This window comes from Anastrepha obliqua, chromosome 3, assembly GCF_027943255.1.
Source record: "Anastrepha obliqua isolate idAnaObli1 chromosome 3, idAnaObli1_1.0, whole genome shotgun sequence".
Taxonomy (NCBI): domain Eukaryota; kingdom Metazoa; phylum Arthropoda; class Insecta; order Diptera; family Tephritidae; genus Anastrepha; species Anastrepha obliqua.
Window position 1 is genome coordinate 30,535,117 of NC_072894.1, and position 119,476 is coordinate 30,654,592.

Sequence of the window (119,476 nt, forward strand, 5' to 3'; positions counted from 1 at the left end):
GTTAAACTCCTACTTATCCAGAATCGACCCCGACATACTAAACATATGTCCGACATGTGAAGGGCCCCCGCACGACACTAACCACCTTTTCACATGCCCTTTAAAACCTACTCATCTAACACCCCTCTCCCTCTGGACCCAACCTGTCGAAACAGCATTTTTCCTGGGCCTACCTTTAGATGAGCCAGACGAAGATGACCGGTGATATATCCTACACTGACGGGGCTTGTATTAATGCTACAACAACAACAACTCTATCAAGTCTGACTTGTTGCTGCTTTGGTGTGAGATCCTGCCCGTTTTGGGTCTTGTAAGGCTTGACTTTGAGCTGATTTTTCAGTTTGCAGCGGATGCTTCGGTCAAATATTTTCAGTTCTTTCGCCATTTGATTGGTACTTCGTCGGGGATTTCGCTCAAGTCGCTTCTTCACTTTTTTAACCACTTCATGTGACGTTGCGGATTTTCTTTTTTCACGTTTACTCGCGAAGAAATGCCTCCGCGCGCTTGTAAACAATACTCCGCATTTAGCCAACTAACGGACAGCTGATGCCCGTGAATCAGCTGCGCGAGCGGTTGAAGTTGATTACACTTCGGATGCCGGGCCCTGTACATACCACAAACATATAATATCAATTTCACCACTTTGTAAGAACAAATTCAACCAGTCAAATTTCTGAAGCAAAATTCGAGTCATTCTGCGTTACTGCATTTTTATATTAAACTAGTTAAAAAAAAGTGACTTAAGGAATCGTAAATTATTAGGCTTTTTACCCTATTCCAATTTCTTACCTTAAAGTGTTCACGCATTTAGAAACGTACATACACACACACGTATATTTAAAGTCCAATAGGTAGATGGGATAATGTTTGGTAAAAGAAATGCCATGCAAGCAAACATCATAAATCTCGTATGTATATGTGTGGGTATGTGCAAATATTTTCATACATATCTATTTTTGCACATTGTATATGAGTCAACTTATCTACTTTACAAAGCGTACACACATTTGCATATACATACACATTTGCATGGGGCAGATATAATAAGTGCAGGTGCATGTTTTGCAATATTTGTTCTCCTTCTGTGCCTAATGAGACATAAATTAGGCGATATCTTCATTGAGACGTTTCTTTGATAGTTGACTGCCGCTGAGGAATGATCTGCGCTAAGGGCAAAGACATGGTTCTATGGTTAATTCAGCGATTCTTCAACAAGTACAAGGACAGTTAAGTAGATCCAAGTAGTATTTAATATAAAACAATGTGTGGAATAGACTCCAGCACTACTTGGGATATTTTCATATTTACCCATTCCCTTTTCATATTCTTAAACATATAAAAAAATGTGACAAACAGTTTCCAAATTTGAATAAAATGTGAATTTTAGGGAGGTCATATAGATACTTTACTTGCATTTTTTTCCTTGTTAACTCCACTCGGGAGCATAGGGCCTCGACAAGACTCAGTCTTGCATTGGTTTCGTTAATTTATTTTGCTTTCTGACAGGGTAGGTGATTAGCCGGCCGCTACCAGTCCTTAGTAGTGGGAATGCCCACCTGTCGTTGCTTAGGAACAACGCCTTCTTACAGTTTGAAGCGCCATCTGTGTGTCACATTTTTCTGGCAGAAGGATAGTTGAGGACTTCGCTAAATTTGGTGTGTCTGCGCTATTACCGTGATTACCCGCTTCCTCTTGCTGGCGCCACTGACGCAAAGTGTAACTGTGCCATTTTCTTTGCTTTTTTGCTTGTTTTAGCAACCACAATGCAAGTAATGCGCTGATTTTTTGGGTGGAGTAAGGATTTATAAGGATAAGGTTGTTGGGGTTGGGGAATTAATTTTTTCTTTAATAGAAACTAGGAAAGTAGGTAAGTTTGGAAAAGCGCAAGGACCGTGCTTTACGTGGAATTCGAACCCACAGCCTCTGGGATGGCAGGCTAGTGCGCCTATGCTTGACTACCAAACAAAGGCTTGTGTAATATACCAATACGGCCAACAATTTCGCGGGATATTGGAATGAAAAAGGAATGCTAATCTAACCTAGTAAGGTTACTTGTCTAAGACTATTTTGTGATACCTGCATTTGATTTCCATCCCCTAAGAAAGTTGCTTAAACCACTTAGATCTTTTTAAGAGGGCAAACAGTCCCGCCAGTGAGACACTTTGCAGATTTCCAAGGTCTCCAAAGAAATAGTCGCCAAGATATTTGGCACAGCTTTCTTGAAAAGCAGGACATTCACAGAGGAGGTGCTGTACCAACTCAATTTCTTCTTTATCTCCACAACTCCAGCAGAAGTCATAGTGAGGTGTACCCATTCTACTGCCTAGGGAGCAAATAGTGCATTGACCCATTAGAATACCTGTGAGACCGCTAGTTGTTGAATCCAAGCAGAATTTTTGTCTTTTTGAGATTAAGTTTTGGCCACAACGCTTTAGAGGCTCTGCAGTAAGTGTCAGAGACCACCTTCTATTGGTTTCCTCGATTACGCTCAAGTTAATCCCAGTGTACAGTTCGTTTATAGGAATGTTTATGTCCTCTATCACTTGCCAAAGTTAGAGCTCAGAGCCTTTCCTTGCACACTCATCCGCACTTTCATTTTCCTCCTCTCCAGAGTGACCGGGAGTTCAACAAATTGTGGTGTAGTGTTGTTGGATAAGCGAGAGCGACCCTCTTCATTCTTTAATTAACGCGCGCTGAGGCCATTGCCTTGATCGCTGTTTGATTATCAAGAAAACAGGATATACACGAAAAACAGCAACTCACCTTTTGTAATGTAATAATATGAAATATACTCGTATTTATGTACTTATCTAAATTATCGCAGTAAATATTTTGAAAATGAATTACATATTCCTAATTGTTCATGAAGAACAATGACCTTACATTATCTCTTAAGTTTTCATATATTTGTAAAAAAATTACCTATTGTCATATACATAGACAGGGCAAGCAATATTATTACAATATTTTGTTTAAAAAAAAAACTAAAATTTTTGTTTGCAAGATACTTCATGCGTTTTATATTAGTTAAAAACATTATTTGAACCACTGAGCGCTGAGGAGCTGAAACTAAGTTGAACTAAACTCAGTGCCATCTGCACTACTGAGAAGTATAACCTTCCGAAGGACACTAATAAAAAAATAATAAAAATTAATAATTGGCGCGTACACTTCTCTTAGGTGTTTGGCCGATCACCTCTTCCTATTTGTGGCGTGCATCTTGATGTTGTTCCACAAATAGAGGGACCTACAATTTTAAGCCGACTCCGGATGGCAAATAGTTTTTAGGAGGAGCGAGTGGCGACCGCTATTAGAAATAACTTTTTTCTGGTGTTTCATGCACAGCATTCGGCAATCTTTGACCCATATACATATGTACATATAATATGTATATAAAGCATGTTAATAGCTGTGAAAATTTCGTTTATTTTCCCCCAATTTGTTTGCACCTCAAAACTTTCTCTTCAAAAGGTAATATTTTGTGATTTGTATTAACTCTTACGAAGGTATCATTTTATTGTTATGCCATCAAAAAAAATATATTAAAAAAAAAAACAAATACTACCCACCTTAATGTAAATATATGTATGTATGCTTCACTGAAGGCTTGTGAACCAACCTTAACATTTTAGATGCGAAAATTCGCTTCTCAAGAGATTCTTTTTATCCGTATGTATTAGCAGTGTGTTATATAATCTAATAGACGAGTTCATTGAGTAATTTGTATTTAAATTTTATTTCCTTATTTTAATTAATAATTCCGAAAATGACGAATACATATGTATGTAGGCATGTATATGAAATTCGTATCAAACTGCTAAGGCTCAGCGTCGCGTGCGCGCTCATGTTTAATAAACTAGACGGTACGAGAATAAACATACAACTACATACATATGTATGTATGTACATTCATTAATAATATGATAAACAGATAAATTTACACACAAATATATTTCGTAAAAAAATTACCGGAAATCGATCATTTCAAAATTTAGAAAAAGTTAAATGGTATGTAAAAAATATTATCTGAGCGTATGATACGGCGCCCGCTGTTGATGAATGAGTTCGCGCGCGACTACCAATCGGAAGACGTAGGTTCAAAACTCCGCGAAACCCCAAAATGAAGAAAAAGGTTTTTTGTAATAGCGGTCGCGCCTCGGCAGGTAATGGCAAACTTCCGAGTGTATTTCTGCCACGAAAAATTCCTCATAAAAAATATTTGCCGTTCAGAGTCGACTTAAAACTGTAGGTTCCTCCGCTACAAATAGGAGGAGAAGCTCGGCCTAACACCCAAAAATGGTGTGAGCGCCAATTATATATATATATATGTAAAGTTATTTGCGAGAGTAGGGAAGGGAAAACTGTTAGTTTTTTCACCACGATTAATAGCCGTCTTAAAATGGAATGCCTACAACCGTGACCATTTGTGAAAAACTCGCCCCTTATCCATATTCCCATATCTTCTTCCACTGTATTTACTTGATAGGACTCCGGTTGACTTTTTTTCCCTTTCCAAAAGTAAATTACCTAGACGTGCAGGATAATTTGCGGCGAGAAATGAAATCGATTCCGAATAATCGAAACGCATTAGTACATTATTTCGGTAGGTTCTTTCTTTGAAGGTCATATGTATAATATGATAAATTTGAGTAAATAATAACTATTTACTTTTTATTGTTTAATTCCCGTTAATTTTTTGGCAGAATGCTCAAAATAGTCATTCGTATGTAAGCTGCGAAAATTACGAATTATCGATCATAAAAGTGACGCAATAAATCCATTTTACCACACTTTGGCCGCCGTGTTCTGATGACGCACCTAATAAATCATTGCTTGTACTGCTTACGAACTTGAGTTAGAGTAACCACTTTATTTTAGCTAAATCTCTTACTCTGTTCCCTCTAGCCGCACAACTCGATGGGAGGCAGGCGAAATACTGACAAAAGTGATTTATTTACATATGAATGTAATGAAAGTGTGTAAAACTTTTTTTACTCTACTATTTACCGCGGTGGTTGCTGAAGAAACCTGCATATGAGCTCATCCATGATGCTAAATTGTAAATGGTTTTTATGTTATACAATCAGAAGACTAGTCAAAGAGAAAGCTAAAAGAGAATAAAAAGGCGAGGAAGTGTTAAATTCGGTCCGGACCGAACTTTTTGTACACGGACAGATTTTAGTAAAATTTAATTTGGGCACGGGTAAAATAAATATAAGGAAAATGCTTTAATTTCTTATTGGCTATGAGGTTTTGTGATTTGAAAAATTAAATAATTATTGATTGCCACTCCATTTCGGTAACACTTTAATTATATAGGCGGCTATAATTGATCAATTTGAGAGCATTTGACGGCACCGAAGTTAAAATATCATCGCGACGTTCATTTGATTTTGGAACCCAATTTTTCACATCGCTGTGGCAACTCATAACAGTCTGCCAGTCGATATGAATGTCATCAATGGTATCCTCCTACAAATCTTCAACTTTACTAAATACATCTAAAAGAAATTGAATGAAAGCATTTGCAATTTCCCGCAGCATTTCAAGTTTTCAATAAATCCGAATCAGCTGTGAAACAATTTATCAGATCACCGACACTTAAAAAATTAATAAAAGGTGCTTTCACAGTTAAAAGTTGTACCGAAATATCAATTAACGAATTAACAAAGTGACCAGGTGTGAATAGATACATACATCCTTCGTTCTGTATTCGACCAAGCTACTCCAGTTTCCATGATTGTGAATTTTTCGATATTCGAAAATCCATTGAGATAACATGAGACGTGATACGGTCGATTACATAGTCGCACAAAAAAAATAAAAAAAACTTCAAAATGCGATATCTCAGTGTTATGTTTACTTTTTTATGAAGAGCAAAATCTGCGTAGCTACATAACCTCAAAAATGGGCAAAAACAGCATTTTTTGCACTTTTAGGTTAGGATATCTCAAAATCCTGACGTGATAGAGCAATTTAAACTTCGGATTTGGATTCTACGCAAAAAATTACTTCGGAAATGACCCTACACTTTTATAGGACAAAACATTGTCGACCTGTGTTTCAATTCAACCGGGCTATTCGGGACATGTTCTTCGATTTTGATGTAACTTAAATATGTTACTCTCTGGTCAAAATAATGAGACACGTATTTTTTTGTTCGCCCGAAAACATTTTTTTTCAAGATTTATCGGCAATTTTGTTTTTCGACTCAAAACCGATTTTTTTAAATATATAAGAACATTTGTTTTTAATTGCTCATAACTTAGTTGAAAATGAACTGATTTTAATGATTCTGTGTTCAAAATGATCGTCATTACTTACACAAGCGACATGTGTACAAACAATAGCAAAAAAGTAGTTGAACATTTTTTATTTTGCAAAAAGATGAAAATTGCAAAATTTTTTCGAAATTCAATATTTCAAAAAGTATATTTTTTTTTTACTTTTTCCAAACCAAGAAGACACCTCAAACTTCAATTGAGCTGAATGCCCAGTAGCTAAAATCAGTTGTTTTTGAGTAAAAAACCTGTTTATATTTTAGTATTGTACTAAAAATATATGTAAGAAGCTCGTGCTAAAATTTGAGACTAATCGGCTCAGCCGTTTTCGAGTCTTGTTCGTCACCGACTTTGAAAACACCATTTTGAAAAAAAAAAAACGCGTTTGTGCTTTCAAGCAATCTGAAACGCCTTTTCAAATTTGCGTGTAACTTCGAAAATATTCACCGGAAAGATATTAAATTTTCTGTGTGTATTCTTAAATATATGCACATTAGGCCGGGTCGATTTGTGGGGAGCCAAAAAAATCGCCCATTGCTCTGTGAAAATCATATTCTAGGGATCAAAATAAGAAACTTTACCGAAGGAACCATACCTCTAAAACGAATTCTGATGTCCCCCAATTTGGGTCGAACTTTTTAGTTTCTTTTCTATAACTCACTTAAATTAATTTTTTCATTTACATATGTTCTGACTAAATAAATTTCTTAAGAGAAAAAATAGATATTATTATAAATATTATTATAAATAAATAATAAATATTATTATAAATAAATAAAAATAAAGAAAAAACATAGCCATTTAGCTGATTTTTTCATGTAAAGGCCAAAAATGGTGATATTTTTAAATTGGGGAACATCAGAATTCGTTTTAGAGGTATGGTTCGTTCGGCAAAGTTTCTTATTTTAATCCCTAGAATACGATTTTCACAGAGCAATGAGCGATTTTTAAATCGACCCGTCTTAATGTACATTAATAAAAAAAATAAATAAAAAAATTGATTTTTTGAAATTTCCAACTGTATCTAACCCCTTATGTCGCTTTGAGCCTGAGCCCTAAGGCGAGTACCCGGTAGGAATATCATTAGTAAAAATTAATACAAGAATAATAACGAGAGAGATTGGCGCTGCTATGGGCTATGGGTTCATCGATAACTTCAATATGAAAGGGTTTACGGTCACCTCTAATACTTTCTAAAAATAATTTTTTAGGCCTATTAAATAGGTCCACATCCTTTTTAATAATACCGGTTTCCAACGAATTTTTGTGCGTTGAACATGATTCGGGGGTTCAAACTTTCTGTTATGTCATGATTTTGATTTGTTCTTATCCTTACTTGTTTTCAACTATCTGACGTGTTTCAGCCTATACTTAAATTAAAGTTTGAATCTTACACTATAATGCATAGAGTTCCAAAAACTGTTTAGAATAAATTGGTGTTAACCATTGCGGGCCCAGTAAATATGACCGATTTGCAAATTATTAAATTATATTGAGATAAGCTCATAAGAATTACTACTCGAGGGTATTGCTCATTATAAATCCGATTTCTGTTTTTCAAAATTTAAAATGGTGGACAAAATATCAAAAATTTAAGCGAAGGTTCTCAAAGCCATCGTAGTCGTGTAAGATTAAAGCTTTAATAAATTGAATTTAATTTAATTCAAAATACATAGCTTATGGGTCATGCCGTCCGAATGGATACAAACGCTCCGGCTCTGAAAGTATTCGATGCGGAAGAGGAAGACCTCCTCTGCGTTGGAAAGATCAGGTGGTAGTGTGTCCAACTGGCGCCAGTTAGCACGAGAAAGAAACGACTGGTGCGATTTGTTAAATTCGGCCAAAATCGCGTAAGCGGTTATCGCACCAATTAAGAAGAAGAATAATTGAAAATACATCGGAAACCAGTCCCACATCAAGAAAACAACTGTATCTTACAGACCCTTCATTCATGATATTGACGATGGATATTGGCAACATGTGTTTCCAATGCGGCGTTTACAACAAGGCCAACGAAAGTTTAGTCTCACTACTAACGAAATTCCTGGGAATAATAACTTCACGATACTCTGCAGCAATTTCACTTGCACGATCGCACGACTCTTTGGACTACTTTTTATGCGTCATTACTAAGTTAGAGTTTCTTTAAGTAAACCAGAAAAAATTGAAGCTGTGAGAGATAACATTTGACGCAAAACTGCCGAAAATATGCCTAAATGTGCTCGAAAATTTAAAATTTCTGTTAATCGGCACCTGTGTGCGTGCACGTGGGGTAACGTTCATTCATAAATGTTAGATCCTCTACTACACACATTTGTATATCAATAAGTATGTAATGACCCCCATCCAAAATAATTATTTTATTTGAGTTTCAGCATTGATTGCGTGCTGGGTATACTGCCTCAGTTTGTCAAAAAATAGAAATTAAACAACAAATAAAATTAACGTCTGCGTTCGCACTCAAACTGAAACGAGTATTTTTGGTGAGTGAGAGCGACATTCTCGCCGCTGATAAGCAATTGTTTTGGTGGAGCAATGTGTGTATTCATACATATAAATTCTTAGCCAGTGGTATTAGTTTCAGAGAAGGTTTTTGTTTATAATTTTGCTATTATATTGTGCCTTTGTCATACAGTATAAAATGAAGTCATCGCTCGAAAATACTTTAAAGTTATTGTGTTGCGAAAAAAAATGTGGGGAATGATGTGAGGGGCAGCTTAAGTAGTGTTAAATGATATTGAAAATATATGTTACCAATATTTGGGTAAGTTTGTTAGCAGATTATTTGGAAACAATAGTAGAAAAGTCAATTGAGCAAACCATTCAGTATTTTAAATTACTACTAGTAGATAAAACTTATATGTAATTTATCTATTATCGAACAGATTAGCATGGGATACTGTGGCGTCAGGCTTTAAAAGTGTGTTTACATTTATTTGTTATCAGTTTGATTGATAGGTAATTAGATATAAACATAGCAATTAAAAGTGAAGTTTATTGCAATTAATTATTAAAATATTGGATGCGAAAGCATTTCTAACATTCATTTATATATTAAAATCCTTCTTATACTGCCAAATAAGTTTCAGGACTGAGAATATTGCGTAGAATGCATGTGGATTCCATTGCGTTTCATTTTGCCCTTGCCATTTTAGTACAATTGGATCATCACCGAAAATAAAGTTGTACTCAAAAAAGTATTTATTCGTTCCCCTATTTGACATCCACCTGAACTCTTAATGGGTAGAGATTATTTGAAATTGCTTCGACTCTTAATGTATGTTAAAAAACGCATGCTAAACTTATTTAAAATATGTTCACGAACAGTTTTGCATTAAATTTTATTCATTTGATAAGGAAACTAGGCGAACAATGTCTTCACGTATGCATGAAAATCAAATTTTAAAAGTTTAAAAAATACCTTGTTCTTCTTCTTAACAAAGCGCACCAATGGCTTCTTTCTTGTGTTAACCGGCGCCAGTTGGAAACACCAAGTGAAGCCAAGTCCTTCTTCACCTGAGGTCTTCCTCTTCCACTCCAAGGGACGCCCTATCGGATGTTGTCATCGTCCATGACGCACGGGCATGATGAGAGTCTTATAAAGTGTAAGTTTTGTTCGTCTAGAGAGGACTTTACTACTCAATAGCCTACTTAGCCTAAAGTAGTATTTGTTGGCAAGAGAGATTCTCTGTTAGATTGCAAGGCTGATATTGTTATCGGTGTTAGTGCTAGCTCCTACATAAACGAAGTCTCTTACAACGACGAAATCGCACATGGGTGTCGGTGCGCAAGTGCGTCGACTGTTTGTTTCATCATCGGCTACACCAACAATTGTACGCTCTTATAAAAATTTGTGCTTGAGCGATTAAGTTATGCGGCTCGCATGATTTTTTCCAGCATCAGATTAAAGAAGTCGTACGACTGAGAGTAACCCTGTCTGAAACCTCGTTTGGTATCAAACGACTCGGAAAGGTCCTTCCCAAATCCGACGGTGCTGCCGGTATTGAAAGATGGTGTGTGTCGATATTCATTTCATGGCTCTTTTCCAAGACTTGGCGTATTGTGAATACCTGGTCGATTGTGGATTTTTCAGGTCTAAAGCCATACTGATAAGGTCCAACCAGTTGGTTGATCGTGGGCGTCAACCTTTCATACAATACGCTCGCTAGAACATTATAGGCGATTTATAGAATACCTTTCGTGTGGACAGAGAACACGTAAATTCTAATCGGCAGACATGCTTTCATCCGACCATATTTTGCAGAAGAGCTGATGCATGTACCTTACGAGCATACGGTCCAAGCAGCTCACAACTTACGGGCTTCACAAAATCCTTTAGGTGGCTCCAGAACTTCCCTTTGAGAGCGAGCTAATGTGAGAAGGCGAAGTAAACCAGGTTATCTGGTTATGCGATGGGCTTGGGATCAGCCACGTAAATATTTTCGGAATGAGAAAAAAATAGTTCTACTTAATTTACCGATTAAGAAAATAATTTATGGTAATAACGTTTGTAGTAATAATTTTCACAACAACCACTTAATTAATATAAACTGGTGAAACTTCATAATTTGTATATACATATGTATATGTGACTCAAAATTAATTACCCTATCGGGCGGCCGCCGTAGCCGAATGGGTTGGTGCGTGACTACCATTCGCAATTCACAGAGAGAACGTCGGTTCGAATCTCGGTGAAACACCAAAATTAAGACGAAAAAAAAACATTTTTCTAAAAGCGGTCGCCCCTCGGCAGGCAATGGCAAACCTCCGAGTGCATTTCTGCCATGAAAAAGCTCCTCATAAAAATATCTGCCGTTCGGAGTCGGCTTAAAACTGTAGGTCCCTCCATTTGTGGAACAACATGAAGACGCACACCACAAATAGGAGGAGGAGCTCAGCCAAACACTCAAAACGGGTGTACGCGCCAATTATATATTATATATATATTATATATTGGGAGATTTATAATTTTTGTAAATTGTGTCGTACGTTAATCATATATGACACTTGTGAACAAGGCAGCTGAAATATACAAACGGACAAGCAATAAAGCACGTGAAGGTCAGAATAAAGATTTTCATCACTCAAAAAATTTTTTTTATTATTAAAAAATTGATTCGAAAACAGAATTGGGTAATTAATTGACTTGTACATCCTTTACTATATTAGATGTTTGGTCGAACTTATCTTCCTACTTGTGGTGTGCGTCTTGATGTTGTTCCATAAATGGAGAGACCAACAGTTTTATGCCATCTCAGAACGGCAGTTGGTTTAATACACCATTGCTTGCTGAGAGGTGACCACTGTTCGAAAAACCCTTTTCTATCATTTAGTGCGTGGCCTGCTGAATGATATTTAGTCAGGCACAAACCCATCTACGAAATATTATGACTTATACATTTACTCTTTAAATTGTGTAGTTATAAGACTTTCCGTTTTGGCCACTCACTCGTGACTTCTGGCTCACAGTTGTATTGTAATTTTGCCAATTTTTTAGAATTTAAAATAATTATTTCTTTAATACCCCAAACCGACTGGGCATTCACCTTTGGCTTTACTAACTGGAATAGGGCAAAATATTTTCAGTACTATGCCGATGAATTTGAGAAACAGTACTTGCACCTTCAAGTCAAAAAAAATATTCATAATGTTTATGGTGGTAATGAGTTAGATTGCAAATTTGCGCTGAGATGTATCGACTAAATGAATAGCGACGACGGTGGAAGATTCAGTGAACGAAAGAATCAACCTCATTCTTTTTTTATGGAAATGATAAACTACACATAAATAATTCAAACTTAAGATATTCTTAAATAAATTTTTGAATATATTTTTTTGGGTGTTATTGTTGTTGTTTTAGCAGCATATACATTCCCCGTACAATTATGCTGGAGTGATAGTCCTTGGCCGGATATAAATCCGGGGCGTTCTGGTAACGTAGAACAACTGCCGTGAGAATGTTTTTTTATGTTAAATATAAATAAAAAAATTGTAAAATAAGTGATAAAAATTTGTGTAACAAATCTAAATGCTGTGTAAGTTAAAAAATATTATACAATAAATATAATAGAATAATATAAATAACATTTTACACCATCAATTGGGCATGAGACGCGTGGCTGATCGAGATTCAAGAGAGTTCAGTTTTTTTTTCAAAAAATTCATCGGAAGAAGGTGGCTGAACTCAACGTTTATTCAGCGCATCGTTCCTATATGAGCTTGACAAGCAAACCAGTCCAGAGACGGCTGAATGGCGCTATCCACATGAGCCGAAACCCCAAAAACCACGTCAAAGACGGTCAATAATGAAAGTCATCCTACTTGTTTTCTTTGATTATTATGGAGTGGTGCACTCGGAATTTGTTCCAAATGGCTTTACAGTAAATAAAGAATATTACTTGGAAGTTATGCGACGTTTGAGAGAGAATGTGCGTAGAAAACGGCCCAATTTGTGGAAAGAAAACTCATGGCTCTTGCACCGCCTCACAAGGCTCATATTGTGAACACTTTTTTGACCAAAAACTAGACAAATATCGTCATCACCGTATTCACCGCATTTAGCCTCCTGAGACTTTTTCCTTTTCCCAAAACTTAAATAGCCACTCCGCGGACGCCGCTTTGGGTCGATAGAGGCCATTAAGGAGAATTGGCTGAAGGAGCTGAAGAAGATCTCTTCAAACGCGTTTAAAACGTGCTTTGATGACTGGACTAATCATTGACATATGTGTATTGCTTCGAATGGAGCCTATTTTGAGGGCGACAAAAAAAATTTTGATGATTAAACAATTATTTTGCGTTTTATTGAAAAATTCCCGGTACTTTTTGGCACAATATAATAGGTACGCATATATATTTATGACTCCAAACATAAATTTTTAATTGATTAATATTTATGATTAAATTTGTTTAATAAATTATTACATTTTTACTTATATCATCATTATTTCTTTGAATCCTTGCTTTCGGCTCAACCCGAGTTGTGCAATTCTTTTCTAAGTTTCCCTTAGCATCACAGGCGCTCTTTCTCTCGGTGTGAGTGGCGTCCATTCCATTACCTTATTTGCTATGTTACCGCCTCCCTTGCGTAAAGTGTGATCAATCTATTTTCCAGCGGCTCCATGTTTGCTTTTGCGAGCAATTTCTTGTTGGCAATATTTTAGGCCAGAAAATTCGGAACATTATCCTTAGACAGCGGTTGGCAAAAACTTGTAAGCGACTGGTTATAGCGGTGGTGGTTTTTTTCAGGTGGAGCTACTGTACAGCAGCATCGACCGCACTCTCGACTTGAAGAGTCTAACCTTTAACCTAGAACTCAGGTTGTTGCTTCCCCATACAGAGTACAACACCTCGAATACCCCATAGGGGTATTTTTTGATTCGGGTGTGTATGTCTACATTATTTATTTATATAGTACTATTTTAAACGTTTATACAAGTTAAAGAACATCTGAGTTGAAATAAAAACAAAAATATCGTATGATTCTTGCATGTTACAGAAGCAAAATAAATAAAATAAATTAGAAATTCTTTTTTAAATTCTCACTTTTAATGCGTTCTCTTAATAATCCTGCATTTATTCTGCTCAGCGCCAGGACTGTCAATTTTCTTGTTCTTTTCTCAAAATGGTGCACTCTTACCGGACAAAACTGTAACATTTTCTACCCCATATAAAAAATGAGAGCGCGCGTTGTCTAGCTGATTTCAATTTACGTGTTGTTCTATGAAACCCTTACAATTAACGAAAATCGTTAAATATAATATAACAAATAAAACAAATAAAATTCAATATACACATGGTCCATAAAGTCTGCGCTCACTTTACAAATACTTTTAAATTCATTAAAAGCAAAATTAAATTTTGTGTATTTTATTTATTTATTTTTTCATTACATTCTTAAATTACAAAATGTAAATATAGCAACCAGAAAGTCTGCGTTCACTTTTAAAATATATGGAAAAAGCTTTATAAATAATATACAAAAACGAAAATTAATATTTTGTTGGAGTGCTATGAAGCTCTGGACATCACTCAATCTATTTGGCATTGAGTTTATTAACTTCTCTGTTTCCTCAGTTTTGATTTTCACCCATTCTGCACGCATAACACTTCGCACAGCCACCTTGGCTGGGTCATGACGTTCGAATGAGTACAAACACTTCGGCTCTGAAGTATTCGATGCGGTACTAGCTGGTGGTAGCAAAGGAAGAGTAAGGCCCCCTCTACGTTGGAAAGATCAGCTGGAGAAAGACTTGGTATCACTTTCCAACTGGCGCCGATTAGCACCGATTAGAAAGAAACGACTGGCGCGCTTTGTTAAACTCGTCCAAAATCACGTAAGCAGTCATCGCGTAAAGAAGAAGAAGATATATAAGTGTATAATTGGCGCGTAAACCCTTTTGGGGCAGCTCCCATTGAGCGTCTTAAAGTTGTTCTACAAATAGTAGTACCTTGAGTTTTAAACCGACTTCAACCAGCAAATGTTTTTTTATGAGGAGCTCTTTTTCATGACAGAAATGCAATCGAAGGTTTTCCATTGCCTGTCGAGGGGCGACCGTTTAAGAAAAAATGTTTTCTATTATTTGGTATTTCATGTACGGAGATTCGAATCTACGCACTTTCGAATGGTGGAACGCACCAACCATTATGTTAAATAAATAAAATCTCAATTTGTTCTTATTTTAAATGAAAATTTATGTAATTTAATAGAAGTAACCGTACGTTTCGTTCAATTATATGAACCGGCAATGCCTATAATCGAGGATTTTAAAACATACACAGTCAGTGCTTATTAGCGAGATTTTCATATTTAACACATGGGATGAAAAGTCCCCTTTTTTTCTTGTTCACTCCTCCTGGGAGCGTAGTGCCTCGACAAGACTCAGTCTTGTGTTGGTTTCTTTAATCTTTTTTGAAGTGAAAACTTCTTTAGAATCGTTGGGAGTGATTTGATACTCGATGAAACGAAAAAAGCGACACTCTTGGCTACGAATATTACATATAAACGTAGCGACGAACTAAATAAGTTTTAGGCCAGCGCCGACAGCATGGCGCGATAGCCGAGCGGCTAGCAATGTGAGCTTCCGATCCAAAATCCTTGGTTCGAATCACAAGAAAAAAATTTTTTTTATACAGTTATTTTATTTTATTTTATGATATGTTTATGAGGAGCTTTTTTTCATGGCAGAAATACACTCGGTGTTTTGCCATTGCCTGCTGAGGGGTGGGCGCTATTAGAAAAATAGTTTTCCTTAATTTTGGTGTTTTCACCGAGATTCGAACTGACGTTCTCTCTGTGAATTCTGAATAGTAGTCACGCACCAACCCATTCGGCTACGGCGTTCGTTTAATTTTACTGATGCAAAAATGAGGAAAAATATATGAATAAAGTTTGCTTACTGTTTACACATTTTCCAAAGGTGACGGAGAACCAAAAAAAAAGTCGATTTTCAAACAAATACGAGTGCATATGTGTAATTGTGTTAGAGTTTCGGTCACGCCCCAGCAAAACCTGCGTGCATATGTGTTTGTAACATTCAAAAAAAATGTAATTGTGTTAGAGTTTCGGTCACGCAGGTTTTGCTGGGGACGCTCATATTTGTGTGTATTTTTATATTCGTAAATATTTTCATATTTAAATATTTACCGCAATTATGCCGAAAAATAATGCAGAAAAGTGTCGTGAATATCGACAGAAAAAAAAATCAATAAATAGCATCACGGAATTCATTCACGAAAATTTAATAAAGTATACACCAGAAGTATCGCGGATACTTAGAAAAGATTACAATAAAGTTCCAATGATTTTAAGTGGCGATTTTAACGTAAATTTTGCATTGGACACAGCAGTTCCTTTAATTGACGTTCTCAATACAACATTCAATTTAAAAATGTGTAACAATCGCACTGAATCGACAACACGATCAAAAACAACCATTGACGCGGTATTTCAAAGATATGTTGGCAACATCGAAACCAAAGCATTTGTATCATATTTTAGCTATCATAAGACACTCGTATCATTTGTTGAAATTGAAAACATTGAGGATGAATAATAATAAAATGAAGAAAATAAAATATGAACTTTATAGCAATATTATAATGAACCTATAATTATCCCGCTCCTAATGCTGCTTTCGTCTTATTCTCTCTCAGTTCGTTTTACGGAAGGTTTCACTTCTATCGCGTCTAACCGTTAGACTGGTATTTTTTTTTTGTTTTTTTCCATTCTACCACCGCTTTAATATTTCAATATCACTTTTGTAGAACGATTTATCTTTTGAATCAAAATAGGCCTCAATTTCAGTTTCTTCATTCGAGCGAAATTTCCTACCGGCGAGCATTTTTGTGGGTCTGCTAACAGCCAGTAGTCACTGGGAGCCAAATCTGGCGATAGGGTGGATTTACTGCATTTTTTTTATGTTTTCTGGTGTTACCGCCTCATTTGGACGTCCACTGTGCCTCTATGTATTTATGTATTAGGCCCGGGACTTTTCAGCCTTCCCCGCTTATAAAAATTAAATCTCGTGCATTTTAAACGGTACCTATATCCAGAAAATACTGTTTATATGTAGGCATATTTAATTATGTTCAAAAGTAAATTTGTAGAAAAGTTCTTTTGTTCTTTCTCATGTGAAAATGCAACACTTTCGTAATGTTGCCGTAAAATGAGAACACTTTTTTTTTCGAGAAAAAAAAACACTTTTAGTTATATCGCTAATTTGTTTGTCAACAGTATCTATGAGTACAGGTAAACAAAGCTTATGAGAAACACACTCAAAAATTGAGTGTGAGCATCTCATTTACTCAACCAGTTGCTACAGCTACAGATTTAACAAAGCACAACGTACATATGTAAATATTTATAGCCTCTCACTTATATTCTACGAGTATTTATGTACATGTACATATGTTTGTGTGTGTATGTAGAACAGCGTCCGATAGAAATATTTAGCTTTTGCGCACTTTTCCTGCCGTTTGCTGTGCGCCACTGTACATTGACAAATTTCTTCGCAATTTTGTCCAGTACACAGAGTACAGCTGAGCAGACCACGACGACAACTACGAGGCTAAGAGTGACTGAAAAATAATATAGTAACAAATTAAAAATCCAGCAAAAGTAATTCAAATATTGAATTTGCTTCTAATAATATTTTCAACAAAAAGTGTAAGTGTGTAGTATGTAGTATGTAAATAATCGCAAAAATAAATACAAATTTATATGCTCACACTTAAGTGTGCATACGAATGAGTAATGCGAACCAATGCGGGAAAGTGCAATGCAAATTTTATGTGTGTATAAGTGATTTTCCACGATGTATGAGAATGTTAGTTGTCCTGAGAAAAGGCGCCAGCATCCGTAAAAGTTATTTACAAACAAAAAGCTGGCTGATGTGGTTAATGTGTAGGTCAGCAAATAGGCGCTTATTTTTGGGGGTGAAAAGTTCGCTACGATAAAGCAAAAAAAATTATAAAAGGAATTCTACATAAAATCTTACATTAGTGACTTTTAAATTTTTGAACCTTGTGAAAAATATAGCGTTTATACCAAATTTTTGTTTCAATACGTAAATTCACACATGCATCAGCATGTTGAAGTGTTTCGCTTTGCTTAAGTTCTTGTGCCTAAAATGGGTCATACTGCGCGCCATATTCAACTTCCTTCGATGCAAACTAAGCACATACATATACATTTACTTAAAAATGCTGTATGTGTGTGCAATTATGTTATTCGTTTGTCCTATTTCACGCATATACAATATGTATTTATGTATGTTATGTATACACAACATCGCACTCGCAACTGCTTTCGTCCGCTTCCTGTTTCTCATACCGCCATTGTGCATAGCATCCTTTTAGGCGTACAGCCTACGACCAGTTCGTCGGCATTATTGTGTTTCGCATTTGAATGCATCATCAACAACACATACATGTATATCGCCTCGTTTAAGTGTATTTGTGTACGGGCACTCGTATACTCTGATGTAAATTGGACTGTCGCATGCCTAGCGCCGAACTGGAACTTTTTGACACAGTACTAGTTAACACTGTCGTAAACTGTGAAATCTACACTGATTTGAACTTTTGGTGACCTATGCTACAGTAAAGGATTTCAAATGCGTACACTCGTGGTCCCTGTCCTTCTACATATAAAGGATGTACGCTTGTGCGAAGTTAGTAATTCGCAAAAAATTTTCTATTTCTTCGGGTTGATAGAGGCCATTAAGGAGAATTGGCTGAAGGAGCTGAAGAATATCTCTTCAAACGCGTTTAAAAGGTGCTTTGATGACTGGACTAATCATTGACATATGTGTATTGCTTCGAATGGAGCCTATTTTGAGGGCGACAAAATAAATGCGATAAGACTTAATTGTATTTGTATACTATCAAAAGTTAGTTATAAAACTGTTAGTTTATGAAGAGCTAACACATGGGCTGAAAAGTCCTGGGCCTAATAAAGAAAACCCCTTTTTTTTTGGTCAAAATTAGTTTTATTCATCAAGGATATTTTTATCAAAAACAACTCAATCATTCCAGCGGCGCTCTAACATTTCAATACCTCTTTTGTAGAGCGATTTATCTTCTGCCTTAAAATAGGCCTCAGTTTCAGCGATAATCTTTTCATTCGAGCGAAATTTCTTATCGGCGAGCATTTGTTTAGGTCTGCGAAGAGCCATTTTTCGCTGGGCGCCAAATCTGGCGAATACGTTGGATGTGAGAGCAATTCGAAGTTCAATTCATTGAATCCATTGTTCAGAATCATCAACACATTTTTGTTTTTGGTCAACAATGAGCAAACGCGGCACTCACTTTGAACAGAGCTTTCTCTTAGTCAAGTCTCTTTCAACAGGTTCTTCTGATATCTTGTCAGCTAACTCACTCAACTTCAATTTTCATTCAAAACGATTTTGTAGGATCTTTTTTATGTTTTCTGGTGTTACCGCCTAATTTGGACGTCACTGCGTTGTGCATCATCGGTGTCTGTACGACCACGTTTGAAGTCAGCAAACCATTATTTTGTTGTTGTTTTTAATGGAGTGGGGTCCCCAAAACACTTCTCAAGCCATTGCTTTGCTTGAATGGTATTTTTTCTAATCAATAGGCAGTGTAAAATTAAAATACGAAATTCTTTTTGATCCCTTATTTTGAAAATATCAAAAGTAGCGTCACTCTTAGCACAATAAAGCACGAACTAATGAGTAGAATATCATGAAGTTTTAACAACTGTCTTTTTAATGTTGCAAAAAAACTGTGAATGCAATAAAACTAGTGTGATCTATGTGTTAGGCCCGGGCCTTTTCAGCCCATATTTTATTCCTTTATTTCCCACTATCAGAAATCTGCGTACATGCGCACTTGCAACGCTGCCTGTTCATTTGGTTTTCTTGTCATCCGTTTATTACATAGTGTGGGCATGATGTCATAACTACATATGTACCTTTGCATGAGTGTACGCTAGAAACCGCCCAACAGTTGTTCGCGCATTGATTACCCCTATTCCACCCAAAATTCTTCACTGGTAGGTTAGTGTTGGCGTGTAGTGCGTTGTTTAAAGCAGCAGCGAAAGTGTTTCCCGATACACAATTATGCTTGCAACTATGTTCCGCTTTTCTTGCACTTTTTTATTATTTTAATTTGACTTCTTGATTTCTATTTTTGTTTTCTACTCCAACCAGCACTTTAGCACGTCTAAACAACTTCCTGGTTTCGTGTTTTCTTAGTTGCAGATTTTTAAGTTAGGGTCGTCGTTTTGTAGGTTCTTGAACTCTTAGCTTGTGATGTTGGCTGGTTTTATTTGTTTTATTTTCTGTCTGCATCACACGATTTGTTTTCCACCTACTTACGCATGTATGTTGCCCCTTAACATCTGCTTTATCGAATGGTGTATAGAGCCCCAATTGATGGGTTTATGCTATTAGGGTTGTTGCAATTAAATGCGAAATCAATGTAAGTGTACACAGTCCAGTGCAATTTTAGTGTGTGTGTGTGCGTCTGTAATGCAGTGGAAATCAAAACATTGTACTCTTAATCTATGTCGACCTAGTTTCTGTAATTGAAAATTGCAAGTTGTGCGAGGGCAAGAATTAGAGCAAAAATACCATTTCAAACAAATAAAATTAAGAATTGTTAAGTACATTAAAAATTTGAATTTTCAAGATATATGTAATGTATACAATATATGTATATATATATACAGGGTGTCGGTGGCAAAATAGGGTTTTAACTAACCTTAACCGCTGAGCGTATGAGCGGTGAGGGAACCGCTTCGTTATTCGTGCGGGTTATTTAGTCATGTTGTACATCTGATGCTGTTGCAGTGGACGGGTAAACCAAGAATGATGGAATAAGAAATTGCGCCTTCCGCATTCGCTATGACATCAGCTCCGAGAGTATGCAAACAAAAGCTGGGGAAGAGCAGGCGAAAGCAATAGAAACTACCAAACACAAGACATTCCCACGGCAGCCGGTTCTACATTACCGGAATAACTTGGTTTTTTCCCCACCAAGGGCTGCCGCCCCAGTAAACTAGCCCTGTCTAATGAGCCGCACACTTTCCGCTCACAGTGTCATCGGCATAAAAACGCGGAAAAACTGCATTTAGATGTATTTTTATAATTAGTGCTTTCGCAATTTAACACGCGGCACTTCGCTTTTATGTCACAAATCATAGTAATTTTTCCTTCTTTCGCTTGTTTTGTTCATTTGTTTTGTATTGTTACGGTGCCTAACGTCACACTTCTCAAAAACGCAATAAATAAAGTAAATATTTTGGGAAGACGCCTGAAGCTTTTTCAATTACCTTTCAAAATTTCAGGTCCATCACGACAAAATTGAGCGAGTTATAGAAATTTTACTGAAAGGTTATAGTCAAAGTCTTTTATAGCCGAGGCAGCTTTTTATTAGGGAGTGTTCTGACTCACTTGACATTTGACAGTTTTGTTGTTTTACAACCGATTTTCATGATTTTTGTTACCTTCTGTATTCAATCCTACCTGTCTTATATTCACAAACTCGTCCAATCAGTCGTTCTTTAGATGGTAGCTACGCTACATGAGCAAAGACCAACAATGGCCAGTTCTTAATTCGTCTTGAGACAATACTGTTAATTGTTTTCATATATCACCAATACAGTCTCATTTTTTTTCGTAAACAGACAGCGGTCATGACCCCGGTTACGTCAGCCAATCAGCTGATTCTTTTAAATTCGCTGGGAGCCGGTTAACGGTGTGATATTGGCCACACTTTCTGAATTTTTTTACCGTAGATTTTGTTCACGTTACAATACTCCACGTTTACATGATGAGCCAAGTGAAGATTGGATTCTCGTCGCTATAAGTTTGCATGATAATCTGCGTGAGTCTGTGCGTAAGATAGTGGCTGCTCTGGGATATCCAAAAACTATTGTGCATAAAATATTGAGGAAGAGACTTTACCCTTTCAAAATTTAAATCGCACTAGCGCTTAATCCTAACGATTACAATTTCTACGGGACAATGTTGCAGCGATTTCTTAAGGTAAACACCATCTTTTGGAGTGATGAAACCCATTTTCAAGTAAATGGAAGTATAAATAAGCAAAATTGCTTTTATTAATCACCTAAATGACAGAGTCCCAAAATGACGGTTAGGTGTGCCTTGTAAAGCAGTGGAATAATTCGACCAAATTTTTTTGAAAATAATTGCTGCTATCGGCGCATGCTGAACGATTATTTTCTGCCAATAACGAGAGAACATTCTTCCTTGAGTACTCACACAGAAGGTTTCAGCAAGATGGCGCCACGCCACACACGGTCAGGGAGACAATGGCGATTCTGCGTCATTGCTTCTATAACAACTGATAAACCGATGCGGAGACATATCCTGACCACCCAGGTCGCCCGATCTTACCGCTGTTGGGTTACCTCAAAAGTAAAGTCTATGAACAAACCTAGTGACCATCTTAGCAGTAAACTAGCCCTGTCTAATCTACCGTACCTCACCATCCCAACACTAAAAGAAAATATCATACGCGAGGTTAATGGCGTCCCAACAACACTTCAGCAGCGAGTGACACGGAGCGTGGAGGCCAGATTCTAAAAGTGTATGCGACGTAAAGGTCAATAGTTTGAGGAAATAATTAAAAAAAAAAAAATAATAATATTTATTTATTTATCGAAAATACAGCTGCGGTTGAGTATTAAAAAAATAATAATAATAATTGGCGCGTACTTTCAATTAAATGCCGAGCTCCTCCTTCTATTTGTGGTGTGAGTCTTAACGTTGTTCCAGACGCCTCCGTGCGGCAAATGGGTTTTATGAGAACCTTTTTCATGGTAGAATACACTCGGAGATTTGCCATTGCGTGCCGAGGAGTGACAGCTATTAGAACAAACGCTTTCTATTATTTGAGTTGAGTATTGCCATTCATTTTTCTAATAGCGGTCACCCCTCGGCAGGCAATGGCAAGCCTCCGAGTGTATTTCTGCCATGAAAAAGCTCCTCATAAAAAATATCTGCCGTTCAGAGTCGGTCCCTCCATTTGTGTAACAACACCAAGGCGCACACCACAAATAGGAGGAGGAGCTCGACCACACACCCAAAAAGTTTGTACGCGCCAATTATATATATATATATATATATTGCCATGAAAATATAGCTGCATGTCCAGAATCAGCATTTTATGCCATTGCAATCGCTTTCTTAAGAGATGACTATTTTTGTTGTGATGAAGTGAGCAAACATCCAGAAAATTAGGTAAAACTACTACAACAGCGATGGACAATACTTCGGCTACCTTTTTTGATTAAAGACAAATGACGAGTTTTCCTTATTTTTTTTTTATTTTAATCATTCCCATTCAAAACTATCCCATTTTTTTGGTGTTCGCTAAAAATGACTTCCTGGATAAGTATTAATAACAATTTGTTTATTGACTTAGAAATTTCCAAAATTTTACATAGCAGACGTGAAATTTGTGCAGGCCTCGAATACTGATGCATTTCTGAAAAATACTAATGGATTACTGAAACACTTCTAAATGTTTCAAGTATAGATCACCCTAACTGAGACTTCCTATAAAAAACACTGAAAAAAGGAGATTTTTAATATTGCTTAGATATTTCTTTGCGATAAAGTTATCGTTAAATCAATATTGTAAATAAAATTAAAAATTCACCGGCTTAGATTGCAAAAATTGTGTCATAAAAGGTAGTATACCATATTTGCAAATTAATTGTGTTTGAAAACCCATAAAATATATCCCCATAAAGCGTTGCTAGAACTAAATTAACCGCTTATGGCATAAGCTTATTGCTCATGTTAAGATCACCAAAAATATTAATTTTCGTGTATACTTTTATCTGTACGTATGTATGTAGGAAGTTCGGACATATGATACACATGTATGTATGTGCGCGCGCCTGTGTATACTTCTATTGATGAAAGCAACTTCGAAAAATTATTTCATTCAAAATTGCTAGTCATTAATTGTACAAGTTTCCAAATTTATTCCGACATGTCATGCGGAATTACACAGACGGACTTACATATGTACGAGTACATTCATATACGTATATGCGTGTATACGTGACGTGGACACACGCTAAGCATTAATTACTCCCTAATGTATGGATGGTTGTGTATTTATGTGTATACGTGCTTAACTACGCTTATTAACATTTACCAGAATTCGAAGTCTTAAAATATGCATAAATATTAACAGTTTCGGCTGGTTTCGGTATTTTTACAGTTGAAATTATGTACGAGCAAAACCTTGAACAGAACCAAGATGTAACAGAAAGTCGCATGGCATGAAGAAGTTGTGTTGTTATGCTGATTGGTTAGCCCTTTTAAGCTTCCGGTACTTATTTACATATTCTTGAACAATATGAAATTATTAGGCTTAACTCTTCTTTAGGCACCCGGGTCTGGCCAGACTTTTTCGACTTTGGACATGAACTTAACATATTTCTATTAAAGCTAACGACTTCAGCTTTCAGGTAGCTTCCAAAAATTTAATTTTCTATCGATTTATGGACATAACCTTTTGAAAAGGATCCTCGAGCAGGACGAAAATAGGCTAGACCAGGGTGCCCAACCGAAGGTTTTAAAAAAGGTGATAAACGGCATGGTTAATCGGGTATATGTACTTATACATATACAGAACAAAAAAGTTAAAATGCAAATCAAAAGTGTTTGCAGACCAAAAATGCTTAACGTTGCATTGAAATACAAAACTGGAGGATATTTACAGATTTACCAAAGTATCTGGAAAGTTCTCACAGGACTAACTACCTCTGTCTCTGTCTCTATTCTTTCCTATCTCTTTCCCTGATATCTTTCTCCTTCCTTCCTTGAATATCTACCCTCTTTCCAGAGCTCTTAATACAATGGGCTTTTTAGCCTGAGTGTTTTAGGGCCTCCAAATCTTTTGGTGTTCCTTAGGTCGACCAATTCAAATTTTAATTAAAATTTTTCACGATCCAGATTCATTCGTGCAATCCATGCTACAAAGCAGGGAAAAATGGACGGTAGCACGCGTTGTGATAGCAGGGACTATGAAGAAACAAAGTACCCTCGAAAGACTACGACGCAGGACCGGCGAAAAAATCGGACTCCGAATGGCAGATATTTTTTATGAGGAGCTTTTTCATGGCAGAAATACCCTCGGAACCTTACCACTGCCTGTTGAGGGGTAACCGATTAAAGCTCTATCATTTTGTTGTTTCATGGACGGAGATTCGAATTCCGCTTCATAATAAATAGTATTACAACAGGTGCTTCTATCCGCGATTATAATCACTTTTTGAATGCACAATATATCAAAGAAAATATAAATAGTTCCGTTATATTCCGCGGATAAGTTAAATGATGGGTAAAATACGCAGGATCTTATGGACTGACCTCATAATAATAATAACACTAGTCTACAAGGAAAAGTATCCGAAATAATTTAAACTAATATCTGCTTCTCTGTCCATGCAAAATTCGGATTGATAACTAAAATTAATTTATTAGTTTGAGTTTTTACGATAATCGTATCTTTCGTGTTTAATGGAACTAGCCCGACAAAATTTAACCAACATTCAGACCCAGAAACCAGACTATATATTTCCGAAGGTTTATGATGCGCTGAATCCAAATCTGGCCTCAGAATTGCTCTATCAGCTCTGGTTTTCGAGATATCCTAACCTAAAAGTGCAAAAAATACAAAAAAAACATGAAAATTTCAAAATGCGATATCTCTGCGAAAAAAAATGATATTTGAGCAAACAAAACGCCATTTGAAAAAAGAAGGATTGTATTTAAAGATGCCATCCTTTAATTTTGGTGAAAGAAAACATCTGCAAGGCTACATAACCTCAAATATGGGCAAAAATGGGGTTTTTTGCACTTTTAGGTTAGGATATCTCGAAAACCAGAGCTGATAGAGCAATTCTGAGGCCAGATTTGGATTCAGCGCATCGTAAACCTTCGGAAATATATAGTCTGGTTTCTGGGTCTGAGTGTTGGTTAAATTTTGTCGGGCTGTGTAATCAATGTATGATATATCGATGTCCTTGTTTCGTTTTTCTTGTTCCAAAGGTCACTGGCCGCAAGTACACTGTAACTAGTAAATACTTCCTCTCAAGATCTCAGTTTCTACCAACCTAATACCGGTAAAATAAAGCTCAGTAAAAATTATTAAACTTTTGCTGAGGAAGTATTTCGATTATTCAAGTAAAACTATTTTAAACAAGTTTGTTATTGTCGCCTTTTTACATTTTTGGTCATATCTTCGGCATTTATAGTTCGATCTTAAATTGTGATATATCGAGAGTCGCCAGAAAAAATCGCGTCGAATGTTGATGAATTAAAAAATAATCTTTATTTGATTTAAATAATTTTTTTAAATTCACGCTGTAGAAGTTGAAATGAGCTGGATAAGTACTAGAATGGGGTACTGCTCGAGGGAAGAATTTCGACAGGCGGACATGTCTACATCGATTTCTCTCATCATTCTAACCGTTTTGGAGCATGTACATATTTACAAGTATGCATTTATATATACATATATCTATCTGGATTCCTTTCTGCTGTTACACATAACTACATATTATGTTAATAAAATTGTAATACCCTTATGCAAAAGTGCCTGGGTATACAAATATTTTCACAGAAGTACAAATAGCAGTCAATGTTGTCAAATATCACTAAGACGACCCCTATATATGTTTATATATAATTGGGCCTTATATCCTTTGTAGGTATTGATGTTGTTCCACAAATGGAAGGCAGATAGATTTAGTGTGGAGCTTTTTTGTGGTAGAAATTCACTCATGGGTTTTCCATTGCCTGCCGAAGCCAACGGATGTCGTAAGAAACCTTTTCAATTATTTTGGGGCCTTATGCAGATTTCGAACTCGGGCATTTCCAAATGGTAATCACGTGTCAATCTATTTGGCTACGCCGGCGCTCTACACATACAATAAATATCAGGATATTTGGAGTGCTGAAACCAAAGCGATATCTTTTTGATCAAACTCTGTTCGCATGTAGTTACTCTACACGTCCAATGTTTGTACCGTCGGTATTTACATAATTTTTGTGTTGTTTGATTCAAAGTTTCAAAATAAAACAGGAAATTTCTTAATGTTCCTAATGTCAAAATAATATGACTTCAAATAGATTTGGCTGAATAAGTTCGCTTTCTGCGTCCGACATAGTGGCAAAACATCGCGTATAATATTTTTCGATCCAGATCAAATTTCATCAAAACTTTAACCTGCACGATCAAAAAATGTTACAATCCAGTATTGTGATTTAAATATTGTGTTATTTATTGAATGTGTAAGGTTCGTCTTATAAGCCAAAGCGACTGCTGTTTTTTGTCCTAATGCCGATACAGGAGTATTATTAGAAATAGCAAGGCAGAGCAAATCTATCATAATTATAAATACCCCCATTAATAAAAAAAATTGCCTAAATTAAAGTTAGATAATATTTGTGATAAGATTGAGAATCTCTATAAAAAGTGGATCTACGGGATATTGTATCTGTTTATACTAAAAAGCGAATTCGATAAGCAGCACTGCCATCACATCTGCATCCATCAGATCAGTACAATCCCTCTTACATGCATATACAATCATACATACATATTACCAATAGTATTGCGCTGCATAACAAGATGACATAATTTTGAATTGTTGTTGTTGTCATCGTTCCATATCATTGCTTGATTTTATTAGTACATTTCTCGTTCACGCTCGTAAAAAAATAAACTTTCTGCGGCCGAAGCGATGAAAAGTGAAACCTATGTGTAAACATAATCATACACATGCTCATATGTATATACGCACATGCATACATGTGTATATATGCACACAATAGCTACTACATATTTTCGTTTTGTAATAGAAGTAAAAATACTTAGTACCCTCATATCAGCCACATTTATTTGATGTCAGCCACATTGACGGCATTTGGTTCCAATGGAGATGGGTGGCGGTGGGTGGTGCGCGCTGCTCTCAGTTCTACACATTATTGGCTTTGTTCGTTTTGCTTACAAGTACAATTCACGTTTTTGACTTTTGAGAGTCGCTTCTTTGTTTATAAATGAATGATGCTTTCTGCGGGTGAATGTGTGCATGAATGTGTTGCGTAAACGGAAATTGTTATGCAGTGGATAGTAAAATTCTGTTTTAAGGTTGGTACGACCTTGACCTACCCATGAATCGTAAATAATAGTTGAAGATGCTCAAGCTGTAGCGAGGAAATGTTTCGCAAAAATAATGCAGTTAATGTAAGACGCCGCTTAGAACGCAAGGCGAATTAAGTAAGTGCAAAAGTTTTACCAATCCTTTCTTGCGTACAATTGCATTCGCTTATATGTACTTATATAGTAGATATAAAATTGATTTTTTTAAATTACATTATTCTTATTGCATTAGTATAATTGCGATTCGAACCATATAAGCATAACAAATGAAATCGTAAAAAAAAAATTGTTAACGGCATTGAGTGTTCAATTGAAGAGAACAGAGGTAATGTCATTTGTTTCACTATATAATATATTTATATATGAATGTACATATATATTCATACAAACATAATTGGCGCTTACAAACTTTATTAAGTTTTTGGCCGAGCTCCTCCTCCTATTTGTGGCGTGCGGCTTGATGTTTTTCCACAAATGAAGGGACCTCCAGTTTTAAGCAGACTCCAAATGGCATATGAATTTTTATGAGGAGCTTTTTCAGGGCAGAAATACACTCTGAGGTTTGCCATTTCCTGCCGAAGGGCGACCGCTATTAGAAAAAAACTGTTTCTATTATTTGATGATTCATGCCTGGTGGGACGCATACGGATAACACAAAAAAATTCTGTATCTGAACATGTGTAAAAAGTACAATAATTGGAAAGGTGGCGGAAAATTAATCACCCTATCGGAAGGCTTACAATATTTTCCATCACAAAATCATTTTTTGTTTTTTAGTACAAAAATTGTTCTAAAACAAAATTGGATGATTAATAATTCTATAAGCAGTCTACAAATTAAATACTTTAACCACAGGATAAAAGCTTCGAATATTAATAAGGAGAAAATGCATATTTTAGGCCTAACAAAATTTCGATATCTTCATGACTGAAAACAAAAATCTACAATTTTGTCTCTTTCAGAAATACGGGTAGCCTTCTATATAATAATGTATTTGATAATGCCGTCTAATGATAATTTAAAATTTATGCAAGATATTGTGGCGTAAAAATTACAAAAACAGAGTAGTGTAAAACCCAGCGACCCCAACTACTTTTATTTCCTTATATAAAAAAAATTTGGCAAAACTTCTTACAACAAAAAAAAAAAAGTTTGGAAATTGTATGAACGTACAAGTGTCGTATGGGAAGAATGTCGAAATTGGAATTCGAAAAGGGCGAGCCAAGAAACAGCGAGAGAACTCCTAAAACACTCAGTCTGAAAGCCCATTGTATTCACAGCTCTGCAAATGAAAAGGGTTGATAGTAAGGAGAGAAGAAGGAGAGAAGTGACAAAGAGAAAGATATAGGCTATAATAGAAATAAAGGCAGGGATAACTATTCTTTCGCAATTCTGCAAATATCCTCCAGTTTGAGAGGACGAATTTTACGCATTCTCATGTCATCGGAACCCAAAATTCGTAGTCTTGCTCTAACAAAGGCAAGACACTCATAGAAAATATGCTCAGTGCTATCCCGCTCCTCTAAGCAAGGCCGGATAATCGGGTTCTTAATGATTCCAATGGTAGTCATATGCCAGCCCCATGGATTGTGTACTGTAATAATACCGGTCATCAACCGAACGCCTTTTCTACCAAGTTTTAGATTTAGGCTCGACAGTTTTCTGTTCGGGCTTGTCACAAAACACTTAGCAGTTCTGCAGCGTTCTAGATTGGATCATCGTTCTTTCTGTAAATTGCATACATAACCGCTAATCTATTTCATGATTCCTATAGAACTGATTCCGATGATTGGCGCTGGTCCCTGTGGGGTAACCGCGAACCGCAACTGTCCAATTAATCGGCAATTTCATTTGCTTGAACATCGCGGTGTTCTGGAACCCATATAAGTACAAGTTTATTCCGTCTTGCAACAGAATTAAGTTTCCATTCTTTGTAATCTCTGAGGTTGGCAATCTACGAGGTTTACATTCTTGAACAATCGTTGAGGTTTGCTTTGCGTTCTCCAGGGCTCTCAGTGTAGCCCGGCTGCCACTAAGTCTCCAGTTTGTTTCCCATTTTCTCTCAATTATTCATTCTGCTACAGTCAGGGTAAGAATGTTAAGTTTTCTAAAAGTATTTATAGAGTGCACCAGACGACCAACGTTACACATTCTTTGGATAAGCCACTTTTGGAATATGCCTGTCCATATTAATTATATGCACATAATAATAATAAATATACTTTTTGAAATGGAAATTTTACTATAATAATTTCTCTAATACTTCCGTATTTTGCGTCCAAAGGCAAATGAATCGTCCAGAGATCTGTGACGAGTTTACTTCTTGTTACGGTCAGGAAATAGTAACGGGTTTGGTCTTAGAAGAAGAGGGCTTACCTTTCAATGACCGTCGTATATAATAGTAGCTTATGTTAAAACGATTTCTTAAATAAAAATGTGCGTGATAATCAAGCTTCGAAAACATATTCAGGTTTTGAGAATTTTTTTTATTTTGGACTTTCTAAATTTCCCGCCACGCCCCTTTATGGGCATCTTACATGTTGTTGTTGTTGTTGTTGTAGCAGCAATACTGAACCCTGTCAGTATAATGTAAATCACCGGTCATCTTCGTCTAGCTCATCTAACAGTAGGCCCAGGAAACTTGTTGTTTCCACATGTTGTATCCAGAGGGCGTGTGAAAAGGTGGTTAGTGTCGTGCAGGGTGCCTTCACGTGCAAGACATATGTATGTTTGGTATGACGCTGTCAATTCTGACTAAATAGGAGCTTAACCCGCTACAATATCAAGAATGTAGTTTTGCTAAGGTTACGCGGGTCTGTCGGGGTGGCTGGAGCTCTTCATCTGCTGTGGGTAGTGGTTGAACTCCGATTACGGCATTTGGTGATCGGGAGCTTAAGAAGGTAGCAAGGGTCTCCCGACGAATGCCGTTTATTGTCTGTCTAAACACTGTTCGGTCCAGTAGTTGTCGGTTCGTTTTGTCCTGGATCTCATCGGCGGAGTTGAAGAAGTGCCTCCTGACGTGCCTGAGAAGCGGCACAGGCTTAACCAGGTGCCAACATGGGGGAGCATTGCTGAGCAGTTTGTTGTGCTCCTTAACAGAGAGCATCTGTGCCTCGTTGTGAAGGTGTTGTATAGGAGACATCAGGAGGCATCCCGTCGCTGTCCGATTTGTAGTGTTTTGGCAAGTCTGGGGCTTTATCCACTGCGTGTCACTAGTTTCATGGCACCAGCTACGCGCAGCGTATTTTAGAACCGGCCGGCCAATTGCCTTAAATGTCGATAGCAACATTTCTTTGCCTTTGCCCCAAGTGCTGCCGCCAAGCGACTTGAGGACCTTGTCACGATTTTGGACTTTAGTGGCAATTGCGGTTGTGTTCGCAAACAAGGAGAGCAAACTGTCGAATGTTACTCCCAAAATTTTGGTGTCGTTAACAGTCGAAATTTGTGAGGCACCGACTTTGACCTTGAGTTGCAGCTTGACCTCCTAGCCCTGTCTAGTGCACCGTATCTCTAGCATCTTACATCATGTAGCCTACTATGTGTATTAGCTTAGCAAAGTTTTCACAGCAGATTTCAATATGGAGTGGTCTGTGGCTCCAAAATGATGACTAAAAAATATACTTTGCCATGCCCAATTTCCTAAGCCCACTTTAATGTATCCTTTCATAGCACCGGGGGTATGACAATGATTTGTATCATTCTCTACGTAAAATGCGGGATATTTTAGTTGCGAATAAAGATTGATCTATTTGCAGAATAGCCTTCGCAAGACCTCTTAGAATATGTTTGCATAGTTAATTTTGAACGCTGCTCTATTTCCAATATTAGGCTTTAAGAGGCCACCACCACATACACAGACATACATGAATTTAAATAAATATAATACATTTATTTATTTATAGCTAAAATGTAAAGCGCTGGTATGAACAGGGTTTTCCAATGAGGGCGTATCGAATTGCATTAAAGCAAACTGTGTGTTACCACAAAACTCTGTTTTTTATTTGAAAGGCCCACTAATGCCATTATGTACATATGTAATAAGGCACCACAGATCTGAGAGGTCTAATTAATTATCAACGACTTTGCTTCATAGACGCGACTGAATTTTAGCAAATGTCTTGGTTATCTTAACTTGTCGCGCTATTAGCCGATTGCTGCTTAGGGCTGCGGTTTCAGAAATCACACAAGAAGAAAACAAGTGGGGTTATTCGCACGTGGCCAATCTATCTATAGTACCTGCGCGAAAGATAATCTCAAATAAGAGTCATATCATCCTTGTATGTTACCAAGTTGATTCGGTATCAGTCCCTAAATAATAAGCAATAGATTCGGCAGACGTCCTCAAAACAACCTGGGCGCCACGGCTCGATAACATCGATCCATCCTTATAAGAAAACCCTATATATCACAAATAGATGCAAAGAAAAATGGGATTAATGGTGATTAATTATTACAAGCATTTAGCTGACGTTCAGCCACTTCAATCATTTCACTCATTTTCGGCAAATGCTTATTCACAAGCATATACATACATACACATACATCTACATATAATTATAAATACAGCTAATTATTTTTAGTACAAATAACGTCATCTTTCGAGCCACATCGTTCTATGAATGTGGATCAGCTGAAAAATACATGCCCTTGTGCTTCGAATGCTTTCACAACATACAAGCATATGTATACATACATACACCCATACATATGTAAAAGTGGAACACAAAACTATGTATAGGGTGTTTTTTTTAAAGGTTAGGTTTTCAAGTTGGCACTACTTTTTTCGTAGATGGTCTTTTTGATAGCTGTCACTTGATTTATGCTCAGTTTGATTTGCCATTTCATAATGAATAGACTTACACCTGAACAACGTTTGCAAATCGTGCAAATTTGGGCCCAAAACGAGATGGCCACCGATCCCGATTTTCACAAGAAAATTTTGTTCAGCGATGAAGCTCACTTTTGGTTGAATGGGTATGTCAATAAGCAAAATTGTCGCATTTGGAGTGAACATAATCCACAAGCCATTGCTGAGACGCCGTTACATCCTCAAAAAGTCACTGTTTGGTGTGCTCTATGGGCAGAGGGAATCATTGGTCCATATTTCTTTAAAAATGAAGCCGGCCATAATGTTACAGTCAATGGAGAGCGCTATAGAGCCATGATTAATGACTTTTTCGTGCCTGAATTGGACGATGTTGATGTGGACGACCTTTGGTTCCAACAAGACGGCGCTACATGCCATACAGCCAACGCAACAATCGATTTATTGAAGGAAACTTTTGGTGAGCGCATTATCTCGCGCCTTGGACCTGTGGCGTGGCCTCCAAGATCGTGCAATATAACACCGCTGGACTATTTCTTGTGGGGCTATGTGAAGTCGCTTATCTACGCAGATAAGCCCGAGACGATTGACGTCTTGGAAGAGAATATTCGGCGCGTTATTGCTGACATACGGCCCCAATTGCTGCAAAAAGTGGTCGAAAATTGGGCCTCTCGGCTGGAATTTATTCGAGCCAGCCGCGGCGGCCACTTGCCCGAAATCATTTTTAAAACATAATGGCAAACCCTTATCTTTATAATAAAGCTAAATTCTTGGCCATAACATTAAATTATATACGTTTTATTTCATCTTGAAAACCTAACCTCTAAAAAAAACACCCTATACATTTAACCACATATGCACATATTTAATTTAAGGGCCTATTGAATTATGAAATATTTAAAACTGAAATTTTCGATGATATTAAAGCTGTGTTCCCGAAGTTGCCAACAAAAATATCTACGAGTACAGTGAAAAATGATTACAAAGTGTTGACTGGCAGTAGCAAAGTATTGCAATTTATTGCTCTTAAATTCATTAAAAAATTTAATTCGACTCCACGCGAATGCAGGTAAACATAAGCAGCAAGAAAAAATACCTGAATAAGTTCAACAAAGTTCCGATTAAATGCTTACATACACATATATGTACATACATATGTATATAAAAAGTGGCATGCTGAGCTCTGACAAAGCGTGTGCACAACAAAGGCTTGGCAATGAATACGAAAGGATCTTTGCATACCTCAGACCGCTTACGATAACGATTTTCGAAATACCAATGTTAACTTAATCAGCTAAAAATTAATTGCTTCCAGTTGCGCTGTTGAATGTAAGAATAAGATTATGCCTGTTTTGTATTGAAGTTCAATTTTACGAGTGACTGTAGATGATTTCAGTTAAATTAATTTAGAAGAGTGGAAAGGAAATGAGTAAAAAATGGGTTCTACCTTTTTGTTGTGCTTTAATATCGTATACCTGTCTATGGCAATGAAAATAAATTACAACAAAAGTAATTTACATAAGAAGGGTGGTCCCTCGACTGTGTTCTTTTTAAAACATATGAATGTTTTGACACTGATAGCTGCTTAGCGCTCAGATAACGTGACATAAATTCAATATTACATTTCCACTCTACGAAATGAATTGTCTTGCGATGTGTGCATTTAATGCAAAGCATTTTCGGGCAAAGTGCGTTTTCATCTCTTTGCTGTTGACAAACGAAATTGTTACCTCTGGGGAACGAAAACATGCACGTGGCAATTGTATGGGCAGAGAGTGACAGTTTGCATCATTGCCAAATTGCTGTTAGTGACACCATTTCGATCTCTTACTTACTTAGATGACACTACAACCGTATGCCAGTTTCGGTTCGCTGCTCGCTGGCGCCAATTGATGACACCGAGTGCTGCCAAGGTTTTGTTTCCTTCTTCACTCCTTTCGGGAGCATAGGACCTCGACAAGACTCAGTCTTGCGTTGGTTTCGTTAATCTATTTTGATTTCTGACAGGGTAGGTGATTAGCCTGCCGCTACCAAATTATGTCTCCCCACATAGATTAGGTCACTCGTCGTTCACCAGTTAGTGCCCTCTCGAAGGATTGCCGTGCCGGAGCACTTTCGATCATCCTCGAAATATGGCTAAACCAGCGCAGCCGCCGTATTTTAATATGCTGTACTACAGCCACATCTCGGTATAATTCAAACAGCTCTCGCCTACGCGAAGAGGACCAAAGATTTTTCGGAGAATTTTTCTCTCGAATGCTCCCAGTGCTTTCTCATCAGTTGCCGTTATCGTCTAAGCATTTGCTTCCATATATAAGGACGGGATGATTGTACTTTTGTACAGTGTTATTGTTACAGTATCGGCACCATAAACACCATTCACAATTTCAGCGGCCTGGCTTACATTTTCGAGTTTATCAAAGAAAAACTGTAAAATGTACCGAATTTCCTCTTTATTGTTATTGTTTTTACTCACAACTGAATGGTACAAATAAAAACCAACAAAATAGTTTTTAGTGTGAAATGTCCCCTTGGCAACAAGCATAAACCTTAAATTGTTTGATGGATACCCTATGATACGAGTATATCGATCACTACAGCCATCTACCGCGAAAATAATGCATTTTTTCCCCCCCAAATTAATAATAGAACAATGCAGACCATATAACCACCGGAAGCTCGGAGATACATAGATCCAGAAAGCACCAAAATAATCTTGAAGAATTGACAGGGTACGCTACTAAAAAAGTCAGCCGAGGTAGCTCCTGGAATAAAGTTATATGATATTACAAATTAATTAGAAGGCCGCCGTAGCCGAATGACTTGGTGTGTGACTACCATTCGGAATTTGGAGAACGTAGGTTCGAATCTCCGTGAAACACCAAAATGAAGAAAAAATCTTTTCTCAAGGCGAACGCCACAAATAGGATGAGGAGCCAAAAAGGGAGCACGAGCCAATTATATATATATATTTATGAGGCTCAATTATATATAATATATTTATATATATTTTTCAATTACATATATAGTATAAGTACAAGTACAAGTATAAATCACTGGGAAGTATTGCATCGTGTTTTTTGTAGCTATGTTAAAGATGACCCCACCTTAAAGAGGCCGAGCCGGTGGTTCACCGTTTAAAATGCAAGCGATTAACAGTTAATGACAACTGCCGTAGCCAAATGGGTTTGTGCGTGACTACTATTCGGTAATGCCCGGTTTCACCGAATTGTTAGAAAAGATTTTTTCTAGCAGCGATTGGCCCTCGGTAGGCAATGGTAAACCTCCGTGTTTATTTCTGCCATGAAAAAGCTCGTCATAAAACAACCATCAGCCGTACGGAGTCGCCATAAAACTGTAGGTCGCTTTATTTGTGGAAAAATCTCAAGACGCTCAAAACGAATCGGAGAAGGGGATCGACCCAAACAATCAACAAAGGATTTACGGTACATACGTATGTATATGTATATTGGTGACCGGATATAAATTTTTAATTGTACGAGTAGTTGCTATGTATACAACGGGTCTATTCCCTCCGTTGCGGCGGCAACTTGACTGACAGCAAAATATATTATTTATATTTGAGTCGAAGGCGCTACATACCCTATGATCAGAAAGTACCGTGAATGTTTAAATAAAACAAAACAGAGTTAAATTTCAGGCAATATGAATATGACCCGTCTGAAGCAACACACATGTACCAACGTTTGACCCAGTCCTCCATGCACCCCTGGTAGGCCGACGAAGGGATGGTCTTCAGCTCCATCGTCGCATTCTCTTCGATCTCCTCTATCGACCGAAATCTCTTTCCACGAAGTGGTAACTTCAACTTGGGAAACAAGAAGAAGTCGCACGGGGTCATATCAGGTGAATACGGGGTTCGCACGATGGTATTTACTTAGTGTTTGGTCAAATAATCCAGCACAATTTGGGCTCGGTGCGATAGCGCGTTATCACCATGCAAAATCCAAGAATTGTTTGCTCACATTTCCGGCCGTTTGCGACGTAAAGCATTTCTCAAACGCATCAAAACGGATAAATGATATTCTTTATCGGCTGTCTGGCCCGATGGAAGGTGCTCATGATGCAATACGCCTTGGCAATCGAAGAAAACAGCCAACATCACCTTCCCGGCACTGTTTGATCATAGGGTACGTGCCATACGCCATGCAGGAGTGCACAAAAACTGGCAACTGCAACGAAAATGACAACTGTTTGAAGAAGAACAATTTTGTATCGCGCTAATTTTTATCGATGCTGTTTTTTATTATATCAAATGAAATGCAGATAATACATAGAATTTAAAGTAATTGAGTCAATTAAAACGCGCCCTTATCTTTTCAATATGAGCTCAAAGTCCGGAGAAAAGCCTAGACTTAACCGAGTTGTCTTAAAAAATTAATGTGCGTCTTGATCTGGAAGTTATGGTCGAACCCACCTTCTACCACTACCTTAAATTCAATTAAGGGGACAGATACCTGTAAACGGCCATATTTTCTCTGATTTTCATTAAAATTATTTAAAATGAAGAAGTCAATATATATATTTTTTTAAATTAGCATACAGTTTACTTATACATTAAAATAATATAAAAATTATTTTTTCGAAAAATTTTCGAATTAAAAATTCACGTAGAAAGTAAAATCATAAAAAAGATGTGTGCAAAATTTTAAGGAAATCGGTCAATAACTTTTCGAGTTATCGTGTACGCCAATTCGAGAAATATAGTTTTGAGAAAAACGCGTCTAAAGTCGGCAACATAACTATACCTCTCCCAGCGCTCGAACGCAAAGAATACAGTCGTCACGGTTGACGATCTATAATATAAGAAATACTTAAACTTACGTTCTAAAATTGTTTTGACATATTCTTGAAGGATTATACCTATTAAAATTTTCTGAAAACAAAATTACAGGTATCTGTCCCCTTAAAACCCTCTTTCGCTTCGATAAGCATTAATTTTATAATACCATATATTTCAAAACCAACAAAAACCTGTTAATGCACAACGAAATATGAGATTTACTTTCACGATAAGAACATTTTTAACACACTTTTATTAGCTCGGGTTGTATGTATGTATGTAACGGAATCTTTGAGCTTAATTTTCACTGACTTCTAAAAATCTGATCGACTTGGAATTTCGCACACCTATCAAAGACCGATGACAATGCAATAATTTGATAAAAGTTTTCCATTATCCTTATTAGGATTGCCAGGATTAATATTTTCTTTTTTTACCTATGGGCAAAAAGTAAAGTGAAATTTGGTTTTAAAATGAAAAATCTTTATTTCTAATGAAATTCGTCTTTTATGCGTATTTAACCCCAACATCTACAATTTCTACTAAATGTGTCTTATAATACGTTCACATATATGTAAGTAGATGATCTACTTTTTCGCGCTTAACTCAAAATCTGTAATTAAAAAGCCCGATTTCCCGTACAAAATTTGTCTCCCAAAATCTAAGATTATAAAATAATCCTAGATAATAACGATATTTTTTGGCATACAACCCTGTGTTTACTGTGTTATCGATAATTATTATTACGATAATTTTTGTTTTTACATTTGCTAGACTGTTACAATAATTAGACTTAAAACAAAATTGCATCATTACATTCCTTTTGAATGCTTTAGATCGGGAGAAATTAAGAATAAAAAATAGTTAAAAAAAAACTAAAAAACACGCTTTTATTGCTAATCGAACTAAAAAGTAGAAAATAAAAAATAGTTTAAAAAAACTAAAAAACACGCTTTTATTGCTAATCGAACTAAAAAGTAGAAAATAAATTTTAATGACAAAGGGACCTATAATGAAGTAATAGCAAATCGAACGATCAGTCATAGGCAACTACCTCAGAACAGAATTATAACAAAAATTAAGATACAAATAGAGTAATTCAAATTAGAGTTAAAAGCGTGGGATGCATTTTGCTTCACTTTCATAACCCTCTGTACACAGGTAGTTGCCAAGAGAATGATTGTAATATTTACTATATCATGAAACCTGTTAACTGTTTATACGAGCATACCTTTTCTACTGCTTGTGTTTTTCAAAGTAATTTCTCAAATGTACACTTGTTGCTTTGTTAAATGAATTAAAATTCGAATTCTAATTTATTTTTGTTGTTATTACTTTTGATCGCAAACATATACATACATACGTGCATATGTATGTGTACTCATATTCACATAAATACCGAAAATATTATTAATATTTGCACAAGTAAGGCACGAAAATGTACAAAAGTGAAGAAAGTAATTTAACAAAGCGTCATAACGCAATATAAAACGGCATATTATTAGATAAGCAAACAAAAACGAATGTATCCCAAAACAGACTGAAATAATGATAACGAGTGCTAAAATAATTAGCAAATATTTGTAAACAAAACCGTAAGAAATGTTTTAAAGTAAAAGTATTTCAGCTTGAAGTTTGCAGTAAAGGTTGTTGGATTGAGTTGGACACACGAGATCACTGGAAACAGGGGATATACAGATAACTGTGGCGCATTTTCAATTTGTTCACTTCAAAACCGATGGTTTTATTGACGATATTTTTGGAATGCGTGCTTAAAATTTATTAGTTATTCATGAGCGTACGGCGGCTATCGATTAATGCGATAATAATAAATTAATATAAAACGCAATATTCAATTGCGTGAGTGTGAAAGGAAACTCTCGTGCAGAACAGTTCAAGAAGCCATAAATAAATTATTATAATTGCTGTACGGTCATCCCAAAAATCTGTAATCAAAATGCTTGTATCTGTAGTGGCGCACAGGTGGGCAAAAATACATGAAATCCCTTTTGTTCAGTCATACAAAGCCGAAATAAGTAGCTGGCATAACAGATTAAATAGTACTTTAATACACCAACTGACCAAATACAGTAATGTTTTTCTTTCCCTAATTTTCAGATCCAACATGTCAGCGGAAGCATCAAATGGTAGCAGCCCCTCACCCGCCGCCTCCGCCGAGCCCCCAGTAGCCGAAGTCGCACAATTGGCTTTAGAAGATGAACCGAAAGTCAGTTTCCAAGATCAATTCAAGGCCTTCTCCAAATTTGGTGACACAAAATCGGACGGCAAATTGATTACATTATCGCAAAGTGATAAATGGATGAAACAAGCTAAAGTGATCGATAAGAAGATCACCACAACTGACACGGGCATACACTTTAAGAAATTTAAAGCGATGAAAATCTCCTGTGCTGATTACAATAAATTCCTTGAGGATTTAGCGAAGGCGAAAAAGATCGAGTTGAGTGAAATAAAGAAGAAAATGGCTGCTTGTGGAGCGCCGGGTGTTCTGCAGGTTTCGGTGAGTGGCATTAAGTGAAAATTATGAAGAAATAATTTATTCACCAGAATAAAATTAAATTTAAAATTTTATAATGAGGGGAATAAGAACAATTGTCATAAAAAAAGCCCTTGGCAAAGCTGAAAAGTTAAATAAATGATTGCCGACCGCCGTAGCCGAATGGGTTGGTGCGTACCTACCATTCGCGAATGCATAGGTTCGAATCTCCACGCATGCAACAAAAAAATGATAGAAAAAGTTTTTTCAAAAAGCGATCGTCCCTCGGCAGGCAATGACAAACCTCAGAGTGTATTTCTGCCATGAAAAAGCTGCTCATAAAAAACATTTGCCGTTCGGTGTCGCCTTCAAATTGTAGGTTCTTCCGTTTGTGGAATATCATCAAGACGCACGCCACAAATAGGAGAAGGAGCTCGCCCAAACCATTAACAGAAGTGTACGCGCCAATTATTTATTTATTTAATTGTCGCGTACATTCGACTTATGCCCTGACCGACAGGGGCTTCAAAAAAATTAAAGATGCGGTGAACCAACTGTTCACCGATAGTTTTAAAACACACGATTTTAGTCGCTTAACTTATTAATTTATTCCGCGTTCATTGCGGTTCTGATTCCAACTGACACTTACAAATCATTCTTCTAACCAACTAACTTCTTAACCTAAGCTAATTAGCCAACGTTGCAGTTCCCACCACTTGCCGGTATTTCGCAATCGTTGGGTAACGCGTGTCCAATATGCTGGCCTTGCAATTCCCAAACATTGGATATTGTAATTGATCGCTTGCGCGTGTGTCGCGTCAGCGAAAGTTCTTCTGTGAACTTTAATTGGAGCAATGAAGTCACGTGTAGTGCAATGTGATCACAGGGTGCGACATTGGGAAGTATAGTGGTATATGGCAACATAACTTTCATTATCCAATATTTTGGTGCAGCTTCTCCTGCAAATTTTGGTGTGCGTCTCGATGTTGCCCAACAAATGGAGGGTCCCACTGTTTTATACCGGTTAAGAAATACTTATGGTTCTTAAGAGCAACTTTTTTCATGATAAAAATATACTTGGAGGTTCGTAATAGCCTGTCGATGAGCGACCGCTATAAAAAAAAACTTTTTGAGTGATATTTCATGGGATCTCTGGGGCAGCCAATGGGAGATGATCTGGCGCATAGTCTTGGTGTGGAAAGCCTATAACTCAACAAACTCCACGCTCAACTTGTGTCTGGCATGCACTAAACTAATTACCTATTCATAGCCCCCTTAAACCCACTTACCTCTTTCCTTTTGGGCCCAACCCGTCCAAATAGCATGTTTCTTAGGCCTACCGTTAGATGAGATAAATAATGACGGCCAGTGACTACACCGTATTGGCAGGGCTTGATGAATTGCAACAGCAACAGCAAAGTCCATAACTTTTGCCTCCATAGTTCTGGTTCCTTTTTTTACGCTTTCATGAAGTTCAGTAATAATATGAAGGTGGTAATAGGTTGGCCTACAGATTTTGTTTTAGTAGCCGTTTTGCAACTTTTCCATACTCTATTATTGCACTTGACATTCTTCCTGCGAAACAAAAACTGCTCTTTACAAAATTTGCTTGCAGAATTTGAATGCAGTTACTCGAAAGAGAAGGCTTCACGCTAAACATTTGGCGCTCACATAATTCTTCCATAACTGTATCAGCCTCATTAATAAAGAGCCCAAAGGCAAAGAGCTAAAACACATGCACTGAAGGCAAGTTAAGAGAGCAAATGATCAAGCTTTTGCCTAAATCAAATGAGAGTCATCGACTCTTGTAGGGGAAGTATATTTTTATTCTTGTAGAGGAAGTATAGTTGTCCTGATTGTATTAAATCATAAATAGCTTTGACCAATGAATAAATGCTCAACCAGCACAAACAAATTCTTCATAACCTCTTTAGCATCCATGCGCCCAAGAAAACATACAATACCTCGCAACAGTTCTTTGTTATGAAGAATTTCATGCCAAATATGTATATTCTAACATAGAAACTCTTTTATCGAAATAAGTTTTCATTAACTAGTTGTATTGTATATACTATACGTACAAATTATATTATAATATTAGTTTTTATAAATTGGTAGTAATATTCTTGTTTTCCATAGGCTGGCAAAGCAGCATCGGCCGTTGAACGCCTCACTGACACCAGCAAGTATACTGGGTCTCATAAGGAGCGCTTCGATGCCACTGGTAAGGGCAAAGGTATCGCTGGCCGTAAGGATTTGGTGGACGCATCTGGCTACGTATCTGGTTATCACCACAAGGATACATACGATCCCACTCACTAAAGGCAGAAAATTTCCAATCAACTCGGAGCGAACATGAACACATTTATAATCTCTATAAAAGAAAAAAATACTTAAATAAAATCACAAAACTGCACAAATAAGCTTTCATGCAGGTTTATATAAATATTAGGTTTACACAAAGCTATTTAATGCATTTTTATTATTACTTTAGAACTTTGCCTAAAAGTGGCTTAGAAAAGCAAAAACCATACGTAAAAGTATTTAGTTTTTATTTAGTACTCTTTTCGTGGCAATTTATTGAATACACTTTTGTGATACTTTTAATTAATATTACAATAAAAGAATAAAACTTTTGCTAGAATATGGTATTATATTTGTTGTAGTCTGCTTCTTAATCTGGTGTTTTGATTTAGTATGGCATAAATATTTTTTTCAGTCGCTTTTAATTTGAAAAATACAAAAATTTTCGGCAAACTGATGAAGAAAAAATCGGGAACAAAATTAAACGTGACATTAAAAAAGTGCAAAATTTTTGATTCAAATACACTATATACCTACATATATACACACATACATATATAAAATAGGACCACTTACTAAAAATAAGTATAGTTTTTACATGAAAATAAAGTAATATGTACGTTTTGAAAAAATGTTATTGATAATATTTTTATCCCTCTCGTTTTTGTAAAAACAACTTTTTTTAGACCACTTAAAATGGCTACTTTTCTCCATTTAATACTCAAAGTGTAATATATAAAATGAATGTGTATTTAAAAAAGACACTGACGCTTATATAAATAGAGACGTGAAATGAAATAAATTAAAAAGTCTCTTGTTAATAAAGTAATAAAAACGGAATGCGTGATGATTTGTGTAATATTTGTAGTATAAAGTACTTATACTCGCATATGTAAGTATAGTTTCATTCGGCGGAATAGCTCGGAGTGCTCGAACCCATACACACTAAACTTGCTTTATAACTCTTCGCCACTTCGTCAATACAAATCGCCTTCCTTTAATTTGGTACCGAAGCCAAATGGTAGAAATGGCGCGCTTCGATTCTCAGACAATTTTTTTTTATAAAATGGAAAGTATACATTGGCTGTATTTTCAAGTAAAATGTAGTCACGAATCTGCTTACACAATTTTACAATAAATGAATCAAACATTGTTCAAGGAAAGGGGTTTCGAGAAAAAGGTTTTTTAAGTTTAACGAATGCTGTGGCGAACTCGAGGACTGAATACTCTTAAGGGGGGAAGTCCATGTACAATAAAATTTTCAAAAAATCGTTTTTTTTTTTCGATGTTTCGAATGTTTCTTAAGATACTATAAGATTATACTGTGAAATTTTCATGCGCAAATTCCTAATATTATATGTAGCTTTTATAGCCTATTAACTATGTAGAGAGCGGTCCGCGCGCTCCTGTACCGCAAACTTTAAACTCATTTATCTCGAAACTGTACTTTAAAAAACTGCTCGTGTTGTAACTCAAAAAGTTATCGACCGATTTGTTTGAAGTTTGGTGAGGCCTTTCTGTGCATTACTGTGGGAAGGATAAACCTAAAATTTCAAATATTTTGCGTTGAAAAATTACTTTTTGGGGGCTAAAAATGTCAATAAAATAGCTCTAAATTCTGACTTTTTTTCAAAGGCTTATTTTATACTTGTTTTTTAATATTATAGGTTCATCCTTTCCGTTAATATGCTATAAAAAAAAAAAAAAAAAAATTTAATTTTTTTATTTCAGATCGAGAGTTAAAAGTAATAAATAGAGCAGTTTGGGACCTCGCGCCGTAGGCAGCCGACAATAAATGATCATTTTGGAAAAAACACGAAAAAAATTTTTTTTTGTACTCTCGAAAGGTTAAATAAAGTTGTGTTAAAGCTTCAGAATAATATAATTATTTCATCAACTTTAAAAATATGTTTAAAAAATGTCCGATTTTGAGGCTTCTACATGGACTTCCCCCCTTAAATAAAATCGTTCCACTATAGAAACAACTACATATCCTGCCTGTAGTTGGATCATTCCATTAAATTTTATACTCATAAAAATTTTGGAACTAGGGATCCTTAAACAGTTATCATTTTTAAATATACTAATCAAGTTAAGTAATAAGCACGCAAGTTTAAAGAAAATAAATATTTTCAACTCAAGATACTCTTTCGATTCCATTGTATGTACATTAAAAAGCTTCTTTGTCGAGTCACCGACATAATTGTCGATTTTTGTTTGGATTTTCGGATTTTCAAAGAATGCTAAAAAATTGTCATTAAGCATCGTCGATTCGACTCAGTGACTTCTAGAGTTGATTGTTGATTGAGGTAGCGTTAAAAACATTCGATAACTCTCCATTTGTAGGATGAGACTTTTGGCAAGATTATTTTTATTGTAGCACCAGACGGTTAGTGGTAGTCAGAGGCCCGAAAAAATGATGACTTTTGTGTTTTTGCTAGTCAGTTGCTTTATTTTACAAAAATAAAAACATAGCATTAATACATAATATTTCAACCTGACTTCAGCAAAATTTCAAAAAAAAAATTAATAATTGTAAAAGTTATCGCTGTTTGTGTGGAGTCCGTTTTTCCAGAAGTCCCTTGCGTTGATCAGCACAAGTCCTTGGAGATTCATCTAAAATCAATCGGACAAAAGAAATTAGTTTTATTAAAAGATAATCTTGTGCCTGATCGAAGCTTTTTTTGTTTTTAAAAATCAACAATATGGGACTTCAGGAAATATTTATCACATTTTGGAGAAGAAAAAACCGACAATTAATTGTTAAAAAAAATCGAAACTTTTGAAAAAAACTTCCTTCGATCAGGCACGAGTTTTTTATGTTTTTCAAAAGCAGTATACATTTTATTGAAATCTACCAGCGGTTTCTAAGTTACAGTGATCACCTGTTCAAAAAACATACTTTTGAGAAAAACGTATTTAAAGTTTTGCTATCGATTTATGTAGAGTTAAACGAATTATTTAATTAATTGCACTGTATCATCTATTCCTGGGCCATATAATAATATGTTGCTTACGTAGCATTCTACATTCATAACAATAAAGCCCCAGAAGTCGGTTGCTTACAGCTGCTGCTGGCTACTTGCTCTCGAACGCTCCGGATCGCCCGAGCGTCTTTTGTTAATTGATTCACTTCAAATTTTCACACAATATTTTTAAGATATTATACTGCAAAAAAAAATTAAATATATCCGGCCAAGGACTGTCACTCCAGCAGCATTCCCCGTATGTAAGTATGGGGAATGTTTATGCTGCTACAACAACAACAACAACAACAGGATCATCTCTGCAAAAATTGTAGTAATTGTCTTATTTTATTGGTTTTATTTCCTTATCTACTAAACTAAAAGACAATATGTTTACCTACATCTTCCTCCGTACAGAACCTTCAAGTTCCGGTGCAGTATATTCCCAGTATTAGTAAAAAGATAATTCAATACAATGACCTGTTAGAATTCTTGTGATGGCTCTAAAATTATTCTTAATTAATTCCATTCAATCAGTTTAGATTTAAGCTACCTATCATTGAATTTGATTGCGATACACCAGTTAGATTGTTTCAGTATGATCTTTTTCGACTGAGCTCTACTCCCTGAATAAGAGAGAAAAAGTTATCATTTCCTAGATCACAAAATGGCTCTGGGCTTATAAATAGGAAAGCTGCCCCTCCCTGACTAATTTATCTGTAATTGCGTTCCCAGCAATTCTTATGTGCTCAAGAACCTATAAGATATGAACCTAGTTGTTTTGGCTTAAGATATTCAGCTTATCAAGATCTGCACCAATTTTGATATAATCTGGAAAAGTTGAGAGTCTTGATTGCTGTCTGGCTAGCAGTAAAGATGGCTATGTTTCTGTTGTTATAGCTGCGTTCAAGGTTAAAGTGAGGGCATCTCTCTATTCCGTAGACTTCCGCTTGAAAAATAATCAGCCTAGTGCTTTCAAATATCTTTTGGCTGGTCCGCGATTCGTCTTTGTACCATGTTATCATACTCTGGTTCATCTTGTTGGCTTTAGATTACCCTTCATAAGTATTTTTATTACCCAGTCTTACCCAGAGTTTGACCATCAGCAGCATCATGCCGAATATTAACAAGAATATCAAACTACCTGCGAGTTTGATGATCACCTGAGCCAATGGTAGCATTGGTTGCTCTTAGCATAGCCCTCTTCGCTTGGTTTATTAATGTGAAGAGGTGTAGGTTCTATAAGAACCTCGTTTAAATGGAAGAAGGCCTCACCAGACACATATTTTAAAGGGAGGGTTAATAAATAATAAGTATATTAATGTAAAAATTATCCAGTAACTTGATAGTAAATTAATTTCCGGGAATTCAAAGGGAAGAATATCAAAAAAAGTTGCAAGTTTTACAAGCAGGTGATTAAATTCTTGTTGGAAAAAATTAAAAATGTTTTCAGTTGAGCTACCTCGTATTAAATTAATCACATGATTTTATTTTGTCCACAATAATTTGTTCCATTTCCTCATCGCTGTCAGGTGAAGAATATTCCATTAGCAACTGTATTGTTGTGACAATCAAAACTTTCTTTATATTTTCCTTGCTTAGGTCTATGTATGTATGTTACATATTGCCGAAGATATATTCAAAGCTTTCGATTTGTATTTCGGAAACTGCAGCGACTGAGTGACTGGAGGCTGTGGCCCTGAAATACATACGTCAAAATCATTGGCCGATTCTTATTTAATATGACTCCAAATAAACATTATATATTTTTTATCTAAAATATATTTATTTAAACTCTCCATTTTAAACACTATTTTTATTTAAATTTAGAATTTTGATTAATTCGCACATTTTAATTTATTTTTACTTTGTGATCGGCAATTTTTCTCACTTGCAAATTCTCACAAGCAAAAATTTATTCAGCAAAAACTCGCAACTTCTCCTCAAAATGAAATGTCCTTTTACTCTCTCACTTTCCCCTACTTAGCAAGTTTTTGGGTACATGAACACCAAAACGTGATACAGGGTTTGATTGAAAAGTAATGAGCCTTCCCGCGCGGAGCGTCTGCCAAGCGATCAACCGAATCGGCTGGTGGGGGAAAATGATCGTTGGACCTTCCCCTTGCACTAGAAACCGGTCCCAGATCGCTGGCAACAGCGGTGCAGTCAACATCGCTCCGCGTGTGAAAGCTGTTTTAAAAGTGTGTTAGGATTTTGCAGTGGCGAAAATGCAGCGATCGTTGGAGCAACGTTACTCGACCTAATTTTGCGTAAAGCTAAACAAAACGAGTAGCGAAACCATTGAGCTACTCAAGGAGGCTTACGGGGACCAATATCTGTCCAGTGCCCAGGTAAAACGGTGGCACAAGTCGTTCGTTGCACCGGCGCACACCGCCTTCCTCTGCACCTCTGCATTGGCCAAGATGGGGGTTCCGGTGCTTCCCTACCCTCCCTACAGCCCAGACCTGCCCCTCCGGACTTCTTCTTTTTCCCGCGCCTGAAAAGAAAGCTGAAGGGAGGCGTTTCGACTCCAAAAAACTTTGACAGCCGAATTGAACGCGAGTCCGGCGGATGAGTTTAAATAATGTTTCCTGCAGTGGAAGGACCGCTACCAGCGGTGTATTGACGCTCAAGGGTCCTATTTTGAAGAATATTAGTTGTATAAGCCAAAAGGTTTAATAAAACTGCTTAAAAAAAAATAAGGCTCATTACATTTCAATCAAACCCTGTAATTAGTAACAATTGTTACAAACTATTTGCTTCATGAACAGACCTAATATGTGGGATATTTGCATTTTGCGTTAGGTCAAAATATTTAATTCTTACTGAATAACTGCTGCCTTGACCTGATTTTTGTACTAAGTATTAATATGTTTGCATCCCTGTTTTAAACTCATTTTCTCACCATATCCTCAAGCAATGTATTTGTTTTATAGTATTTTACTGAAGGCTTGATTTTGATTTTATGTAATTGATAATACTAATTTGTTTGCGTTCAGCTCGTACTAGCCTAGTTTTATATAAAGCATCACATTTTGACGATGGTTATAGTGCAAACAAACTACCAGATGATTAATGAACTTGTTGCAATTGAACACCATTGTATGCAGTTGTTGTTGTAATTTTACTTAGACCTTTTTTTCGATTGACGTTTCATAATATTAAATGTATCAATATCAAATATCTTGGGGGGAAACGTTATGCGCTAACCACTTAACCAATGCCTAACACCTCAACTAAGTCGAGTAGTATAAAATGCTTGGCACAGTGCCGATGAGTTTAGTAGACGCGCCAACCGATTGCAAATCAGAGTTGTAAAACAGCAAATTGGGCAAAGTGGATTTCTACAATATATTTTGCAAAATATTTGCACTTACATCTGAGATTCAACTCAGCAGCGACACCAGAGGTGTTAGTGGCAGCAGTAAAAGTTCTAGCCAAAAAAACAATAAAGTAAACAGCGATAGTACCAAAAAGAATAGTTTCCAATTAGTCGAATTCCATTCACTAGAGGATTTAAAGTACAAAATGGCTTTTCGCGATAAACGTGCAGTGATTACTGGTGGTGCCAGTGGCATTGGTTTGCAAGTGTGCAAGCAGCTATTGGCCAATGAGGCGTCGGTGAGAATAATTGATGGGACAACTTAATATTTAGCTATTAATCGCTTAACGGTTCCATGTAATTGTCTAGAAAATTGCGATTGTTGATATACAAGAAAATCCAGAAGATATCTCTAAGTTGCGTGCTGCACATCCCACACAAACAATTCTGCTCATCAAAATGGATGTTACGAACAGGCAGGGTATTGCCGACACATACGAAGAACTTAAAAAAACTTTTGGTACTATTGACATTGTTGTAAATGTAGCTGGGATTTTCAACGACCAGGATGTGCAGCGTACAATTTTAGTCAATTTGGTAGATACCAAAATTTCCGTTTTATTTTTCATAAATAATGAATTTCTCAAAATTTAAACACGAATTCTTAGGGTGGCATCATAAACTCCACACTTGCTGCCGTGAAGGTAATGAGCACTGAAAATGGTGGGAATGGTGGTATTATAGCTAATATGTCTTCTGTGGTCGGTTTGGATCCCATGTTCTTGCTGCCTGTGTATGCGGCTACTAAGGCGGGAATTATACATTTCACACGTTGTTTGGGGGTAAGTGCATTTTGCTTTTTCTACAATATACATACATACAAATATACGTTGTATTTATTCACAGTCCGACACATACTTGATCCGCACTGGCATCAAGTTCATTACAATCTGTCCGGGCGCTACTATTACAGACATGTTTACCAACTTTACTGAGAAAATGCTCTTTCCCGATATGGGCGATGAATCATATCGGGTGCTGGACCGTCTCAACAAGCAAAGTGCGGCTGATGTATCACGTTGCATACTTACGGCATTAGAAAAGGAGAAAAATGGCGAAGTGTACATGATTGAGGGCAAGCGATTGTTTCCAACGGAAATGAAAAGTTATTGGCGCGGTATTGAGGAGTCCAGCGAGTAGTCATTATAAAGTGTTAAATGTTTTGTTTTGCTTTTTGTAAAGAAATAAATAGTATTCAATTTTAATTTAAAACTGCTCATTTGCAGTTGCATTAAACATTATTTTCAATTAACTTTCGGAAAATCCAACAATCCTGCAATCTTAGTTTATGACCTGCGTCAGCGAATAAAAAATAAAAGCAGGCTTAACAAAATTTTACAAATTCTCTTTCATTGCTGTTAGTTGAAGCGTTACGTTAATCATCGCGCCAGGTAATCAGCACTTCGTCTGTGCGATAGCGTTGCGTTACAAACGATTCTTCCAAAGGCATGCGTGCACCAGAACGAAACATTTCGGCCCCTGCATGTGCAATCATCAAACCATTATCAATACAATAACGCTCGTCTGTAGCGAATAGCTTGCCGTCCCGTTCCTCACACATGATTCGCATCATTTCTTGCAGGCGTTCATTGCAGCCAACGCCACCCACAATCAGCACCTTTCATTATACAATTTTGTTCTTCACTAACAATTTCTTCAAAATAATTATTCAAATTTAATACCTCATTTGATTCACAATGCGCCATTGCACGTTCCGTAATCTCCACCAGCATTGCGAATATTGTCTCTTGCAAGGAATAACATAGATCCTCGTTGGTATATTCTGGTTCATTGACTGTTTCATCGGTCTTTTTGCGTTTATTGCGCCTTTTGTTAGGATTCGCTATTTCTTCTATGTGCGAAAGAATGCCGGAAAAGCTAACGTCCATACCTGTAAGCAAAAATAGGCAAACAAATAGTTTACAAATTAAAATACCTTATCTACCTTTAACAACGTATGGAAGTTTTATAAAGTTTTTTCCATTCTTCGCTAGTTGCTCAATGTTATAACCTGGGCTGGGATCATTGGAGAGTTTGATAATGCGTGCAAATCGGTCCAGGCAATTTCCCACGGCAATATCTATCGTTTCACCAAAAATGCGATAACGTTTATTGGAATAGGCAATCACTTGCGTATTACCACCACTCACATAGAGCACAATGGGATTTTGCGCGGCGGTTATTAGACGGCCCATTTCTATATGACCAATACAATGGTTGACACCCAAAAGTGGCTTCTCCCACAATAAGGAAAGTGTTCGCGCTACTATAGCACCGATCAATAGTGGAGGCGCCATGCCGGGCCCCTTTGTATAGCAAATAACATCCAACTCTGTATGTCCAAGATTTGCTTCTTTGAGCGCATCTTTAATGAGCTTGAGAATAACCTCTCTATGGTGTGCTGCTGTTTCTTTGGGCAGAAATCCTATTAAGGTTTTAATTTAAAAGATGAATAATAATAACAAGGAATTTATAATAGCTTTATAACCTTCGCCTGGAGGGGTCACGTAGGTTCGGCGCACATTAGCTAAAACTTCTCCATCGCGAATTATGCCTACACCAATTTTATTCGCACTTCCCTCGATGCCAAGTGCACAAACCATTTTTTGTATGTAATTGTTATTGAATAAATAAGCTTAAGTTATTCCTTTATCTTATAATATATTCCTTAATTTATTGCTTAACAAAAACTACCACTTCCTTACAATTGCAGTGAATTTATTTATAAACAAGCCGGCCATTGGCAAATGACGTTTCTTAAAACAGCTGTAAGTGAAGATAATAGATAAAATGTGTCGCAACAAAGATTATCTAGCAACATGACTGAACTCATAATGTTGCTGAAAATGTTTAGAAACATAAAATACATTCCCAAATAAATGTTTCCTTTAAGTTATGAAAGAGTTAGAACAAATCTTTTACAATTCAGATTTATTAAAAATAAACCCTTTTTCGATTAATATACATATGCATATACCAAAAAAATTAATTTCATAACGCATTTTTTAGCACCAATTCGCTATGAATTAATGAACAAAATCTACCTATATAATAAAGTAGTATATCATACTAAGCGTATTTCAAATGATTTGAAAACACATTTTTCAACCCTCTTCGGTATCTTCATCTTCTTCTTGTAAATGATCTAGCTTTAAAGTTCCAGCGGCTCGCACCTTATTTTCCGAAGATACTTTACGTATTTTCTTACATTTTTTCTGCTGCCCGACGACATATTCGGGCATCACTACTTTGGAACCTTTTAGCCTAGGTTTATCTACCTCTGCATCTTTGAGCTCGTTATCTTCTTTAGCTTTCATTTGTTTTCTTATTTTACTAGACTTTTTAAATTCAATTTTAAAATTGGCTTCTGAAGTCCCTTCACTTTCCGTCTGTTGATCGTCCATCTGTTTTAAAAACTGAAAAGCTGCAGCAGTATTGGTGTGATCGGAAATGTCCACGTCGGCTAGTGAGTACTTTGTCCATTTTTGTGGATTAACCTTTGAAATACACATAACTAAGATCTGGTTCTGCCTAAGATCTGAATTGAAACTTACCTTATAGTCTGGTATCCTCCGAGGCTTCAAACACTTTGAAAGCGGTATTTCGGGTTTTTTAAATATACTCTCCTTGCCTCGCATGCGGGATAAACTTTTGTCAGGAGACGAAATTCCACGATTTCTGGCCGGACCAGTACCACGGCGGTAAACTAAATCGATGGAGGGACAAGCAGTTTGACTTTGGTCCAGTGCAGTTCCCGTTAATTCTTTACTTGCATTGTCCAGGCAAGCAAATAAGGCGTTCTGTTTCGCTTCGAAATCTTGCATTTTGATTTTTCTACTCGGTTTTATCACAAATATTACAAAATTGTATGCCGAAATTCCTTGCAAAACCAAACAAAACAAAATGCGAATCTATACAATTGAATTCGCCTTGACGAAACAACAAACAGCTGTAGTGCTGCCATATCATTCTCAGATTGACAAATAAAGACAAGGAGGTCCTAAATTCGATCTGGACCGAACTATGTAAGCCCGCCCATATTTTTTTATTTTAATAAAACATTTTTTGGTTTTGCTGTTTTATTTTTTGAAGTGAAACTTCTTAGACGTAGATGCACGAGCGAGAATAAAGAGTAAAATTTCAAGGACATGCAACGTTTTGAGTACTTTCGTTCCGCTAGGGAGAAAAAATATATAACATAGAGGAAAAGGAAGGACCTTATATATATCTCAGATACACTTTAGGCTATTTTTCCTGAGTTTCTCCTTGTGGTTGCTAATTTCTAGTGAGGAATAACACTGCCTACTTTTTGGAGCTTGTTTGATGGTGCAAACTTTAAGGATATATATTTTTGGTGCCTACTTTTTGGCGCTTGTTTGTTGGTGCAAACTTTAAGGAAATATATTTTTGGTGCCTACTTTTTGGCGTTATATTTCCTTGGTGCCTACTGTTTGGGACGTTTTTTGCTCACAATTTTTTTGGCGTTTTTTTTTCTTGGTGTCTACTTTTTGGCGCTTATTACCGTTTCCTGTAAGTGCTACCCATTCCGGCGTCGGATTTATTGGTATTGCCTGGCGGTAATTTGTGCCGTTGCTGCGGTCCTGGAATCACTTCGTTTGTGCGGCTGCTAAACGCTCGGAGTAGTGCGCGTTGTTGCCACGGTTGTGTCCTTCTCCGTTTTTTTGTAAATTTTGTCTATTTGTATACTCTGCAAATGTTGTGAATTTATTTAGATATATGCTCTTTCTCTCTCTCATTTTTCTCCGGTCTCTCTCTCTTTCTTTGTCTACCTTGAAAGTTTCACTTCTGTTATGTGTACTACGCTACACGCACTTTTTTTCTTTCGCCTTGTCCATTTAGCTGTCAGTCCAGACTGAAACAAGGCGAATTCATTCTCTGTTTTCTACTTTCCCAATACTTTTCTTTGACATTCAAACGTACAAAATATTGTTGTAATGCCACCGTCTTTAATGAATGCGTCTTGTTCAAATACTAAACCAAAAACAACAAATCGCCTTAATACCAGATGGCCCAGAATGATAGAATTCAAGGCAAGGCTAAGTGAACTTAAGGTTCAACAACTTAAGAAGAAGTTGAAGCAGCGTGGCTTATAGACTTCTGAAAACAAAGCAGAGTTGCAAACATGGTTGCGCGAGGATATAGAGACAGAGGCTGTTAATGTAGTCGAATATGTGTTCCAGCCAGAAGCTGAGAAATCATCGACCAAAATGGAAGACAAGGCAGAGAATTCAAGACCATCACCAGGAGTTGACATGCATGTGATTATAGCTGTAATATTCCAAATGTCATCGCAGATGTTGCAAATGTCGTGACAAATATCGGCACAAAGATTATCGAAAGACCCATCTAGGCTGAGGAAATTTCACCCGCCTCTGTGAACTGCAATTGAATCGTACGAATATGTTAACCAGTGGTCCCAAAGCTCCATCATTCGACGGTACTGCACCATATTTAAGGAGTACTGCAGACAAAGTTGCTTCATTGGTTGTCTCGCTTAAGGGTTCTGCCACCGAAGTACTGGTGGTTTCCAAAGATGCTTCAGTGTAGCGAGAAGGGGATCATATAACAGTTTTTAAGTCTCGTTTGCCATTTCACCACCTATCCACTTTCTTTCAAAGGTCAGATAGCATTTAATCCCAAGCCGGGAGAGGTGACTTTGAGTCTGACATCCTTCATACCGAATAGTCTGGCGCATGTTAGAAAAGTATACTATATCAAAGCCTCTATTGCTCATCAGCATGCATAGTAGAGTGGAAAATCCTGTGAATCAGCTTTATGTTACCTTGTGACAAAGTGAAGTGGGGCCAGAAGCGGATTCTACATAATGAGACCCATTATTGTTATTGAGAGAGCTTTTGACAACGCTACCTTTGACTGTGTGTGCTTTGCGGCCAAGAAGCATGGAGTGAACTAAGCAATCAAAAGGTTGAGCCAATTAATGTTATCTAGAAAATTGCTGCCTGTGAGTAAGGAGTCGGACCTTTGGCCAAGGGATGTGGTTAAGAGGATGCAGTAAGAACGAGTAACTCTGCGGTTTTTGATAGAGGACTTCCTATTAAGAGAAATGCAAGACTTAGTTCAAATTGAAACTTACGCTGATGATGATTGTGCACTATCATTAGGTACATCTAATCAGGAAGGTGGGAATAAGATTTATCAATGAAGCTCTTTGCAGAGGCTTGTTCACACGGAAAAGAAAATTGGAAAATCTCAAGCCTCTGGTTCTTAGAGACGTAAACTCAAATCTTTCTACGAAAGTGTAATATCTAGGGGCAAATCTAAATATGAAGCCGACATGGAAAACTCACGTTGAACTGAAAATTTTTGTATATTGTTAGAGAACTTACAGACTGAGACTTTGAGTCTGATCTGAAACCGGCTATGGTACTCTGGATATGCATAGCTTTAATCAGACCAATTTCTATGCATTCTGCTGTAGCATAGTGGGGCAGAACCATGCTCAAAACTACAGTTTTTAAGCGAAACAAGCTACAAATGAGCCAATTTCGTTGTAGCGAAATCCGCTCTAATTTTATCTCTTTCAATTATGAGTACCCATAGATTGTCAAAATTCGCAACAATCGAATGTTGTTGTTGTTGGTTTTTTGGTGGCTAAGGTAGGGTAGGAAGTGCTTTCGCTCTTACAGCGACCGTCGTCTACCGCGTCGAGTGGTGTGGCCATTAAAACAATCCCTCCTTTTCTTCTGGAGAGACACCCTTCCCGGAACTACTTTCTGCATGACTTGGACATCCATAAAGGACCAATTCTATTCACCCACAACTGGGTCCACCGTACTTGTAGCCAGCTATTATGCTGTAGGCTCGTCTTCTTGTGTTCCAATCCGGGCGCCTTCGCTTTTGGACATTGTTCGTTTTGCTCAAGGCATATCTACAATGTGGCAGCAGTAGAGCATAAACGAAAATGGCGTGTATTTTGTACTTAGTTGCTTGTATATCCTAGACAACAACAAAGGAAGGAGTAAACAATGTTTGGCAATTTAGAGAAGAGATAAAATGATAAAAAAGTTCGGATCAGCTGCTCTATTGCTATATTTTTGATGTGACTAAGACAATTTTAATTCCATATCGTTAACGTCTGACGAAATTTGAAGAAGTTTATGTACTACCAAAATAAGCTTGTGATACCATTTACCATAATTGGAAGACCCCCAGCTCTTGACACAACAAATTTCATAAGCAAAAACTTTTATTTAAACGTTTGCGTATATTTGTTTATGTATGTATCAATAGTTTAATTATGCTATTTTACTTATATATGTACGTTATGTGTGATATTTAAATCAAATTTCCAACGACGTTCATATGCATTCATCGACTGCATTATGTAGAAAATTTTTAATTTGTAAATAGAATATGAGCACATATGTACATCTGATTTTGCAACTTAGGTCTAAAATACAATCTGCAAGTTCAAAATTTGCATAAAGGTTTTGATGGTTGATGTCGCTTCATCGGGGCCTTCAGTTTTTGAGGTAACAGTATTTGAAAATTGTGGCCGCTAAGAGCCTCATATTTGAGCAATCAATTCTATGCGTTGTACAAAAGTAGAAGTAAAAGCATTCTTCTCCTTGCCATTTTTTGGCAGGCACCCTTGATGTGTGTTTGACAGGCAGTCAAGTGTGTGACGGTGTGAGTGCTTGAAGGTATTGGCAGAGTTTCTATGCCAAATTCGATGGTAAATTTAACAACCATAGAATACCAATAAAAAATAGAAAGTAATATCTTTGACTTCGAAAATTTACAATAGCAAATGATTTTAATATACAGTAGGTTCTGTTTTTATGCGGCTTTTTTTTATGCGGTTTTGAAATAGTGCGGTTTTTTTTTTAAATTACAAAATGCATGTCGACCTATCGGGAATTGTACATATAAACAAGATTCTAAGCCAGCTAATCAAAAACTCATCACAGATTACATCAGAAATGCTAGCCCTATAAGTATGGACGTGTACATTTCCTCAAGTGACGAAAGTGATTTTACGCCAAATCCTAAACGAACGCGCAACATGTGGGTATTGTCTGATTTTATTTCTGACTTAAATTTATTTTTCGATTCTGACGTTTCTTAAATAAAGATATAATTTTCAAAAATAAAATACTTTGTTTATGCGATTTTATTTAATTATTTCAGATTCATGCGGTCTATGGAACGTATCTATAGTTATAATATGGGACTAGTGCCCTTTTTTATGCGATTTTATTACATTATTTCAGATTTATGCGGTTTTAGCACTTTTGAAACGTATCTATAATTTTACTATAGAACTAGTAGTTTTTTTTATGCTGTTTTTTTTATGCTGTTTCTTGCGGAACGTATTACCGCATAAAAACAGAACCTACTGTATTTCTTAGCTATAAGAATGAGAAATATCTGAACTTTTGCGTAATTTTTTAGAATTTTGCAAACGATTTTTTGCGAAATTTAACAATTTTTTATGGAGCCATTATATCAGGTCAGTCCATAAGTTCGTGCGTAATTTACCCATAATTTCACTTTTGTACGATTTTTGCATATGTTCGCAGAATATAACGGAACTATTTATATTTTCTTTGATATTATATATTGTGCATTCAACAAGTGATTTTAATTGTGGATAGAAGCACGTGGGGTTAAAAAATAAAATGGAATCTTCGAACGCGTATAAGAGGCATATTTTGTATTCTTATTATAAAAGTGGTAAAAATGCAACAACTGCTGCTGCAGAAATAAACACTGTTCACGGAGAGGATACCGTGGGTGTAAGGACTGCGCAAAAGTGGTTTTCAAAATTCCGAAGTGGTAACTGCGACGTGGAGGATGCCCCGCGCGCTGGTCATCCTGAAGTCTTTAACTCCGACGCTTTGCTCGAACTCGTGGAAGCTGAGCCAAGTTTGACAGTCGATATGAAAGCTCGGAGGTTAAATTCATGGCATGGAACAGTTCACAGGCACCTGGTTCAGTTGAGAAAGGTTTCAAAGCTGGGGAAATGGGTTTCGCATAGAGTTTCCGTCGCCAACCTTCAGCAGAGAGTGAATGTGTGTTCTCAGCTGCTGCAACGGCTTGAAAAAGAAAGTTTTTTGAACCGTATCGTCACTGGTGATGAAAAATGGGTCCTGTACAATAATCCTGTTCGCAAACGCCAATGGTTAGATAAAGATGAAACACCAGAACCGACCCCTAGAGATGGCCTTCACCCCAAGAAGATTCTCCTGTCTATTTGGTGGGATATGGCCGGTATTGTTTATTTTGAACTTCTGGAACAAACCAGACGATAACTCCTGATTATTATTCCCATCAGCTATCAAACTTGAATGAGGCTCTTAAAAAAAGTCGACCGTCTTTAGTGAATAGACGCAAAGTTTTGTTTCACCACGCAATACCTCATTACCATATTAGGCAAGCTGAATGAGTTCGGATGGGAGCTAATGCCGCATTCACCATTCTCTCCGGATATTGCACCTTGTGATTATCACCTTTTCCGTGGACGTCAATCCCATATGAGTAACAAGAACTACTCCTCAAAAGAAGCTATAAAAAGGGATATCGAAGCGTATTTTGGCTCCAAGGACAAACAATTTTTTGAGTAGGTAATTAAAAATTTGACTAAACGTTTTTATTAATTTTAAAACCACCTTTTAAAACGCACGAGCTTATGGACTGACCTGATACATAAAAGAGCGTTTTGAAATCAGGTGGTCTCAGCTGTGGGCATTTTTTGATAACCGGCTGGGAGTGTTTTTACTTATGGACCTGTACAATGGTTCTATGGGAGCTACATTTTAAAGTGCATTTCAAAATTAACTGAGATTGTACTAAGAAACAGTGCTGTGCAAAATTTTAGCAGAATAACTGTAAGACTGTTATTAAAAAAATTATAACCGTTTTCTCATTTCAAAATTTATGATGCAAGGTTGTTTCTAAATGTGCTTTCAGCGGCTCCAAGCGGCGGGAAATTTTCAAATACTGTTACCGATAAAACTAGACCCAATCTGAAAAAACGGTGGACGCCATTGAATTTTGAAAACCCAAATTAGGTGCAGCGTCTTCGTTGACTGGATCGTGTGGTCCGAATGGATACAAACGCTCTGGCTCTGAAAGTATTGAATGCGGTACCAGCAAGTGGTAGCAGAAGAAGGGGAAAACCTCCTCTACGTTGGAAAGATCAGGTGGAGAAGGACTTGGTTTCACTTGGTGTGCCCAACTGGCGCCGGTTCGCACGAGAAAGAAACGACTGGCGCGCTTTGTTAAACTCGGCACAAATCGCGTAAGTCGTTATAGCGCCAATCAAGAAAAAAAAGGTGGTGTCTAAATGTGCTTTCAGTGGCTTCAAGGGAATTTTTCAAATACTAAGAGGTTTTCCAATAAGATGGGTTATTTTGATATTCAATGATCGGATGTTTATTTCGTTATAAAGAGGAAGGTATGCCGTTAATAGTGGAAAATAATATCAGGCAAATGGCTACCACGACCACGCTTACAGGACAATATCCTTTTCATGAAATTTTCCATAACCGAATTGCAAAGTGGCTGCCCTATGTCCTCGATAGCCTCACGAATTCCATCTTTGAGGTCTTGAATCGACCCTGGACTGTTGGCGTAGACCTTCTCTTGCACGTCGCCCCAAAGAAAAAAGTCACAAGGTGTTAAAGGGAACACCACTGTGGTTTTTCAAAAACCATTGATTTCTTTTTGCATTTTATTAAAGTAGATATATTAAAAAATATCTAAAAAAAATGTTTACTTAAAATCTTGAAAATTGACGAAGTTATACCCAATACAATAAGTGTAGGTAGTGAGTTATAATGGCCAATGAAAACGACTTTTTTGAACACGGTGGCCTCGATTTCTCGAAGACTTATGAACCGATTTTAATTTTGTTTTTAATTTTTGTAAATCATTGGCTACAGTCGTCGTAAATAGCCGTTTTTAAAAATTCTAAAAATTCATATTTTTTCAAGCCTTTTGTAAAACAAAAAAAGGGTAAAAACACAAATTCATTTTTCAAACCTGCATCATTTTTTCAAAAAAAAAAAAAAAAACAAAATAATAATAAAAAAAGATATATATAAAGAAGTATACCATAGATTAAGAATTTTTTTGGTTTTTTGCTTTCCCATGATTTTTTACCGCTGTATCGGGGCCACCAGGGTGCATTCGTTTTTTATGATGTCATTGCATTAATATTAATAACAATTGTAATTTTAAATATTTTTTAATAAAAATTTGTGTCAGTATAGTTGAATATATGTTAAATAAATTCTAATTTGTCCAGGCCCCATATAATCATCCCCACTTTAAAAAAAATCTTGAAAATCACTCAATTTTCACGCGTTCACAGTGGTGTTCCCCCCTTAAATCACAAGATCTCAGTGGCCAATTGTGATCACCTCTTCGAGAGATAACACGGTCCGGAAACTTTTCCAGTAAAAAAACAATGGTTTCGTGGCACGTAGTGCCGTCTTGTTGAAAATAAACGTTGTCCAGATCAATACCATCCAATTCCGGCTATAAAAAATCGTTAATCTTCTCTCGATAGCGATAGATAACACCTGTTATTGGAAAACCCTTTATTACCTCTAAAACTGTAGCTAATCGGACAAAACGATAGACGCCATAGAATTTAGAAGGCCCAAATAAAAGTAGATCAGCTATCAAAACCTTTGTCGAAAGAAAAAAATTCAAGTTTCGGGCACAGTGTTTTTTTATGTCCTCAAATATTTTTTCGAAAAACAAAAAAACAAATATTAGTCCATATGCTGAGCACATGATTATGTACAATATACAAATTAGCGCATACAGATGTATGCAAGTATTTATGGTAATGAGCAGATTATAAAATCTCAGCAATTTTATTTTTCCTTGCCGTGCTTTTCGTGATTTTTTTTTTTTCAAATATGTTCTGTCTTAAAGTGCAATCGCTAACTGAGACTTAAATACGTAAAATACGTATGTATATGAAAGTTTAAAAATAACATCAATTCTCTTTTGAAATCTTCGTATTTTTTCTAAATTTACACTTCATTAAAATGAGCTTTTAAATTGTATAAATTTTGCTATAACATTTAATATTATATTTATTATGTCGGTATGTATGTGTGTGTGTGTGTGTGTGTGTATGTAAGTATGTAAATATGACAGAACGTGTAGCATTTCATCTTAGCTCGCTTCAACTCAAAACATTTGAACTACTAATAAAAAGTTTTAATGTTAAATGATTATTATAGCTAACTTTGTGTGTGTATGCAAGTATACATACATATGTATGTCGACGCGTAGGCGTGCATGTGTGTTGTACTTAGATTCCTTTTCAATTACGCTAATATTCTTCAAACAAATTTTCTATAAACGATTATTTATAGTTACATATATTGACTAGCAAAAATTTACTAACATATTTATAAATTTACATAAAATAAGGCTACAAAAACATATATTTACTCATAAGTATGCTTATATATGTATAAGCATATGTAAACATAGGTCAGACGATACAACGACGATCACGAACACAAACATATTTTACATAATAATCCTACTCGAATGTATGTACGTACGAGTACTTTTATGTACACGTGTACATATGCAAATACATATATGTATGTATATTTCACTGGAAAATTCGCGTGGTATCGGTATGTCGGTATAAAAACTAAATCTATTCCTTCTTGTTGGTTTTGCATAGTCTCAAATACTTTTCCTTATAACTGTATCTAGGCATATTCAAATACATAGATGCATCTATGCAACTTCTGCTTAAATATTTTCCAAACTGGGCTTATAAGTACTATTGCAAATACAACAGTAGAGTTTTATCGCTAATAATGAGGTTATGCGTAATTGCTTAAGATCGTTACGTTGTGTATAACCGTTAATGTTCGACCACCCAGTCATACATATACGAGTATGCATCCAGCGTGCGCACTCATTCACTCTCGCATATAAACGCGCATGTGTACATGTGTATTTGTTCATTCGGCAAAATGCATTGAATTGTACCATCTATGTATGTATGTGGTACTGCAGCTGAGTAGCTGAATGCTTGTGAACTCAAATATGTATGTATATCTACTACTTATAAACTTGTTTTGTATTTGTAACCCGCTAAATCTCTACTATACTATGCTAGTTTAATCGAAAATGCATGCAAATACAGCCAAGCAATTCATGCCGAAATTACTCCAACAGCCTTCCTCGCCAGAGGCACCTTTCTCGGCTCGCCGCATTTTCTTTGGATAATTCTTTGGATTGGTACGATCACTGAGATGTATTGGCATTTTGGGGAACTCGGGCCGTGGCGTTCGAAATTTTTCCAATAATTGACTTTGCTCTGGTGTCAAATTCTTCAGTTTTTTGCCTAAAAGAAAAATAAATAATATTATAAATGAATTATTTAATTTATTTTTGCAACGAATCTATTTTTGTGCATACCTTCGATTGCGTCGTTCACCAGTAATATTTCCGTCGGATCTAATAGCTCCACACGATCACAAGCTCTTCGAAACTCGCTCATGCTCATCAGCAAGTAACGTGGCGCATAGCAAAGTGGCCCCAGCACCCGACGTCTATTCTCCGCCGTTGCATCGAGTTTTTTACGTTGGCACTCGGCCAAACTCCAATCTGCTAGGCAGTTGAAGAGCACAAGCTCGAAGCTGAGCTGTAACGCCTCGCGCTTGGCAATCATTTCCAGCTCTTCAAAGCGTAATTCGTTGATTTGCTCTTTGGTCAGCACCAGTTGGGCATGCATGTCGATCAATTGTAGCGCATTATTGAGCAAAGCCATGCCAAATTCTTCGGCTGTAAAGGGACTCGGATGCGTGCCTGACTCAGTCCCCGCATTGGCACTGTCACCGGCACCGGCAGCAGTGCCTCCAGAGGCATTAACGATCGTTTGCAGGTTCGTGGACTTGCGTTTCTTTTTTTTATTGGCTCCGCTCTCCTGTGTGGTGATCACTGCACCTAACTGGTGTTGATTTGGCACCGAAATGCTTTGGTAGAACCACAGTGAACGAAATATGTCGATCACAACTGCGCTGGTTAATTGCAGATCCAATTCCCGCACACAATGTATAACCTGTAGAAAAGAAATTATGTTTAATAAATATTTGAATATCATGCACAACAAATTTATTTTTGTGAAAAATAAAGTAAAATCAACTCACCAAATCGGGGCAATTGAAACGATCGGCCAATTCAAGTATTTTCAGTATGTGTAAATGATCGCGATATCGCACGAACTTAGTCTCTAGAAATCGTATGACCAACTCAAAGTCATTCTTGTCCACATTGGAAATCTGGAAGTGGTTATCGCCCTTGCGGCCACTGTTCGGACCGGCTCGTATAAGCTTCGCCAATTCCACACTATTCTCCAGCACTGCTTTGCGCTCGCAACGTATCATATAACGGTCATCGCCATTAACAACGATGAAATCGATATAAGGGCTCGGTATGACAGGCACAACAGTGGATACGTTTGTATGCATTAAGAAAGCGGGTGGAGCAGTGGGGGTTACCATGGTTTGATTGCCGGCTATGTTTTGACCATCGGAGGCCAAGCCAAATGGCAATACCATTTCACAGAGCTGCTACTGGGAGAGGAGCGTGAAGTGCTGCTGCGCTGAAGATTATGCGAGAAAACAGTTCCTATGCCCTAGTAGTGGTATTTTTTTTTTTGGTTTAAGCGATGTTTAATGTTTTAATCGATGTTTTCAAGCGGGAATATTCGAAATAATATTTTACTGCAGAAAATCTGTACGAAAACTTTTACTTGGAGTTTGAGGCAGTGTTTGTTAACATAATTCAGAGTGATAATCTGCAATTAAAAGAAAAATGTTAAAGCATACATATTTATATAAAATGTAAAAAAAGGAATACTTAAAGTTAATCGATTTTTGGGTTACGTTAAGTTGAGTAGTCTGTTCTTGAAGGGGTGGCTTAAAGTGGTTGCCCAGAGATTTCATCAGATTTTTAATATCAAGGCTTGCGTAGCAAAGAAGTGAGAACCTGTTGTATAAATCTTAGTTCCGCGGGAGCAGGGCAGTGGTAACTCGAAGTAATAACTCGAATCCCTCCGACTTAATTTTTCAAATATTTGATGTTATCTAATTACTCTCCAGTAGCCTCCTACTCCTATGCAGCCGTAAATAATCCTGAACTTTTGGGGTAATTCAAGCAACCTTCCTGACAATACTACAAGGTGAAGCCCAAAATAAACAAGTCTGATCCAAAATAGAAACGACAGGTGCTTTGTTCTGATAACTTCGAGTTTATTTATTCAAAATAGTCCCCTCTAGCATCGATATACGGTTTTGCGCGATCTAAAAGCTTTTCGAAAAAGTGTTTCAGGCCATTCACCGGAATCCGGAATGTCCTTCAGGATGTCGGTACAAGCCTTTTGGATGGCTTCTACGAACGCAAAACGTTTTTCTTTTATGACCAATTTTCCAAATAGGTAGAGGTTATAGGGAGCCATATCAAGCGAATATGGTGAGTGATTGATGGTTAAATTGCGATTTTAATTGAGTCCAAAAACTAGACACAAGAGTGGATCAATGAAGTGGTGCATTATCATGCAATAAACGCCAACTTCGTCTTTCGCGCTATTCATGGCGAATTCTACGAATGCGATGCAGCAAACGCTTCAAAACGGCAAAATAGAAAATTGTATTAACGGTTTGGTCCGTTGGCATGAACTAGTTGTGGACAATTCCGTTGGAATCGTAAAAGCAAATGAGTATCGACTGGATTTTTAACTTCTTCAAACGCGAATTTATGGGTGGTGGCCCGTCTGGGGCCTTCCATTCGGCACTTAGACGCTTAGTTTCGGATTCATGTTGAAAACACCAGATTTCATTATAAGTTACAATAATGTAAAGGAAGTTCTCGCCTCTTTAATGAGGTCTTTCGAATGTTAAATTCTGAGCAATTTTTGGTGGTCAATTATAATAACTTGTGCGGAATGAAACGTGACGTGTAAAACAGATCTTTGTGGAAATATTCAACTCCGACTTTATGAATTTTAACGATGATTTCGGTTGATTTTTGATGAATTTACAAACAATTTCGATGGAGTTTTCGGTGATTACTGATTTTGGGCGGCCCGTATATTCATTGTAATTTATGTATGTCCTCACAACCATCTCTGAAACGTGTAAACCACTCATGAACACTGGCATGAGATAGACAATCATCGCCATAAACTTTTTTCATCAATTCAAATGTTTCGGTAAACGTTTTACTGATTAAAAAAAAAATTATATTAGCTCTGACACTCAAACAAACTGACACATTAGACGCAATAACTTCTCTTCCACTGAACCGAATGTCACCAAGCTTTCACTGGAAGTCAGCTAGGGATGAAACTTCCAACATACTAACTCGTTAAAAAGATGGTGCCATCAAAAACATTTTTATGACGAAAGTCTTGTTTATTTTGGGCTTCACCTTGAATTTACGAACTGTCCAGGTACGTGAAGAATTAGTATTCCAAAAATCTGAAGCGCCTTCTCTGAATTGTTGGACACTCCGAAATTGGTTTGAAATGGTCAAAGGTTGAACGGGCTTTGCCTTTACCTCATCTCTGCAGCTTCTACAGAATTCATTGCTTCGTACACACGTCTTTCAAAAACCGTAAATATTCTGCTAAACGTTCATTGTGTAAAAATTCTACAGCAATTCAATAATTTTTTTCGACCTGGGAATACAAATAGCCCAAAAACACTTGGGTGTTTCTACTCAACCCACTCAAACCTAATACAAACTCTTTTCCACGAAATGGTCTACTATTTCGACTTAGCCTATCCAAACCTAATATAAACTCGTTTTTACTTTTTCGTTTTGCCGAATATCGCTATTTATCGAAAGCTAGTATGGGTTGACGTTATACTATCGTCGTAAAAATCTTCAACATTCCTGTGTACTACCTTGAGTAGTTGGCAACCGAACATAGGGGCTGTGTTTGAGCACATCTGTCTAAAACAAAAGAGTTGTTATTGGTGTAGAAGCATAAAACATTCTCAGAAATCTTACGGTAACGCCGAACTACTGTCATGGGAACGTCTAGCCACTCGCATATGTAGATCACCGCCGAGAAAACATAACAATGCCATAAGGTTTAATGGGCATCATAAATTTGTTATCGCTTGCCCCTTGCCAATTGGCTCAAACAATGATTTGTTTTTTAATATGTGATAAATAAATATTTGATATGGCCATCAAAAATATTACCATTTCCTAGAAATCAATTAAAGTGTAAAAATATCTAAAATCGATTAACCGAGAATACTACTTATAATTCCTTATCTTCCGAAATTTTTGCGAGAGTTTGTTAGTGTTTATATTTTATTAACGTTTGGCGGAACTTTTTTAATGGTCTTCCCCTTTTTACAAATATTATAACTGTTTTTAGTTTACCGAGACTCTTGTATTTTCTTTTTAATGCATTTACTTGGTAAAATAATAAAGTTGTAATCTTCTTTTCTTAGGTTACAGATTTCTCTCTGCCTAAATTCCTCAAATAAAGGGGCAAACGTCCATATAGATTGATCTCTTCTTTGTCATGTAACTGAAATTATCACCGCTCATTACCAGTTGGGAGCCATGCCCATTGTACAGAAATGCAAGTATTCTCCCTATTTTATTGACAGGCACCCTAAATGTGTAATAGTGTGAGTGATTAGACCGACAAAAAAATAAATAAAAATTAAAAAATAATAACTTTGACTTGGAAAATCTAGAATACCAAATATTTTTAAAATATTTGGTAGCTATAATAACGCTTTTTTATTGAGAAATATCTAATAAATATTCTATCATCCTTGCATGAATTTTTACAATCCACAAGTCAGTAGAATGAATTTGCAGTAAAACGACTTTTACCGCAGATATCGTGACGACAAAGAAATTAAAAACTGTATCACTCCCTTTGGCTAGAGTAAACAGGTGCTTTTTTCACCTTTACTTCTTTTGATTGTTTTGCGGACCTGAGCTCAGCAAATACCTATAAATTGTTAAAGTTTATTAAAGTAAGAACCTAGCATATTTTTAGCATAATGGGAAGACTCTGTAAGTATGTAGGTATTGCTCCTTTTTCCATTAGACTTTTAAAGGTAGACCATTCTGGCTGTTTATATAGTGGAATGGCGCAAATTTTTGGTCATCTCTCCTTATGACAGAGTTATGGTTTAACAGAGTTTGCGAAACGTTAATCACACTTTGCGCTTTCATACTTTACAGTGAATTTCAAAGGATGGTCCTTTGCCAGCACCTCGTCGTACTTTTGTGAGAAGAAGCAGGCGGGTTTTGTGGGAGCAAGCAGGTTGTACGCGATTTGTGTCAATTTCCATAAGAGATTTTCGGAAAATGTTTCATATTTTGGGCTTTCCACTCATTCTTGTCAATATGATTTTTAAATTCACCAAAAAAATTTAAGCTGGTCGGCATTGTAGTGAGTTGTGGGATTTCTATGTTTAGACACAAAATTTATGGTTTTGCCAACAAAGGGATCTAGCGAAGTTCTTCCAAAATGCAAGGAGGAAAAACTATACGGCCAAAATACGTAATCTTGAATTGATTGCCAGTCCACTTGGCTTGAGCTGGCGCTCCGAAATACCTTTATCAGATATATTTCTTTATGCAATATACAGCATAATCTTTTCCTGAAACTTTTTCTTATACTTTTATCTGACACCAGGAGAGGGTGCGGTATGTCATTTGTATATAATACATGGTTTCCTAGCATCCTAACATTTGTGGAGCGCTTAGGTCAAAATAACTTTCGCCATTCAAAATTAACAATTTTTGTTTGCCATTCAGACACATCCGCCCACACTGCGTTTTAACCCCTCGAATCTGCTCATCTGTGCGCATTGGAGACCGGTGCTTATTTCTCACATTGAGCATTTCAATTTGCGAGCGCTTTCTGTCTAAGTCATGTTAGTTCTTGTTAATTTAAACAAAAATCGAAAAATTAAATTTTTGCAAAATCGATACTTTTAAGAAATAATATTTTTAATAAAAAAAATTTGGTTAATATTTCATGAATTCGGAATTATTTATCTGGCCATTAGTCGAGGGTGTAGTAAAAAAATATCATACTTAAATTTTTTATAAAATGGAAACGATTATCTGAAATTTAATTTAAATATATTAATAATCGAAATATTAATATTTTGCAAAACCGATATTTAAAAAAAAATATTTTTAATAAAAAAAATTGGTTTAACTAATTCATAAGTTAGAAAATATTTATTTTATACTTATTCGAAGGAGTAAACGCAATATTATTTCAAACGCACTTTTAGCTTAAGACAATTTAAATTCTTCATAAATATTTATCTCGAACTTCAATAAAAGATTAAGGAAAATATACATTTTTTACAATAGCTCAAATTTAATTTTGTAATTTCTTTCTTAAAGTAAATCTTAAGTCTCTTTACATTATTTTTAGTCCTGTTTTTTTATTTTTAAAGCACTCAAAAAATAATAAATAGCTATTTTTCGTCCGTACTTGAATGGGCACATGTAAGTTTCTTATCTTCCTATATATTCTGTTAATAAAAGCGCAAAATAAGCCCTCGAAGATGATGCTGCTTTGAACTACAATATTTTCGAGAATATGCTAATGGGTGTGCTATTACGACTCAAATTAAAAAAAAACCTTACCCAATGAACTATCTAGTCGCATACAGCCTAAAAGAGCGAAGCATGCTAAACCTGCAAACAATTTGTTAGTTATACGCCGTTATTCATAATTATTCCAGAGCACGTTCATATTTCTATTTGAATTTTACAAATGCCTAGACACTTTCGTTACTCAAAATGCATTTTATATGAAGTAATTGTTAATGCATTTGTGACAAACTGACTTGTAGTCATATGGGAAATAAGATCACAGTTACATATGTAAAAATATGTATTTGAACGAAATTTAGCAAGAATCACACGAACCTTCTACGAGGGTTGCTTTTTATATTTTATGCCTTTCCAGTACTTAATGTGATGAGGTGTAATTCCATATTCTTATCGAAAAGTTTAGCAATTTTTGGGATAAACTTACCTATAACGTTCTCACTTACGAGCTTTCTTTTTACAGCGAGTGGAAAAATTCACTCCACCCAAAAATTGAAATTAACTCGAAAAAATATTTGTACGATTATAACAAAAGTTGTTCGCGGAAAAAGCACCCAAAGGAAATGATTGCCTGTTTTTTTCAGAAAATCTGATCATGTTACAACTGTACCACTAAGAAATCTAAAACTGCCAATTCTGAGTGGTACACAACCACAAACGTCTAAGACGAATCATGTATCGGCTGACACAAGAATTATGATCGAATTAATAGGCCATCTGCCTTACAGCGTTTATTTGGCACCTAATGATTTCTTTTTGGTCACCAACATCAAAAATAAAAAACGAGATTAATGGTTTTAACGCCTGGAGAAGCTCGTTTTGGAAGATTTCACTTCTGAGTGGCAAAAGTGCTTTGAAAATTGGTTAAACCAACAACGACACCAAAAACAGCAACAACGCCAGAAATCGTGGAAAAAATACAGAATATAGTATTAGAAAATCCTGGAGTGACTGAAAGAAATTTAGTAGAAGCCCTACGCATCTCATTGGGCAGTGTCAGCAATATTTTGACTAAAGTATTGGGTTGCAGAAAGCTGTGAGCACAAGAGGCTAAAGAGTGGTGTGAACCTGTTTATTTGGCTACGAAAATAGTTCGTGCCCAGAAAAGGGCCAAAAAGGTGTTAACAAATTTTTTTTTTTTGGATGCGAAAGGAATTTTGTTTGTTGATTAGTTGCAATCTGGTAAAGCAACAAATTCTGAATACTATTGTAAGCTTTTAGACCAGCTGAAGGAAAAAATTAGTGAAGAAAGACCCAGGAAAAAATTCTATTTCAAGAGCACCTTGACAATGGCTAAAATCTATTAATTAAAGTTCGAATTGTTGAAGCATCCACCGTTTTTCATCAAATGATGAGGTCATCACAGCTGTGGAAGCGAATTTTACAGCCCTTTCAGATTCTAACTTCTGGGATGGCATTCATAAATTGCAATCTCATTGAAACAAGGGTATTGCTGTTCAGGGAAACTATACTGAATAATGTAGTGTATTTCAAATCATAAAATTGTGTTTTTCTTATTGAACCGCAAAACTTATTGAATAAGTAAAGTATATAAAAATACAGTTTATTACGGACTAGTCGGCACTCGGAGTTCGCTGCCGTAGATAAAGTAATAAAAAATGGAAACATCGTTTAAAATTAAACTTAATAATAAAGCTCGTAATGAACGGCTTTCGAAGGTGATGCTGGAACAACAATCCCTGAAAAACCTACTTCTAAAGAGGAGAGAAAATCAGTGCTGATTTTTGCGGGCATATTTTAACGGCCAAATCATATTTTAGAACTATTTCTTAAGTGAAAAGTCATGTGGAAGTCATGTCTGTTGGTTTCATGCTGCTCAATCCAACTGAATGAGCTGTTCTTCCACATCTACCATCCGTTGTACCAGACGAAAAGTAAAAGCAATTCCATTGAGACCGAACAAGAGCCAATATCAAATGAATAGGAAATGATTTTCCAGCGCTTCAAGGCGCATTAAGAAAGTACAGACCACTTCTGACATTTGACACTACATTGTAATTAAATTGTTGGTGCATTTTTGTTCGGGAAACAAAAGTTTTTTCTTTTCTTCAACAACTGCTCGGAAACCATTGATATTATATTGTTAATCTCGTGCTAAATCACTATAATTAATGTCAAATGCAGTACGTTGTGATGTAATCCTACCGAGTTAAATGAGTTCTTTGTTATTGATGGATATGCATCAGTGCTTCATTGAAAATATTGTTCAAAAACTCAATGGAATCGCCACTGATTACGTGAGCACGGTTCAAAATATCTTCGCTTTAACCATTTTCAAAATTTGCTCACAAATCTGCGGACATAATGTTTGAATTTGACGGACGCCGTAACCGAATGATTTGAGGTTTGACTACCATTTGAAAGGGCCCGGATTCGATACCCCACCCACGAAACATCAAATGACAGAAGCAGTTTTTTCTAATAGAGGTCGCCCCTCGGCAGGCATTGGCAAATCGCCGAGTGTGTTTCTGCCTGAAAAAACTTTTCATAAAAAATAATCTGCCATTTGTAGTCTGCATAAAACCGTAGGCCCCTCCATTTGTGAAACAACATCAAGACGCACACCACAAATTGAAAAGGAGATCGGCCAAACACCTAATATAGGGTGTGCGTGCCAAAATATATATAAGTATAACACATGGGCTGAAAAGTTCTGGGCCTAGCGCATAGATGACACTAGTTTTATTGCATTCACCTCTTTTCTGGTTAGTACTAACCTTAAAAAGACAGCTGTTAAAATTTCATGATATTCATTCAGTGACGCTACTTTTATTATTTTCAAAACATTGGATCAAAAATAATTTCGTGTTTTAATTTTACACTGCCTATTTATTAGAAAAAATATCATTCAAGCGAAGCAATGACTTGAAAAGAGTTTTGGGGACTATGCTGCATCAGAAACAATAATAAAACGTTGGTGTGCTGACTTCAAATTTGGTCGTAGAGACACAGATGATGCACCATACAGTGGACGTAACACCAGAAAAACTTAAAAAAAAATTCACAAAATCGTTTTAAATGATCGCAAAAGGAAGTTTCGTGAGTTGGCTGATAAAGATGTCAAGGGAATAAGTTGGCTTTATATGACATGAGCATTTGACTATGAAAAAGCTCTGTTCAAAGTATGTGTCGCGTTTACTCACTGTTTTGTTGCATCAAGACAATGCACTGTGTCACAAGTCAATCAAAACAATGGCAAAACTACATTGATTGAACCTCGAATTGCACCCACATTCACCCTATTCGCCAGATTTGACTTCCAGTGACTACTGGCTGTTCGCAGACTTTAAAAAATGCTCGCCGGTAATAAATTTCGCTCGAAATAAGAAACTGAAACTGAGGTCTTTTTTGAGGCAAAAGATAAATCGTTCTACAAAAGTGGTATTGAAATGTTAGAGCGGCGCTGAAATGATTAGGTTGTTCTTGATAGAAATTACGTTGATGAGTAAGGCTAATTTTGAACAAAAAAATGTGTTTTCTTTATTAGGCTCCGGACTTTTTGTGTGTTACATACACATACAAAGATATTATATGTACATATATATGTATATATATTTAAATTAATTTTAAGCTATCTGTTTCAGGCAATCGTAAACTACAGAGAAAAGTGCACACGGAAAGTCATGAGCACTACTCCCGATAGTCCAACAAGTCAAAGCTCATTCAATTACAAGACTGATATTTACAATTTCCACCTCGATGTTAATGCCGGCCCATGTTAAAATTAAATACACCTTTATAAGAATTTTTTCTTTATTTAAAAATATAATTTAAAGGTTTCTGCATCCAAAATTTTGATTGTGAAAAATATGAACCAGTCTATTATATGTACATATATACATACATACAAGTGTGATATCTTATATTTTTACGATCTTATCATAACTTCACAATTTTATATTTCAATAATGTTTATTCACAGAAGGTCTATAAATACAGGAATAGACGACTCTAATAAATGATTTATCGAGTATACGCAAATTAATATATTATCATTTAAGAAATTTATGTGTGACTTTTGTACACCGTCATTTGATTAGTAATTCAATTTTATCTTCGCATATTATTTGCCTTTGTGTATGTGTATTTGTTTGCATATAAGTGCATGAATACATATATATACATATATTCCTAAAATGAATTTAATAATCGGCGTATTACTAATTATTTAACACCTAGACTATCCAACTCTCTTAGTGTTTGAAAAGTGGTAAATGCATTAATATACCCTCAAAAATGTGCAAAAAAGTAGCTATGCCTATATAGGATTTTTTTATTACTATTATATTATTCTTCTACCAATAAATATAGCTTAGGTTTCCTGGATATAAGATCTCTATTTTTTAGCGATAATTCTCCAGCAATGGCTGAATTCATAGGTAGGTAGGTAGGATAGATGGCAAGAGTACTACAAATACTAGAGTGCCGTTTTGATACCATAGGCATTAGTCTACAGCCTAAGAAAAATTACAAAAGTTGATGTAGTGAGGAGAGAAAAGAGATCTGGGCGTCAGGCTATCCCCAGAAGGCACACTAAGGAATCTCAAGCGCTTAGCCGCCAAACCCGGAAATTTGCAAAGAAAGTGTTCAACAGTCTCTTTCTATGCAGGATCCCCACAGCTTCTACAATGGGTGTTGTACGGATGTTACGCATTTTACAAGCTTCTACTTTAAAAACACTACTAGTTTTTGGCAGCTTAAAAGAGACTGAAATATTGGCTGATTTAGAGAAAACCCCCGCTCAACTTCAGATTCCATATTGACTTCGCCGGTGAAAACAGAGATACCTATGCCCGTGCAGACTCTTCCCTCCTTCCAATCCAGCCTAGCACAACCCTGAAAACCCAGTTTGTGGATGTAGAGATCTTTCTAATTTAGTGGTGTTATACCCCTTACGAAGACTTACTCACGAAACTAGGCAACCACATGTCAAAATTGGCAGAGCACAATTAAGTTGCTTGGGCTGAAGTTAAGATTTTGGTGCAGACTCACAATATCTACTAAATTTTAGTAAGAAACATAGATCTGAAATGGTCCGGGATATTCATCTGATGATGATCTAGAAGATTACTGTTAAACGCCAGTGTAAAATTCTCAAAATATTCTGGCCAAATACTATACCCAATATTGACTTATGATCCAGAACACAGCAGAAGACAATGCTATTAGAGATCAAAAAGAGAAAATGGGGCTAGATCGGGAAAATATTCTGCGCAGAAAAAATTACGGCATAACAAGGGGCGTAAAAAGCCGAACGCGAGAAAGAGCAGCGAACAGCTGGAGGCGATAGCTGGAGTCAGAAACCCGCTGGAATGAAGTTAAGCGATTGGCGCAAAGCAGACCCGAATGGAAGAAATTCGTTGTAGCTCTATGTTCCACACTAGAACTGTATGAATTTATGATGATGACTTCTGATTTTAAATTATTTGAAGAGGCTACGAGCTCGCACGGCCGTAGTTCACCAATTGTTTTAAGACTTACTTAATGTCCCCCAAAATGAAAAGTCGACTTTATTTTGATATATTTTTTTACCACGGAGGAATTGCATGGGTATAACCATAAGAGTTGCCCGAGGGCTATCAGGGAAGTAAATATCGCACCGGAGTAGGGCAAAATTTATTCGAATAACAAATGAAGAATAAATAAATTGCTCAAAAAATAAATAAATTGTTTAAAAAATAAATATTTGTTTTAAAAAATAAATAAATTGTATAAAAAAATAAATTGTTTCAAAAAATAAATAAATTGATTAAAAAAATAAATAAATTGTTTAAAAAAAATTGTTTCAAAAAAAAATAAATTGTTTCAAAAAATAAATAAATTGTTAAAAAAAAGAAATAAATTGTTTAAAAAATAAATAAATTGTTTAAAAAAATAAATAAATTGTTAAAAAAAAAATAAATTGTTTTAAAAAATAAATAAATTGTTTAAAAAAATAAATAAATTGTTAAAAAAAAATAAATTGTTTTAAAAAATAAATAAATTGTTTAAAAAATAAATAAATTGTTTTAAAACATAAATAAATTGTTAAAAAAAGAAATAAATTGTTTTAAAAAATAAATTGTCTAAAAAAAATAAATAAATTGTTAAAAAAAAGAAATAAATTGTTTAAAAAATAAATAAAGTGTTTCAAAAAATAAATAGATTATTAAAAAAAGAAATAAACTGTTCACAAAATAAATAAATAGTTTAAAAAAATAAATAAATTGTTTTAAAAAATAAATAAATTGTTTAAAAAAATAAATAAATTGTTTAAAAAAATAAATAAATTGATTAAAAAAATAAATAAATTGTTTCCTCGTTATTCCTAAACAATTAATAATTTAGTATATTCAAACAAGATTTATTCAAAAATAAGTACAAGATTAGTATGTATTTTTTTGTTTTTTCAAGTAGCAGATACAATCTACAATAAAGCTATGTACGTAATAATTTTCAAATTGTTTGGACGAATTCGGTTTGAATAAGAATTATCAGCTTCCATAAATTCGTTAAACTATTCAATCATTGATAGTATTGAATCGTTGTTTTGTTGTATAAATACATGACACAATGAGAGTTTTCACACCGAGTTCGTTAAAGTTGTATTGGTTAATCGTTACTCGGTAAACTTTTCTATGTGTGGGCGCCTATTTTCTTCTCTTTCTCGATAAAATGATAATGAAACTTATCAATCAGCTGATTTTGTATTTACAGAAGAAATAATTGTGTTTCGTTGGTGTTTTATTTACATAATTTCAAAAAGAAAAAATAAAGTATTATAGTATGCCACGAAGTTATTTAAAGTAACAAATAAAATCACGAATAATAATAATAATTTAGTTTGTGTAATCTGCTCAATGGCCGGCATTTCAGTTTAAAAGATCTTTTGTATCCTACTACATATTTTAGAAATAGTTAATACTACTCCTATTGACTAGTCCTAAATGTATTACATTAGGTTCTATTCAACATTTCAACCTTTCAACCTAGGGAACATACCTGTCTCAGGCTAGGAGTTGGTTGAAGTAGAAATTATTTGAGTAAATTTTCCGTCTTGCGAACCAATTTTAAAATATCTGCAAGAGTCGCATTCTTGATTTCATTCAGATCCATTTGATCTCGATGAAAGCCGTGCAGTCTTGTTCTCGCTAAGGCAATACAGTTGCACAAGACATGCTCTGTGGTTTCATCATTCCCCAGACAGACACGGCACTCTGTCTTATACCCAATCTGCATTTTGAGTGATTGTAATTTAAGTAATAGTGACCTGTTAGAAAACCAACTACATATTTTCCTTATATCTACTTTGCACATGTTTGCAATTGCCTATTGTAGGTAGAAAGTCTTATAAGCCTTTTGGATTGACGAAGTTCTTGAGTGACGTGCCAATAGATAATTCTTTGAGTATTCTCCCAAAAATTTACTCTGCATTGCTTCGACTCCATAGAATGTGAAGCTGGTGCTGTTAATGCAGCTTGACTTTCTGAGTGTATATAAGTAGTGCACCTTTTATTTTATTTTTGCACAGTTTGAAATTGTTTGAATTGCAACCTGAAGGACGCTAGACCATTTGCCCATTTGTGCGGCAACTTTCGTGATTGGTCCATAGACTACGGCGGAGTGATCCATTCACGTCTGTGACTATTCGAGACTTCTGGGATCGTCGACCCATGATCCTCCCAGTACCTATTCAGCGCCGTCTGAGATTGTGATTTCAAACTTACGGTTAAATCACATTTTGGAATTATATGTCAAGGAACCAATTATATTCTTATTCGGTATCTCTGTTATAATAATGTCCCTACAGAATTGGTTGATTGCTTTCAAGAATACAATTTTCTCAAAATACCTCCCAATCACGGATTGTAGATGGAGAGACCAGACGACATGCAAAATTAACAGAACGATGTGGCCCACCTACAAGCAAACGTCAACATTGATAAACATGAAACGACGGGACGCATAGAGACTCACGGCAGTCATAACTGGCGTTTGGTCTGTGGGGGAACAAGCAGCCAAAATGGGCATCCCTCACAGTACGCACTGTCACAGTTGTAAATAACCAGAGTAAGAGAAATCGATTTTCCATTTCCTCTGTGAATGTCCTGCCCTATGGAAGGGAGAAATGTGCAAAACACTATTCGAGGGTCTCAAACAACTTACTGGCTTAGATATCAACAACCCAATAAGGTTCTTAAACTACACAGACTGGATATAATCATGCTGCAAATAACCGTTAAACAAGTTGGTTGGCGCAGAAGCGCTATTTGGGTTCTGTATAAATCACCACTATAACCAACCAACCAGCCCAAGGGATATGACCTTTTCAGAAAAAAATTTTTTAAGCGTAAAAATTTTAAAAATCTTCTGATGTAGATATAAAAAGAAATAACTGAAAAATCTCTTTTTATCAAAATTATGCCTTAAACTGTGCTTGGATACCAAAGGGGTATGGCGGAGACTAATGGATCTTATTTCTTCCAAACTACCGTTATTGGCATTGATTTTCGGTATAGAGCAATGTTAACGCACTTGCTGTGACCAGAGCACGCCGGCATCAACATATCCGAACTGTGGCTCCAAGTGGCGAAGGAGAAGCTTGATTCATATATTTTCTCTGGAGCCACGTTAAATTCTTAGCCCAGCGAACTACTTTGGTTAAGCTCGAGACCAACATTTGAGACGCTATTGCCAGAATAAAATCGCACTTATCAACAAAAATTGGACTGTCCGCTTGAAACTCTGCCAGAGAAGCCGGGCCGGTCATTTGAATCATGTACATTAGGCCGGGTCGATTTGTGGGGAGGCAAAAAAATCGCCCATTGCTCTGTGAAAATCATATTCTAGAGATCAAAATAAGAAACGTTGCCGAAGGAACCATACCTCTAAAACGAATTTTGATGTCCCCCAATTTGGGTCGAACTTTTTAGTTTCTTTTCTCATGTAAAGGCCAAAAATGGTAATATTTTGAAATAATTGTATGGGGAACCCCCCAGGAGAGTTCCAGGGGGTGTGCCACTGGCATGGGTGGATCGGCCGTCCAAAGTTAGTGGGGGTCGGTCATACATTTGGACTCGATTGGAGCACTCTAAATGGGTCAAAGTGGGATTTTTCGTTCGACCCAAATTGGGTGACATCAGAATTCGTTTTAGAGGTATGGTTCCTTCGGCAAAGTTTCTTATTTTGCTCCCTAGAAGATGATTTTCACAGAGCAATGAGCGATTTTTAAATCGGCCCGGCCTAATGTACATACATCCATATTTGGTTCATTCAAGCAAAACAAACATATGAAAAGTAGCTGTGAAGTACCGTTCTTCGAAAATTCCAGTTGATAAATCGGCGTTGGTATTACATACGTATAGTACATATATATGTACATAAATGTGATAATTCATTTGAAAATAAAAAGCGAACCGACCGAACAAATAAGCTACTCAGAAGAGATGTAAGCTCCATTTTAAGAGAAATCGACCAAAATCTGAGAATTAGTGCTCCAAAAGTGGTCCAACATATCGTTGAGACATCCGGAAAAAGTGTTCATTCAAGAAGTATTAAGAGATATCTTAATAATAACAGATATTTCCCCTCGGCTTGAGTTTTCACGAGCACATATTGACAGGAAAAGGATTTCTGGTTTAAAGTTTTACAAGTATTTACTGACGAATCGAAGTTCTATATATATTACATATTTGGAAGTGATGGTCGGGCGAAAATAGGGGGGAGAAGAAATGCGGATATGGAAATGAAAAATTTGATACTTACTGCTAAACACGGCGATGGTAGCGTAATGCTTTGCGGAGCTATAGCTGCATACTCGTATAGCGTTGGAAACATGAGCTTTATTGAAGTTACTATGAACCGACATAAATATAAAAACATACTGGAACCCCATTTGAAGCCACGAGTAGAATGCTTGGGTCTTAGGCAAGGTTGGGTTTTCCAACAAGACAGTGACCCTAAGCATACTGCACTCATCGTCAACTAATGACTCTTATATTACGCATCATGTTTTACAGAGAAAAATTTGACGATAGACTGACGCGAAATCGGTTAAATAAGATTTGATGGAGGCATGGAACCAAATAACGCAGGAAGAGCTTATCTAACTAGTTGGATCAATGCCACGACGCCTTCAAGCCGTGATTTATAATGGTGGAGGGCCTACTAAATACTAAAAGTATTCAAAAAAACCTAATTTTAAAACGAATAAATTTGTTTTTAACCTAATTGAACTGTATATAGACTTTTCTCATACTGTTTTTTGTTGTTTTTTTAATTTTTTGTTATAAAGCAATCAAAATAATTTAATTTTTGTAAATTTATGAATAAATATGAGTTCCGAAAAAAACTGCATCAAAAAATTTTTCAATTTTTCAATACTTCCTTCACGGAAATAAGAAAATATCCTGCTGTTTTAAGCTATTTGCAATGGTATATCAACCACTCCTGCACAAAATAAGATGAATGCTTGGGGTCATTATCTTGTTGAAATTGCCAAGTTGTCCCATTAAGGCCCAGTTTTTCAACACGACTTAAATTTTCTTTAAGAATGTCGCGACACACATGCTTATTCATTGTCTCATCTATGAACAGGAGTTTTCCGACACCTGATGCCGCGAAACACCCCCAAACCATCAAATTTCCTACACCGTGTTTAACTGTTTTGAGCAGGTTGTTCTCTTGAAGCTCTTTATTTGGCTTTCGCCAAATCTTTTTTTTCTCCATATGGCCCAAATAAATTGAATTTTTGGTGTTTCAAAAAGCATATTTAAAGGCTGTTTAGCAAATTCTCTTTTTCTTATTTACTTTCGGAATGAAAGGATTACCTCGAGGAACCTTAGCCTTATATACATAGGGTATTCTTAACAGTTTTGGGGTTATAATTGATTTCAAATGAATTTTGTAGGGTCTCGCACAATTTGACAGCCGAAGTTTTTGGATTTTGTGCCACCGTGGACACCACAATTCGCTGCTGTTGTTCGGTTAATTTTTTTGGGCGGTCAGATCTGTTGCCAGTATTGCAATTATGCATAACGATTTTTCGAACGCTGGACCATGATTTATCGACAAGTTTGCCAATTTCGCGATAGGATTTTTTTTCTAAATACAGTTTTATCATTAATTGACGGAGTTCTAGGGAAATTTCAGCACCACTGCCCATTTTGGGCCATGTCCGTTGAAATCGCGATCAAAAGTGATTGCGATCGTATACAATTCCTAAAACGTACGAATAAGAAAAAAAACAAGAGTGAAAATAACGGGAGTTTACCGTTACGACGCCAAAAACATAAGCTAACATAAAGAATGTGCCAATATTTGTTTGATGTGAATTTGTGCCTTATTTTACCTGTCAAGGTTGAGCTTGTAAATCTATGTCGATATTAATTTTGTTTTTGTTCAGATACCTAAGAAATAAATACATTTAGAAAATAGCGTTTTTTATTTTTTTATACTTTCATTAGAAGAAAAATTATAGCACTGAGAACTTTGATTTTTCGAGTGTGCCAATACTTTTATGATTCACTGTATGTATTTATAAAAATTGTATTTTTCCACTTTTTCGATTCTCCGACTGGCCGGTTCGATTGTCATTCATACATGAACGGTATGAATAATTTTGATAACCGCTTGCCATCACAAAGTAAATATTATATTCACTAATTTGTCATCGAATTGCATGCATACATGTGTACATATGTATGTATGTTTGTATGTATGTAGGTAGGAAAGTCTAATGTTTGATTGTTTTGACAAGTGATACAAATTAAGTTAATGCCCTAAAGAGATAAATTTGATATACATATATGTATGTATATAAATTATCGTACATGAAATTGTGTAGACTTGTATGTATAGGTATGTTGTATTATAAGTATTAATATTTAACATGGTTATAAATGCGTATTTAGCGGCCGCTGAAAACATTTTATGCACGGCGCCGTTATAAATTGCGTTAAAGATTTATTAATTATCGCAAATATTTTGTATACGAGCCCAAGTACTTGTGTTGCCATTGTAACCCAGCCTACTATGCCTACTCTAGTTTATTAGGGCCACTATTATGTAGTTATAATAAAATATTATTTGGAATTAAGAGATATCTGCAAACCTATGAGAAATTTTTATAATTTTTTTTTCTGTTGGATAAAGTTCGCCAACAGCGAAACCACATTTTATTAGATCTCGAAGCAAAAATTATATTAAGACTGCACCTGGTTTTATTAAATACACCCTAGTCTCTCTCAGAATTTGATTTAACACGAGTTAAAAAGAAAAAAATCTTCCTTTTACACGAATTGTTTTGTTTCAACACGATTTTCAATATTTTATGAATTTTTCTTGAATCTTAGATCATAGAGCAAATAGAGTGAGATTTTTGGACGCATGTACGTAGCGTTTAAATTAGTTTCAGGAAAAGTCTCTGAGACGCGGTAGATTTTGCTCTCGCCATTTAGTAATTTATTTCTTATAATTTATTTAAGGAAATAAAATGTGTAAGCACTATTTTTACACTATTCTTTTTTACACAAATATTTTGGAAAGGTATCTATCGCATAAAAAGATATTTAGGTTTAATTTTTAATGTTTAAGGGGACAGATACCTGTAATTTTCGAAAAAAATAAAATGTTAATATAATCCTTTAAGAATATGTCAAAAAATTTGTAGAACGTAAATTTAAGTATTTCTTATATTATAGATCGTCAACCGTGACGACTATATTCTTTGCGTTCGAGCGCTGGGAGAGGTATAGTTACGTTGTATTCAAACTTTAGACGCGTTTTTCTCAAAACTATATTTTTCGAATTGGCGTACACGATAACTCGAAAAGTTATTGACCGATCTCCCTGAAATTTTACTTTCTATGTGAATTTACTATTCGAAAATTTTTCGAAAAAGTAATTTTTTCGTAGCAAAACTAGTAGGAAAATTCACCCCAAAATCCATTTTTTTTGTTTTTTGAAGCATTTTATTCCGCGAATTTTTTTCCCCCCATTCATCGTTACTTCATTTAGAAATTATGACATTAATAAACAAAAAATTTTTGGTTTTTTGTATTCAGGTCACCGACGCCGATGCTACAATCCTCGCCGATTGAGAAGCCCCGCTGCGACCTTCCTTGAAGAATTGAGTATACATCCGCCATTTTAAATGATTAAAATAAAAAAAGATTTTTTATATTATTTTAATGTATAAATAAACTGTATGCCAATGTTGAAAAAAATATAATCACTTCTTGATTTTAAATAATTTTAATGAAAATCAGGGAAAATATGGCCGTTTACAGGTATCTGTCCCCTTAAGAAATATATGTACATATGTGCCCATAAATATGTGGTCTAAGTCAAAAAAATGAGTTTATCACTTATTTGACATCTACATTATCTTAAACTAATATATATTTATTTAATGTAATTTTAACGATATCGTCAAAAATGGTCCAGTTTTTCGAATCTTTTCGACACGACTTAAATTTTCTTTAAGAATGTCGCGATGCACGTGCTTATCCATTGTCTCATCTATGAACACGAGCTTTCCGACACCAGATGCCGCGAAACACCCCCAAACTATAAAATTTCCTCCACCGTGTATAACTGTTTTGAGCAGGTTGTTCTCTTGAAGCTCTTTATTTGGCTTTCGCCAAAAATTCCAAACTTCGAGCAAAAACTCCAAATTCTCTTTTTCTTATTTACTTTCGAAATGAAAGGATTACCTCGAGGAACCTTAGCCTTATATACATAGGGTATTCTGAATAGTTTGGGGGTTAAAATTGATTTCAAATGAATTTTGCAGGGTCTCGCACAATTTGACAGCCGAAGTTTTTGGATTTTGTGCCACCGTGGACACTACAATTCGCTCCTGTCGTTCGATATCGTCAAAAATGAACTTATAGATAGTGGATGTAATTCAAACGTTATACGGAATACAATTAGTGATAATTATAAAAGTGGTCTAAGTCAACAGAAATTATGTATAATTTATACAATATTTACTGAATGGAAAAATCTAAGCATGCAATAACGAAGAAGAGAAATTACATCTTAAAGAAAGTCATGATGTACATTTAAGAAATTCCGAAAGAGCTGGAAACTGTCTTGCAGAAGACCAAAAAAAAACCCCGAAAAAAATTCCAGCGAATACTATGGATGCTCATTTGATTTACAAAAAGCTCTTCCGTAACTGTTTCGTGGGTTTATAACTTGGACTTCTATAATTTCCATAATGACAATGACAGGAAGCATGTATGGGATGAAACTACAGCACCAAAAGGTGCACAGGAAGTAGCTTCAATCATTTAAGCGCATATGCAGGATATTATAACTACTCAAAAATACGTAGTAGCTTACAGTGATGCGTGTTTAGGTCAAAATGGTACATTAAAGTATCATTAACATGGATGAAAATTTGCTCAGTCAAATAATAATAATTCGTATCTACCAAATGGCCGCGATTTCGGTTTGACAGAAATGAAAAAATAAAACACAAAATACTTATACAACTCTGAACATTATTATGAATTGATAGAAAAGTGTAGAAGGAAAAGGCCATTTTCGACAAAACGAATGTCACAGCGGGATTTTATTTCGAAGAAGTCATTAGAAGAATCAATAACAAAAAGAATAACTGCGGGCGAATCTGTCACTTGACTGAAATTCAATGGATGCGTTCCTTATAAAAAGTTCGGCAAAATTTCTTTAGATGGTTCTAAATTCCACGTTTTGAATCTAAAAGAGGAAGAGGAAAATTATTAAATTACTTCCATTATACACCACCCCTAAACCAGTAACGGAAGCAAACATAAAGATATTATGTGTTTACTACCATACATCCCCCTCCACGAACATTTGAAAAATCATAAAAACTAGAAAAAAATATAAAAATGGAATACTTTTTAAAAGTAATTAATAATAAATGTTCATGAATCACTTCATTAATGTTTTTGCTTCAAATAAAACTCATAGTTCTTTATTGCATTAAGCCATTTATAGGACAATCAATTAATTTTGAAAAAGGTCTAAGTCAATTAGAGCTTTAAAAATAACATTTTCGTATGAAATTCATGCAAAGTTTCATATTGATATTAAATTTCCATTAATCAAGACTAGGTAGGTAGGTAGGTATAGTGGGTTGTCGTTTGACACATCTAGGCCTGGTGTAGACCCATTGTGATACCACCCGGGCTGTACCTCGCCTCATTCTACATTGTCCTCATTGAACCAACCGTGGCTTTGATGTATCTAACAAGACTTGCTATTTTTATATTGGCTACTTCTGCCAAGTTATTCAGGGAGCTTTTTCCTAAAATATTGAACCTTCTTCTATCCAGAGCCATGCACCCGCATAGAAAGTGTTCTATAGTCTCTTCTTCTTCAATGTCGTTACAGCTTCTGCAATAGTCGTTATAGGGTGCTCTCACTCTACTGGCATGCCTGCCAATCAGACAATGCCCTGTTAGGACCCCGAGAAGATTTCTTATGTTTTTCCTGTTTAGCTTCAACACAGACTAGTTGCACAAGTCAGGGACTGAGACCATCTCAAGACTAAGTCAATTATAAATTAGAATGTCACATAATATGAAAATATTTTTTAACTCGCTCAAACGCAATTCATTAAATATCTCGAAAGAAGAATATATGACTTAGACCACTTTCATAATTATGGGCACATATTTTAATTAACAAAGTTTAAATTTAATAGAAATATTTTTTTTAAATAAATTTTAATTTAACGATATTTTTAATATTTATATTTTAATATTTAATATTTATATTTTTTCACTGTTTTGTTTTTACCTCTGAAAATTGACTTTGTTGATTTATTTATTCAGTTATATAAATCACATGTTTTCAGATTTTAGTTTTCTATTAAGTTGCCAATATTTTTTAATTTACACACAATTATCACTTATTTTATTAGCGAATCACGTCCTATTAAATTTCAAATTTGAAATCAAAAAAATTTTTTTACTCTTGAATTTATTAACAAATAGAAATTTTATTATAAAATCACGCCTTAATATTGTTGATTGAATGTGTTGCTTCAAAAATTTTGTGTATGTATGAGTATTTAAAATGTATATGTATGTATAAAACATGTACATAAATCCATGCAAGCAGGTTCATTGAAAATTACATATTCACGCTTATTTATTGTGTTCACTTATTTTTGCAAAAAATATTTCTTTTTACGGTCACACTGCTTCATGCTTATTCATTTAAAAGTTAATATAATTGTAACGTTTTTTTTCTGCTTTTCTTTTTAAAAAATATGAAATGCCATTCAAACGGAATGCCGATCTGCTCGATACAAGTTCAGAATTTCAACTGCGATCTGTTAATGGTTTTAGCGCTAATTTGGAGCTAAATGCCGATATGCCACCCTCAGGAGGCGCGAGAACTCGGCAAGCATGTGGTATCTTTACTTTTAGCGAAGGTACTACCACTGTGTAGGAATTTGTTTGTACGCACACGCGCCAACACACACACATGCACAATGATTTCTAATACAAATAATGGGTACGAATGCGTCCGATTTTCGTGTGCGAAAATCCTAGGCTGTAGTGACATCACGTTAACTATTCATACATATGTATGCATGTGCCATGCAATGTACCGGCAAAACTACTGTACATAATAACTTTTTTATTTGTTTTTGTTACTGTTTCTTTAATCTACGGAGGCACAACAAACGTTATTGTTCTATGTGCAATACATATTTACTATTCATATGCCTACATATATATTATCTTAAAGTACATGACACATTTCAATACAAATACACCTATTTCAACATACATACATACTTGGGTGCTTATTAACTGAAGCAAGTTGCAGCTGAATAATATGTAAGTACATATCCACTTGTATACGAGTATGTGTATATATGTATGTATATTTGTATATTGGCATATAACTGTTATCGTTTGCATACAAAAGTATGTATATACAGTATGCATGTATTTACACTTACACCTAACTTACACTCCTTCGAAAATTATGGCTCTAAAATATTTCAAGAGGAAAGGTAGTAAACAATAAGCCATAAGTTCAAGATCAAGTTCAAACACATAAATCCCGGAAAATACGATTCCTGCTGTTAATATTGACAAGCTGATATGTCGCATAGATTTTGTTTCTAAGTATCGTGAACTACTTACTATTTCGGCTATAGATTTTTCCATTTTTCCACGAAAGTAACAGAAATAAAAATATTGAAGTTGATAATAAGTTAATGTGCATGAAATGAAAATAAAATATTTAATAGCTCCAGTCTCGTTATGTAGTACTCACACCTCATATGCACATAAATCCTGTGTCAGAAAAAAAGGAACCGCGATTATTCATGCAGTAAAAAAGATATATATATAAAATATTTTTACATGAAAGTATGTACAAAACTACGAGTCGCATTTGCTCAATAAGCCGTGTAGTCTTCATCGTTCTCGAGTATAGCCTGACATCTTCTCGACATGCTTTAAAGCTTTTCTGCGTAGCTCGTCGACAAACAGAACTAGATTTTGCGAACTTGATGCACGAGTTGCTTTAAATCATAAACTGGCCTTCCAATATGCGTTTTCACAGTTTCCCACACATTTTCAATGGGATTGGCGTCTGGGGACTTTTAAGGCCAGCCGAATACTGTGACGCTATTTTCTTGTTTTGTTGTTTCTCAATGTGTTTGTCTGAGAGCAGTGGTTTTGATTATGTGGGACGGTAGGATATGTTCGCCTCCTTCAGACACCATTCGATGGTGTTGGTACTCACATCTATGCCCTTTGTAGCAAGAACTGATTGTGGTTGGCGCAGTCACAAAGAAGGATCCCGCTTAAAAAGTTAGACGATCACTTTATTCTGCTTTTTTGTCGTTACTCGCTTCAAGCCGCGCGCAGAAAAGTCATTAACATTTATACCTTATACCGCTGATTCCACATCATAACAAATTTTTCTGATTTTTTAATTACTTTTGCAACTGCGGCCTTTTCGAATGCGTGCAAAAAAGTACCGCCTCAAAACGCTTAATCTCACTTATTTTTGTTTGGTTGCGTTTACGGGATATATTTTGAAGTTACAAGAAAAAAGCCGGTTCTTTTCTTCTGACACAGACTGTATGTACAGTCACTCACAACTTATTGATGCAGAACGATTTTTTTGTAAAATGTTCTATATTTCATAATATTTTGCGAAAAAGGAGAAACAGAGTATGCAGATACTTTATTTATTTTGTTTTATTTCACATCTCTACATAAAAAAACAAAAAAGTGTTCACTTATTTTAATAAAAAAAAAAATACATATAATTCACGCCGCAACGTAAATAATGCAATTTAAAAAAGAACAACTATTTATTTCTAGTTTTTATGTTCTACTTGGGATAAAAACTAGTGCAAACCGCTCTTTTTTTATATTAAAAAAATGTATATGCAAGAATGAAACAAATAATGCATTCGTTAGATTTGCATTTCTCATGAGAGAAGAACATCAAATTTGAGTTTTGTGAAAGCAAATAGCGTCCTCGCGCAATCAGCAGTGGAAATTGATGTAAGTGTTTGACAACCAAAAAAAATATTCAGATCGCTGACGTTACGGAAGTAGCAGAGCTGCACAAATTAATGTGTGAATGCAAGGTGGTCACCCGAAAAGTGGAGCACTCAGTTTGTCGGATGACGGGCGAAAATCATGCTAGCGTCCAAGGCGAAATAGCCAAAATGTTGCCCTTGCAGTTCTATACCGCGCTGGAAGAACTCGAATGATTGTAATAAAAATATATAATTTTTTATAAAATATTAAGAAAATAAAGCGAAAAAATATAGTTGTTCGATTTCCATTTCCACCAAGTTTGATTAGTCAATTAAGATTTGTCAGTGAGCAGAATAGCTGTATGTATGTTTACTAGGAATATAAAAATCGCACGTATATTGACGACTTCATCAACTTCTTCACATTGGCATTCAAAATGTGATAAGACATTTTGATTTGAGCATTGTCAAATATTTCCATCCACATCATCGTATGATCGGTCAAATCACTGTTCTCGCAGGGTAGAGCCGCTATAGGAACTTCTTTGGTTCAAAAATAAGTTTGGAGCGGCAATAAATTCACTTTGAGTTGCCAATAATTTGGTAGATTTTATGGTCGATATTGTCAAGTCTACGTCTCCTTTCTGTTGCCTTTCTAATGTACATACATATGTACATATGTCTTCTGGCAGAAGAGTACTCTTAAAAAGAGGGAATTCAAGTTAAGGTTATAAATTTTTCTCGGCGACTGAGGCTTAAACTTAAATTATTTAATTTACCTACAAAATTCTGTTTTTGCTTTTATTTTATCTGATTTCTTTAGTTTATTTTTAATTTATATTTTTTATATATGTATTTGTATTGTTTTTTTTTAAGATATTTAATACTTTCTTTGTATCCTTTTTTATCACTTACAGCTTGAAGTCCATGTGGTATGAAGTCAACCCAATTTGTTTGTGGATTTTCGATTAATTTAGTTCCACCCAAGTATCGCCTTTTTAAGATTGATGTTATGGATGTCATATTTTATTATATTTGTATTCAAAACCGACCACACATTTTAAATGACGTGCTGTAATAAACAGCTGATTTTACCTTTTCTCATTTTATGTGCGCTCTAAACTGGCAGCCGCCGTAAACGAATAGGTTGGTGCGCAAGTAACATTCGCAAGTGCACAAGTTCAAAATCAATTGATAGCAAAAGTTTATTGCAACAGCGGTCGCCGCGTGGCAGACAATGGCAAAACCTTCGAGTGTATTTCTGTCTTTAAAAATATCTGCCATTCGGAGACGGCATCAAACTGTGTCCCCCCATTTATAGAACAACATAAAGATGCACGCCACAAATTGAAGAAGGAACTCCTCCAAATGAAAGGTGTAAACGCCAATTGTATATGTATGTATAGGGCTTTCCAATAATAGGTGTTATTTTAATATTCAATGCTGTTGTTTATTTCAATACAAAGAGGAAGGTATGCCCTTAATAGTGGAAAATCACTTAAATGACCACCACGACCACGCTTACAGGACAATAACCTTTTCATGAAATTTTCCAAAACCGAATTGCAAAGTGACTGCCCTATGTCCTCGATAGCCTTACGAATTCCATCTTTGAGGTCTTGAATCGACTCTGGACCGTTGACGTAGACCTTCTCTTTCGCGTGGCCCCAAAGAAAAAGTCACAAGACGTTAAATCACAAGATCTCGGTGCCCAATTGTGATCACCTCTTCGAGAGATAACACGGTCCGGAAACTTTTCTCGTAAAAGATCAATGGTTTCGTTACTTGTGTGGCACGTAGCGCCATCTTGTTGAAAATAAACGTTGTCCAGATCAATACTATCCAATTCCGGCCATAAAAATCGTTAATCATCTCTCGATAGTGTAATCTATTCACCTGTAACACCTGTTATTGGGAAACCCTTATAATACATGCATACATATAAACAGTCAAACCGGGATTACCTTTCACCTCCATATTGTCTAAGAGCAGTTTCTTTTATATACCTCGACCTCAGTACCACTACTAGGTTGTATAATAAGTTTCGCGGTTTGATATTTTTGAACGAATGTTGAAACTGTATAAGTACTTTTCGCCATTAATTAATACAGCAGAAAAATGGGTTGTTGAATTTATATGTAGTCGTACAAGCCTTGAAGACGATCTACGTCAAGGTCAGCCAAAAAAAGTAACAGCACCAGTTACGGTTAAAAAAAAATACAGGAAATCGTATTGGAAAATCGCCGAGTAACTGAAAGAGTTTAAGTAGGAGCGCTAGGCATATTATTGGGCAATGTCAGCAATTTTTTGACTGGAGTATTGGATCTCAGAAAGCTGCGTGCACAATGGGTGCCGTATTCGCTAACAATGGAACAAAAATTCATTCGAATGTGACTTCCTCAGCAACATTTAGAGCATTTTCAAAAGTATAAGTGGATTTTGTGCATCGATTCATTACTATGGATAAGACTTGGGTCTATCATCACGATCTTAAATCCAAACATGAGGCGAAAGAGTGATGTGAATCTGGTTCTTCGGCTCTGAAACGAGTTCGTGTTCAGAAATCGGTTAAGAAGGTGTTAATATCAGTTTTTTGTGATGCAAAATAAGTATTTTTTTGGAGGATTTGGTAAATTTGTGGGCTGGTAAAACAATAAATTCTTAATATTATTGTAACATTTTAGGCCAGCCGAACCAAAATATCCAGGTCGTGAAAAAGACACAGTTTATAAAAGATAATGTTTCACAAGGACAGTGCACCGGGTCACAGTGGTTAAAATCCATGAGTTAAAATTGTATTTGTTGGAGCATTCACCGTATTCACCGAACCGTATTATTCGGTTCCTAGCGACTTGCGTCTGTTCAGACCTAAAAAAATAAATACGTGGAAAGCGTTTTTCATCAAATGATGAGTTCATAGCAGCTGTGGAAGCGTATTTTAAAACCATTCCAAATTCTCACTTCAGGGATTGAACTCATAAATTGGAACAAGTGTATTGATATTCAGCGAGACTATACTGAATAATTGGTGTATTTTAAACGATGAAATTGTGTTTTTCTTATCGAACGGCAAAACTTATTGAACAACCTAGTATATATGTGTAAATGTGTAAAGGCGATATTTGATTTATAATTAGAGGATAATATTTTACAAAATTTGAACTTGATATTTACGTTGTAGCCGACCAGGCCCATGCACAATTCCTCGATACGTCGGCCAATGTCACCATATCTATGAAGATACATAATCGTAAATGCTTTTCAACTGGGTGAGGCAACCTTTATACAACCCAGTATAAAAAGATAAAAAACACACAGCAAAAACAATGTTAAACTTTTAAAAAAGGAAGGGTTGAAATTACTTCTATAAATTTTTGCATGATTGCCAATAAAGTTGCCTTACTTAAGGTACCAACAACAAATATAATATAATATTTATATTGATATAAATAGATAAAGGATTAATTCTACAATTTCAGTACATCTGATATATGTACATATGTACATACATACATATGTTGTATATTCAAGTTCAATTTAAATGCAAGCCGCTGAGATAACAGGAGTCAATAAAGAAAACTTACAAGGGTTCCAAAATTTATACATACAAATATGTATGTATATGTATGTACATATCTATCTACATAAAAGTAAGCACTGCATACACGCTTTGCACAAAAAAAATGTATGTAATTGCCGCGCTAAGTATAAAATCAATGTTTGAAGTGAGAGTCATAAAAATTTAAATTAATAAAAGCAAACTAGCATAAATACATATGTACATACATATACATATATGTGTGCTTGAATATACTCGTATATGTTTGTAAATTTGTACATGTAAAAGCGCATGTTCGAAAGCAATTAATTTCATAATCAAGGCGGCGGCTGTACGCACTCAAGGAAACATCCTAATAATGTAGATAAGTCCCACGAATGCTGACTTGTAGACGAAATATTTATTTATTGATTATAGTGTTTATTTAAGGAGCATAAGAGAGCAACCCTCGTTAATATTGAACTTAAAAACTGTGGTTGTAGTGCTGGAATTATATTATATTTGGCTTCAAATTATACGCTTTCAAATTCATGAAATATGTGGCCAGCAGAATATCTACAAATAACGATTGTTGCTAACTATTAAGTTCTGGTATTCATGCGTCCGAAAAACTAGTAAAGTAGGGAAAAGTGAGAGAGCAAAATGACATTTCATTTTGAGAAGAAGTTGCGAGTTTTTACTGAATAAATTTTTATTTGTGAGAATTTGCCAGTGAGGAGAAAAATAATAAACACGAATTAAAATTTGCTAATTTAGTCAAAGTTCTGAAATTTCAAAAAAACGTGATTAAAATGGAGAATGTAAGTAAACAGGTTTTGGACCCAATTTAAAAAGTTTATTTGAAGTCATACTACTGTGGGCAAAAAGTAAGGTGAATTTATTTGTCAAGCTTCGCAGGATTAAAATTTCGCTCTAGTTATTTTTTTCATGAGTTGGCAGCACTGTTAATAACATCTGGGCCAACTTTCATGTGAATTTTGAAAGACCATTTGGACCTACGAAAAGTCGAATCTCGTTTGGTACCGAAAACTCTCAATTTCTTGGAAAAAAGTCGTCGCGTTGATGTGTGTGAAATAATGCTTTCAGACTATCAGGACAAGCTCAAATGCATCATTACGGGAGATGAGACTGAAACAACCGACTAATCAAGCGAATATCGTGCTAAAGGCGAGGCCAAACCGAAAAGAGCACGTCAAAGTCGTTCAAAAATAAAGGTCATGATGACAGTTTTTTTCGATTTTCGTGCACTATGAATTCCTTCCACCTGGCCAAACTGTTAATAAGGAATATTATTTGAGCGTTATGCGTCGTTTACGTGAAGCAATTCCTCTAAAAAGACCAGAATTATGGGCCAACAACTCTTGGTTTTTGCATCACAGTAATGCACCGCCTCACACTGCACTCGTTCTTCGTGACCATTTCGCCAAAAATTCCACGCATATCGTTCCGCAACCACCGTATTCGCCTGATTTGGCTCCGTGTGACTTCTGGCTATTCCCAAAACTCAAGAGAGCACTCCGGGGAACGCGTTTCGAGTCGATTGAGGAGATAAAAGCTGAATCGAAGAAGGTGCTGATGGCTATACCGGAAATGGACTATTTGGCATGTTTCGGGGATTGGAAAAATCGTTAGCATAAGTCTATTTCATCGAGAGGGGATTATTTTGAAGGGGATGAAATTGATTTACAAGAATAAACAAAGATTTTTAATTTTGCAACCAAATTCACCTTACTTTTTGCCCACAGTAGTATATTAAAAAAGCATCGGCCAATGATATTGAGATATGCACTTCTGAACCACAGTCACCATTGCTGCACTTTCCGAAATATAATACAAACATACGAATGCATTGAAGGTGCCTCTTGTGCCTTATGCTTGTACTTCTGGGTTATTAACTAATTTGGCAATATATGTACCCTCTCTTAAACGGACACCTAAGGGATTGAAAATTTTTTGTCCGCTTATGGAAGATGCCCACTAATAATAAAATTGTAAAAAAGCCAATAATATGTTATGGTCAAGAGAGGTGTCCGCTCAAGAGAGAGAGTACACTGTACTCGTATATACATACATAGACGGTGGCAAGGAAAGTATGAAGAAAGTTGTGATTGCCACAACAATACAATTGCTAATGAAATGTTTTCCATCTGAGAGCGTTGATGAAATGGAAAAAATTATTGATTGAACATGTGATGGAAACCTCGTTATTTTGCATTTTATGTGCTTTATTATTTTTTTTTTTTTTGTATATTAATTTATTACAATGTAGCAGAACTGAATTTTTTTTTAATTTTTGTGAATTTTCCGCCAACAATTTAAGCAGCTGTTCGTAAAACTTTCGAATTGTTACTGGTTTTGCATTCATATACTTTTTTGGTATTTTTCTCTTTGAGAGCGAATTCTCGGAAATTAAGTTACTGGCAAGATACTGTATATTATTACATGAGCAGACCTACTGTTGCACTTCTAGCAGTTTGTTCGCGTTTCTTTCTCTCTTCATATAAATAAGCGATTATTGTTTTTTACACGGCTGCATATTTGTTTCGATAATTCGAGAGTAGTACCAAATTCCACAGACGAGAACTAGTACCCTTCGCTTTCCTTACTTCCATAGTTTCGTACCACTACGTTGAGTACGAATTATATCAACGAGAAAAAAATTGTAACCCTGTCAACAAGGTAGATCATTGGCATACAATTCAGAAGGTTTAAGTAAAAAAGTGTTTTAGTTTATTTTTGGTATTGTTTCTTAAACGACTATTGTTTTGTTTTCTACAGAATTTGTTGTTGTTGTTGTACGAGTAAGCCTGGTCGGTACGGTTAGACACCGATCGTCATCCTCTATCTCATCTAACGGTAGGCACAGGAAACATGCTGTTTCGACGGAGAGGAATGTTAAGTGAGTGGGGTTGGGGGGTTATGTGAATAGATAATTAGTATCGTACGACGTACCGTCAAATGCTGGACATATGTTGAGTATGTTTGAGGTTGATTTAGAAGGGTATTGTACAGGAGTTCTTATTGTTCGCTTAAAAACGACCCGTGTGGAAGTTTTGTGTTAGTTGTGACTCAACATCAAAAATTGTGCAGAATTTGGTATTGCCTTAGCTAAAAGTGGAGTTAGAAAGGTCTTATACTTTTCCAAAGTTGTATGTGGGTTCATTTCACACTGCTAATTGATACCGAGGACAAGGCATTTTTTTCTATTTGTTTTCATTTGTGAGAATGACAAATTTACGAATACATATAACTAAAAATTACATAGAAAGATGCTACCACTTTCCACTGTGATCCGCTGGGCTTTTGTGTATCGTCTTCAAGTATCCATGGACAACATTACTTATAATGTGCAGTACTCCAAATTAGAAAAGTTTATTATTTTCATTTTATTAAATTTCAAACATGGCGCTATGCCAGCCGCATTTATTGAATTCGGAAAATACATCGGCATTAAGAGTCATAGTTACTACATAACATCAAGGCCGTAATGTGTGAGAAAATGTTTGCGTTTACTGTGATACATCGCAGACAGGCATCGCTATTCGACGTATAAGTAGAGAGTGATTCGAAAAAGGTTAAGTTTTATTAGTTCTGAACCAAAGATTTGTTATAACAGTTCAGGTTTCCGCTGCATTGAGAATTTGTGTGTGAATATTTATCCTATTTATTCATTTACTTATTTATCTATTCATCATCGTCATTTGGCGCTCCAAAATGTCTCCATTTGACCCGAACCTTGAATGTGTCCCTCCAATTGATGACCTTGTGTTTCCTCATGTCGCCTTCCTGTTCGTCAATCCATCTTGACCTAAGTCTGCCACTTGCTTTCGTTGCAAATATTTTATCGTCAATTACTTTTCGTTGAGCTCTCATGGGGTCCTTTCTCATGGTATGGCCATTTTAGCCTTTGATAAACCACACAACATTTTTCCCTCTTATAAGTTGGTCCAGTTCATGGTTCCATCTTATACGCCACGCGCCGTTGTCTTTGACTGCACCGAAGAGTTGCTTCAAAATTTTTCTCTCGAATACTTGGAATTTGTTTTTGCATCTCTCATTTTTTGTCCAAGACTCCGATCCGTAGTAAAGAACTGGTCGGACTATAGATTTATACAGCGAAATTTTGCAAGGTTTGTTTAGCATATTTAATTCAAAAAGTTTAATAAGTGAGTAGAATGCTCTCATGCTCATTGCGTTGTTGTGTCTTAGTTTGAACCTCAGACACGTGAAAGTTTTCACTGCTTCAAACTCAATTGCCCCGATTTTGATTGCACCAGTGCCAGATCATTTTTTCTGGATACCAACATATATTTTGTTTTTTCTCGTTAATTCTAAATCCAGTTATCATTATTATTGTTAATTTATCTATTAATATCTAATAAAATTTTGAATTTTTCGCACATTTATCCATCTGCGAATTCTTATACATATGTACCCCACAGGCCAATTCGGAACTAGTGAAAGAACATTTTAATACATCGTTAGTTTTTTTCACCTAGAGTAAACTATGTCAATGAAATTTTTTATTTTTTTTTTGTTGGCGTGAGGTTGGGTAAAATTGCCTTCGCACCATATAACCGTCGCTACTACGTGTGTGGTGACTCCATTAAAAATATCCCTCCTGTTCTCTTGGATTTTTCTCTTCATCTCGGTACCTCTTTCGTATTGCTTCGAGGTAGAGGGCTAAGACGGCGTCCTAATGACACTTACTTACCCTTGACGGCGTCCTAATAACACTTACACCCCTTGCAGGGTGGCCTGTTTTAAGAAAGCTATGCTCTTCAGCATAAGTTTCTATTCCACGCTCCTTTCTTCGGATAATATCATCCACGAAATTTGCGACGGCATTCCCTTTTCCTTCGTCTATCATCATTTTCTCGATTATTTCTTAAGGTGTAAATACACCAATAGCTCGTTGCAGAGCCGTTCTCTCTATGTTCCACCTCTCGCATTTAAAGAAGATATGCAGTTTGGTAGGCTCTCTTTTCCAATTCACCAAATATACTTGCGAAAGGACCCATGTCCGGTCAAAAACTGTGTGAGGTAATATTTAACCGCAATGTGCTTTCTTTCTACCCACTTTTTTAAATCCGGTATTAGTCTCGCTAATCATCTACCATACCGTTCAGAGTTCCATCTTGCCTGCCAAAGTGTGAGCGTTTGAACTCTAATATCGAAGAAGCGTGGTACTGGGATTCCTGTATTTTTTTGCCTCCCATCTCCGTTTGCGCTCTTGGGCTAGAATATCTATAGGGATGCTTCCGTTGATAACTAAAACCGCTGATTCAGATATTGTTCTGTATGAAGAAGCCACTCTGAGAGCGCAAGTGCGTTGCACAGATTCCAAAGTTTTTCGTCGGCAATGCACCCTTAGCGAATCTGCCCATATTATAAAAGAATTGAGTTCGTCGTGCCCGTTAAAAGTTTTCGGTTGTTCTACTTTGGACCTCCAAGGTTTGCCATGAGCTTACCAAGGGACTACCATTCGGAAGACGTAGGTTTGAGACTCCGTGAAACACTAAAATTAAGAACAAGTTTTTTCTAATAGCGGTCGCCACTCGATCCTCATAAAAAATATCTGCCATTCGGAGTCGGATTAAAACTGTGGATCCCTCCTGTGGAGGAGGAGCTCGGCCTAACACTCAAAAATAGTGTAAGCGCCAATTATATATATATATATTGGGAGGTTGAATTAGTTTTAAAGGTTTTTTTCGAAGATTTGGGGCTTTATTGTGAAAAAGCGGTACAAAATATTTTATTCGACGTATTGGCCGTCGCTAGCTACAACTTTCGCCCATCTTTCGAGCAATTTCCGGATGCCGTTTCTCCAAAATTCTGGCCGCTACTTGGCTATCCATGACTCAACCCATATTTTGGTAGCCTCGTACGAGGAGAACCGCTGGTCCGCCAAATCGAGACTCATATGCCGGAATAAATGATAATCGCAGGGAGCTATGTCTGGACTATACGGCGGGTGGGGTAACACTTCCCAGCCAAGCGTTCCAAGGTATTTATTGACAGGTTGAGCAACATGCGGCCGAGCGTTGTCATGTTGCAAAATAACCTTGTTGTGCCTTTTTACCGTTTCCGGCCGTTTTTCTTTCAATGCCCGGCTTAAACGCATCAATTGCAGTCGGTAACGATCCCCCGTGATTGTTTCGCCCGGTTGGAGCAGCTCAAAATATACGACGCCGACCTGATCCCACCAAATGCAGAGCATGATTTTCTTGCCGTGAATATTCTGCTTGGCCGTCGACGTTGATGCGTGGCCGGGCAAACCCCATGATTTTTTGCGTTTTGGGTTATCGTAGTGGATCCATTTTTCGTCGCCAGTCACCACCCGATGCAAAAAACCCTTCCGATTTTGTCGCTCGATCAGCAATTCGCACGTAAAAAATCGCCGTTCGACGTCGCGCAGCTTCAACTCGTACGGGACCCTATGTCCTTGCTTTTGGATCATTCCCATCGCTTTTAGACACTTGCAAACGGTTGATTTATCAACGCCCAATGATTCAGCAAGCTCTTCTTGGGTTTGGCACGAGTCCTCGTTTACCAATTCCCCCAATTCCGCGTCGTCGAACTTTTTGGGCTGGCCAAGACGCTCCTTGTCTTCGGTGTGAAAATCACCACTTTTGAATCGTCGAAACCAGTACTCACATGTTGAAATCGACGGAGTCTGGTCTGGGTAGGCCTCCTGCAGCAATTCACGGGCTTGGGCTGTATTTTTTTCAAATTGAAGCAGAAAAGCAAAGCTTCCCGCAAATTGCGTTTCGACGGCACGAAAGTTGACATACTCGGAGCACGAAAACACTGCGTTGTTTATACTTCAGCGAAATGACAGATACTGATAAACAAAGCCTAGGGATGAGGCTTTGTCATGAATATATATTCAGTATTTGCCAACGCGATAAAGTGATAAATAGCGCCATCTGTGTGTCACCTTTAAAACTAATTCAACCTCCAATATGTATATATTATATATGGCTCTAAACTCTCGGCAGGGTACTTCATTAATGATGTACTTATAACAAATAATGTAGTGAATAATAATCACATACATGCGCATACATACATATTTATGTATGCTCTAATATAGATGTAGATACACTTGAGCTCACATAAAAAGTCGTTTTATCTTTTTACAATATTCGCAAAATTTTTCACCCTAAATTTTTTTCGTAAATTTTTCCTAAAAATTATTATTAATTTTCCTTCATAAATCATACTTTTAAGTATAAGTGCTTTATATGGTAGAAATTTGCAGACTTGTGGCAGATCATCGAGCGAAAACCAATCCAAAAGATCATAAGAGGTCATAAATAGCGATGGTTCGGGCACACTCTCAGAAAGGACAGAAAAGTACACAGAACAGGGTTGGAATGGAACCCTAAAGGACATAGACGGCATGACCACGAAATACCTGGAGGCGTTATAACCTTCGTAATTTAGAAGCAGTTAACCAAACCTGGGATGTGGCAAAGAGAACAGCAGTTAATAGAATAAGATATGAATGTTTTGTTGAATCCCTATGCTCCCAAAGGGAATAATAAAAATAAATTTGCAAGAAAATGCTAAAAATCTCAGCCTTTTTTTTCAAGAAACAGCTAAAGTTTTGAACCAATGGGATAATGTGTTAGCGAGTTCTTGAAATGTTTAATTCTCGTATGACATTCTACAGAGCTTCTACATCTACCTGCTCATGATGGACATTCAAATGATGACATTTTTCACATATAATTGTCATGAGCCGTATTTGGGCAAAAAGAAATACATAATTTTCTCAGAAGATGGCTGAAGTGATCGATATCTCGTAAAGTATCGAGCAAACAATTTAAACTTTATGCTCGTTGTCAAGGTGATATTTCATACTACAAAAATTCGTTCGTTGTTTTTTGTTTGTTTCATTCCGTTATGAGTCACAGGGTGTTAACAATGGTAGTCAGAAAAGAGAAAATTCGGTACATTTTACAGTTTTTCTTTGGTAAAGCCGAAAATGCAAGCCAGACCGTTGAAATCATGAATGGTGTTTATGGGGCCGATACTGTAACAACTAATTACGTGCAATATTGGTTTCATCGATTCCGTTCAGGCATTTTTAATGTTAAAGAAAATGTTGGTAAGGTCGAAAATGTCGATAAAATCACAGAAATAATCAAACTTCGCCGGCATCTTAGTAGTCGTAGCATCGCCCAAGAGCTAAAGGTCGACCATAAAACCGCAACGCAAAAATAATGAATTTTTTTCTCCAAATTAATATATAATATAAAACTGTGTACCCAGCAGTTTTCTAAAGTTTCTGATTAAAAAGTTGAACATTTTGATGGCAATTTTTCGAAATTTGTTAAATTTTTGTGAGTTTCATAAAAAGCTCGTAACTTTGATTTATAAAGGTTTTGCTATGCAATGAAACATATTTTGATAAAAATTAACGAAAAAAACGTGCCAAGAAAAATATTGCAAAAAGATAAAGTAACTTATTTAAGTGAGCACAAGTGTATGAAACATATTGCAAATATTTATATGTCTAGGGACAATCCCTGTCATATGCTAATACCGTGCAAGTATACCATAATTAAATTATCAACGCAGATAATTCCAATTATTCAAATAAACACTGGGTCTTTGTGTCGTCTGAAAGTGTGGGCTGGATGGTCAAATCTCTTATATTCCTTAAGCTTTTGTCACATTTTCCAATTAGCACCATTTTTTGGTTGCTTATTTGATACTGGTGCGAAAACTTATATATCGTAAATAAGCCTACATACATACATACCTATATGGATGTGTCCATGTGTATGTATGTGCGTGCTATATAATGCGTACAAAGAAATCACTGTGCGAGCTATGTACGAGTGCATGCATACAAATACGTACATACATAAGCATGTATGTAAGCTAATAAACTTACTTCTACTCATGGTTTTGCCGCTCCACGTTAACGGCATTGATCACCCGAAATCAGGGTAAAAATATTTGACAGTTGTAATTACGATAAGCAGAGTAAATATGAGTAAATATTTGCAGCTACTTTTAGCATTTCTAGTGGAAATTATATGATGGAATTATATGCGTGCATGTATTTGAATACACTTATAGAATGCATAGAAAATTACTCACATGTCAAAATCGAGGCTCTTATCGGAATTGCATAGAATCTGAGCTTAAAAATTCTTTGTGGGTTTGTGATAAGGGTTTTCAGGGATTCCAATAAAGTATTAACCGCTTTCCACCGATTTGGAGAATACAAAGGTGGCAAACATCCGAAAACCGCTACTTTATTTTTGGCGAATTTGCCAAGGGCCGTGAAGTCGGTAAAGAGAAAAAACTAACCCTTGTGTGCAAATGTATGCATGCACTATTTATTTTATCATTCATGAATTTCCCCTCACTTTTGCTTGCTTTTCCTCTTCTTTTAGTTTGTTTATTTTCTGTACTGACGTCATGGCCCTTGGAATAACGTTTTAGCGACTTCGATTAGAAATGTATATCGGACTGCTTTTCTTGACTCATTCCACACATTTGGAACAAACTTTTCTGTTTACTTATACACCTTAGAACATAAACGTAAAATCTAGAATTAAGCTGGAGTTAGTGGTGCCATACCTTAGCTATAACCGTAACCATAGCAATCAGCTGTTCTGAACAGTAGCTGTATGTATCTCTTGAATTTTAGATTTTCCCCGTAACCGTAAGCAGCTGTGAAATAATTGACATTTGTTTCGATATTGGCGATAAAAATTTGAATATTAGAAATGAACGAGGAAAAACTAACTGACTTAGTGGAAAATTATCCATGTTTTTATATCAAATGCAAACGTTATAATTAATTCTACTTCAATGTCAGCTGCTTATGGTTATGGCACATGGTTTTTTTTTTTTTGGCGTATAAAAATGTCACACACCTTTCGATTGAAGCCGTCACACCAATGATATGTGGGGCATGCTCCGACTGAAACATACCTCTCCTCTTCTGCTGACTTCAACCCCGGAACTGCATTTGCACTACATCGAGAGTGGAGCCGTGTTGTGGCTATCAACCACAAAAGAAACCTGCATCCGGGCTCTCTACCTATGAAGTAGGGAGGTTAAACGTCGCTGATAGTCTCCATAACTTTCGTTATGAAGCAGAAGGAACTTCGTAAGAGTACGATAATGTCATGTGCATTACCGTCTTGTCTGCATATGATATGGGCGTGAGTCGCTAGCTCAAACGTCTGTGATTGACGTCTGGAACAATACTTCATTTTAAATTCAGAGCTTGTCGGGAAGTTGATATTATTTAGCTCTAGCTGCCGCTGCTGAAACAGCTCTATTGTTCGCCTTTCCTCGTCCTGCTTGCGTAGCGTACGCAGCACTTGCTCGGCAAACTTACATACATATATCATCCCAGCAATGTTGAATTGCACATTCTGCCAGTTAAATTTGTCTCACTGGTGGTCTTGCAAAGTTCATGGCTAACTCCTTACGATCTCTTGCGAGTCTTGAGCAGCAAAAGAGTACGTGTCACGCGTCTTCAAAGTGTGGTGCAGCGGAGAGACCACACCTATGCAGATACTACTGGAAGCAGCCGTGTTCGCTCAGCATTTGAGAGAGGAAGTAATCCACTTTAGCGTGTCTGCGTCATAACCACGTAGCAAGGTTAGGGATAAGTTCGTGTTTTTAGTAGAAACTACCCATCTTCGCTGCCATTCGTTGAGTGACGCAATTTTCTATTCCAGTAATGTTGCTGCTATGATCATGGTTACGTCTATGGCGTTTTGGCTAAGGCACCACTAATTGCAGCTTCAATAAAATGTTCTGATCAGTTGTGTCAGCACGAAAATATTTGTAAGCAAATAATAAACTTTCTTTTTCTTTATTGATTGTATTTACTTTATCTTACAATGAATTTTATATGTACCGATAACAATCTGCTGAGTATCTAAAGGCTAACGATATATGTAGATATGGCCATAAAAAATAATTGAAGTGACACTTTTGTTAGGTGTTTGGCCGAGCTTCTCCTCCTATGTGGTGTGCGCCTTGATGTTGTTCCACAAATGGAGTTTTATAAGCCGACCCCGAATGGCAAATGGGGGTTTAAGAGAAGCTTTCTTCAGCACACTATTACTGGGTCGGGGTCCTGGACACGAAGGACACCCGAGGGAAATGAAACAGCGGACCAACTAGCAAACATGCCCCTAATTCGTTTTGAAACTTTCTGTGGACTTACAAATTCAGACCACATTCTTTGTAAATGTCCTGCACTAGGCAGAAAACGGAAATAGTACTTTGGTGGTACTGCTGTGTCTCCATATAAGCTATGGAAAAATAAACCCCAGAATGTGCTAAAATTTTTAAAAAGCCTCAAACTATAGGGTACCTCAGCAGGCTTTGCACACTCGATTTTACTTTGGTCGCAGTGCACAGTAGCCTAATAATAATAATAATAAGATGATCTTTTTCATGGCAGAAATGCACTCTGAGGTTTGCCATTGCCTGCTGAGGAGCAACCGCTATTAGAAAAAATTTGTTCTATCATTTTGCTGTTTAATGAACGGAGATTCGAGCCTACGCACTCCAGAATGTTAGTCACACGCCAAATGAATTCGGCTTACGGCGGTCTGTATAATAGATTCAAATTAATGAAAGTTTCAAACTCCTGAAAGAGAAAACTAGGATTTAAGCACTCATATACGAGAATAACTTATCGGACAGAAATAGAGTAAATCACATATTTTGTGAGTATTCCATGAAAGCAGTACTTCTCATTAGTACTTTTATGCATTCATATACAGATAATGCACTTAAATACAATACTTTTTGGTATTATTACAATAAAGCATACTGTTTCTCATACCCTACAATTATAAGTTGGTGGCTTAATGTTAATGTCTATCGCTTAACTTTAATACATTTCTATCAGCACGAGTTTGTGTAATGATAAATGGTTACTTTTGTTAAAATTTAGTTATAGTTTAATCTATTTGGCAACAATTGTCTTATAGAGCTTATAGGCTCATGAGAATCATACTTGTGGACGGTCATGGTTAATACTTATAGGAGTATAACTCTATGAATGCAATATATGCATATGCACACATACACACATATGGGCATTTCCACCAGAAGGTCCACTGCAGGCATAATATTAAAAGTGAATAGGATTACATCGTTTTCCATATTTCTATATTTACATTTATTCATTACCTATTTCGAGTTATTCGAATGCATAGTCGTGCAAGTGCGACTTTTCTCATTGAATATTTCTATTACAAATTTTGTTTTGACAAAAGTTATTAAACAGAGACATTATGCATTGAGTTTTGCTCTCTAAAATCTTTGTATACCCTCAGGGTGATATGAAGTGTTACCTATTCAAAACACCATAACTTTTTTGTGTGAAATTAGTTCTTATTGATTTCAAAGACAAAATTGTTCAAAAGTGATTACAATTTTAACATATAGTATATTCACTTCAGCTCGATATGACCACCTTTTGCCTTGACTATAGCCTTCAAACGGTCAAAAAATTTGTTGCATGCTGCACGAATGTGATCTTGAGGTATTTTGGCCCATTCTCGTATAATCGCTTTTTTCAGCGCATCTATACTGGCATATTTTTTAGTCCTCACCTTGCTCTCCAAAATGGACCAGATTTAATAGTCCATCGGATTTGCGTCTGGCGAGTTCGAAACCCATTGTGTGGACGAGATGAAGTGTGGAACATGATTTTTTAACAACTCTTGGTTCACACGAGCTTTATGAGACGGTGCCGAGTCCTGTTGGAACGTCCATGGTCTACGACCGAAATATTTGCGTGTCCACGGCTCTAAAGCAACTTCTAAAACATTTTCCCGATAATAAGTCGCATTCACTTTGACACCAGGCTCAATAAAAACGATTGGAGAGCGTCCATCAGCGGTCACTGCGGCCCAAACCATTACTTGCGATGGGAAATTGCTTCGAGTGGCCATACGTAGGCCCAAATTCTCGTATGAGCGTTCGGTCAAGTAAATACGATAGTTTTGAGTGTTTATGAACTGCTCAATTGGGAAATTTTTTTCATCAGAAAATACAATGTTAGGAAATTCGCCACGTTCGTGCAAGCGCAACAACTCCTTTGCTCTTTCGCACCGAACGTTTTTTTGCTGGGGTGAAAGATCGTGTGCTTTTTGGAACTTGTAAGCCTTGCCCTTGAACTCACTTTTCAATATGCGTCGAATGCTGTCTTGCGATATTTTCAGTTCTTTGGCCATTTTTCTTCCACTTCGATGTGGATTTCGTTCAAATCGAGCCTTCACTTTCCGAACCATTTCTGGCGTTGTTGCGGTTTTTTTTGGGCCACCTCCACAACGTTTTGCAATGCTACCAGTAGATCGCTAGATGAGCAAAAGCTAAACAATTTTTATATGATTCCATAATTTCCACAATTCTGATTTGGAAAAAAATTGTCCATTAGAATCGCGGAAAGATTTTAATAAGATAGCGTTACCATTTTATCATTTTTTTCTTTTGCTTTGAAAATTCATTTACAATCTAAAGAACATCTTTTCAATATTTTAAGTTTAATAGAAAGTCTAAAAAGTGCCTATAAAGTCAGTGAAGTGATGAGCGTCGAACGAAACTTTAACCGCGTTTTTCTCGAAATACGTTTTTTTTTCTCGCTGTCGAAAGTAACTCAAAAAGTAATAAAGATATCAACTTAAAATTTTACAGAGATATGCTTTGACATATTGGCCTTTGCATATACCTCAAATTTTATATTAATTATCTCTAAAAATATTGTTATGATCAATTTGTTCATAAAAAAGTGTAATTTTTTGTAAACTTTTTCACTTCAAATTTGAATTTTTTTTTTGCAAAAAATCGGTAAGGGCAAAGCGGAATAACTTATTTTAATGAAAAAATTTTGTCTGGTCGATTTCAGTTGATTACAAGAGGCTGTACACTTCACGGCGCAAATTAAAGGAGCCATGTTTGAGCAGCTGTAGCACCCCATTTTTTTTTTTCAATAAAATGTTTGCATATTCATTTACGCATGAATATTAATATGTAATTTATTTTAAAATAATAAATATTCTCAGTTTTTCGCAAAAAATGATTGTAAACCTCATTGTCTGGAGAAGCTACCCCTCTTAAGAACCTTGACCCAGGTCAAGGACAGTGTCAATCTTTACGGATGCCTCAAGGCTAGTGGTATTCACTCAGTAGTGCTGCAGTTGAACTTAAGCCTTAAGCCTACGGCTACCTGACCACTGCAGTAATTGAATACTTCGTCAATCAGAAATTCCTTTTGCCACTTGCCGCTCCACTTGGGTGATATGAAACCTCATCTTTGTGCAAAATAAGGAATTGATTGCTTCTGTTACGCGATGTATGCTGCAGCTAATGGACCACTGTCTCATGGATATTCCCCATTGCTCACCTACGGGTCGTTGATAAAATCAACTTGCAAAAGATCGCAATGTAGCTAGAATCTAGTAACATAAAAGCAGAATTTAGAATTGAATTAGCTTGAATGTTGCAAGATTCACTTGTTTTTCAGTCGAAACCGCTGTTATTCTGGAATTTCGAAGATAACTGTCAAACTGAGAAATTATATCCTCAGGCAAATCTGGAGTTAAGCGGAATAGTTGGAATGCATGGGAGCAGCCAAATGAAAAGGATTGCTCACACCCCGGAGAAAATATCGATTCACTTGCTAACGCATGGCGAATCGAAGAGGCCTACTTGTAAATACTTGATATGATTTGGAATGCAATATTAATTTTTTTTCTTAATTCATTTCTTTTTTGTAAGTCCTCTGAGTATATATAAATATAATTTCGCTTTTGATATTTTCTTCCCTATAATTTTCACCGAGAACCACATCTTTCATATTATTTCTGCACTGGTGCGCCTTTTCTGAAATGGCTCTTTCCTTAATCACCTTTCCTTGGCACCTACAACTTAAATAATCTCTTATAGAAAAAAATTATAGTTCAAATAATCGACGCAAGAAGTTGCCTGCATAAACATACGTACATGCGTACATAGACTAAGAAGACTGCTACTCTCCCTACATTTGAATACTTACAGGTAGTATTTTTAATTTATTTTTAAATCCCTCCACAAAATTCTTCCGTTATACAGCCTATAAACGCATATACATACAAATGTATTGCTAAATACCACAGTGTAAACAAAACATTGGCGAACAATTACAGTATGGAATAAAAATAGAATCCCAGCAACTTCAGATAGCGGCAACGAGTGCATGCCAGCATACATACATACATATGTAAATGCATGCTTCTTCGTGTATTTGTGTACGAAATCTGCAATACACCGAATAACAACTGAGAAACTTACAGGTCAGTAAACATTTTCATAATATAAAAATGAATAAAAATGTAATTAATTCTTTTTACAAATAAAATATAGTTCAATTATGGAATGCTTTTATTAGCAATTAATGAGTGAAGTGCGTATCAAAGAAAATTTATATTAGACCAGACAACCATATCAACCAACCAACAAAAAAAGAAACATTTATTAAAATTTATTCAATTCATAAAATTTTTTCGTTTTACTTTTCGCTTGAAAATGGGGCACGTTTTGTCCAACAACCGGAAGGTGCGTAATCATCCAATTTTATTTTTGAATAACTTTTGTACTAAATGAAAAAAAATACATATTTTGAGTAATGAAAATCTTTATTTTGACCTTCACGCGCTCCATTGTATGCCTGTTTGTGTAATACAGCTGTCTAACTCCCAAATATGATTGATTTTTTGATTGAATGACATTTGTAAAAAGTATAAATCTTTCAATAGGATGATTAATATTGCAGTTCGGACAAGAAAATGGCGATAGATTGGCTACGTCCACCAACGGGTGACGTAGCAAACACGGCCATCGAATGGAATTTGCAGGCCAGCCGTGGGCCAGGACACGCAACACATGCCTACAGAAAGCAGACCGAGCTCGAAATTGCAGCCCAAAACAAGAGCTGGAGAGAGATAAAATCCCTAGCTTTAGATAGAGAAAATTTAAATATTTTTATAGGGGCCCTATGTTCCTTGTAGGAATAATATATACCAAATATTGAGTATGGGAATAAGTTTCCGCCCTCGCTAAAGAGGGGTCGCTACTGATACTATTTTTGTGTTCGCTATAGTAATATACTGGTGATTTGAAGGTGCATATGTGAGGTCTCGTTTGCAGTAGTTGACATTCGTTATAAGAGTAAAGATTCTTTTTTACCTGACATCAAAAAAGGCCTCCGTTCGTCCCGAAAAAAACAGCATTTGCGGGAAGTCATACTTCTTCATTACCTTTTAAAGAAAAGTGCAGCTGAAACGTGTCGTATATTGATCAATATTTACGGTGATCACGCTCCATCAAATACAACTTGTAAAGAATGGTTTCGTCTTGTTGAAAATAAACGATGTCCAGATCAATACCAGCCAATTCTGGCCATAAAAATCGTTAATCATCGATAGCGCAATCCATTCACCGTAACTGTTGCTCCAGCTTCATTATCGAAAAAATAAGGTCCAATGACTCCGCTGGACCATAAACCGCACCAAACAGTCACACGTTGAGGATAGAGAAGCTTTTCAACAATAACTCTTGGATTTTCTAAGCCCCAGATCCGACAATTTTGCTTGTTGACAAAGCCACCGAGGTGGAAAGGGGCTTCATCACTCAAGATGATTTTTCGATGAAATTCCGGATCATTTTCATGCATTTCAACGACCCAATCAGCAAATACACGACGTTGTTGATGATCGGCCGGACGGTGTAATGACGTTTGTGGAATGCCTAATTCCAAAGAATGACGAGGAATTGACAAACCTGGGTTTACTTCAACACTTTCAGTTACAACAGCAATATTTTCGGCTGTTCTTGAGCGACGTGCACGGATTTTATTCTTCACATCACTAACTTGCCCCAACAGCTTGAATTTGTTCACCAATTTCTGTATTGCAGTCCGACAAGGTGTATCGTTCCATTTTTATTAATGGCATAGTTTCTACTTGTCAATTATCAAAATAACACCTGTTATTGGAAAACCCTTTACAACAGTTATTGGATGAAGACACATGGAAAGGGATATCGAGAGACGTTTGGAGACGCGAGAGATGTTTCTTGGACGGAAGAAAAGAAAAGGTTTTTTGCATCGCATCGTCACTGACGATGAAAAATGGATCTATTATGATAACCCTAAGCGTCGAAAATGTTGGAGCCTGCCCGGTGAACCAGGGCCATTGACAGCGAAAAAGAATATTCATGCTTATGTTTTTCAAAACTTATGTTGTGTGATCAGAAGGATGTCATCTTTTATGAACTCCTTAAACCATCCGAAACCATCACAGGCGATCGTTACCGACTGCAGCTAATGCGTTTGAATTGAGCTCTCAAAGAAAAGCGGCCGGAATGGGACGGTAGACATGACAAACTGATTTTGCTGCATGACAACGCCAGGCCACACGTTGCTAAATCGGTCCACAAAAATATTTAGAAAGACTGAATTGGGCAATCTTGTCCGACCCGCCGTATTCCCCAGACATTGCACGTTCGGACTACCATCTGTTCTGATCGCAAACTGGCTCCATGAATGGATCAAGTCAAAATAACTCGATTGTTTCGCCAGCGGAATCCGTAGGCTGCCTGAAAAATGCAGTAAAGTTGTAGCTTCTAATGGCACATACTTCAAATAATATGATTTAATTTTTAATTATTTAAATAATTCGTAACTTAGTCAAAGAAAGGACGGAAACTTATTCCCGTACCCAATATTAATATGTATTATTATTATAAGATTAAATTTGTGCCACCTTGTATAAACAATAAACTCGTTTTTCTATGGTTCTACTATCATTTATATACGAAAATCATAGTAGATAAGCATAAAAAATATTGCAGTTTAGTTCTGTGTGACCACTTTTGAATTAGTGAGAAACTAGTCTCTAACAGCCTAGTTCGCATATGACACACTCGAACAAAATTTGTTTAAATATTAGAGTCCACGTTTTCCTGCAGGGCTTAGCTTACAAATAAAAAAAATGATATACATACATACATACATAGTGTTATTGTAGTGTATGTATGTATGTAAGTATGTAAGTGAGCATTTCCGTGCCTCGCTTGTTTGGAAGGTGAGCCGAAGCATGCTACAGCCGCTCTAGCAAGTGTCCACAACCACTACGCAAACGCTTTATATCGCACATTTATAGCGATATATCTACATTTGAGTATTTGTGTATAAACTTTGTGTTGGAATGCAGTGCCTGCATCAAACGGCGAGTGGTCCAAGCATGCGATGTATTTTTGGATATATTGCGAAAGTGTTAGCGCTGCATACGATAAATTGTGTATCAATTAATAGATTCGAAATATTTTGAATTTTCAAAACCTAAATGTAAATATTTAACGAAGTCAAATCAAAATTAAATGACATCATTAATACCAGCAGCGTAAATTAAATTACTTGGTGGGATGTGCATATGTGTGCGCATACACGTGTTACTATGTAGGCGTGTGGATTCTTGCGGTTAGGCCACTGCCAGCGGGTGGGCCATTGCCACACGTTGCTGCCAGGAGACCTTTCATAATGCCTGTTGCTGAGCACCAGCTCGATGGAATATGCAAAATATTCTGAACTTTGTTTTATTTTCTGTCATTTTTGTATCGCAGATGAAACCACTCACACTCATATGCGTATTTTTTTAGGAATATGAATAAAACTTGTTCCCTTACTGCGACCTGATTGAGTATGCTTGAGTGTATTTCTCCGCATTTTCTCCAATTTGTTAAATACTGTATGTACATCTACATATTATAGAAATTCAATCATCATATTCATGAGCAAAAAAAAATTAATTTTCACGGCACTGCATTTATATGTAAATAACTCAAGCTACTATTAGTCATGCTTTGAGCTATTATTCATAGCCAAGTGAATGTCTGGCAATTTTCCAAAAAAAAATGTATTCCAATAATAACAGCAAATAAAGGAAATACCATATTTTTTGGGAATCAACTGGTTCAATTGAAATTTTTTAAACAGAGTCTCGAATTTATTAAATCTTTATCGAGATACACGCATTTACCCAAAAGTGGCCCTTCCAATTTTTCATTTCATATTTCACTTGCGTTGGATTATGATTTGTACCAAATATGAGTTTTTGCTGTATAACAGTGATATCACGTATGCTTGGTGAGTTTCGCAAAAATATAATAATATAATTTTTTCTCGAGTCATAGCTTGAAACTTAGTTTTAACATATAAAAAGAGGGCGTGGTTTTTATACGATCTTAATAATTGTTTAGCCCTAGGAAGTGTGGCTAGCGGAAATGTTACAGGAAATTTTGGATGAGCTCGTTTACTGGTTCATTTATGGGGTTAGGGGTCCTCAGAGGCCTGAAAAAATTAGGATTTTCAATAATTTTTTTTTCTAGTCAATTGCTTTACAAAAATAAAAATATAGCGTTAATACATCATGCTTCGACTTGACTTTAGCAAAATTTCAAAAAAAAAAATTAATAATTGTAAAAGTTATCGCTGTTTGTGTGGAGTCCGTTTCTCCAGAGGTCCCTTGCGGTGATCAGCACAAGCCCTTGGAGATGCATCTAAAATCAATCGGACAAGAGAAATCAGTTTTATTAATCGATAGTCTTGTGCCTGATCGAAGCTGTTTTTGTTTTTTTGTTTTCATTTGATCAGGCACGAATTTTTTATGTTATTATACTTTAAGAAAATGCAAAAAATAAATCCAATTTTTCGAAAATTCTGACTACCTCTAACCCTTTACTTGAGTTTGATAGCTCCTAATGTTTCTAGGAGCACACTATAAATAATGCGGTAGGGCTAAACGACTTTTGAAAAATTTATTAAGCCCTGTGGCTCGGAGACTCTTAAATAGAGTCGCTCTTATGTGAAGAGCTTGCTGATGCATGTTGTGCATTGCATGATTATAGTATGCACCCAGTTTAAGCTTTAAATTTACCACTAAGCCCTTTGAGAGATGTAGCGATCAGCTCGGCAAAAAAATGATAAATAAAGGCGCAACTTGCTGCATACTTATAGGCGAGACTGTACTGCAAACTTACGGGCCCTACAGTTGTTAAGGGGTTATATACAGTTAGAATTTTCAAAAAATCGATTTTTTTTATTTTTTTTCTTAATGTATATGTACATATGTATTTAAGAATATATAAATATATGTATATAATTGGCGCGTACACCCTTTTTGGGTGTTTGGCCGAGGTCCTCCTCCTATTTGTGGTGTGCGTCTTGATGTTGTTCCATGTGATGTTGTTGGAAGGTCCTACAGTTTTAAGCCGATTCCGAACGGCAGATTTTTTTTATGAGAAGCTTTTTCATGACAGAAATACACTCGGAGGTTTTCCATTGCCTGCCGAGGGACGACCACTATTAGAAAAATGTTTTTCTTAATTTTGGTTTTTCACCGAGATTCGAACCTACGTTCTCTCTGTGAATTCCGAATGGTAGTCACGCACCAACCCATTCGGCTACGGCAGCCGGTGAATATTTTCGAAGTTACACGCAAATTTAAAAAGGCGTGCTTCTCAAACTTTAAACGCGTTTTCCTCAAAATGGTGTTTTCAAAGTCGGTGACCAACATTACTCGAATACGGCTAAACCGATTAGTCCCAAATTTTATATATATTTTTTAGTAATTAATAGAAGATTTTTTCTCACCGATAAAAAATTTTTTTTAAAAACATTTTAAGGCTGAAATTTTGAAAAATTTTTTTTTGCTTATTCCTTCGATAAATTACTAGATTTAACATAACTTTAACGAAATCTGTTTCATTTTTTAATTTTAGAGGATCCAGTTCAGAGATATAGTGGTCGCCGCAAAACCTCTTTTTTAAGCAGAGCTCCCGAAGATTAGCTGTAGCTCCTTTTCAAATAAATATTTTTACTAATTCTAAGTCTTAAAATATATGTAGTTGAAAGATAACATTATATGTGAACAAATTTTAAGATCAATAAATTGAAAAGTTTTTTTTCAGAAAAAAATCTGCTTTTTTTCGGCCTTCTAACTGTATATAGCCCCTTAAAGGGGAGCTGCACATCTTATTTCGCAAGAAGATCAGATGGAGCTTGATTTCTTCATTTCAAAAATGCTATGGCCCCAGTATAATATACGCAGGACGCAAATAGTTCTGAGGACTCCACGCCATTCGTGGCTGTGTATACCAGTTGATCCATTGGTTGATCGGCACACAAGTGAAAAAGCTAGGTTTACCATTTAACCCTCATTGTAGAGGCTGTGGTGACCTTTCAAGAGAAGTAGACAATTGAGCATTTTCTCTGTAAATGTCGGGGTTTGGCAACCAGACGATTAAGGTCACTAGGTGCTCCTTTCTTCGACAGCCTAGAACAGTCCTCCAAACTCATCCCATCAATCCCTCATCCCTCATAAATCCCATCAACCTTCTTCGTTACATCAACAGCTCGAGTTTGATGTAGATATTTGTTCGTTGAAGATCTCAAGTTACTCTCGTACTTACACAATTTCACCTACCTATCTACATGCGGAAAAGAAATTATGTGGAAGTCGCTTAAACATTAATATTTGTGTCGAACGTAAATGATGTTCCCCACATCACTCTGTAGGTTGGTATTGAAAATTTGTGAAATCGGTCAATTGGTCGCCATAACCACGTCTCCCCTATAATGGTAATTTTCAAAACAGGAAGAACGTGATATCTCTGTAGCGTATGCTCGTGTATCCACGTTGTTGTTGTTGTTGCAGTAACTTTGCCCTGTCAGTGTAGTGTAATCACCGGTCGTCTTCGTTTAGCTCATCTAACGGAAGGCCCAGGAAACTTCCGGTTTCGATAGGTTGGGTTCATAGGGAGAAGGGTGTTGAGTGAGTGGGCTTGATGGGGCATGTTAAAAGGTGGTTAATGCCGTGCGGGGTGCCTTCACATGCCGGGCGTATGTTTAGTATGTCGGGGTCGATTCTGGATAGGTAGGTGTTTAACCTGCTACAGTATCCAGAACGTAATTGTGCCAAGGTTACGCGGAGCTCTCGGGGAAGTTGGAGCTCTTCGTCTGCAATGGGTGGTGGTTGAACTGTGATGACGGCTTTCGGGGGTCGGGAGCTTAAGAAGATGGTAAGAGTCTCCCGATGAATGGCCTTAATTTTCTGTCTGTACACTGTCCGATCCAATAATTGTCGGTCTGTTTTGCCCTGGATCTCGCCCGCGTAGTTGAGGAGGTGGCTCCTGACATGCTTGGGAGGTGGTTCAGGCTCAAGCAGGTGTTGACAAATAATATGGGAAATTATACCAAATACATGTAAAATTCAAATTTAAACTTTTGAATGGCCAAAAAATCATTGTAATCATTATAAAAATGAATCTCCTCCTTCGGTTGGGACATAAAATGATGTACTTATATTTAAATTTCGGTCCGTTAATAGTATTGTAGGCGCCCGTCGTAGCCGAATGGGTTCGCGTGTGATTATCATTCGGAAGACGTAGTTTCGAAATTCGGGATAGTAAAGGATTTCATTTTTTTTTGCCAGTATTTGGCTGGCAGCAGCCTGTTTGAACAAATGGCATAAATATGTTTCGGCTTAGTATGTACTATCATTCTGTTATAATTATTTTTATAACAATATATTGATGGGAGAAATTCGGTAAAATAAATTTAATTTTAGAAATGCTTGGCGGGTCGCATAAAAATGTTTAAAGGGCCGCAAGCGACCCGCGGGCCACGTGTTGCTCATCCCTGGGTTAAACAATTTGAAGTGAATTCCTTGATCACATAAAAATATTTCAATATGATACAAATTATTTAGTTAAATCGTCAAAACTGCTCTCTCACATAAGTTTAGAAGATAATTTCAAATAATTGTTAATGTGTAAATTTCGAATTGTTTTTTGGTATTAAGTATTTAAAAAAGAAAGTAAGGGAACAAAACATAAAAGAACAAGAAAATTTGTATTCCTTTTCATTTCGAAAATATTATGTATGTACATATTTTTCTTTAGAGCGTATGTGTTAATAGATATGTACGTATGTATGCATGCAATTGTAAAAGTATTAAAAGCATTACATTTTGCATGGAATCACCAATCAATGCATGGCAGCGTTAATAGGCAAAACAACGCACTAATTAAAAAATATTGTGAAAAAAAATATGCACATGCACACATACATATGTGTGTTTATTATTCATATTTATACTAGCACACCCAACGCATGCAGCTTTCCGTAGAAAAAAAAAACAACATATCCAATATTGCAAAACTATAGAGATCCTGCTGAGGCTACACAATTAATTTCGAGCGCCATTGTAGCCTACAACATAAACATATGAATGTATGTATGCATGCACTTAATTGAAAGCAATGAAATATATAAATATTGCCTATTACAGTACTAATAGGCTACACATGCGTAAGCGCTTGTGAGCTAGACACAAAAAGCTAGAAAAAATGTACATGCATATGTATATATATGCAGTTGAAAGTACCACATGGAAATATACAAACTTTCTTCATTCATAGTTTCTTGCAAAGTGGTGGTTGAAGAAAGAGCTCAACGAGACTGACAATGCAAACATGGTGTGTCCCACTTAATAGAGCTTTGAGTGCCAACAGCGTAGCATATCCCATGGCGCGTACTCATGTACACATACACACTACTTCAATTCAATGCATACGAATACTAAGTTTTCATCTATACTCGTACGCTTCGGTATAACTGAATTCAATATCAATGACAATGGAGGATTAACCGAATTTTCATTACAGCAAAAATTGTTGTAGTGCAAAACTGTAGAGCGAGCAAAAGTGGGTGAGTTGTAAGTAGGCTATGGCACAAATACCAATGCATACTTACATTCATCCAATCATGTGTGTATGCTTGCGATTAAGCGTTAGAGTTGCGAAATGTGCAAGTCATTTTATTGTATTGGTGTACCAATTTTCTATTCATATTTCTTGCTTCAAGACCAAAACAACGACCTTGAGGAATTTTTAAGAAACTTTTTTACAAATATTAAGTTCCTTTTCTAGGACTGCTTATCGGATCCGATATATGAAAATGTTTATAAAATGAAGGAGTAATTTTCAATTTAATTTTTATGATTATTTCTGGTAATACATCTCCCTTTCTTATTTTGCAGATAAACACATTTTTATTACCTCGGAATCAGTTCAAGTTTACTGTAAAAAATTTTCACGGCGACCGGAGTAGCCGAAAGGGTTTTTGCGTTATTAGACCCACCGTTGAAATAAAAACAATGATGGCAGTGGCATTTTAATGGCAAGTTCTTTCCGCCATGAAAAAGTTTCCACATAAAAAACCATCTGCGGCATAAAATTGTAAGCTCCCATTTGTGGAACAACATTCAGATGCATAACAAAAATTGGAGGAGCTCGGCCAAACACCCATCAAGTATATAATGTATGCTATTTTTATATATGTTTAAGTGTGTGTATATACATATACGGATATCAATGTATTTAGGTTTAAAGTGAAATAAACTATACTTGGCGAAATCTGATTTTGCTCACCAACACTAACACCCTAATAGCCTAGTCAGAAGGTGACGTTAATCGCGATTAGTGACTTAATTCAGAATTATCTCAGAAATTAAATGCAACTAATGCGGATTGACAATTAGACCTAATTCTCATAATTTAAGCGGATTGGGGAATTTTTGATAACAACTTTGTCGAAGTATAACAGTTAATAACTATTGTGAATGAAAAATAAAGAAATTGTTAAAGAAAATAACAAGAAATCCTGGGTGCAATGCTAGTTTGCACTAACACGTTCGAAATTACGTTAATTGTTTTGATACTTCGGAACAGTTTATGAAATCAGTTTTATTAATCGATAGTCTTGTGCCTGATCGAAGCTGTTTTTGTTTTTTTTGTTTTTCAAAATTAACAATATGGCGGCCTAAGGAAATATTTATCAGATTTTGGAGAAGAAAAAACCGACAAATAATTGTTCAAAAAAAAATCGAAATCATTTGATCAGGCACGAATTTTTTATGTTATTATACTTTAAGAAAATGCAAAAAATAAATCCAATTTTTCGAAAATTCTGACTACCTCTAACCCTTGACTTGAGTTTGATAGCTCCTAATGTTTCTAGGAGCACACTATAAATAATGCAGTATGGCTAAACGACTTTTGAAAAATTTATTAAGCGCTCTGGTTCGGAGACTCTTAAATAGAGTCGCTCTTATGTGAAGAGGATTGGGGAATTTTTGATAACAACTTTGTCGAAGTATAACAGTTAATAACTATTGTGAATGAAAAATAAAGAAATTGTTAAAGAAAATAACAAGAAATCCTGGGTGCAATGCTAGTTTGCACTAACACGTTCGAAATTACGTTAATTGTTTTGATACTTCGGAGCAGTTTTGGAAATAGCAATTTAAATTTTTTTTTTTTAAATAACTATTTTTTAGTATCAAGACAGCTAATACCCGTATTTGTTACCTGTGGTCCATCTTTTACTAACAAAACTATCCAGCAAACAAATGAGTTGTTCACTAATCCGCGAACTGTCTGTCACACTGCAATTTTAATCAGAATTAAGGGGACAGATACCTGTAAAATTTCGAAAAAAAAAATTTTTTTTTCATAAAATGTTAATATGTATAATCCTTTAAGAATATGTCAAAAAAAATTTAGAACATAAATTTAAGTATTTTTTATATTACAGATCGTCAACCGTGACGACTCTATTCTTTGCGTTCGAGCGCTGGGAGTATAGTTACGTTGTATTCAAACTTTAGACGCGTTTTTCTAAAAACTATATTTTTCGAAGTGGCGTACCCGATAACTCGAAAAGTTATTAAGCGATTTCCCTAAAATTTTGTACACACCTTTTTTATGATATTACTTTCTATGTGGATTTTCAAGTTTTCGAAAATTTTTCGAAAAAATAATTTTTTCGAAGCAAAAATAGTAGGGAAATTCGCTCCAAAACTCATTTTTTTAAGCATTTTATTACGCGTTTTTTTTTATTTTTGTTTAATTCATAGAAATTATGACATTTATAAACAAAAAAATGTTTGGTCTATTGTATTCAGGTTGCTGGCGCCAATGATACAATGCCCGCCGATTGAGAAGCCCCGCTACGATCTTCCTGGAAGATTTGAGTGTACATCCGCCATTTTAAATGATTAAAATAATAAAAAAAATTTTAAATTTAATAAAAAAATAAATTAAAAAAAAATGTTTATATTATTTTAATGTATAAATAAACTGTATGCCAATTTTGAAAGAAATATATTGACTTCTTCATTTTAAATAATTTTAATGAAAATCAGGGAAAATATGGCCGTTTACAGGTATCTGTGCCCTTAACTGCCCTGGTAATCCGGATTAACACCGCCACCTGCCTAAGCTACAACAAGAAAACGGTACTTAGTATTTATTTTTGATTTTTTTGATAATTTTCGTTTTTGTTTGATTTATTATTTTTATTTTTTATCTTGATTTGTTTAGCGGATGAGAACACTAAAAAACTCCCCCTCCTCAGGCCTCAAAATGCGAATCTAGTAAAAGTAATGCCACTTGAGCAACAACAACATTTACATACATGTATTTTGTTTTTGTAAAAGTGATTTTTAATGTCAGAATTTCAATGAAAATGTAAACATACAAACAAAGCAGCAACAAAGAAGCAGACTACTTTCACAATTAAAACACACAATCGCAAAATTAGCTGCTCTCCTCGGTGTCATCACCTCAAGCGAATCCTCTGACGTGCCTTATATGTATTATATTTCTATTAATTGAGTGTAATAACTGATTACTTTTATAATCTCAGCTTTTGATTCGATCAACATTTCCAATCTTAAACATTCTATTTGAAATCACTTCGTCGGCTTTTTTTTCAAGGAGCCAAATTGAGAGAAAGCGAACCGTTGGCATCTCCTTTTATACGTAGGGAAAGTCTGTTTAAGTAGAACCTTTAGGCGTCAATTTGTCAATAAAATAAATATTTGATATTCATCATTTTGCAACTAACATCTTTCACGTAATAAAGAGCTTACACCCTTCGAGCAAAAAGTGAAAATAAATATATGACCCATTGGATAAAAGTTGTGAGGGAGTATAAGTTCTTTCCATAAAAACAATCCACTCAACACTCACTTTCATAATTATAGGTTTGCTAACAAAAAAATCTCGATATTTTAGGCTGTGATATTATCCTTATGCAACAATTGAAGTGTTATCTGATAATCTTAGTGGTGATTATAGATACAGGTATTATATGCTATCTCCATACATACAAACACACACATACATACAAGTATGCATATATGCGCATATTGATTATATTTTTTTCGCTACATATTTGTCGTATTTTTTTCGCAAATCCTTTTTTATTCCACTTACATATGCATGTAGTCAGATAGTAATTCGAAAAACCTCACATACGACTCTTTCAGAATCTCAACAATTCTATATTTACATACACACATATGCAAGTATGATATATCAAAAATTATTTTTATCATACTGTTTCTTATTTTCTGCGGCTTTCAATCTACTGGCACACTTAAAAGTGAGCGTGATGACATTACCGTAGGTTCTCTAACTGGTGTTGTTTTGCTCTGGTGGCGGAGTAGGCGGACACGCAAAGTTACAATTATGTGATAGATACAAAATACAAAACAAAGTTGAACTTTCAGTGGCAGGAATTGTGTAGGGACACCATGGCAGTAGGATTTTAGCCAAAAATTAGTCATGAAAATCGATAGAATTCATTTTATTTTAAAGCATTACGCGTGTAATAAATATATTTATGTATAGATTTGTGATTCAGTAATTCCTGTTTTTGTTTTTTTTTTATCAAATGTATCATTTCATATCCTTATTCGCAAGCAATTTTCTGATTACTCACCAATTATTCGTATATAAATTCACTATTTCCGTTTCAACTTTTTTACTATTTTCATTTATGTATAAAAATCACTACACAACAAACAATTAAAATATGTTTACTTTGCCTTATTTTTTTTCTCTTTTTCGTTGTTTTTTATTTCATTTTATTATTATTATTTTTTTGTTGCTATTATTTTTCCTGTATTTTTGTTTTGCAATGCAATCACAGCACAGCAGCACTCTTTGATTATTCCTATTGCCACTTGATTTTACAGCGCGAATTTTCCGTGCGCGTATCGTCGTTATCGTTAGTGTGCGGGACGACGTGTGAAAAGTGAATACAAGAATTTATGCGTTGCTGCTGTAGTCGCTTTTGCCATTCGCCGTTCTACATACCCTCGTCTCCTTCTCCGTCAAAAAACTTTGTTTTGGCTCTTTCGTGCTCTTCCTCTTTTAGCTATGTCGTGTCTGTGGTCGTCACTGCTTGTGATTTTGAAATTGGCTCAAATAGAAAACTTGAAATTTTTCGATTGTTTATATTCACTTTTAATATTGTGAGTATGTGTGTGTTTGTGTAATGTTCTGTTTTCATTTTATTACTCGGAAAATGTGCGCATAATGGTATGTACGTATGCATACATTGATAGCATACATGCAGGCATAAAAGCCTTGTTAGGATAGGCAAAACATGACAGAGAGCGTAAGCTTCCTTACTCACGATAATTATGTTAAATGGCATGCGCAAGGCGAACAGTTAAGTTTTAGTCTCTTTAAGTGGAGTAAAGTTATGGTCGAATACCCCTTACGATTATGAGACCGATTTATTTAAAAAATTATACTCTATGACATTATAACGGTTAATCGGACAAGTTATACTCCGCCTTATAGACCTGCCACAATGGGTCCGTTGCGGCAACGCATTTCACTAGCGTGACGTGTAATACGTACGCTGGTGCCACAATGAAAGTAATGCCGCATATAAACAAAAAGAGCATATGTTCTTGTCGTGAAAGCAAATATATTTCGTAGTGTATAAACAGGTTTTTAATGCTTATTGCAGTGATAATAGGGTTTTAATAGAAATCATGGTAGTCGTAGGCGGTGGGTGCGACCATAACTTTCAGATCAAGACGCACATCCATTTTTCAG

At 36.0% G+C, this 119,476-nt stretch overlaps 5 protein-coding genes across 9 annotated transcripts; 2 read left to right on the plus strand and 3 right to left on the minus strand.

The window, feature by feature from the left end:
• The first annotated feature begins 9,013 nt into the window (after positions 1-9,013).
• LOC129242490 (tubulin polymerization-promoting protein homolog) lies at positions 9,014-42,812 on the plus strand. 4 transcript variants are annotated; one of them, XM_054879154.1, is made up of 3 exons: positions 9,014-9,045; positions 39,704-40,106; positions 42,222-42,812. In XM_054879154.1, the coding sequence occupies exons 1-3, from the start codon at positions 9,029-9,031 to the stop codon at positions 42,402-42,404; spliced, it is 603 nt and encodes a 200-aa protein (XP_054735129.1). In that variant the 5' UTR covers positions 9,014-9,028; the 3' UTR covers positions 42,405-42,812. The 4 variants fall into 4 exon arrangements, with proteins under 4 accessions (XP_054735129.1, XP_054735130.1, XP_054735131.1 ...); XM_054879155.1 differs by lacking the exon at positions 9,014-9,045 and adding an exon at positions 17,296-17,445; XM_054879156.1 differs by lacking the exon at positions 9,014-9,045 and adding an exon at positions 39,005-39,180.
• A 5,813-nt stretch (positions 42,813-48,625) lies between these two features.
• On the plus strand, positions 48,626-49,970 carry LOC129241876 (alcohol dehydrogenase 2). The gene is made up of 4 exons (XM_054878420.1): positions 48,626-48,973; positions 49,044-49,271; positions 49,343-49,516; positions 49,581-49,970. Exons 1-4 carry the CDS (start codon positions 48,881-48,883, stop codon positions 49,872-49,874), a joined length of 789 nt encoding a protein of 262 aa, XP_054734395.1. The 5' UTR covers positions 48,626-48,880; the 3' UTR covers positions 49,875-49,970.
• Positions 49,971-49,982: 12 nt separating this feature from the next.
• LOC129241875 (probable tRNA N6-adenosine threonylcarbamoyltransferase) lies at positions 49,983-51,520 on the minus strand. Its single transcript, XM_054878419.1, has 4 exons — positions 51,223-51,520; positions 50,680-51,159; positions 50,417-50,625; positions 49,983-50,352 (listed from the first exon to the last, which is right to left on the minus strand). Exons 1-4 carry the CDS (start codon positions 51,335-51,337, stop codon positions 50,110-50,112), a joined length of 1,047 nt encoding a protein of 348 aa, XP_054734394.1. The 5' UTR covers positions 51,338-51,520; the 3' UTR covers positions 49,983-50,109.
• Positions 51,521-51,671: 151 nt separating this feature from the next.
• LOC129241097 (protein TSSC4) lies at positions 51,672-52,658 on the minus strand. Its single transcript, XM_054877256.1, has 2 exons — positions 52,289-52,658; positions 51,672-52,231 (listed from the first exon to the last, which is right to left on the minus strand). Exons 1-2 carry the CDS (start codon positions 52,556-52,558, stop codon positions 51,839-51,841), a joined length of 663 nt encoding a protein of 220 aa, XP_054733231.1. The 5' UTR covers positions 52,559-52,658; the 3' UTR covers positions 51,672-51,838.
• A 7,181-nt stretch (positions 52,659-59,839) lies between these two features.
• LOC129241835 (uncharacterized) lies at positions 59,840-118,890 on the minus strand. Of its 2 annotated transcripts, none has more exons than XM_054878358.1 (4): positions 118,724-118,890; positions 62,915-63,564; positions 62,184-62,826; positions 59,840-62,109 (listed from the first exon to the last, which is right to left on the minus strand). In XM_054878358.1, exons 2-4 carry the CDS (start codon positions 63,323-63,325, stop codon positions 61,883-61,885), a joined length of 1,281 nt encoding a protein of 426 aa, XP_054734333.1. In that variant the 5' UTR covers positions 63,326-63,564; positions 118,724-118,890; the 3' UTR covers positions 59,840-61,882. The 2 variants fall into 2 exon arrangements, with proteins under 2 accessions (XP_054734333.1, XP_054734332.1); XM_054878357.1 differs by having other exon boundaries at positions 118,347-118,890.
• Between the last annotated feature and the right edge of the window lie 586 nt (positions 118,891-119,476).

Coding starts and splice junctions, on each gene's coding strand:
- LOC129241835 (XM_054878358.1), bottom strand. CDS start 63,325: ATGGTATTGCCATTTGGCTTGGCCTCCGATGGTCAAAACATAGCCGGC. Junction 62,827..62,914: donor GTTTCAATTGCCCCGATTTG/GTGAGTTGATTT, acceptor TCTTTTCTACAG/GTTATACATTGTGTGCGGGA. Junction 62,110..62,183: donor GGTGAACGACGCAATCGAAG/GTATGCACAAAA, acceptor TTTTTCTTTTAG/GCAAAAAACTGAAGAATTTG.
- LOC129241097 (XM_054877256.1), bottom strand. CDS start 52,558: ATGCAAGATTTCGAAGCGAAACAGAACGCCTTATTTGCTTGCCTGGAC. Junction 52,232..52,288: donor GGAGGATACCAGACTATAAG/GTAAGTTTCAAT, acceptor TGTATTTCAAAG/GTTAATCCACAAAAATGGAC.
- LOC129241875 (XM_054878419.1), bottom strand. CDS start 51,337: ATGGTTTGTGCACTTGGCATCGAGGGAAGTGCGAATAAAATTGGTGTA. Junction 51,160..51,222: donor CGTGACCCCTCCAGGCGAAG/GTTATAAAGCTA, acceptor AAACCTTAATAG/GATTTCTGCCCAAAGAAACA. Junction 50,626..50,679: donor ACTTCCATACGTTGTTAAAG/GTAGATAAGGTA, acceptor TTTTGCTTACAG/GTATGGACGTTAGCTTTTCC.
- LOC129241876 (XM_054878420.1), top strand. CDS start 48,881: ATGGCTTTTCGCGATAAACGTGCAGTGATTACTGGTGGTGCCAGTGGC. Junction 49,272..49,342: donor GTACAATTTTAGTCAATTTG/GTAGATACCAAA, acceptor ACGAATTCTTAG/GGTGGCATCATAAACTCCAC. Junction 49,517..49,580: donor ATTTCACACGTTGTTTGGGG/GTAAGTGCATTT, acceptor ATTTATTCACAG/TCCGACACATACTTGATCCG.
- LOC129242490 (XM_054879153.1), top strand. CDS start 39,543: ATGCTTGTATCTGTAGTGGCGCACAG. Junction 39,569..39,703: donor GTATCTGTAGTGGCGCACAG/GTGGGCAAAAAT, acceptor CCTAATTTTCAG/ATCCAACATGTCAGCGGAAG. Junction 40,107..42,221: donor CGGGTGTTCTGCAGGTTTCG/GTGAGTGGCATT, acceptor TGTTTTCCATAG/GCTGGCAAAGCAGCATCGGC.